Raw genomic sequence first — 144,179 nt, 5'->3', positions numbered from 1 at the left:
TAAAAAGGTATGTCTTCAAACTTGTTTTTATTATCCAAGTATCATAGATTGTATGCTAGATAGGGTAATACCTTGGAATATTCATATTTGCATGTATAATAGAGAAAACATAGATCCAAGGTATTTAGGGTTGCATGTACACTTAGGAGTGTTAGAATGCTCAAAACCCAACATTCATAAGCGATGTTTTTGTAATGAAAACCTGTTGATGACTCTATAAAATTGTTCGCATGTTTCTAATAAAATCCAATATTTTCTTTAGTAAATGTGTGATAATATCAGTTCCATCTATGACCACTTAGTTCATGCTAGCCATGTATAAAACAATATCGAACAGAAAGTTGATTATGTGGATCTGCCCTAAGCCCACAACCAAACAAGGAACACGAAATGAGGCGGAAACCACACATTCCACAGTCTATCGAATATTCTCCATACGTAGCCCTGATGCCTAAACTAAGGAATTATAGAATTAACTATGAATCTTTGTTATTGTATCCTGTTGTAGTATAGGAAAAACGTTAGTTTGTATGTCGGGTTACTACCAATCGTAGTATGTGTGTATTCTTGGACAAAAACCTTTGTATAGTGTTCTGTATGAAACCCTGGCTACCACCAGTATGTATAGTATGTTCTGTTTGAAAACCCTGGCTACCACCAGTATGTATAGTATGTTCTGTATGAAACCCTGGCTACCACCAGTATGTATAGTATGTTCTGTTTGAAAACACTGGCTACCACCAGTATGTAAAGTAGTTCATTACTTAAAATAAAACTGATCAAGAATGAAATCTCGTAAACAAATGGTTAGTTTATACTATTGTGAGTCGTATAACCATGCTTGATATGACCTAGTGACCTTTACGACGTTCTTCAAGTGTCGGTTAAATGACATTTGTCACCCCAGGCATGCTTGCCTAACTGTAGCTAGCAGTTCAGGTGTGGGATTGTCAGTCCCAAATAGATCTATTCACAATACTCACGCTCTCCCTCCAGGAGACTCTGGTTATACTATGATAGTATTTAACCTGTACCCCGAAGGGTACATTTGAACTGTTGTCTCACAATCCTGTACTAACTAGTTTACGTGTAGTTCTGTATTGATCTACTGTATTGAAATCCGTGTGTATATTGTATAAGGTAATAATTATACTTAAATAATTATTAAATATTGTACTATTGCAGTCATGTATATCATAAACTAAATCTGTCATAGTTTATATGTTTACCCATGTATGTAATCTGAATCGGTAAAAGCTGTGTATTGAATTTCCCAAACTATACCCATTATAGTTTGCTTGAAATGTTATTTACTTGGTTTGTAAATTGTTCTGAAAATTTTGCAATTATGTTTCCAAGATAAAAGTGTCCCTTATGCTCAACATAGTACAAAAGGGATAAAATATCTACATAATTTATAAAACGTGGGAATCGTTTGACTGTATCAATTGCATAAGTTTTAAATTTGTTAAAACCTTTTGTTCTTGTTCACAAAATCATTTGTGTTTGGCTTGTATCCCCCCTTGAAAACATTAAAAATCATAAAAGCGTAGGGGTATGAACTCACTGTTAGTTGTGTGCAAACGTCGAACCAACGAACTGAAATGAAGACCCTCGAGTTGTAGTATGTGGCACTTAACGGAATCCTAATAACAATTAAATACATATATGTATCTAAATTAGCGATTCCGTTAGATAATGTGTTAGAAAAACACTTGCTTTCGGTTAAGGAATGTTACCGGGACTTGATTGAATCGAGGAAAACAGGTTTTCAGTCTAATTCACCGCTTAGGGAAGGTTTGCGGCCGTGAAGGGGGTTTACGGCCATGAACTATTTACGGCCGTGAACAGCCTCTTGAAGGGTTTACGGCCTTTGAAGATTTGAAGCGTGTACGGCCGTAAAATCAAGAACAAGGATGCTGGATTCGAGGAAAACGTGTTTTAGATGCTCCTAAACAACCTCCAGAAGTGGTTCCTGATGATTTTTCGGGAGAAATGAGGGTGTTTTTGGTGTTTACGGTCAAGAGTTTAGAGAGAGAAGGAGAGAGTTTTCGGCCAGAAAAGTGTAAATGAGGGGTAGGGTCTCGTATTTATAGGGATTTTTCATGGTCGGTGGTGGGGTCCACCTGTCGTTGGCCGTAAATGAGTGTACGGCTGTAAACGGGTTTACGGCCGTGAACTCAGGTCAGGCCGTGAATGGTTGTTTTGATCGTAGGAAAACTCGAAATTTCGCGTAGTTTTGGTCCCGACTCATATATAAAGTTCAGTTATATAACGAAATGACTTTCCAAACCAAAGGAATTCGACGGGACTCAATAAAATTCAAATTTTATTAACGAAATTTGGCTAACGGTAACGGAAAGAGGTTCGGGTTGTTACATCATCCCCCGTTAGAGGGAATTTCGTCCCAAAATTCAAACACAGAATACAAATCATGGACTCGGGAAGAGATGCGGGTACTTCTGTTTCATTGAATCTTCGCGCTCCCAAGTGAATTCAGGTCCCCGCTTGGCATTCCAGCGAACCTTTACTATCGGGTTACGGCTTTGTTTCGTTCGTTTGACTTCCCGATCCATGATTTCTACGGGTTCCTCCACAAAGTGTAAGCTCTCGTCTAGTTCTATCTCATCGAGGGGTATCACAAGTGTCTCATCGGATAGAAACTTCTTTAGGTTCGATATGTAGAAGACGGGATGTACGTTGCTAAGTTCTCATGGTAGACGAAGTTTGTATGCTACGGGACCGATCCTAGAGAGGATCTCAAATGGTCCTATGTATCTTGGATTTAGCTTTCCACGCTTTCCGAAGCGTATCATGCCCTTCCAGGGTGAGACCTTCAATAGGACACGGTTACCAACCTGGAACTCCAAGGGTTTTCGTCTCTTATCGGCGTAGCTCTTTTACCTATCTCTTGAAACTTTTAGTCGTTCCCGGATTTGTATGATCTTTTCAGTAGTTTCTCGGATGATTTCCAGGCCTATGAGAGTGCTATCGGGGACTTGACCCTTAACTAGCTGCGTGTCACCCACCTCAGCCCAGCACAGAGGGTACCTGCACTTACGGCCGTAGAGGGCTTCGAACGGCATAGCCTTGATGCTGGTATGGTATCTGTTGTTGTAGGAGAATTCGACCAAGGGCAAATGAGTATCCAACGACGTGCCAAAGTCGATGACGCATGTTCTCAACATGTCCTCCAATGTTTGAATGGTTCTCTCACTCTGCCCATCAGTCTGTGGATGGTAAGATGTGCTCATATCCAGATTAGTTCCAAGAGCCTTCTGTAGTGACTGCCAAAATCTCGAGGTAAACCTGCTATCCCGGTCGGAGATAATAGACACAGGCAAACCATGAAGGCGGACTATCTCTCGAATGTAGATTTGTGTTAGTCTTTCCATCTTGAAGTTTTCTTTGATTGGCAGGAAATGAGCGGATTTAGTCAATCGATCGACAACTACCCAGATGGCATCGTGCCCACTCGGAGACTTGGGCAACTTAGTGATGAAATCCATCGTGATCCTTTCCCATTTCCACTCAGGTATTTCGGGCTGCTGAAGTAGACCTGAGGGCTTTTGATATTCCACCTTCACCTTGGCGCAAGTCAGGCACTTGCCCACGAAGGTAGCGATCTTTGCTTTCATGTTCGGCCACCAATAGAGTTGATTGAGATCCATATACATCTTATCTGAACCTGGGTAAACGGAGTATCTAGTCTTGTGAGCTTCGCTCATGACAACCTCCCTATAACCGCCGTAGTTTGGGGTCCAGATCCGGTTCATGAAATAATAAACTCCGTCTCCCTTGACTTCTAAGTTCTTTTCCATTCCCCTCAAGGCTTCGTCTGACATGTTTTCTGGTTTTAAGGCTTCCAACTGAGCCTCTTTGATTTGAGTGGATAGATGGGAATGGATGGTCATTGTCAGTGCCTTCACTACGACCCGGATACTCTTTTCAGCTGAGGGCATCCGCTACCACATTGGCCTTTCCGGGATGATAGCGTATTTCGCACTCGTAATCACTGAGTAGCTCTACCCACCGCCGTTGTCTCAAGCTCAACTCTATCTGATCGAAGATATGCTGTAGGCTCTTATGGTGGGTGAAGACAGTGCACTTGGTTCCGTAGAGATAATGTCTCCAAATCTTTAACGCAAAGACCACTGCTCCCAACTCTAGATCGTGAGTTGTGTAATTGACTTCGTGTGTTTTCAGCTGTCTCGAGGCATAGGCAATAACCTTTCCTCGCTGCATGAGCACACAGCCTAGGCCCTGATTGGATGCATCACAGTAGACAATGAAATCCTTCGTTCCTTCAGGCAGGGACAAGATAGGTGCGCTGCATAGGGCCTGCTTCAATGTTTGAAACGTAGAGTCTTGCTTTTCTCCCCAGCAAAAGGATACACCTTTCTGAGTCAGGGTGGTTAAGGGCTTAGCAATTCTGGAGAAGTTCTGGATAAATCTGCGATAGTAGCCAGCGAGACCCAAGAATTAACGGATTTCTGTGGGTGTCTTCGGTGCTGACCAATTCTCAATCGCTTTGATTTTGGAAGGGTCCACGTGTATGCCTTCCTCGCTAACCACGTGACCAAGGAAGGTTACTTTTCTGATCCAGAATTCGCACTTAGAGAATTTTTCATAGAGTTTCTCCGCCCTTAGTGTTTCTAACACTTGTCTCAAGTGTTGTCTATGGTCTTCCTCACTCCGAGTGTAGACAAGTATATCATCAATGAATACTATTACGAACTTGTCTAGGAAAGGGAGGCACACCCGATTCATCAGATCCATAAATACCGCCGGTGCGTTGGTTAGACCAAAGGGCATAACTACAAACTCGTAGTGACCATAGCGAGTTCAGAATGTTGTCTTGGTAACATCACTCTCATGGACTCGAAATTGATGGTACCCTGATCTCAGGTCTATCTTTGAGAAATAGTCGGCTCCTTGAAGTTGATCGAAGAGGTTGTCGATTCTGGGTAGGGGATAACGATTCTTGATGGTAAGCTTGTTCAGTTCACGATAATCTATGCACATATGAAATGACCCATCTTTCTTCTTCACAAACAAGACCGGGGCTCCCCAGGGTGAGGAACTTGGTATTATGAATCCTTTGCTGAGCAGCTCATTGAGCTGGCTGGATAACTCTTGCATTTCTGCCAGCGCTAGACGGTATGGGGATTTAGCTACGGGAGTAGCCCCAGGAATTAAGTCGATACGAAACTCGACTTGGTGCTCGGGAGGGATTCCGGGAAGATCTTCAGGGAAGACATCAGGAAAGTTGCAGACTTCGGGGATGCTCTCGAGGTCCTTAACTTCCTGCTTTTCGTTAACAACATGGGCTAGGAATGCATGACACTTCTTCCGCAGATATTTCTGGGCTTTGATGCATGAAATGATACGAAGGTTTGAGCTGAGTTTATCACCGTAGACTATGGGGCTTCTCCCGAGGGCAGATTGAGACGAACGACTTTTTCATAACAATGGATAGCAGCACGATTGGGGCTCAACCAATCCATGCCGACGATGATATCGAAACTTTTTATGGAAACTGGCATAAGGTCGATTGAGAAAGAATGGTCGTTTAAGGTAAGGGTACAGCCTATGAATATGTCGTTAGTGCTCTCTTTCTTTCCATTAGCCATTTCAACGGTAAATGTTTCGGTTAAAGTTTGGGATTTACACTTGATTAGATGCTTAAATGCATGACTAAAAAACTTCTCTCCGCACCAGAATCGAAAAGAATGCATGCATAAGAGTTGTCGAGGAGGAACGTACCCGTAACAACGGTGGGATCGACAACTGCCTCCTCCTGGCCCATCGCTAGCACTCTCCCAGTGTGCCAGCTGTTGTTGCTTTGGGGTAATTCCTTTTGAAGTGTCCGACCTCCCCACATCCATAACAGGCTTGACCGGCGCCCGTTCCAGAAGCTTGATTGGTCGGTTGAGCTGGTGTCTTGCAAAATCAGGCTGTGTGTCCCTTCTTGCCACAACTATTGCATAACATCTCGCGGCACTGCCCATGATGATGCAAGTTGTACTTGTCACACCTCGAAAGGGTACCAAACATATCTACTGGCATGTGTTTGAGCTGTAGGAACAACGGTAGGAGTGGTAGCAGCATGAACTGCCACTACTTGCTGTTTCTTGGAGGGCTCCTGCAAAGACTGACCCTTTCGCTTGTTCCAAAACTTCTTCTTCCCACCACTTGCCTTTGGTGGTTCGAGAGCGGCTGCCACTTCATCAAGATCAACCCCGTGATCTATCAGGGTCTGCGCCAGGCACTTGGCGCTGTCAAAAGTAGAAGGCTTAGCAGCCAAGACATTTCCTTGTGTTGGGGGCGTTAATCCCCAAATGTATCTTTCTATCTTCTTGCTTTCCGGGGTGACCATTCCCGGACATAGAAGAGCCAGATCGCAGAATCTAGCTGTGTAAGCAGCAATGTCGGAACCCTTCATCTTCAGGTTCCAAAGCTCTTGTTCCAATTTCTACATCTCGCCCCTTGGGCAATACTCAGCAAGCCTAAGCTCTTTTAATCTTTCCCAACCCATGGCATTTGCTACCGATAAAGTTAGGGATTTGACTCGACCATTCCACCAGGTCAGTGCTCTGTCGGTGAAGGTGCAGGCAGCAAATTTCACCTTGTTTGCCTCGGAACAAGCGCAAATCTCGAAAATGGATTCGATCTTCTCGAACCATCGGGTTAGGGCAACGACTCCTCCATTGTCGTCGAAGGATTTGGGCTTGGAATTCATGAAATCTTTATAGGAACACTCCTTCTGGTGTTCCTGGTCTCCACCAAGATTTTAGGGATCGGGTCCACCTCCTGATCCACCCGAGCCACCTGGGTTTATCTGCGACATTGCAGCAGCCACAACGGCCGTAACTGCTGCCTGGAACAATGCGGGATCGAACTGAGGAGGTGGTGGCAGCGGAGGGTCGTTGTTCTTCCTGTTGGGTCTCTTTCTGGGAGGCATCTTTTTCTAAAAGATACAAGGGGAAAGAATGACGATAAGCCTCCTATATGATCATGAATCGAATATTTTGAGCAAATATATATTAATCCTACAACGATAATAAAGACCTATAATGATAGCTACTAACATTAACAAGGAACTGTAGGTCTTTCGCTATAAGGATTTGTACTAATAGTGATGATTATGTGCAGTGTTATAGTTCCATAAAATACTCCTATAGTATTTTAACTATGTATTCTCATTAGTATAGAATTTGGTGAGTTTTAGACTTGTCGTGGCACCACAGTCACTCCCAAACACATGTTAGTCATATCTCGGACAATATAGTTGATCAGGTTATATTGGCCCCACATATGACTACATAACTGCCCAGGTTTAACCGTAGTGTCCAACTCGCCCTAAATACTTTTATGTAGTTCCTACTATGTTATAGTTCCTTGTATGTAGGTATACTTGTATACTCCTCGTAAAAATACTTGTATATTTTAAAGTATACTTTGAGTTACAGAGCACTTCGGCCCCTTTAGTGTTTATAGTTGTATACCATGTAAGGTTCAGTATACTTAGTTCACTATAAACAAGAGCTCTGATACCAATTTGTCACACCCCTAAACCGGAACGGCGGAAACGTTCGGGGGTGGATGACGTCATATGTAGTATCACAACAACTGCATCATAGTAATCATAATAAAAAACACAACCATTACATTAGATACAAATATGAAAAGGTGTTTACATCTTTTTGATTCTTGTTTTTATACATCAAAAGTATAATCAAAAGAAAAAGACGTAACTCTATATGCTCCGTCTTCTCAAAACTCCAGGAGGTACCTGTCTACCGATTTCCTGAGAATACAAGAAGTTTTGAAAGAGTATCAGCATAAATATGGTGAGTTCATAAGCGATGTTTTTGTAATGAAAACCTGTTGATGACTCTGTAAAAATGTTCTCATGTTTCCAAGAAAATCTAATATTTTCTTTAGTAAAAGTGTGATAATATCAGTTCCATCTATGACCACTTAGTTCATGCTAGCCATGTATAAACCAATATCGAACAGACAGTTGATTATGTGGATCTGCCCTAAGCCCACAACCAAAAAAGGAACAGGAAATGAGGCGGAAACCACACATTCCACAGTCTGTCGAATATTCTCCCTACGTAGCCCTGATGCCTAAACTAAGGAATTATAGAATTAACTATGAATGTTTGTTACTATCCTGTTGTAGTATAGGAAAAACGTTAGTTTGTATGTCTAGTTACTACCAATCGTAGTATGTGTGTATTCTTGTACAAAAACCTTTGTATAGTATGTTCTGTATGAAACCCTGGCTACCACCAGTATGTATAGTATGTTCTGTTTGAAAACCCTGGCTACCACCAGTATGTATAGTATGTTCTGTATGAAACCCTAGCTACCACCAGTATGTATAGTATGTTCTGTTTGAAAACCCTGGCTACCACCAGTATGTATAGTTGTTTCATTACTTAAAATAAAACTAGTGAAGAATGAAATCCCGTAAACAAATGGTTAGTTTATACTATTGTGAGTCGTATAACCATGCTTGATATGACCTAGTGACCTTTACGATGTTCTTCAAGTGTCGGTTAAATGACATTTGTCACCCCGGGCATGCCTGCCTAACTGTAGCTAGCAGTTCAGGTGTGGGATTGTCAGTCCTGAATAGATCTATTCACAAATCTCACGCTCTCCCTCCAGGAGACTCTGGTTATACTATGATAGGATTTAACCTGTACCCCGAAGGGTACATTTCAAGTGTTGTCTCACAATCCTGTATTAACTAGTTTACGTGTAGTTCTGTAGTGATCTACTGTATTGAAATCCGTGTGTATACTGTATAAGGTAATAATTATACTTAAATAATTATTAAATGTTGTACTATTGTAGTAATGTATATCATAAACTAAATCTGTCATAGTTTATATGTTTACCCATGTATGTAATCTGAATCGGTAAAAGCTGTGTATTGAATTTCCCAAGCTATACCCATTATAGTTTGCTTGAAATGTTATGTACTTGGTTTGTAAATTGTTCTGAAAATTTTGCAATTATGTTTCCAAGATAAAAGTGTCCCTTATGCTCAACATAGTACAAAAGGGATAAAATATCTAAATATTTTATAAAACGTGGGAATCGTTTGACTGTATCAATTGCATAAGTTTTAAACTTGTTAAAACATTTTGTTTTGGTTCACAAAATCATTTGTGTTTGGCTTGTATTCCCCCCTTGAAAACATTAAAAATCATAAAAGCGTAGGGGTATGAACTCACTGTTAGTTGTGTGAAAACGTCGAACCAACGAACTGAAATGAAGACCCTCGAGTTGTAGTATGTGACACTTAACGGAATCCAAATAACAATTAAATACATATATGTATCTAAATTAGCGATTTCGTTAGATAATTTGTTAGAAAAACACTTGCTTTCGGTTAAGGAATGTTACCGGGACTTGATTGAATCGAGGAAAACGGGTTTTCAGTCTAATTCACCGCTTAGGGAAGGTTTGCGGCCGTGAAGGGGGTTTACGGTCGTGAACTGTTTACGGCCATGAGCAGCCTCTTGAAGGGTTTACGGCCTTTGAAGGTTTAAAGCGTGTACGGCCGTAAACTCAAGAACAAGGATGCTGGATTCGATGAAAACGTGTTTTAGATGCTCCTAAACAACCTCCAGAAGTGGTTCCTGATGATTTTTCGGGAGAAATGAGGGTGTTTTTTGTGTTTACGGTCAAGAGTTTAGAGAGAGAAGGAGAGAGTTTTCGGCCAGAAAAGTGTAAATGAGGGGTAGGGTCTCGTATTTATAGGGGGTTTTCATGGTCGGTGGTGGGGTCCACCTGTCGTTGGTCGTAAACGAGTGTACGGTCGTAAACGGGTTTACGGCCGTAAACTCAGGTCAGGCCGTGAATGGTTGTTTTGATCGAAGGAAAACTCAAAATTTCGCGTAGTTTTGGTCCCGACTCATATATAAAGTTCAATTATATAACGAAATGACTTTCCAAACGAAAGGAATTCGACGAGACTCAATAAAATAAAAATTTTATTAATGGAATTTGGCTAACGGTAACGGAAAAAAGGTTCGGGTTGTCACAAAAAGTCTTTGTAACATGTTGCAAAAATTATCAAAATAACATCAATAATCTTTACCAAAATCACAAGAACCAAGTTTTCTCTATACTTTATTGAGCCTTTAGGCATTTTTTTCTACATAAAAAATAAGAAGACGATTACTCATTGTTATTAAATTGTATGAAGATTCATTCTGGAAATTTTCAGCTCAATGTATATTTCCTTTATTTTTACATGAAAATAATAAGAAAATAGAGTGTTAAAGCATATAAAATATTACACTAGTAAATAAATTCTCGAAAAATTCGTGGATGACCCTTTAAGATAATAAACATTTCTGATGAAGTTTCATCAATTTTTTTTTACTGTTTAGTATGATTTTGAATTTTCTTTTTATTTAGTTCCAATAAATCATAAAACTACTTTAGGGAATGTGAAAATATCATCTCTTATTTTTCTCCGCTTCTACATTATGTGTAAGACCCAGAACAATATTTTGGGAAATTTTCAAAATGTATATCTATTTTTCCATGATTTTTGTGTTTATAATGGACTAAAAACAGGAAAAATATTTTTACTCATCCAAAATTCATGACTATTTACCAGAAAATCTTATAATATATTAGGCTGATAAATAAAATTTTGATGATTTTTCTCTTCTATATGCTATTTTTCTTCTATATGATTTTGCTCAAACAACGCTTTTTTGTGAATACTAGTTTTGTATTGCATGTTCAAAGGTCTTATTCATCACTAAAAATCAAGGAAAATTAATTTGAGCACTTAACATCATTTATTAAGAGGAACAAAAAGATCTTAATTCAAAAGTCTTTGTAACATGTTGCAAAAATTCTCAAAATAACATCAATAATCTTTACCAAAATCACAAGAACCAAGTTTTCTCTATAATTTATTGAGCCTTTAGGCATGTTTTTCAACTTAAAAAAAAGAAGACGATTATTCATTGCTATTAAATTGTATGAAGATGCAATATGGAAATTTTCAGCTCAATATATATTTCCTTTATTTTTTACATGAAAATAATAAGAAAATAGAGTGTTAAAGCATATATAATACTGACACTAGTAAATAAATTCTGGAAAAATTCGTGGATGACCCTTTAAGACAATGAACATCTCTGATGAAGATTCATTGATTTTTGTTACTGTAAAATGATTTTGAATTTTCTTTTTATTTCGTTCCAATAAATCATAAAACCACTTTAGGGAACGTGAAAATATCATCTCTTATTTTTTGCCGCTTCTACATTATGTGTAAGACCCAGAACAATATTTTGGGAATTTTTCAAAATGCATATCTATTTTTCCATGATTTTTGTGTTTATAATGGACTAAAAACAGGAAAAATATTTTTACTCATCCAAAATTCATGACTATTTACCAGAAAATCTTATAATATATTAGGCTGATAAATAAAAATTTTGATGATTTTTCTCTTCTGCATGTTATTTTTCTTCTATTTTCCCAAGATTTAGTACACTTAAATGCACAAAAATCATAAAATTGGGTTAAACAGTTTACAAATCCAATTTCATATTTTTTCCAGCTTAAGTATGTGTAATGGCAGTATTACAAAATGTTTGGGAAATTTTCTTAACCGATTGCTATTTTTCATGAATTTTTATCTATTTAGAGAATTAAATATAAGAAAAATGGTTATACACATCTATAATCCATGAAAGTTTATTTGGAAGTATTTTAATGTAGTTAGAACCAAAATCTGAAGTTTGGTAATTTTTGTTAACTGTTTAGTATTTTTCATGATTTTATGGTTATTTAAGAAATTAAAATGGTGAAAAATAGCTAGACATATCAAAAATGCAAGAAAAATTATGTTAACATCCTTGACTTCATTTGAAACTGAAATACAAAGTTTGAGAAATTTTAGAACTAAATTGATTTAGTTCTTCAATATTTAATCATTGGAACACCTCTTAAAATGTTAAATATTAACATTTCAATAATGAGAATTTTCCACTTAAATTGTTATATAAAGATTGATTCATTGAAATTTAATTTTCACAGAAAAATGTTTGTGACTTATCAATATTAAATTTTTACATAATATTGGCATAATTCTATTGTAGTAGTAAGTATACTAGTGTTAGATTTCGATTAGAGACTCATTAGCGAATACCATTTTTGTAGGAATCGATAGTGGTACAAATGGAACGTAGTTCAAGGCATCATTTGCATCATCTTAAAGCATTGTGAGTATTCACGACTCCCCCCATTTTCGGTTTTTTAAATGTTTTGGGGTGGAAAAGCATGTCCTAAATTATTTATGTTCGTTGTATTTAATTGACTCGTATAAACTTGATTACTATATTTTGCATATTGTGAGTATTCACGTCTCCTCCTATTTTCAGTTTTTATGTTTTAGGGTGGAAAAGCATATCTGAAAAACTATTATTTGTTCGTTGTATTTAAATTGATTTGTATCAAACTTGATTGCTATATTTTGCTATATTTCTCTATGTATGTCTATGCAACACGAAACATGAGGCCTTATCGTTTTAAGTCCCTTCCCGTTATACTTTAATCCAACCATTAACTCTTGGAGCCAATGGTCATTATGGATAGCGCTATTAGGAATTGACAACTCCTCACTCGTCCGATTGCTGGAGTGCATGATACCATAGAATCTATGAACCGATAAGCATAGATCTTGATAGGGCATCAGTCATAGGCTTGGTTGGAACTCATTGTTTGCTCATACACATACAAACTCGTTAGTTATTATAGCAATAAACTTTGTATCTCATTATAACAACGAACTTTTTTTACTAGATACTTATTTGCTTGTTTTAGCAACGAACTTGGTTGCTCCTTATAGTAACAAACTTGTTTGCTCCTTGTAGCAACGAACTTGATTGCTCATTTTAGCAATGAAACTTCTTTACTAATTTTAGTAACAAACTTTTTTTTCCCATGACGATATGAACGTTACATCTCTTTTGGGCAACATACTTTATTTCTCATGATGACAACGAACTTTGTTTATACAAACTTATTTACTCATTTTAGCAATATAATTTTTATCTATGGAAACTTATATCAAAACTTTGATTTCGATTCATGAAACCAATATTATTTTTAACTTGTGAACTCACCAACTATTTCGGTAGTTGACCGCTCATTTTACATGCTTTTTCAGGTATCATCTAGTAAGAGGCACTTAGAGACACATCACTTGTAGGAGCATTTGCATGTGTTATATTTCAAATACATTGTAATTTATTTTAAAAAGTTTTTCCAACTCATTGTAAATTGTAATGCTTTTTAATACTATGGTTGGTGTTATTTTTATCTTTTGCTATGAAACCCTCTGTATTGTCACGCCCTGTATTTCCGCTTTAGCGGGGTGTGACAATGAAGTTAAAAATAAGCTCTTGATGTTTTAGAAATGATTTAGGTACAAAAGACTCAAAATCTCAAGAAGAAAGTGTGAAAATCACCATTGATGATGGTTTAGAGCTTGCATGTGTTCATCTTTGGTCTCAACTTTGGTTTGATCATGGATTATCACTAATTTCATAACATCCAACATGTTTATAGTGATAATCTATGAACATCAATATCAAAGACAAGAAAGGATCATAAAATCCGAAAATAAAAGATGAAAATAACAAGGAAACTTGTATAAATTGTTATGGATCTTTAAAAGATGTAAGCTCTTACCCTTTTCTTTGTTATGTAACTTCAAAAACACCCAAATACCTCCTGAATTTTATGGGTTGGAGGTTGGTGTTTAGAGAGGGAGAGTGTGGGGTTTTAGAGACAAGAAAATATAGAAAAGAGATATTTCATCTCTCTCGACACCCAATCTCTCTCGTCATCTCTATGAGGTTTCTCTCCAACAAAATTGGCCACCAAAATACAGAGATTCATGTAGACTCACGAATTATCGACTGGGAAAATCTCTCCCACAGATTATTTATCTAAGTTCGGATTTGGTAGGGAGAGGGAGAGAAAAGTTTTTAGAGAGAAAAAATAAAGATGTTGAGTATGGGAGATGAAGTAATTAAGTGGAAATGTGGGTTTTCAAGTAAGAGAGAGAGAGAGAGAGAGAGAGAGAGGTCGCCGAATTTGTGGGGTATAATGCCCTCTCTCCCTTTTATTTTTATAAAAGTTCAATCTCCTATGATTATATGTGATTTGTTTTTATAAAATATGCATCATAACTTAGTTTTTGTTCATAAAACCTTGATTTTTGGCTTATAAATTAAGGGTAGATGTTAATGACTTAAATTTTTATTTTCCTTGATTATATTTCCCTGAATTTAATTATTTTAAATTGATATTGTAAGGTTCATAATTATTTTCATATAATTTTTGAGGTTAAAGTTTATAGAATTAGGTATTTAGGGGTTTTTGGATTTTATTAAACTTTGAGTAACAAAATAAATTGAATCTTTGAGACTTCAAATTATTTTTATGTTTCCTAACTCTTATTTAAGTTAGAAATAACATTTGTAATTTTTTTTATCGGTTTATTGACAATTCTATGTAGTGGTTCCGAGATTCAAGTGAAGTTGATGAATCAAGTATACTAGTCATAGTTTCAACTTTGACTTTAAGTTCCTACGAGACCCCGACCTAATTTCTACTACTAGTTCAAGTGCATAATGAGTGTATATGATTCATTAAAAGGTGTTCAAGTCAAATAATGACCCGAATACGGATATTCATTACAGTTAAGTAGTGGTAGAATTCACATATCAATGTGAAATCTATATACACTATCCTTCAATTCTACTTGTTTCCAAGTCTCTAGTAGGTTATAACTTAGCTTCTAGTTACAAAGTATAGAATGTTACGTGCCTACATGTGCAACTAAGTTTTTCAAATCTAGAACCGACTCGAATTTTGACGATTGTCACAGTCTCCCCCGGTTGAAAGAATTTCATCCCAAAATTCAATTCGTGACGTATTCTATTAGAACTCAGCCGAATACAATTGTATAGTTGGAGTGGTGGTGAATTGAAGAGATCTTTGATTATTTTGGGTTAATTCCTTAAGGGAATAGCCTAATTCTTTAGCTATAATCAAATTATTTTTTCCGTAATTCGAGTTCTACAGTCTAGATTGTGAGAAATTAGGATCATGGAAATCATGATCCAACCATGGCGACCTAGTTGAAAAGATTATCTAGTTAGATATTATCTAACTTAAAAGTGCGTTATAAGTTTTTCTAAAGCATCAACTGCATTGAGTGCTAAGTACGCATTGATCCTTAAGTCACATTCTAAATCAGCGCTAAGTGTAAATTTGTCGCCTGATAAAGAAGAGATTAGGAACAATTTGTTCACTTCCGGGTTGGCTACTAAATCTGAAAAAGATATATTCTGAAATAAGAAGGGGTAGCACGAATTAAAGTGAATCAATAAAGGGTAAGTTCCTAAAGATACGTAGTAATGGTAGGCAACGAAGTTTTGGTACATTTCAAATGTAAAGGCTATTTAAGTCCCGTCTACAAAAGAAATTACGAAACGATCGAGGATTTTCGAAGCTATAATTGCTACTATGGGTACTCTTACTATCATAGAACCATAACTGAAGAATATAGTTAGAGAGTTGTTCTTTCTAATGAAAGCGGTGAAAGTTTATGATATTTTAAATCAAATGTCACAACTGGAAATTTCAAGTCCAAAAACCAAACCAAAGGAGTCTCGTATATGTAATAGTTATAGCTATACTATTATTATGCTTTGGCAATGTAATTTTTTTTGAGAATTATACTACCCTAAAGTCTCCTAAGTCAATGCAAACAATAGGAAATATAAGTTACGTCAAAGTATTAAACACATAAACAATAAAACTAACATGTTAGATTTTCCAATTTACTAAGACCATGAACACTTCCCTAGGAAGCAATTTGGCCGTGAACTACCCTAAAACACCAACCCTTGACCGTGAACTACTTCTTGTGGGATAAGGTTGGCCGTAAACACCTCCCTAAGGAGCATCTTGACCGTGAACCACCCTAAGCCACCTAATCTTGACCATGAACACCATTCTAGGCCACTTTTAGGCCGTAAACACCCTAATGGACCCCCTTAGGCCGTAAACCACCCTTGGTGGACCTCTTTTGGCCGTAAACCCCCCCCCCCCAAATTCAAATGTGTTTACGGTGAGTGTTAGCTGTAATTGGCTAATTCCCAATGCAAATCCCAAATATTCACGAATTAGCTTCTAGTAATAGTCATTACCCAACAGTAAACCAATAAAATATCAAATCAATCCCTTATCCCAGATGAAGGAGCGTAAACCCCATTCTCATTTCACCAAACTCATTTCCACTTCTGTGAATCCTCCGTAAACCCTCCCAAGCATTCAACCAAGTGCTAGGAACCATTTTTCTTCACAATTCTTCCTAAAATCTGGTAAGTAAATTATGCCTAGCTACATGATTCATACATTTAGTTATTTTAAATCTTCTACTCACACATAAATTGTCACACCCCCGAACCAGACGGCGGAAACGTCCGGGGGCTCGTGTGACTAACAATTGAATAATCATCACAATGAATATACATGAAACATAACACATTCATCACCAACATTACATAATACAACCAACGTTGTTCACATCAAATACATTGTTAAAATACATAAGTGCTGTTACATAAAACAAAACCATACGCACTTGCAAATCTTTCAGCTTAACGATTACCTGAGAATACAAGTTATTTTGAAAACGGTCAACATATATAATGTTGGTGAGTTCATAAGTATGGTTGAATAAAAACTTTGTATCTTTCGTAAACACCTAGAAAATCTGATATTTTCTGTAAAATGTCTGAAAATGTTGTGCAAATAAAGTATATAATGCATGTGTGAATTTCATAGTTGTGATATATATATATATATATATATATATATATATATATATATATATATATATATATATATATATATATATATATATATATATATTTGTAGTTTAGATTTCCTTGTGTTCTAAGTAAGCGATCTTTGAGTAATGATTATTTACCCAGAAAATCCGATATCTTCTGATTTATAATAATGTCGAGGTTCTTGTATCGTTAAATAAATTGTTTTGTATTGACACCATCGAAGAAATTATCTCCGAAGTATTAATATTTTTGGTATAGAATCCTAACATGAGCCGTTATAATCATACATGGTAATGACTAGGTTGCTTGTCTTGACATTTTTCCAAATGCCGGGATTTGCTCAAGGTTTTGTCGCCCTAGACTGGCCTAGTCTAGCTGTAGCGAACAGCTAAGGCGTGGGGGGTCACCCCGTATAGATCTATACACAAACTCTCGCTCTCCCTCCAGGAGACTCTGATTATAACTACAAGCTACGACTGTATACTCAAGGTGCCAACCGACACGTCTCACTAGATTCTCAACCCTTCGTACTATGATTAATGTTTACGTGTATGTTATGCGTTATCCATCCAAGGTCCAATTATAAGTATACAAAGTTCAATAGTTATGTGAAAGTATAGTTAAATTTACTAAGCGTATCAATCTTAGTCCAAGTCCAATTAGCATGTAAATGGGTCACAAAGGCCCAATAAACATGTCATGGTAGATATTGGGCTCAATATACACCTGAATGGGCCCTTAAGGCCCATTGGCCACGTAAGATGAATATTAGGCCCAATAAAATTTTTAACGATATATTCCGTCCATTCGTATTGTTTCGTTGTTTTTTTAGCTCGTGATTTACCGAACTTATTATAAAAAGTCTCCTTTTTCTTAAAACAACATTTTTGGTCCAAAGCCTCAAATTTTCAATTAAGGCCCAAAGTTTTGTAAAAATGACATTTTAGTCTATAGTTTGTAAAAATTTGCAATTTTGTCCCGAATGTCTAGAAATTCACGGTTTTAGTCCAAAAGTATGTATTTTGACATTTATGACCTAGTTTTGCAGAAAAGTGCATTTTCAGCCCTTGGTTTGTAAAAATTTACACTTTCGGCCCAATTTTAGAAAAATTTACATTTTTGATCCAATTTGAAAATAAATGATATTTTCACCCCCTAAAATTGGTTTATTTACATTTATGACCCAAATTTTACTCAAATAACATTTATAATCCCAAAAACTTCATTTTTTTTCGCAATTTTTGGGCCCAAACCGTGAGGCCCAAACGTTTTGGCCCATTAAGCTTAAATTTGCATTTTTGGCCCTTTTTAAAGTATGTTTAACATAAAAATACCTTTTTATACATATAGGACCTGTTTGGTCCCTATAAAAACATAAATGTCACTTTTTGCCCTTATCTTTTGTTTACTTGACAGTTTTGGCCCTTAACAAATTTTTTGCCTTAAATTTTGTATCTTAGACATATAACACTTTTAACTTGATAGTTTGATGTATAAGGTGTCTTGGTTCATGGATCTTAACTCAATGTTACTTAAGAAGTCGTGATTTGTCAAGATCTAACATGTTTTTACAACATAATCTAAGAAATCACACAAGACATGCATATAACACATAGATCTACACATTTTACTTGCATTCTCCCCCAAAAATCATGTAAAAACCAAAAAAAAGGGGGTATGAACTCACCTTAGCTTGATGTTTTGGTTTTTGAAGAAGAATGGAAAGAGATAAAGTGATTTTCGGCCCTAGCAAACTCCCTTGAGTAGTTTTCGAACTTAGGGGCTTATAATGAGTTAGAACATGAAAGAAGGTTATGTAAGAAAAGATTTTTAGCATTAAGATGGATAATATGTGTTTATATATAATAAACACTTACCAAGAAGTTGAAAACTTGAAGATTACTCTTGAAGCACAAACAAAACCTTGAGATCTTTGATGAAGAAGAGGATGATTTTAGAGATGTTTGGAGAGGATTTTTGAGTGTGTGTGTGTGTGTTTTGGCTCTCGGCCGAAAGTAGAAGAAGAGAGGGGAGAGAGTGGTGAGGTGACTAGCATGGGAACATGAGAGACCATGCCTTGATACATGGTGTGTATTATGGAGGTGGCACCTCCAAAGTCAACTCCCCCCCTTCATTTCATTTCTTTTTTTTTCTTTTTTTTTAAATGGTGTTGGGCCGAGAGTTTGGGCCAAGAAAGGTAGGGATGGAATAGTTTGAGCCCATTAACTTTAGTTAGGATCTTTGGAACCTAAACATAAAAAATTTCGGCCCATTGGGCCCTTGGAAGCATTCACGGCCCAAATAGAATAAAAGGATGTGTTTATGGCTCACTAAGGTTAATTGGATTAGCAATGGCCCAGTAAGGCCCATTAAGGGTAAACTAATTTATTTTGGACCCAAAATGGCCCAAAATGCTAAGTTTTATGGAAGTGGGTCCAATTAGAATCCAAATAGGGTTTCCAAGCCCAAAATGGTTGATTTGGATGCTTATTGGCCCATTAGGCCCAATAAGGAAATCCTAGTCCAATATGGACTTAAGGATCTTAGGGCTTCAGACTCTTTGATGAACATGAATGGTGAATCTAAATGAGCATTGAGTGAGATTTACTTAGAGTATATGTTTTACAATAGTTGAATGGTTACACAGGAATAGAATTTCCTAGCTAAAATGCTAGTTGTGACATAAATTTATGTGTTTATAACCTTATGCTAGCAAATCCACAAGAAGTTCATCCAACACTTCAAGTGTTCTAGGCCCTAAATTTCTCTCCTCATCTCTCCCACCACACTATTTTCTAGCCAAAGGTGAGCTTCATACCCCTATTTATGAGTTTTCATTGTTTTGGGGGAGGATACTAAGCTATATATGTGCTAAACTTATGTGTTTATAACCTTATGCTAGTAAAATCCTTGTTTAAATCTTGATATATTTGCTTGTTATGCATGTATGCTAAGCTATATATGTGCTAAACTTATGAAAACTTCATATGAATTGGTCCAAGAACTCAAAATCTTGTGTAAGTCTCAAGAATTTGAACCATATTTTACAAATTATGTATAGAAACAAGAACTAGTATGTTACAAAATATAAGTCATAAATGGTTATGACAAAAACCATAAGGATTGTTTCAAGATTTGCTTAAACAAGTTGTTGGACAAAATATTTTGGAAGTGGTTAAATTATGGAAATATTAATATTTTGGGGACCACTTTCAGCCATGTATATATATATATATATATATATATATATATATATATATATATATATATATAAGGATCATTTTGGAAAATGGGATAAATTTGAGTAATTATTGAACATTTAAATTTTTAAAGGACCAAAAATGGAATTTTTGGATAAATAAGGGCCTTTTTGAACATTTTCTTAAATATAAGTCTAAAATGAGCATCTTAGAAGAAATGAGCCATTTTCAACAATTCACGTAGTTTTGGGCCACTTATGACACCTTTTGACAAATAGGGGTTTTATTTGATAAATTATAAAAAGAAGGGTCATTTTTGTCATCATCGATAATATTGGGTCATTTTTGATAAATATGATTCAAAGTGGATTATTTTCAATAAACGAAAACGAAATATCTGGTCAACGAGTACAATTATTGTTATTTATTTAATAAATAACGGATTTCAACTATTTGCACAAATATCTGTTATTATTCTAGTCAGACGCATCTTCACTGTACCTATATATATTAGCGTACGTTTAAAGTCCTGTAAGAGTTATGAGCAGAGTCTCCTGGAGGGAGAGTGGGAATTTGTGTATAGATCTATACGGGGTTGACACCCCACACCTTCTTTGTTCGCTACAGCTAGACCGGCCAGTCTAGGGTGACAAATGTCTTAAACGAAACCGACGCCTGAAGAACGTTAGGACAGGCACTCTGTCATATTAGTATGGTTATAATGACTCACTTAGAATATAACAGTATTATTTAGAAATTTACGCAAGTTACACCTTTTGATTATAAACAACTATTGTTTGGATACATTAAACGAAGCTTTTACTACACAAGTCTTAGGGTTTTTAAGACTACTATTTTGTACAACAGAAAATATAGGATTTTCTGGGGAAAACGATTTTATACGATTTTGAAAACGATAAACTAAAACACACATGTAACTATACTTGATTGGAAACAAGACTTACAACTATTTTGACAAGAAAATATTGGATTTTCTGGTTTTCTAACTATCACAGATTTTTATACAAAATGCTTATGAACTCACCAACATATTTTATGTTGACGCTTTTCAAACGACTTGTATTCTTAGGAAATTAGTAAGCAGGTTAGTGGAACGCGGATGCAGAATTATTTCGATGTAGTTTGGAATTTACTCACTATTGTCTCTTTTGTGTAATTTGAGAACATAAACATGATGTAAAACAATGTAAGTTTGATATCTTTATGTATGATGTTTGGATTTGCTATGTTTCATTTATATTTAATTGTTATGATACTGCACAATGACGTCACCCGCCTCCGGACGTTTCCGTCGTTCTGGTTCGGGGTGTGACATCAAATTTGTCACACGCCCGAACGAGGACGACGGAAACGCCCGGGGGCGGTTGACGTCATTGTATAGTATCATAACAGTTGAATATAAATGAAACATAGCAACCCATACAACATACATTGAGAATACAAGTTTACATAGTTTACATACTGTGTTTGTTAAAAAATTACACAACAAATGACTGAATATAGAAATCCATAATTCTGCAACACCTGATCTCAAAAGATTTAAATACCTAATTACTGGTTCCCTGAGAATACAAGTGATTTTGGAAAAGCGTCAACAATAATGTTGGTGAGTTCATAAGAATTTTGTATGAAAAGAGTTTGTAACTGCTTTGTTTAAAATAGTTTTGTTTACTTCTAGAAAATCAGTTATTTTCTATAAAATGGGTTGTTAGTCTAATATCCAAGACTAAAAATATACGTAGGTCTATTGTATCTTTTTCCTTGCAAAATGATAATGTATGTATGTTTCCAGAAGATCCAATATTTTCTTATAAGTGAACTGTAGTCTTAAACCCTAAGACAAGAAATGTAAGCAATAATGTACTGAAAGGTAGTATGTAGTCTTATATATTTTTATAAAATCGATATAATGTAAGCTTCCCGTAAACCGAGATAGTATTTTTAATCCCTGTGTGAGTTATTATAACCATTCTTAATGTCACTGTTATGCATGTACGATGTTCTTCAGGCGTCGGAATTGATAGATATTTGTCACCCTAGACTTGCCGGTCTAACTGTAGCGAACATCTCAGGTGTGGGGTTGTCAATCCTGTATAGATCTATACACAACTATCTCGCTCTCCCTCTAGGAGACTCTAGTTATAATGCAGGACTTAAAATGTACGCTACGCAGGCACGGTGAAGAGAATGTCTCACTAGAGCGTTAACAGATTTACGTGAAGTACGACTCCCTTTGTCTTGTTTAATGGAATATTTATACCGTTGAAACGTTATAAAAGTATGGTTTTGTGAATCCCAAACTATACCCATTATTGTTTGCCTTGTATATTTTTGTGTAGGCTATTTATATAAACATTATATAAATATCCAGTTGTAATCTTGTTTAGTTTTTATATATGTTATTAAAACATAATATACTTGGGTTTTAACCCACCAAAACAGTGATGACTAAAAATATAACCATTTCTACTAGAAAAACTATTTTTAGTAAAAATTACCAAAAATATGTAGTTTGTACAACTCATATTTTCGGGTTAACATATTCAACACAAAATAAGTTATATTTTGTTATTTTTGCAAATAAGAGTCTATATGTCACGAAAATTTTGTGTGAAGAGTGGTGATGTTTACATTTTTATGCAAATATTATACCATATTCAAGTAATAAGGATGAGACACGCAAGTATCCAAAGGACAAACATATTTTGACTTGTATTTCCCCCCTAAAAGCATGTAAAACTTGAAAATGGGGGTATGAAGCTCACATTGGCAAATTTTCGTGGGTGGCTTGGAGGAAAAGATGAGAGTTTTCGAGCCTAGTTCATTGTATGGACTTGAAGAGCTTCTTGGATGTGTTAGTATCCTAGTAGTCTAACACGCGAAAATGTGTGTAAAAATGATGGAATCAACAAAAAAATTACATGGAAAAAGATAGAGTTTCATGAACCATCTTACCTAAAACTCGAAAATCCCAAAATGATGAAGATCCTTTGGAGACTCTAACTTGTTTTTGAGAGAGAGATGAAGAAATGGAAGTAATTTAGCCTTTGGAGTGTGGCAAGATGCCCTCTCGACCAAGGTATTTATGGGGGGGGTGCCCTTTATCTTTACATGATGGTAATTCAAGTGCCTTGTATGGATGCATGGTGTATATTGTTGTGTAGGGTATAAGAATTCGGTGGTTAAAGGGAGGTAAAGAGAAGATGCCAATTTGCAAGGTCAATGCCTTGGATACTACACCCAACCGAATTCACTTAGCCAAGGGGGGTGGTTTTCGGTTTCTATGCCTTGCATGGGAGAGTTTTCGGCCTTATTGTCTCCATTAGAAGGGTTTTCGATCCTATGGTGGTACTAGCTTGTTGATTTCGGTTTTGTTAAGGCTCATGGAAGGTTTTTTTGGGTCTTTAAGGTCACCATTAAAAGGGTTTTCGGTCAAGAGGTTTTCTTGGCCGAAAACCTTAAAACAAAGGCCCATTTTTGATATATGTATTACGCATTTGATCTATTTTGGTCTTCTAAATGTTTATTACGAATATGCACATATATGTACTCATATAACAATGTCATTTTTGATTTACAAGAATCAATTGCAACATGATTACATTGTATATTTATTTGTACATGGTTTCAATCTAGACTTTACTTGACCCTGGATTTACTAGTTGTCACATCATCCCCCCGTTAAAGGGAATTTCGTCCCGAAATTAGTTCTAGAGCGGGCCCTCAAGAACTAGGGAAGAGATGTGGATACTTCTGCTTCATCTGGTCTTCGCGTTCCCAGGTGAACTCAGGTCCTCGTTTGGCGCTCCATCGGACCTTCACAATGGCAATGCGACTTTGTTTTGTTCGTTTCACCTCCCTATCCATTATTTTTCTACAGGTTCCTCGATGAAATGAAGGTTCTCGTTTATTTCAATCTCATCAAGCGGGACAACGAGAGTTTCGTCGGATAGAAATTTCTTTAGATTAGACAAATGGAAAACAGGGTGTACATTGTTAACTTCACGCGGTAGCTGGAGCTTATAAGCCACCGGACCAATATTGGCATGGATCTCGAACGGTCCGATGTATCTTGGATTCAATTTTACCCACTTTCCAAAGCGTATCATCCCTTTCCAAGGAGAGACCTTTAGAAGTACGCGATCACCGACTTGAAATTCTAAGGGATTCTGTCGTTTATCTGCATAGCTCTTTTGTCAGTCCCTGGAGGCCTTTAGTTGTTCCCTAATTTGGACGATCTTCTCGGTTGTCTCCCTGATGATCTTGGGTCCGGTGAGAGTGTTGTTGGGGACTTGCCCCTTTGCCAGTTGTGTGTCTCCCACCTCAGCCCAACACAGAGGTGATCTGCATTTACGTCCATATAGAGCCTCAAATGGAGCGACCTTGATGCTAGTGTGATAGTTGTTGTTATATGAAAACTCAATCAGTGGAAAGTGGGTATCCCATGCCTTGCCAAAGTCTATCAAACATGCCCTTAGCATATCTTCTAATGTCTGGATGGTCCTCTCACTTTGCCCGTCTGTTTGGGGATGGTAAGTTGTACTCATATTGAGTTTGGTTCCCAAGGACTTTTGAAGTGACTACCAAAATCGTGAGGTAAATCTACTATCTCTGTCGGAGATAATAGATATTGGCACGCCGTGTAATCTCACGATTTCTTTTATGTAGGTCCTGGTCAGCTTTTCCATCTTGTACGTCTCCTTTATTGGTAGGAAATGGGCGGATTTAGTTAACCTGTCGACAATTACCCAGATGGTGTCAAGTCCGTCTGCTATCTTGGGCAACTTGGTTATGAAATCCATAGTTATCCGTTCCCACTTCCACTCGGGTATGTCTGGTTGTTGTAGTAGACCCGAGGGCTTCTGGTACTCTACTTTAACTTTGGCGCAAGTCAGACACTTGCCCACGTAAGTAGCGATTTCGGCTTTCATGTTCGGCCACCAATAATGTTTCTTGAGATCCAGGTACATTTTGTCTGAAACTGGATGGACAGAGTACTTTGTCTTGTGGGCTTCGTTCATGACCACGTCTCTGAACCCACCGAACTTCGGTTTCTAGATTCGGTCCATGAGGCAGTAGGCTCTGTCGTCTTTGATTGTAAGGTTCTTTTCCATCCCTCGCAAGGCTTCGTTTGTGATATTTTCCAGTTTCAAAGCTTCCAGTTGAGCCTCTTTGATTTTCGAAGACAAGTGGGAATGGATGGTCATTGTTAGTGACTTTACTCGGCGACCCGAGTGTTCTTTCCGGCTCAGGGCATCTGCTACCACGTTGGCTTTGTCTGGATGGTATCAGATCTCACACTCGTAGTCGTTCAGTAGCTCTACCCATCGCCGCTGCCTCATGTTGAGATCTTGTTGGTTTAGAATGTGCTGGAGGCTTTTGTGATCTGTGAATATGGTGCACTTTGTACCATAGAGGTAGTGCCTCCAGATTTTTAGTGCAAACACGACTGCTCCCAGCTCAAGGTCATACGTGGTGTAGTTCACCTAGTGGTTCTTTAGTTGTCTTGACACGTAGGCTGTGACCTTTCCTCGTTGCACGAGTACACAGCCTAATCCTAGATATGATGCATCACAATAGACCACGAAGTCTTCCGTCTCTTCTAGAAGAGACAAGACTGGGGCGCTGTATAGGGCCTGTTTCAAGGTTTGGAAGGCAGCCTCTTGTTTCCTCTCCCAGATGAAGGTTACACCCTTCTGAGTTAGGGCGGTGAGCCGTTTAGCGATTTTGGAGAAATTATGTATGAACCTCCTATAGTAACCAGCGAGGCCTAAGAATTGCTTGATCTCTGTTGGGGTTCTTGGGGTTGCCCAGCCTTCGATTTCTTTGATTTTGGAAGGGTCCACATGTATCCCTTCTTCACTGACCACGTGACCTAGAAATTCCACCCTTCGGATCCAGAACTCGCATTTGGAGAATTTTGCATATAGCTTCTCTGCCCTTAATGTTTCTAGAACTTGCCGCAGATGTTGACTGTCTTCTACTTTACTTCATGAATAAACTAGTATATCATCGATGAATACTATCACGAATTTGTCAAGGTAGGGTCGGCACACCCGGTTCATTAGATCCATGAATGCAGCAGACACATTTGTTAGACCAAAGGGCATTACTATGAATTCATACGGACCGTAGCGTGTTCGAAATGTGGTATTGGGAATATCTTCCTCTCGGACCCGTAGTTGGTGGTACCCGAATCTTAAATCTATCTTTGAAAAGTAACTTGACCCTTGCAACTGGTCGAATAGGTCATCGATCCGAGGAATAGGGTATCGGTTTTTGACGGTGAGCTTGTTTAGTTCTCGGTAATCGATACACATGCGAAACGACCCATCCTTCTTCTTTACAAATAAGACCGGAGCTCCCCAGGGTGAGAAGCTTGGCCTTATGAATCCCTTGTCCAGTAATTCACTCAATTGACTGGAGAGTTCCTGTATCTCCACAGCAGCTAGTCTGTATGGCGACTTGGCGATTGGTGTGGCCCTGGGTACCAAGTCGATTCTAAATTCGACTTGGCGTTCGGGGGGCACTCCCAGGAGGTATTCGGGAAATACGTCGGTGAAATCGCACACTTCTGGGATGTCTTTAATGTTATTTTCTCCTTTCTTTTTTTTCGACCACGTGGGCTAAGAAGGCGTGGTTCTTCTTGTGTAAACACTTTTGTGCCTTGATACATGAGATGAGGCGAAGGTTTGTACCGGGTTTGTCACCGTATATGAACAAGGTTTCGTTGTTTGGAAGATGAAGGCGAACAGCCTTCTCATAGCACATAATGTCGGCACGGTGAGGACTTAGCCAGTCCATACCGATGATCACATCAAAACTCCTTATGGTAACCGACATTAAGTCGATTTGGAAGGAGTGATTATTCACAGTTAGTGTGCACCCTATTAATACATCGTTTGTTGTTTTGGTTTTTCCGTTAGCCATTTCCACGGTAAATGTTTCATTTAGTGTTTGAGGGTTTTGTTTGAGTAGATGTTTAAAGTTATGACTCACAAAGCTTCTCTCCGCCCCACTATCAAATAGTATGCATGCATAAGTGTTATTGAGGAGGAACGTACCAGTGACCACTGCAGGATCCTTCATTGCCTCCTCATGTCCTATTGCTAGGACTCTTCCCGTTCCCCCAGCATTCATGTTGTTGGACTTTGGACAATTTCTCTTGTAGTGACATGTTTCTCCACAGCCATAGCACGCTTGACTCACCCCAGTATTGGTGGGTTGGGTGGCCTGTTGTGCAGGTGTTCTGCAGTATCGGGCAGTGTGCCCTTTTCTGTTGCAGTTTGTACAGAGCATTTCCCGACACGCACCGTTGTGGTGAAAGTTACATTTATCACACTTTGGGAGAGTGCCTGCATACGGCTTTGTAGGTGCTGGTGCAGCAGGGGTAGTAGCAACATGAACCGCCACCGTCTGTTGTTTCTTCGCGGGTTCCTGGGTTGGTTGTCCCTTCTTCTTGCTTCCAAACTTCCTCTTGTTATCATTTCCCTTTTTCTGTTCGGTGACGGGAGTCATTATGCCCTTCTGTACCCCATGGTCAATGAGATTTTGAGCAAGGCGCTTGGCGCTGTCGAAATTTGTTGGGTTTGCAGCAATCACATTCCCTTGAATCTGGGGAGATAGTCCCTAAATGAAACATTCTACTTTCTTGCTCTCCGAAGTGATCATTCCGGGGCATAGGATCGCTAGGTCGCTAAATCTGGAAGTGTAGGCTTCGATGTCAGAGTCGTCCATAGTGAAATTCCAAAGCTCCTGCTCTAGCTTCTGTACCTCACCCCTTGGGCAGTACTCTTCGAGCATCATGATTTTGAGATCCTCCCAACCCATCGAGTTTGCTACCGGGAGTGTTAGAGCTATGATGTAGCCATTCCACCAAGAAAGGGCCCTATCATAAAAAGTACATGCTGCGAATTTTACTTTGCTCTCCTCGGGGCAGGCGCATATTTCAAACACCGATTCCGTCTTTTCGAACCATCGCGTCAAAGCGATGACACCACCGCTCCCATTGAAGGGATTTGGCTTGCAGTTTGCAAAGTCTTTATAAGTACATTCCCTCGGGTGCCCTTGGTTTTCACTTTGATTGGAACTGTTCGTTCCATTTCCACCTCCGTTGCTGCTACTGCTGATTTGGGCTACCGCAACAGCCATAGCAGCGGTCACTGCAATATCCATTTGCGGGGGAGGTGGCGGTGGTGGTGGCGCCGATGTATTGTTCTTGCGCCTGTTGTATCTTCGGGGCGGCATTTTCTGCCACAAGGTGGAATGACGATTAGTTTTTTATATTAGTTATGGTTCGGACATTATTGTAATAGAACTCCTTTGTTTCTAATTGGTACGGTGATTTGCTTGTACTTATAATTGAAACTTTATTATGCCAAATAATAATGAAAAGAGAAAACATAGCGGTTTAACAACATCCAACAAAATAAAAATACATTTTCATTTCATTAATGATAAGATACTAGTACATATTTTTGAGAAAAATTGACCTCTGAAAAGGTCTACAGTACATTGAAAATAAAAAAAATTGGCAGCATAACGACCCTCCGAATAGTGTAATCACTTAGACGTAGGGTCGGTCCTACATACAAAAAATAGAAAAAGGGTAGCACCAATGCATACCCATAAACCTAGTCTACATCAAACTGTGAGTTGGATGAATCCTACTCACGACGGGTAGTCCTCTGTGGTCCCTGAGTGAAGTATAGGCGCCCTGTAGCCCAGCTAATCGACGCTCGGCTGCGATCACTCTCTCCTCGAGAGCTGCATGCCTCTCCTGATATCCCCTTACCTCCGATCGGGCGGTGGTAAGGTCCTCAATGAGTCGGTCCATGGGATAGTAATCCCTCTCAAGGTCTCGAGTGCCCGCGTCAATGACCTCTGCAGCGGCTCCCAACTCCAATACTCGGTTCGTCGTCGCCCTAGTCTTGTCACCAATGTCCGAGATCCCCTGGATCATGACTGGAAGGGCTCTGTCGACGGGTCCTCCATGACTAAGGTTATAAAAACCTCGCTCCATACCAAAGGGTGGGCGCTGCCTCTGGTGTCGACTCCATCTCTCAAGGTCCTCCGCCCAACGGGGCGTAGGTCCCGTTGTAGCCTAAACGGTGTGCAAGGACTCGAGCTACGTAAGGAGGATTGATTACTTTGGATTCCGCATCCTCCTCCGCTTCCTCTTCTTCTTCCACTTCCTCTTAAAACTCTTCCTCTGACCCTTCTTCCATGATCTCCTCAGGATCCTCCTCAATCCATCCTCCATTCCCCTGGTTAGGGAAGTAGGGATCTCCCGGGATATTGAAACCTGCCATCGTGTCTGTACGAGAATATAGGTACGAGAAGTACATCAGAGGTTTATAATATGTTAAAATACTTCTGTAGTATTTTAATTCTTTATGTTTGGTTCTTAGAGCTTTTGATATAAGGTTGGTAAGTTTCAGATTCGTTGTCCACCACGACCACTCCTAAACACATGTTGGTCATATCTCGAATAAATATAGTTGATCAGGCTATATTTACCCTGGATATGATTACATAACTGTCTAAGTTTAATCGCGATGTCCAACTCCTCTAAATACTTCTTATTATAACATTATTTTCTAATATGCATGTATGTATGTACACTTTTATAAAATACATATATCTTTAAAGTATACTTTCAGTCAGAGTGTTTTAGTCTCATTGTATTTATAGTTGTATATCTTGTATAGTTAGATATACTAGTTCACTATAAAAAACGCTCCGATACCAATCTGTCACATCCCCGAACCAGGACAGCGAAAATGTCTGGGGGCGTTTGACGTCATTCTATAGTATCATAATAGTTGAATATAAATGAAACATAACAACACATACAACATACATTGAGAATACAAGTTTACATAGTTTACTTACTGTGTTTGTTCAAAAATTACACAACAAATGACTGAATATAGAAATCCATAATTCTGCAACTCCTTATCTCAAAAGATTTGAATACCTGATTACTGGTTCCCTGAGAATACAAGTGATTTTGGAAAAGCGTCAACAATAATGTTGGTGAGTTCATAAGCATTTTGTATGAAAAGGGTTCGTAAATGCTTTCTTTAAAACAGTTTTGTATACTTCCAGAAAATCCGTTATTTTCTATAAAATGGGATGTTAGTCTTATATCCATGACTAAAAATGTATGTAGGTTTGTTGTATCTTTTTCCTTGCAAAATGATAATGTATATATGTTTCCAGAAAATCCATTATTTTCTTATAAGTGAACTGTAGTTTTAAACCCTAAGACCAGAAATGTAAGCAATAATGTACTGAAAGGTAGTATGTAGTCTTATATATTTTTATAAATCCGATGAAATGTAAGCTTCCCGTAAACCGAGATAGTATTGTTAATCCCTATGTGAGTTAATATAACCATGCTTAATGTGACTGTTATGCTTGTACGACGTTCTCCAGGCATCGGAATTGGTAGATATTTGTCACCCTAGACTTGCCGGTCTAACTGTAGCGAACAACTCAGGTGTGGGGTTGTCAATCCCGTATAGATCTATATACAACTATCTTGCTCTCCCTCCAGGAGACTCTGGTTATAATGCAGGACTTAAAATGTACGCTAGGTAGGTACAGTGAAGAGAATGTATCACTAGAGCATTAACATATTTACGTGAACTACGACTCCCTTTTTCTTGTTTAACGCAATATCTATACCATTGAAACATTATAAAAGTATGGTTTTATGAATCCCAAACTATACCCATTAATGTTTGCCTTGTATATTTTTGTGTAGACTATTTATATAAACATTATATAAATATCCAGTTCTAATCTTGTTTATATATGTTATTAAAACATAATATACTTGGGTTTTAACCCACCAAAACAGTGATGACTAAAAATATAACCATTTCTACTAAACTACAATTACCAAAAATATGTAGTTTGTACAACTCATATTTTTGGGTTAACATATTTAACACAAAATAAGTTATATTTTGTTATCTTTGCAAATAAGACTCTATATGTCACGAAATTTTTTTGTGAAGAGTGGTGATGTTTACAGTTTTATGCAAATATTATATCATATTCAAGTAATAAGGATGAGACATGAAAGTATCCAAAGGACAAACATATTTTGGCTTGTATTTCCCCCCTAAAAGCATGTAAAACTCGAAAATGGGGGTATGAAGCTCACCTTGGCAAATTTTCGTGGGTGGCTTGGAGGAAAAGATGAGAGTTTTCGAGCCTAGTTCCTTGTGTGGACTTGAAGAGCTTCTTGGATGTGTTAGTATCCTAGTAGTCTAAAACACGAAAATGTGTGTAAAAATGATGGAATCAACATAAAAATTACATGGAAAATGCTAGAGTTTCATGAACCATCTTACCTAAAACTCGAAAATTCCAAGATGATGAAGAGCCCTTCGAGACTCTAACTTGTTTTTGAGAGAGAGATGGAGAAATGGAAGTAATTTAGCCTTTTGAGTGTTGCAAAATGGCCTCTCGCCAAGGTATTTATGGAGGGGGGGGGGGGGAGGAGGGGAGGGGTGGTGCCCTTTATCTTTACATGCTGGCAATTCAAGTGCCTTGTATGGATGCATGGTGTATATTGTTGTGTAGGGTATAGGAATTCGGTGGTTAAAGGGAGGTAAAGAGAAGATGCCAATTTGCAAGGTCAATGCCTTGGATACTACACCCAACCGAATTCACTTAGCCAAGGGGGGTGGTTTTCGGTTTCTATGCCTTGCATGGGAGAGTTTTCGGCCTTATTGTCTCCATTAGAAGGGTTTTCGATCCTATGGTGGTACTAGCTTGTTGATTTCGGTTTTGTTAAGGCTCATGGAAGGTTTTTTTGGGTCTTTAAGGTCACCATTAAAAGGGTTTTCGGTCAAGAGGTTTTCTTGGCCGAAAACCTTAAAGCAAAGGCCCATTTTTGATTTATGTATTACGTATTTGATCTATTTTTGTCTTCTAAATGTTTATTACAAATATGCACATATATGTACTCATATAACAATGTCATTTTTGATTTACAAGAATCAATTGCAACAAGATTACAGTGTATATTTATTTGTACATGGTTACAATCTAGACTTACTTGACCCTAGATTTACTAGTTGTCACAACATTATCTAGATAGCATTTTGAGTGTTTAGAAACGATAAGTAATCTCATTATTATCAAAATGTGTAATAATTCCAAGAGAATGAAGATACATGTGTGGTGATAAAACGAAGTAGTAAAATAATAAAGAGATTAATTAATGTTAAAGGCTTAAGTCGTCAATGAGGGAATTTATTTAGAAATATTCATATTACAAATTTTGAGAAATTGTCCAATTGTTTAATTCAGGACAAATTCAAGTTTACGAGGAGTCAGAATATTTATGAAAACATGTTTGAGAGTTTAGGAACTCACAAGAAATTGAAAAGTATAGGGTTATTTTAAGAAAGGTGTAAAAATGTCGATCATTGAAAATAGTGCATTCTTTATTTAGTGATCCTACAAAAACAATCATTTGAAGGATAGATAATCGTAAATACTTTATATTATTATATGGTGTTGCTTTTGCTTTTTCATGGGTATTTAAAGAAGGGTCTTTCATGAGTTTGAAGCAAGTTTTTCTAGTGAATTCTCTCCATTATTCCATATGGCCGAAACTCTCTTCTACTCTCCACCTCTCTCTCTTTTGAAGCTAGTTTGGTGATTAGAAGACCTCTTGAGTTGTCTCCTTTAGTTCTTATTTGAGTTAAGCACTTAAAGGCTTAAGACAGTCAATAATACAAGAATGAACTAGCATTCCAAGTTCCTTAATCTTGATGGTGGATACTTGTAGAGTAGATCATGTTCTTTGATCTTTATATCTTCATCAACACCCCAAAACCAAGTGGGTTCAAAGGCTTCAAAGGTTATCTCTTAAACATCCTATGGTTGTTTTTATTTCATTCTAACCACTATAAATGGATCCATGATGGTTTGGTTTTGTTATGAACTAAAAATAAACTTGTTATTTTTAAAGTCTTCCTTTGCCGGTTTTTGAGAAAAAAACAAACTTTTGTTTCGTATCAAAACCTAACACTCTCTTGAAACCCTAACCCTAGTTTGAGCCTTGTTAGCAAAAGGAAGGTGTTTTTAAGTGCTTTGGAGTGTTCTTGGTGCACCTTAGAGAAGATGGAACTCATTGAAGAAGCGTTGGTTGCATTGGAGCTTGTAGATCCAGAACTTGTTCACCTTGATCTTTCTTCTGGAGGTATAAAGTTTGAATCTTGATGATGAAATTGTTAGATCTAGCTAGTTTTGGGTATTGTGAGATTTTGTTGACTTTAAGTGCATAAAGTTTAGATCTTGGAAGTTTGTGACCTTGTTTTGGATAAAGTTGGATACTTTATCCATCTAAACATCATATTGATTCAGATCTGAAGGTTGGAGACTTAGAGTTAACGGATTAAGTTGAAAAAGATGCACTTTTGGTCCCTTTATGACTTAAAGACTAGATATTGTTTGTTAGGACCATTCTAATGGATAAATTTGGAAACTTTATCCATTATGTAGCCGTTAGGTACCATAAAAATGTGATATTGGTCCTTCTATCCCTTCCATGAAAGAGTTGTGATGTCTTATAGGATTAATTGTTGGATTAGGTGTCTAAGTTCATAACTATTTCTGGAATATACTTGACCCGACTAGCATGGTCCATTTGGGTTGCATGACATCATGCATTTGGATAAACTAAAATGAGAGAAATAACACTTAAGGTTTATTAATATATTAAAAGTTCTAATATATTAATAGTATTATTTAGTTAGTATTGATCAAGAATTAATTTAGAATTAATTAAGTGATCAAAAGAAGACTAATTAAATATATGGGTTGATTGTGTAAATCATCCATACTTATATAGTGGGCTAATGCTTCATGGATTATCAAGTTGGGCTAAAACCCATAGGATGCTCCATGGATGCTCCATGGTGGTTATAGAACCCATGGGTCATGGAAATGAAAAGTCATGACAACTAGGGTTTACATGGTGTAACCCTAATTGTAACACACTATATAAGCTACATGTTATTCACCAAAATCGGCCACTAAGATTTACAAGTGAGGGCTAGCCGATTTCTAAGTGTTCTTCATTTCTCTCTAAGTTATTCCAAGTGCATTTGGTGTTGTGTGAGACATTTGAGGCATCACACTTGAGGTGCTAGGCTCACAAGGTTTTCAAGGAATCCAAACTACTACAAGGTATGTTTTCTTGCTAACTTTGATGTTTAAAAGTTCCCCATGTATGCTTGATAGGATATAAACCTTGGAAATCAATTTTGCATGTATCATAGATAAAACATAGATCCAAGGTTTCTAGGGTTGCATGTACACCATAGGAGTGTTAGAATGCTCAAAACCCTACATTGGTATCAGAGCCAGGTTTGTTTGTTTGATACTTGATGCAAAATTGTGAAAAAACTCAGTTTTTCTGCACTTTGCAGGATGAACTCGCCGAGTCCATGGGGGGACTCGACGAGTCCATGAGTAATCTCATCCTACTCGTCGAGTAGGTTCTTACACTCGACGAGTAGGAGCCCCTGAGTGCAGATTTTCAAGTTTTGCTGCTGGAAATGGACTAGAAACATTACCCTAAACTGTTTTGGTGTTATAAAACTTGTTTTAGATGGTGTAAAGGTTATGCTAATCCATTTTCAATAGCTATTATCAAAATTTCAAGTTTTATATGGTTTATTTATGATTCTTGAAATTGTTGATATGAACATTCATGAACTTATGAGTTTAGAAGATCATAGGAATTATTTGTAACTTGCTTGTTAGTTTAATTCTTAATCATTATGCGTTTTAATGGAATCCATAATTTGTCCTCAAGTTATGGATTACCAAAAGTCACTCTTTTAAAGTCCATTATTAAACAAATAGGTTACATAAAATGAAAAGTCTCTCATTTTATTAATCCATTAACTCATAAGTTATGAAAGATGAAAAGTTTTGAAAGTTACAAAACTTGCCCTCAAGTTTTGGAACATGTAAAGTCACTTTAAAAACTTTAGTTCCAACCCCTAGAATTTTAAAAGTTAAAATTCAACCCTTATACTTTATAATATTATAAGTTTAATATATATATATATATATATATATATATATATATATATATATATATATATATATATATATATATATATATATATATATATATATATATATATGTGTGTATAAGAACAAGTCGTCTTACCGTTAGTAGGCCTCATTCACGAAGTCGGTCTATAAGGGGGGTATAAGGTTGTTGCCTATAAAATGGCAGCTTAATGGGTGTCCACTCTCACCCACCGCTTCCTTGACTGGTGGAGGGTCGTTAGCCGAACGGGTAGGACAAGGACTTATAAATCTTCATTAAAAGTATGATGAAAAATAAAGTAACTAAATGTTTTTATAAATTCCCAATCTTAGTTACTTTAGGAAAAATGTGAATAAGGTGCTAACCCATGAAATTACACTTTGCACTTTGATTAAGTCGTTAGTGGAGTGTGTGTGGTTAACCAGCACACTAACCTGGACTTAACAAGGTAGGCAAAGGGTAACTTAATATTTATCATAGTATCGATGGAGCGTGTGTGGTTAACCGGCACATCGATTGAGGGGTAAATATTAAGGCTACCAAGTAATTTGCATGGTTACTTCACACCTTGTTTTGTGATCCTCGGCATCCCAGTCACAAAACCTGAAGGGCACACTCGAGATTGAAACATGCCATTGAAAAGTTAAATGAATGTCAAAGAATCTAGGAGTTTCAAAACCAATTAAAACCTAATAATTTATTTTGTTTTTTCATGGTGGAAAATTGGTGAATCGTCATTCACCTACCTTCAAATATTTTATAGCTTGGATTACGGCATGCCTCTTCTGAGTTATAAAATATTGTGTTGGGTCCTAGCCTTAATATTACATTTGGGTGTTTTATTAAGGACTATCTTTATATCTAATCTAAACTTGTCTTTCTTCTTTTCAGATGTCTTCCAACAATGTTGCTTCTGGCTCAAACCCTACCAGCTCCTTCTCTCTCATGAACCTTTGTGGGAGAGTCATCTTTGATGGATCCAACTTTATGGATTGGATCAGGAACATCAGGATGGTCACTTGGTATGAGGACAAGGAATATGTCCTCGACAAGGAGCTTAAGGAACTTGATTATACGTCTGCTAATCCTGAGGAGATCGCTGAATATCAGGCCCATGAAAGAGATGCTACCAAAGTGGCATGCATCGTGTTGGCCACTATGACAGCCGAGCTCCAAAAGTCCTATGACGACTATTATCCTTTTGAGATGCACCAGGATTTGATGGACCGTTACCATCAGAGTGCTCGTCAAGAGCGATATGAGATCATCTGCTCCATGATAACAACCAGGATGAAGGATGGTGAACCCATCACGGGCCACATGCAGAAAATGCAAAGGTATGTGGACCGTTTGCTGAAACTGAATGTGAACTTCCCAGAGGAGTTGGCAATTGATATCATTTTGCACTCTCTACCTTCGTGTTATGATCAATTCCGCATGACATACCACATGAACAAGGAGGAAGTTACACTCAGCAAACTTCAAGGACTTCTAAAGACCGCAGAAAGTGGTCTTAAAGGTAAGTCGGTTGTTACTAATCCTACTCCTACCGCGGCCCTTGTCTTGGCAATCAGGCAAGGCAAAGGAAAGAAGAGGAACAACCCTTCGAAGGGTACCAAGGGAAAGTCCCTTGATGGCTACTCTTCAAGTGGAACCAAGAAAGGTTTCGTCACTCCTTCTGCTAACCCTAAAGAGGCTGAATGCTTCTATTAACTCACCCTATTCTAATTCTTGGGTCCTTGATACCGGTTGTGGTATTCACATATGTTGTGATTTGCAGGGACTAAGAAGAAGTGAGAAAGTGGAGCATGGGAAGATAAACTTGATCATGGGAAATAGGAAAGTTACACCTGTCACCAAGATTGGAGTTTACTCTTTGTTGCTAAGTAGTGGGTTAACAATAGATTTGAATAAATGTTGTTATTCGCCTGAAATGGCAAGAAATATTATTTCCTTTCATGGTTTGTACAAACAAGGCTTTACCTTTTCATTTGATAATGATAGTGGTGGTATTAATAATGTGTTGTGTGTATGAAGCATTACCTTGTGATGGTGTGTATGAAACTGTGTCGGTTGTAGATAACCTAGGAAATAATGTGTTGTGTATCGATTCTTCCACTAGTTTGGATAAAGCATCATTATGGCATTGTCGTCTTGGACATGTAAGCAAGAAACGCATAGGCCAACTCCAAAAGGATGGAGTCTTGGAGTCATTTGACCTAAAATAAGATGATAGTTGTGAATCTTGTTTGCTTGGGAAAATGACAAAGTCACCCTTCACTGGTACTTGTGCTAGGGGTGAGGGTTTGTTGGATCTCATACATACTAATGTGTGTGGACCCTTCAGAACCACCACAAGAGATGCTAACCGCTTCTATGTGACTTTTACTGATGATTTTAGTAGATATGGATATGTCTACTTAATCAAGCATAAGTCAGAGACCTTTGAAAGATTCAAAGAGTTCAAACAGGAAGTGGAGAATCAGTTGGGCAGGAACATTAAGATGCTTCGATCCGATCGAGGTGGTGAGTATCTTAGTACATAGTTCCTTGACTATCTTAAGGAATGTGGGATTGTCTCACAATTGACACCTCCCAGGACACCACAGCTTAATGGTGTGGCTGAGAGGCGCAATCGAACCCTGTTGGATATGGTTCGTTCCATGATGAGTCGAGCTTCACTACCAATCTCATTTTGGGGGTATGCCTTAGAGACTGTCGCCCATATCCTTAATCTAGTCCCTACAAAGAAGGTTGCCAAAACACCTCATGAGATGTGGACTGGAAAAGTTCCCAATCTGGACCACATCAAGATTTGGGGTTGCGAGGCTTTCGTGAGGCGCGAGTCTCACGATAAGCTAGAACCTCGAAGTGAGAAGTGTATTTCCATCGGCTACCCACAGAGATCCTTCGGTTACCTCTTCTACAAACCTAGTGATAATGTGGTATTTGTAGAAAGGAGAGGAGTCTTTTGAGAGAGAGAATTCATAAGCCAAGGAAACAGTGGGAGGCAAATTGACCTTGAAGAAATTCAAGAGTCAAGTGGTGAAGGAACCTCAAACCCTAGCAGTCAACCTAAGGAGGAAACTCCTGTTGATCCAATTGACGAGTCTGTACCTCTGAGGCGTTCCACGAGAGTTAGGAATGCACCTGAGCATTACTATGGTTTCCATATTACTGCGGAAGGTGATACACTTATCAGTGATAGCACACTGGTAAGTCTGGATGAACCTAACAGCTACACGGAAGCCATGGCAGGCCCTGAGGATACTAAATGGAAAGAGGCTATGGACAGCGAGATACAATCCATGTATGACAATCAAGTTTGGAAATTTGTTGACAATGTACCAGGTCGTAAGACAGTCGGGTGCAAATGGATCTTCAAGAAGAAGACCGAAATGGATGGTAATGTACACACTTATAAGGCGCGACTGGTTGCAAAGGGCTTTTCTCAAACTCCGGGAGTTGATTATGATGAAACATTTTCACCAGTAGCGAAGATTAAGTCTATTAGGGTTATGCTAGCCATTGATACATTTCATGACTATGAAATATGGCAGATGGATGTCAAAATTGCTTTCCTTAATGGAAAGTTGGCTGAGGATGTTTACAAGAGTCAGTCAGAGTGTTTTGTCAGTGCATAGTACCCTAATAGAGTGTGTAAGATTGAGAAATCCATCTATGGATTGAAACAAGCACCTCGCAGATGGAATATTTGTTTCGATGAGAAATTCAAAGAGTTTGGCTTTTCGAGGAGTGAAGATGAATCCTGTGTATATGTCAAGGCTAGTGGGAGTATAGTTAGCTTTTTGGTATTGTATGTGGATGACATACTACTCATAGGAAATGACATCCCAACACTACAGGAAGTAAAGTCCTGGCTTGGGAAGTGTTTCGCTATGAACGACCTTGGAGAAGCTGCCTATATCCTAGGGATAAGGATTCTGAGAGACAGGAGTAAAAGGCTAATTGGACTTAGTCAGAGTACTTACTTGAATAAGGTGCTGAATAGGTTCAACATGCAGAATTCCAAGAAAGGAGAGTTATCAATCCAGAGTAATGCCAGACTGAGTAAGACTCAGAGCCCGAGTATAGAGGCTGAGATAGCAGAAATGAGTCGAGTACCTTATGATTCCGCTGTAGGCTCGATCATGTATGCTATGAGTTGTACTCGTCCTGATGTGGCTTTTGCACTGAGCATGGTTAGCAGATATCTGGGGAAGCCTGGCAAGGTTCACTGGACTACAGTAAAGAACATTCTCAAGTACCTGCGGAGGACTAAGGATTGGGTCCTTACCCTCGGTGGGAGTGATGACTTGAGAGTATTAGGGTATAGTGATGCTAGCTTCTAGACTGATAGGGATAATTTCCGCTCTCAGTCAGGCTGGGTCTTTACATTAAACGGAGGAGCAATTTCTTGGAAAAGTTCCAAGCAGGAGACAGTGGCTGATTCAACTTGCGAATCAGAGTATACAGCGGCAAGCGAGGCAGCAAAGGAGGCTATATGGCTTAAGAACTTCACTGGAGACCTTGGGGTTGTACCATCTATAAAGGAGCCTATAGAGATTTTCTGTGATAGTGAAAGTGCAGTTGCCTTAGCCAAGGAACCAAGGGATCACGGGAGATCCAGACACATCGACAGGAAATAACATTTCATCAGACATCGAATAAAAGAAGGACTCCTCGTGGCAAAGAGGTTATCATCGGATGAGAACCCGACAGATCCCCTCACGAAGGGAGTGGGCAGGGTTAAGCATCTCCAGCATGCGAGGCGTATAGGGCTGAAGGATGGTATTAGTTTTAGTAGTTAGATAGCTTTGAAATGTGTAAAGTGTAATTGACATTTGATGATGAATAAAAGCTGTGTTTATTTATGAGTAAAGTGTTGTTATCTTTTGTCAATCGTTTACTATCGTTTCATTTTGCATGTTTTGACTTCCAGAATAATTATGTTGTTGTATTTCATAGTATTCAAATTCTCCACAGTCGGTCATATGTTGGAAGTAGATATGAATCAAGACTGTCATGGGTTGGCTTGTAGATGTCCAAGGTACTGGACATAGCAAAGTGTTGCTACAACACTCATGAGTGCTCATAAGTTATGAGTATTGGATTCAACCCACGCTCGCTAGTATCACTTCATGGAATTTATCTCGAGTGATCGCGAGACGGTAATATCATATAAGTCTTCAAACCTAGAGATATGACTTGTTGCCTATGAGTTGGTTATGCATTGATTGTACGAAAATGCATTTGTAACCCGATGTTATAAAACGTGCCTTTGTGTATGATTCAACAAGTAGTAGAACAAGCATATGAGTCGAAGTTTATCTGTTCCTTCTTGGATTAGAAGCGAAATCTGGGCCCCTCGATGATTTTGTGTTGACCCATGTATCAGGCCCGGTCAGAACTAAGTTGATGTGTTCAATTAAGTTCTATGTCAAACATATTGGAAATCGGGAAACAAACTGATGGACAATAAGTAAGACATTGTTCCATGTATTTGTCCGGCTGATATCTAGAACAGAGGATTATATAATCACTTATCTTAAATGGCGTATCATCATCATCTCAGTTCCGCGAGACCTTGAAAGAGCTATGATTGCTGATCGGTTCCTGAAGTCATTCTTGCAGTTATAGTTATTAGACTTATCCAAGTGGGAGACTGTTGGATTAGGTGTCTAAGTTCATAACTATTTCTGAAATGTACTTGACCCGACTAGCATGGTCCATTTGGGTTGCATGACATCATGCATTTGGATAAACTAAAATGAGAGAAATAACACTTAAGGTTTATTAATATATTAAAAGTTCTAATATATTAATAGTATTATTTAGTTAGTATTGATCAAGAATTAATTTGGAAATAATTAAGTGATCAAAAGAAGACTAATTAAATATATGGGTTGATTGTGTAAATCATCCATACTTATATAGTGGGCTAATGCTTCATGGATTATCAAGTTGGGCTAAAACCCATAGGATGCTCCATGGTGGTTATAGAACCCATGGGTCATGGAAATGAAAAGTCATGACAACTAGGGTTTACATGGTGTAACCCTAATTGTAACACACTATATAAGCTACATGTTATTCACCAAAATCGGCCACTAAGATTTACAAGTGAGGGCTAGCCGATTTCTAAGTGTTCTTCATTTCTCTCTAAGTTATTCCAAGTGCATTTGGTGTTGTGTGAGACATTTGAGGCATCACACTTGAGGTGCTAGGCTCACAAGGTTTTCAAGGAATCCAAACTACTACAAGGTATGTTTTCTTGCTAACTTTTATGTTTAAAAGTTCCCCATGTATGCTTGATAGGATATAAACCTTGGAAATCAATTTTGCATGTATCATAGATAAAACATAGATCCAAGGTTTCTAGGGTTGCATGTACACCATAGGAGTGTTAGAATGCTCAAAACCCTACATTAATAAGTTAGGGTTTTAGCTTTTGGACCTTCCCTAGCCATGGAAAGTCATAAAGGTGGAAACTTTATGACTTAAGACAATGTTTTGAGGTTAGATCTGAGTTTGGGTGAAAAGTCTTGAAGGGATTAAGTGCTTAATGGAAAGGATGGAACCAGCTCGAGTACGTTGGGCGTAATTCTCGTACATTGGGCGTACTAAGACATACTATGTATGCATGGCATAATTTGAGTACGCAGGGTGTACTCAACCAACCTTGGACTTTGACTTTTGTTACTCCGTTAACCGTTAACTTTTTTACCAAGTTTCACTTTTGGTCAAACTTGAGGGTTTTGATTGGTGATTAAGATTTTATATGGTTCTGATGTTAGTAGATCCGTGGAAGCAAGTAGTATAGCAGGGAGCGTATCATAGTGTTCTTGGGTTTCTTCATTTCAGGTGAGTTTCGCCTCATCGTACCCATGGGTCGAAGGCACCAATGTCGGCCCAATAGTTTTGGTTATTTGTTAGTAGAAGGATTCCTTAGGGACTGTATATAGTCATGTATGATAGACTTAGGACTCTTGTTGTAGGATTTCTTGCATGTTCCTCGTTTAGTTGTGGCTCTAGAGTAGGATCACATGTCCGGGAGTCTATCTCACCTCTGAGTATATACGACAAAAGTTAAAAGACAACACCAACCATAGTATTAAAGAGAATTATAATTTACAATGATTTTGAACAACTTTTTAAAATAAATTACAATGTATTTGAAAAACAACACGTGCAAATGCTCCTACAAGTGTTGTGTCCCTAAGTGCCATCTTATAGACGAGCTCCTAAAAAAGCACGTAAAACGAGCGGTCAACTACCGAAATAGTTGGTGAGTACTCACAGGTTAAAAATAATATTGGTTTCATGAAATGTAATCAAAGTTTTGATAGAAGTATTCCATAAATAAAAGTACATTGCTAAAATGAGTAAATAAGTTTTCATAGCAAAGTTCGTTGTCATCATGAGAAATAGAGTATGTTGCCCAAATGAGATGCAACGTTCATATTCTCATGGGAAATAAAGTTTGTTACTAAAACGAGTCAACAAGTTTCATTGCTAAAATGAGCAATCAAGTAAATAAGTTTCCAGTAATAAAAGTTTGTTGCTATAATGAGAAACAAGGTTTATTGCTATAATGAGAAACAAAGTTTGTTGAGATAATGAGAATCAAGACTATGGTTATCGTTCCATAGATGAATATGGTATCATTCACTCAAGCAATCGGGTGAATGAGGAGTTGTTAATTCCTAATAGCGCTATCCATAATGACCATTGGCTCAAAGAGTTAATGGTTGGAGTAAAGTGTAAGGGAAGGGACTTAAGACGATAAGGCCTCATGTTTCAAGTTGCATAGACATAATAACAAAATATAGCAATCATGTTTGATATAAATCAATTTAAATACAACGAATAATAAATAGTTTTTCGGACATGCTTTTCCACCCGAAAATATAAAAACCAAAAATAGGGGGAGTCGTGAATACTCACTATGCTTTGAGATAATGCAAATGGTGCCTTGAACTACGCTCCAATCGTACCATTATCGATTCCTACAACAATGTTACACACTAACGAGTCTCTAATTGAAATCTAATACTAGTATACTTCCTACTACAATAGAATTATGCCAATAATGTGTCAAAATTTTGATATTGATAAGTTATAAACATTTTTCTTTGAAAATTAAATTTCCATGAATCAATTACTATATAACAATTTAAGTGGAAAATTCCCCTTATTCAAATGTTAATATTTAACATTTTAAGAGGTGTTCCAATGATTAAATATTCAAAAACTAAATCAGTTTAGTTCTAAAATTTCCCAAACTTTGTATTTCAGTTTCAACTGAAGTCAAAGATGTTAAGATAAATTTTCTTGAATTTTTTATTTGTCTAACTATTTTTCACCATTTTAATTCCTTGAATAATCATAAAATCATGGAAAAATAGTAAATTATCATGAAAAATTCTTATAGTTTTTTTTGTAACTGTTTTACATTGTAATTAATCTGGGAAAATTATTGAAAGTCATTTTTGAATAGTAAATCCCTATTTTTAGAATTTAAGTGTGTTTAATACTAAGAAAAACGAAATAAAAAGTAAACAGTTAATATAAATCCTCAAAATATTTATTTATGTTTATAATGGAAGACAAGATTTTCTGGTAAAATTTTATGAATTTTGGATAAGTTTAACTATTTTTCAATAATTTAATTCGTTTAATATACATTAAATCTTGGAAAAATAGTAAAAGGTTATGGGAAATTCATAAAATTTTTCTGTGAAGGTTATATAATATATAAAAGCTTATAAAAATAATAAATGTGATTTTTATAACTTGAAACCCGATTTTTGTTATTTATTTGTGCTTAATAACAATAAAATAAAAACTAATGGTAAATAGTAATAAAAATTTCTCAAACTTCATGGGGGATGTTGTATTCCAGTATAGGTCGTTCATGAATTTTCCCAGAATTTATTTACTAGTGTAAGTATTTTATATGCTTTAACACTCTATTTTCTTATTATTTTCATGTAAAAATAAAGAAAATATATTTGAAGCTGAAATTTTCCAGAATGCATCTTCATACAATTTAATTACAGTGAAATATCGTTTTCTTATTTTGGATGTCGAAAAACATGCCTAAAGGCTCAATAAATTATAGAGAAAACTTGGTTCTTGTGATATTGGTAAAGATTATTGAGTCATTTTGAGAATTTTTGCAACATGTTCCAAAGACTTTTGAATCAAGATCTTTTTGTCCCTCTAAATATATGATGTTAAGTGCTCAAATTAATTTTTCCTAGATTTTTAGAGAGGAATAAGTCATTTGAACATGCAATACAAAACTAGTATTCACAAAAAGGTGCTGCTTGAGCAACAGTTTTGTAAAAATTGTTAAAAATCGAAATATTGAAATATTACAGTGAGGTCAGATGGGTTTGAAAGCTAACTCATAATATTATATTTCAGAAAAAGAATCTCGAAGTTTGGTTAAGAAATGAGTGAGATATGGCAGTTCAAAGTCAGGTAAAGAAATCTGGCAGATTGCATGCTTGCTAATAGGTTGGAAAAGTGAACTTTATTCATTACTTTGAGAAAATACTTTAAAATATTTAATGAAATCATGATCCATACATGTTATGGTTATGTTTCCAGAGATCAAATATATTTAAAAATCATAATTTACATACATGCATTAAAATACCAAAATCTTATTTTTCAAGAACTCTTAAAAATGAGTTTTATGTTGTTTATAAGGACTCCTTTGACCCAAACATTAGAGTTTGAGTTTTAGCATATGAAATATGAATTAATGAAAATGCATGAAGTTAAAAATAAGTTCTCGATGGTTTAGAAATGATTTAGGTACAAAAGACTCAAAATCTCAAGAAGAAAGTGTGAAAATCACCATTGATGATGGTTTAGAGCTTGCATGTGTTCATCTTTGGTCTCAACTTTGGTTTGATCATGGATTATCACTATTTTCATAACATGCAACATGTTTATAGTGATAATCTACAAGCATCACGATCAAAGACAAGAAAGGATCATAAAATCCGAAAATAAAAGATGAAAATAACAAGGAAACTTGTATAAACTGTTATGGATCTTCAAAAGATGTAAGCTCTAACCTTTTTCTTTGTTATGTAACTTCAAAGACACCCAAGTATCTCCTGAATTTAATGGGTTGGAGGCTGGTTTTTAGAGAGGGAGAGTGTGGGGTATTAGAGAGAAGAAAAGAGAGAAAAGAGAGATTTCATCTCTCTGGATACCCAATCTCTCTCGTCTCTCCACCAAAATTAGCCACCAAAATAAAGAGATACATGTAGACTCCTGAATTACCGACTGGAAAAATCTCTCCCACATATTATTCATCTAAGTTCGAATTTAGTAGAGAGAGGGAGAGAGAAGGTTTTAAAGAGAAAAAGTAAAGATGTAGAGTATGGGAGATAGAGTAATTAAGTGGAAATGTGGGTTTGGAAGTAAGAGAGAGAGAGAGAGAGAGAGAGAGAGAGGTGGCCAAATTTGTGGGGTATAATGCCCTCTCTCCCTTTTACTTTTATAAAAATTCAATCTCCTATAATTATATGTGATTTGTTTTTATAAAATATGGATCATAACTTAGTTTTTATTCATAAAACCTTGATTTTTGGCTTATAAATAAAGGGTAAATGTTAATGACTTAAATTTTTATTTTCTTTTATTATATTTCCCTGAATTTAATTATTTTAAATTGATATTGTAAGGTTCATAATTATTTTCATATAATTTTTGAGGTTAAAGTTTTTAAAATTAGGTATTTAGGGTTTTTCGGATATTGCTAAACTTTGAATATCAAAATAAATTTAATCTTTGAGACTTCAAATTATTTTTGTGTTTCCGAACTCTTATTTAAGTTAGAAATAACATTTGTAATTTGTTTTTATCTGTTTATTGGCAATTCTATGTAGTTGTTCCGAGATTCAAGTGAAGTTGATGAATCAAGTATACTAGTCATAGTTTCAACTTTGACTTAAGTTCCTACGAGACTCTGACCTAAGTTCTACTACTAGGTAAAGTGCATAATGAGTGTATATGGTTCATTAAAAATTGTTCAAGTCAAATAATGACCGGAATACGGATATTCATTATAGTTAAGTAGTGGTAGAATTTACATATCAATGTGAAATCTTGTTGGATAAGGTGTCTAAGTCCATAACTATTTCTGGTATGTACTTGAACCGACCCGGCATGGTCCATTTGGGTTGCATGGCATCATGCATTTGGATAGACAAAATGAGAGAAATAACACTTGTGGTTTATTAATATATTATAAGTTCTAATATATTAATAATATTATTTAATTAGTATTGATCAAGAATTAATCTAGAATTAATTAAGTGATCAAAAGAAGACTAATTAAATATATGGGTTGATTATGTAAATCATCCATAACTTGTATAATGGGGTAAAGGCTCCATGGGTTATCAAGTTAGGCTAAGGTCCATAGGATGCTCCATGGATGCTCCATGGGAGTTACAAACCCATGGGTCATGGAACTGAAGAGCCATGTTACATTAGGGTATACATGGTGTAACCCTAAATGTAACACACTATAAAAAGAATATGATGCTCTCCAAAATCGGCTACACTAGTGAAAGAAGAGGGCAAGGCCGAAAATTAGAAGTGTTCTACATTCTCTCAAGTTTACTCCAAAAGCATTTGGTGTTGTGTGAAGCATTTGAGGCATCACACTTGGGGTGCTAGGCTCACAAGGTTTCAAGGAATCAAATCATTAACAAGGTATGTTATTCTAGCCATCTTTTAAGTTAAAAGTTCCCCATGTATGCTAGATAGGATTATGAACCTTGGAAATCATATTTTGCATGTATTATAGACAAACATAGATCCAAGGTTTATTAGGGTTGCATGTACACTTAGGAGTGTTAGAATGCTCAAAACCCTTCAAATCTAAGTACACTATCCTTCAATTCTACTCGTTTCCAAGTCTCTAGTAGGTTATAACTTAACTTCTAGTTACAAAGTCTAGAATGTGACGTCCTACATGTGCAACTAAGTTTATAAAATCTAGAACCGACTCGAATTTTGACGATTGTCACAGTCTCCCCTGGTTGAAAGAATTTCGTCCTGAAATTCAATTTGTGACGTATTTTATTAGAACTCAGCCGAAGACAATTGTATAGTTGGAGAGGTGGCGAATTGAAGAGCTCTTTGATTATTTTGGGTTAATTCCTCAATGGAAGAACCCAATTCTTTAGCTATAATCAAATTAGTTTTTCCCTAATTTGAGTTCTACAGTCTAGATTGTGAGAAATTAGGATCATGGAAATCATGATCCAACCATGGCGACCTAGTTGAAAAGATTATCTAGTTAGATATTATCTAACACAAAAGTGCATTATAAGTTTTTCTAAAGAATCAACTGCATTGAGTGCTAAGTACGCATTGATCCTTAAGTCACATTCTAAATCAGCACTAAGTGTAAATTTGCCGCCTGATAAAGAAGAGATTAGGAACAATTTGTTCACTTCCGGGTTGACTACTAAATCTGAAAAAGATATATTTCGAAATAAGAAGGGGTAGCACGAATGAAAGAGAAACGATCAAGGGTAAGTTGCTAAAGATACGTACTAAGGGTAGGCAACTAAGTTTTGGTACATTTCAAATGTAAAGGCTATTTAAGTCCCGTCTACAAAAGAAATTACGAAACGATCGAGGATTTTCGCAGCTATAATTTCTACTATGGGTACTCTTACTATCATAGAACCATAACTGAAGAATATAGTTAGAGAGTTGTTCTTTCTAATGAAAGCGGTGAAAGTTTATGATATTTTAAATCACATTATCTAGATAACATTTTGAGTGTCGAGAAACAATAAGTAATCTCACTATTATCAAAATGTGTAATAATTCCAACAGAATGAAGATACATGTGTGGTGATAAAACGAAGTAGTAAAATAATAAAGAGATTAATTAATGTTAAAGGCTTAAGTCGTCAATGAGGGAATTTATTTAGAAATATTCATATTACAAATTTTGAGAAATTGTCCAATTGTTTAATTCAGGACAAATTCAAGTTTACGAGGAGTCAGAATATTTATGAAAACATGTTTGAGAGTTTAGGAACTCACAAGAAATTGAAAAGTATAGGGTTATTTTAAGAAAGGTGTAAAAATGTCGATCATTGAAAATAGTGCATTCTTTATTTAGTGATCCTACAAAAACAATCATTTGAAGGATAGATAATCGGAACATTTAAAACTTTTTTTTATACTATTAAAGAAAAGAAGAAACATAAGAAAATGTATTCTTTCACATATATTTTATGGATTTAGAGAAATGATAAGAACAAGGGTATTAATCTTGTGTATTAATTGTAAGGAAAATATAATGAAAATTGCACTTTAAATCAAGTTTCCGAATTTAGAACGAAAGAGCAAATGTAAATAAGGATTACTTGTTTACAGTAGATTTTAAAATAAAAAAAAATGTATATGATAAAAGGCGTAATTGAATATATCAAAGTTGACTAAATCAAAATTATGTATCATGACTATACACATATTAATCGCTCAAAACGAAAGGGTAGACTTCTACTCTGCATGTGTACGAACATGGTACCAAGAGAAGCAAAATAGATAGAAAAAAGTTATAAAATGCATTATGTTATTATTATGGGTGTGCGAGATCTGAAATCAGAAGGAGAGCAAGAAATCAAGTGCGGGGGAAAAAAAGGAAGGTAACAGCAGCAATGATTGATATTGTTAAAATTTTAAGGACAATATCCATAAGTAGATCTAAATCTTAGGTTAAGATATATTTCAACTTTAATCCTTGATGTATGTTTATGGTTACATAGAAATGTAGAAGTTTTAAAGTGTTTTTTAAGGTTTGCTAAAAATTCACGAGTTATCTATTAAGTTAAACTCAATTTGTGAAAAAGAAGAATCACTACAACTGGTAATTGAAAATCTGACAGTTTTGACCTTTTAGGCTTGAGTCCAACAATTGTTAAAACGGATAAGGTAAAACTCAATATATTTAAAAGAATAATTACATTTTGTTGAAAGTGCATCACTGGAAATTTAAAAGTGAACACTAAGTTTTCAAATGTTGTAAATTTTAGAAACTTTAAAGATTATAAAACTAATTTGTAATAAAATATACAAATAAGGTGTGTTTTGAAATGTAGGCATTAGTGATGTCTTGCAAACACACTTGGAGTAGAAAGTTGTAAAAATACCATTTTGGGTTCCAAGAAAACACATTTAAGTAAAGTACAATGCCTAAATGAGAAAGTGGTCAAAAGAGTTAAAACAAAAGTAGTTTGAAGATCCGATGAAGCTTTACACATAATGTGAACCTCAATGTCATATGTTTAAGTTTTATAGCATAGAGTTTAAACACTTCTATAAGAGAAAATGTTTCTAAGTGTTTTGAAAATGTGCCAAAACGGTAAGCAAGGTTTAAAATGGTTTATATGCCCTTTAAAAGCACATCTATCCATTGAAATGGATTTGAAATGAAATTGAAATAGCAAGGTTAAAACCAATATTGGTTAAATTGAGTTTTGAAGAAAAGTGTTAAGTTAAAGCAAGTTGTCAAAAGTAAAGTTGGTTGTTTTTAACGAGAAATATAGCTGACATTGTTAGGAAAGGTCTAGTAAGTTGTATGAAGTGGTTATAAAGTATTTTATCGATGATAAATAAAACCGATGAAGCAAAATGACTTTTCGATGGAAGATGAAGAAGTAAGGAATAAGTAGATTAGTAATGCTGATCGTACCTAAATACTAAGGCGAGTATAAGGTGAGTACCGATGTCTTTTCCCCGAGATAAATGACAAGAAAAATTGTTTGTAAAACATTTTATGGTGTCAATGTTGTTTCGTGACCTTTTATAGAAGTCTAAGGTTAAGTTATAGGTTTAGCGTCTGGCTCACGATGTAAGAGGATGTAATCCTTTATAATGATAGGAATGTCAGTAACGTCAATAAGGCTTAAACGAATGTATGAAAATAATAAGGTTCGAAGGAGGATTCAAAATTTGTAGGAAGGATTCGTACAATGAAGTAATGCAATGTTTGATCGAGTGTAAAAATTTTAAGGCTGCTGTTGGGTGTGAAACATGTTAGTAATTTTGAAAGTGTAAGATGATGGTATACTTGTGATAATCACCTGTGTATCTAGGGGTCTTAAACTAAGCCTTGCAAATTTTGCCATAAGAGGAATGGTTTGTGCTTGAATTAGGATATTCGAAGTAAATATGGTAGGGTAAGAACTGTTGGATTAGGTGTATAAGCCCATAACTATAACTGGTATGTACTTGACCAGATAGTAGCATGGTCCTTTTGGGTTGCCGTCACCAGTGCAATTTCATAGGATAGAATTTTAAGAATAATGTTATTTGTGATTTATTAATATATTATAAGTATAATATATTAATTGAGAAATCGTATTATTTAATTAGTATTGATCAAGAACTAATTTAGTAATCAAAAGAGACTGATTAAATATACGAGGACTGATTAAGTAAATCAATGATTATTATAGTGTGGGCCAATGATCTATGGTTGATTAGGATGGGCTAAACCAATATGATAGTTAATGGAGGTTTAACCCATGGAGCCTAGGAAATATGAAGGGTCATGGTGCATTAGGGTTTGCATGGATGAAACCCTAGCCTTTGTAACACTATAAAAAGAAACCCCTAGAGCTAAAATCGGTTGCCCATTCATTCTAAGAGAGTGATAACCGATTTTGAGCTAACTAGCCTATTCTCTCAAGCCTCCTCTTGCAGTTGGTGTTTGTGACACATTAGAGACATCACACTTGAGGTGCTAAAGCTTTCTAAGGCCAAGAACTACAAACTACATCAAGAGGTATTCATCTAACTTGGTTTTTATGTTGTATATCCTCTATTGTATGCTAGTTAGGATGTATGCTTTGGGAAATTAAAATTGCATATATAATTAGAGAAAACATAGATCCAAATCCTCTAGGGTTGCATGTGCACCATAGGAGTGTTATAGTGCTTAAAACCCAACAAGAACTACATAAAGAAAAGCTTTTGGGTCAAAGGGATATCCTATGTTAAGTTTTAAGCTCAATGTGGAAACAACCTAGAGCTAAATCGTAGCGTAGATAGAAGGTCTCACATATTAGTAATAATGGGTTAAACCTCCGTGTCTCCTCGTGAGTCAAATCCAGAATGCCCGCCAATGGTATCCAAGTGATTACTTAGTGGCAACTCATCTACCTCCTTACGTGATGCTCCAATTCTCATCCGTGTCGGTATCAGAACGTTTTTCCTATTTGTAACTCTAGTACGAAGACGATGAGGATGTATCGAGGTATGATTGATATTGGTTTCGACATAAGATTATTACTAGTGGCTATCTAGCTACTAACCTTACGTCTAGATTCAATAGCTACTGAGGAATACTCATTCTCAGTACTAAGTGGATTGATCCTAGAGTAGCCAGTGATATAACCTAAGTGGTTAACCTAGCACTTGATAAGGGATAATAATTTTTCTAAATAAGACATTGTGGTAAAAGTGCACTTAGTTTCTAAGTATACCTAGATGAATGCCTATAATATGCAATGCCCATACGCACACCGAAAAATTTTGTTTTTCAGAAGTTCAAGTTGAAAATCGTTTTGAACATAATGCTACTATAACCGTTTCCAGCCTCGCATTAACTTTCCTTAATTAAGCATAGTTGGGCAGGCTATACTTAATTAAAGTCCAATAATGAGTACTCGAATTAGTTACATCAGTAGTATGTTTAATATTTTAACAGACGTTTTGAAAATTTTTGGCTATAGTTGTGGTTCTCCAAAGGAAAACCGGTATTCTCTATAATATTCGGCTCTGATACCATTTCCGTCACACCCCGCTAAAGCGGAAACACGGGACGCGATAGTACAAAGGGTCTCATAGCAAAAGTTAAAAGACAACACCAACCATAGTATTAAAAGAATTACAATTTACAATGACTTTGAACAACTTTTTAAAATAAATTACAATGTATTTGAAAAACAACATGTGCAAATGCTCCTACAAGTCTTGTGTCCCTAAGTGCCATCTTATAGACGAGTTCCTGAAAAAGCATGTAAAATGAGCGGTCAACTACCGAAATAGTTGGTGAGTACTCATAGGTTAAAAATAATATTGGTTTCATGAAACATAATCAAAGTTTTGATAAAAGTTTCCATAAATAAAAGTACATTGCTAAAATGAGTAAATAAGTTTTCATAGCAAAGTTCGTTATCATCATGAGAAATAGAGTATGTTGCCCAAATGAGATGCAACGTTCATATTCTCATGGGAAATAAAGTTCGTTACTAAAAGGAGTAAACAAGTTTCATTGCTATAATGAGCAATCAAGTAAATAAGTTTCCAGTAATAAAAGTTTGTTGCTATAACGAGAAACAAGGTTTATTGCTATAATGAGAAACAAAGTTTATTGCTATAATGAGAAACAAAGTTTATTGCTATAATAAGTAACAAGTTTGTATGTATATGAGCAAACAATGAGTTCACAACCAAGCCTATGACTGATTCCCTATCAAGATCTATGCTTATCGTTCCATAGATGAATATGGTATCATGCACACAAGCAATCGATCATATTTAATAAATTAAATAAATAAATTAATGAATGACTCATAGCCTAAAATCAATAATTATATAGCGAGGTGTGATTTTGAGGGGCTAATAGTCATAATTTTGAAGTTGGGGGTTAAAAGTGTAAGTTCTGGATTTAATTTGAGAAGGGTTTCAGAAGTCAGGGTGCGTTTGGTAATTTAAGGATCTATTATGAAAGAAATTTATGGGATCAGGGTTTAAATGGAAAAAATCAGCCTTATTCTGAAAGAAAATGTCATGGGGAGGGATTGTTTCTGCCATTATGGCAACAAGTTTGGAGTGGTAGCGGGTATAAAACCATCCATGTAACCCTAACCCTAGAGATATGTAGCAGCCGCCACCTCCATGAGTCCAGCCGCCTCCTTCCCTATTGAAGTCGGAGCTCCCCACCGTCGACCACCGCTGCTGGAGTTGGCAACCCACCACCACTCAAGTGCCGCTACCATCGTCCCTCCGTGTCTTCTTTTTCTTCTTCAGCCTTCTGCTGCCATCCATGGATACTTCACGACAGTCGTCGGAGCTGCCCCCCAACCACTCTTCACTGTGAGCTATTGCCTATCTCCGGGACCGTCGCATGCCACCAAGAAGGATGATTGTGTTCAAGTTTTTCGCTTTCGGGTGTGTTTGTGGCTGTTGAGGACGTGAACCACCATCCGTCGCCGTCATGGGTGCTGCTGACGAGACTAGGGCACTGAAGACGACGTCGTGGCTGTGTGCTGCCACTTTCGAACGCGTTTTCCTCCGCCCCTTCTTCCTAGCCGTCGCCAACGTCGCCGCTGCAGCTCTTCGTTGATCTTTTTAGTCGCGCCGTCATTTGTTGCCACCTTGCGTCGCCTCCAGCCATGGTGGAAGGTGGCTGTGTGCATGTTCTGCCTTGTGTAGGTGTGTTACTGCATTACGTTGTATGTTTTGTTTGGTCGGGTTTTGCTAGAAAGCCACCGCCGCCACCGTGAGGTGGTGGCTGCCACCATGTACCACCGTGGGTGGATGTATTTTAGTGTGTGTGTGTGTGCGTGTCCATTTAGTATTGTACATTGTAAAACTGTAACCAGAGTTAGAATAATGAAAAGAAAACTGAGAACCACCACCGTAGGGTGGTGGCTGCCGCCTCCAGCCGCCACCGGCCACCACGTTGGGTGGCGGTGTGCTTATTTGTGTTTGGATGTCGTTTGGGATGCTTGGACTCGTTTGGGCCTAGGAAAACCCTGATTGACCTAAGGAAACCCTAATGGGCTAAAGGACCTAGCTATTGGGCCTATTGGGCTAATATGGGTTGGAAACCCTAATTAGGGTTTGGAAAACCCTAACGCCATGAAACCCTAATTTGGGACTTATCGGGACCGCATCGGAATTATTTAATGAACTTAAAATATTAATTAATAATCATTGCAAATTAACCTAAGGCCATGTGGGACTTAATGGATTAAGTCCTTAATGGGTTAAGTGAGAAACACTTAACCCTAATTGTCATTTCATGTGAAACCCTAATCTCACTCGGGCCTTAAGTTGGGCCTTTCTATTGGGCCTTTGAATGAGACTATGTAAAGGTTTGGGCCCAATTTGGAAAATTGGGCCATATGTTGGGGTTTGGCCCATTACTTGAATATTGGGCCTTTGGGGTGTGAGTTGGACCTTGGGCTTGGAACCCGATTATTAATTGGGTATTGTTTGATGTTGGCAGTTCGAGAATCTGTCAACCAGCAGCTGAGGTTGCATCCGCGGGACTTCAGCAGTGTCAGGTGAGTCTCCTCACCATACCAATGGGTCTAAGACACCAAGGTCGGACCATTCAGTTAGTTATAGTGTTTATTGTAGATTCACTACTGATATGTCGGGTATGCAAGTATATGTATTATGCTAGTGGTTATGTGATATGCTATTCACTATGTGGTATGTGGTATGCTAGTTGTCTTTGTGATACTTGCATGGAAGACCATGGGGGAGCCCATGGCACCTGGATGTAAGACCATGTGGAGAGCCCATGCCTTTCTTATTAAAGACCATGGGAGAGCCCATGGCACTTAGGTGTAAGACCATGTGGGGAGCCCATGGCATCCTGGAGTAAGACCCTGGGGACGAGCCCACGACATCCTTATATGTTTATATGCATGGCTATGTGATTGATATGGATATGTGATTGATATGTTTTATGTAGCTGTTATTGCTAGTATGGATTATGTGGTTATGTGGATTGTGTGGGGTATGCTCTGGGGAACTCACTAAGCTTCGTGCTTACAGTTTTGTTTATTGTTTCAGGTATCATCGTTTTGGAAAAGAAGGGCCCGAAATGATCGCAATGCACACACCCATGTTTTCCGCATTGAATGATTTTGGGATGGACTCTGATAAATATTTTACTTAATGATGATTTGGAATAATTGGTATCAATGTTTTAGCTATATTAAAAATGAATTTTTTACCCTTGATTTGTGGGTCGTTACAAGTTGGTATCAGAGCCTTGGTTTGAGGGATGCGGGTATACCTTCGGGTGTGTCTGAACTCAAACTGAGGATCTGTAAAGTTTTCAAAAAATTTCAAAAGAAAATGTCTTCAAGGAAAAGGTTTTCTAAGACAAGAAAGGGTGTGGTGCATGCAATCAACCGAGCTCAAGTAAGTTTCCCCATAATACCCACATATGTTGTTTGTTATGACTTGGTTTATGAATATGTGAGTCGCATGCTAGTTAGGGCTAGGGGAGTTGCGTGTATATGTTGTATGAGCTGGTAGACTTGCATGCTAGTGCTGAGTAGTCAGCAATAGGTTGGCCTGATATATAGTGCTTGTAGCCTTGGGAATATTTGATGTCGTGCTTGAATGAGAATGATTATTGGTATTGGTAACTGCTACGTGTATGCTTTTAAAATTGTATACGGTTAGGATCTTATAGCCTTAGAATAATTGATTTGGCCTTATTTCCTATTCCTTGTCTGGTTGTGGTCCTAGGGTAGAGTTGGTTATTCGACAGTCTATTAGATCCTGTTCTGTGTATAATTTGCATGCATAAGGCAGCCAATAGTGAGGATAGATGGAGGTGGATTGCGCGAGTTGCGATATGTGGACTAAATGTTCTATGATAGTTCTTTGGATCGGAGTGCTGATGCACGAATGCTGTTGGCTTTGTGCTTTGTGGAACTCTTGAGTGATGGGAGTCAGCTACTAAGTGGATATGATGATATCCAGGAGGTAGATGGCTGGCATCATGGGGAGTTCTTCAGTAGCTGATGGCAGAGCGTGGTTGGGAACCTAGGAAAGCCTAGGATATGCTCCAGTGAGTTAGTGGGACGGTTCAGTAAGGTTAGGAACCTAGGAGAGCCTAGGAGGTGCTTCGGTGGATGTTGTGTTGCTGTTTAGCAAACATTTAGTACATCATGGGAGTAGGTGACTTAGAGGATTCGGGATGATTCCGGAGGAAAGTATGGATATGTGTGGAAGGTAGTATTGGGCCCGTACTACTGAAAGCACAGGATCCATACTTGAATCGGGGAAAGTCTTGGAGAATCTAAAAAGCCTGGGAGGGAGAATTCTTGGTTATGTTCTGATAGTGGGGATAGCTGCTTTGGTAGATGAGGACGAGCACACTTGAAAGAGGACCGGGGTTTGGTCCCGGCTCCGGTAGTGAGCCAGATAGCGGAAGGACTGTCAGGATTTTGAGATCTCTGTGGATCTCTCGTATCGGACGGCATGTATTGATTGTGCGTTCTATTGCACTTTCGGGATTGGAGACTATGCCTTGGGGATGGTTAGTAGCCCGGTATAGAACAGAGGTTGCTCCAACTATTGCAGTTCAGCCGTTGACGATTGAGCTGGTGAGTGTGCCAGGGTGCGAGACCCTGAATGATATGATTTCTAGAGCTCGAGAGCAGGGATTGATTTGGAGCACATTGGGAAGAGGGAATCAGATCAGGTACGTACATTGGGGGGTCCCAGAAGAGGACCCAAGGGTTCGAGTCAGTTGTGAGGGGCCAGCAGGGGCAGATTTAGTGCGGTACTCGCGGGAAACTACATGAGGGAGTTTTCGTTTCGAGGGTTTTAGTAAGTGTATCTCTGAGTTCGTTGCCCTGCTTGTGTTTTTAATATACATTCAAACATTTGTCATATGCCATTTGCATACCGTGAGTTACGGGGTGGTTAGTTAAGAGTTGTTTCCCTCTTTGCTGGTTTGGAGCGTTCAATGTTATCTGGGTCTAGGGTTGAGATCGGTTCAGGGACATGATGCGGAAGACCTACGGACATGATTGGTGACTCGGCGATTAGGCTCGAGTCGGCTTTTGGAAGTGCTAGGGAAAGTGGTTTACTGTTGAGGCTTGGCATGGGCATCGGTTATTTGGACATCAAGATATAGGTGCGGCATCATTTCAAGGCGTGTGAGATTATTAGTTTCGCTAGGATTCAGGAGGTGTTTGTCTGATATTCAGGGATTGTGTGGTCTTTGGGGTTTTGGGCCCGTAATAGAACACTCGCACGGACAAGAAACATGTTGTCAGCAGTGGGTTATTAAGGAGTAAGAAGGATCGGGAATCCTTCAAATCTCATGTATTGCAAAGACTTAGTCGAATCTAAGTGGGGGAGAATCGCGCAGGTTTCCTGGACAGGGACAGGTATGAGATCGGGATGGATTTCTCGTCCTCATCGAGGGAAAATGGTGGCCCAAGTGGCTATTTGGTTTGAGGGTTGTGCGAGTTTGGAGTTCGGTAAAACTCCCCAGCGTGTGAACTGCGTCTTCTTGGGGGCTTGATAGCAGAATTTGGGGAAGCAGGTTGGGACTCCAGTCATGAATCAAGTTTAGTTCGGGTGAACTGTCGAATGTGTGATTGACTCCGCATGCGTTTAAATCGATAGATTAGGGGTGAAGTATTGTGCTATGGTCGTGTTAGGATGAAGTGTTGTAAGAGTACGGGGGAGTCGTAGCATTCACTAGCAGTCAGATAGTATTAGAGTGTTGTAAGTCTGTGGGTGTAGTCGTAGCATTCACTAGCAGCCAGATAGTAATAGAATGTTATAAGTCTGCGGGTGTAGCCGTAGCATTCACTAGGTTGGTAGATAGCATGAGTGCATTGTTAGGACGCGGAAGGAACAGTAGTACCCACCAGTTCGGGTGTAGCAGTGAGGATATGGAAATCCACGGATTGGATTTCGGAATTACCCAGACGGATTAGATCTGGTTGATTACCCAGACGGATAAGACTGTAGGAACGCCACTACAGTTATGAGATCAAGGAAGCAAAGAATTGCTTAAGGTCGTTTGGGATATAAGTCTACCGTTGGTCATGTAGCAATCACTTTTATCCTTGGATTTGGTGATGTCAGGATTTGACGCATGGACCCGATTGGTTAGATTTGAAAGTTGTTAGAGTCGCAGTGGCATGATAACTAGTGGCAACTAGTTCCAGGGAAGGATTTCATTCAGAAGTCGTAGGAGTCGACTAAGTAGGGAGTCCTTTGGCTCCGCAGCCGGGTCGGAACCCGGTATTTCAGATGATTGGTGAACGAATTAAGACCAGGGAGGTCTCGTTAGATTTTGGAAAGAAACTATGTAGCAGCATACTACTTCAGGCAGTTCAGTGTTCAAGCAGTTTCAGCGTTTGGGCAGTGTTAGCATTTGTGCTTCAGGTTGCGAGTACGAACAGAATAGCTAGATGATTTGGGGAGTGACAAGTCACTCACAGCAGGAGTATCTGAGCCTTGGCCAGGTACAAGTGATCTGCAATGATAATTAGGTCTGTGATCCTGTTTTATAGTGGAAACCTCGAGTTATCAGAAGTTAAGTAGTCTGTTGAGGGATAAACAGACTAGATTCAACAATAATGATTCAGTATGACTGGTCTATCAGAGAATCAGACCATCTCAAGACAGCAGATTTCAGACGAAGTAGGTGTGAACTTCTTGCGAGGAAATTCGTTCACCTGCAGATTTTAGGGCCTTGCGAAGATTGGACACAGCTACCCTGGGAAGCCTAGGGTGTACCCAGGATGGTGACCATATTACTCGAGTGGTATGGAGTAAGAAATGGTAAGGAATGATTTCGAGGACGAAATCCAATTTAAGTGGGGGAGAGTTGTAACGCCCCGTTTATTTAATAAATTAAATAAATAAATTAAATAAATAAATTAATGAATGACTCGTAGCCTAAAATCAATAATTATATAGCGAGGTGTGATTTCGAGGGGCTAATCGTCATAATTTTGAAGTTGGGGGTTAAAAGTGTAAGTTCTGGATTTAATTTGAGAAGGGTTTCAGAAGTCAGGGTGTGTTTGGTAATTTAAGGATCTATTATGAAATAAATTTATGGGATCAGGGTTTAAATGGTAAATATCGGCCTTATTCTGAAAGAAAATGTCATGGGGAGGGACTGTTTCTGCCATTATGGCAACAAGTTTGGAGTGGTAGCGGGTATAAAACCATCCATGTAACCCTAACCCTAGAGATATGTAGCAGCCACCACCTCCATGAGTCCAGTCGCCTCCTTCCCTATTGAAGTCGGAGCTCCCCGCCGTCGACCACCGCTGCTGGAGTCGGCAACCCACCACCACTCAAGTGCCGCTACCATCGTCCCTCCGTGTCTTCTTTTTCTTCTTCAGCCTTCTGCTGCCATCCATGGATACTTCACGACAGTCGTCGGAGCTGCCCCTGACCACTCTTCACTGTGAGTTGTTGCCTATCTCCGGGACCGCCGCATGCCACCAAGAAGGATGATTGTGTTCAAGTTTTTCGCTATCGGGTGTGTTTGTGGCTGTTGAGGACGTGAACCACCATCCGTCGCCGTCTTGGGTGCTGCTGACGAGACTAGGGCGCTGAAGACGACGTCGTGGCTGAGTGCTGCCACTTTCGAACACGTTTTCCTCTGTCCCTTCTGCCTAGTCGTCGCCAACGTCGCCACTGCTGCTGTTCGTTGATCTTTTTAGTCGCGCCGCCATTTGCTACCACCGTGGAAGGTGGCTGTGTGCGTGTTCTGCCTTGTGTAGTTGTCTTAATGCATTACGTTGTATGTTTTGTTTGGCCGGGTTTTGCTGGAAAGCCACCGCCACCATCGTGAGGTGGTGGCTGCCACCATGTACCACCGTAGGTGGATGTATTTTAGTGTGTGTGTGCGTGTCCATTTAGTAATTTTCATTGTAAACTGTAACCGGAGTTGGAATAATGAAAAGAAAATTGAGAACCACCACCGTAGGGTGGTGGCTGCCGCCTCCTGCCGCCACCGGCCACCCCGTTGGGTGGCAGTGTGCTTATTTGTGTTTGTATGTCGTTTGGGATGCTTGGACTCGTTTGGGCCTAGCAAAACCCTAATTGACCTAAGGAAACCCTAAAGGGCTAAAGGACCTAGCTATTGGGCCTATTGGGCTAATATGGGTTGGAAACCCTAATTAGGGTTTGGAAAACCCTAACGCCATGAAACCCTAATTTGGGACTTATCGGGACCGCATCGGAATTATTTAATGAACTTAAAATATTAATTAATAATCATTGCAAATTAACCTAAGGCCATGTGGGACTTAATGGATTAAGTCCTTAATGGGTTAAGTGAGAAACACTTAACCCTAATTGTCATTTTATGTGAAACCCTAATCTCACTATGGCCTTAAGTTGGGCCTTTCTATTGGGCTTTGATGATTGAGATAATAATGGGCCGTCCAAGAACAAACAATTGAGTTAGAATAATTTAATGGGTGTAGGGTAAGGCCCATGTATGGGGTTTGGGCCCAATTTGGAAAATTGGGCCATAGTTTGGGGCCTTAATGATTATATAATATTGGACCATTAGAATGTTGAATGTTTGGACTGGACTAAATGGTTGGGCCTTTTAATGAGACAATGTAAAGGTTTGGGCCCAATTTGGAAAATTGGGCCATATGTTGGGGTTTGGCCCATTACTTGAATATTGGGCCTTTAGGGTGTGAGTTGGACCTTGGGCTTGGAACCCGATTATTAATTGGGTATTGTTTGATGTTGGTAGTTCGAGAATCTGTCAACCAGCAGCCGGGGTTGCATCCACGGGACTTCAGCAGTGTCAGGTGAGTCTCCTCACCATACCAATGGGTCTAAGGCACCAAGGTCGGACCATTCAGTTAGTTATAGTGTTTATTGTAGATTCACTACTGATATGTCGGGTATGCAAGTATATGTATTATGCAAGTGGTTATGTGATATGATATTGACTATGTGGTATGTGGTATGCTAGTTGTCTTTGTGATACTTGCATGGAAGACCATGGGGGAGCCCATGGCACCTGGATGTAAGACCATGTGGAGAGCCCATGGCTTTCTTATTAAAGACCATGGGAGAGCCCATGGCACTTAGGTGTAAGACCATGTGGGGAGCCCATGGCATCCTGGAGTAAGACCCTGGGGACGAGCCCACGACATCCTTATATGTTTATATGCATGGCTATGTGATTGATATGGATATTTGATTGATATGTTTTATGTAGCTGTTATAGCTAGTATGGATTATGTGGTTATGTGGATTGTGTGGGGTATGCTCTGGGGAACTCACTAAGCTTCGTGCTTACAGTTTTGTTTATTGTTTCAGGTATCATCGTTTTGGAAAAGAAGGGCCCGAAATGATCGCAATGCACACACCCATGTTTTCCGCATTGAATGATTTTGGGATGGACTCTGATAAATATTTTACTTAATGATGATTTGGAATAATTGGTATCAATGTTTTAGCTATATTAAAAATGAATTTTTTACCCTTGATTTGTGGGTCGTTACAGTCGAGTGAGGAGTTGTCAATTCCTAATAGCGCTATCCATAATGGTCGTTGGCTCAAAAAGTTAATGGTTGGAGTAAAGTGTAAGGGAAGGGACTTAAGACGATAAGGCCTCATGTTTCAAGTTGCATAGACATACATAGCAAAATATAGCAATCATGTTTGATACAAATCAATTTGAATACAAAGAAAAATAAATAGTTTTTCGGACATGGTTTTCCATCCCAAAATGTAAAAACCAAAAATAGGGGTGTCATGAATACCCACTATGCTTTGAGATAATGCAAATGGTGCCTTCAACTACGCTCCACTCATATCGCTATCGATCCTACAACAATGTTACAAACTAATGAGTCTCTAATTGAAATCTAATACTAGTATACTTACTACTACAAAAGAAATATGCCAATAATGTGTCAAAATTTTGATATTGATAAGTTATAAACATTGTTCTATGAAAATTAAATTTCCATGAATCAATTGTTATATAACAATTTAAGTGGAAAATTCCCATTATTGAAATGTTAATATTTAACATTTTAAGAGGTGTTCCAATGATTAAATATTCAAAAACTAAATCAATTAGTTCTAAAATTTCCCAAACTTTGTATTTCAGTTTCAACTGAAGTCAAAGATGTTAAGATACATTTTCTTGAATTTTTGATTTGTCTAACTATTTTTCACCATTTTAATTCCTTGAATAATCATAAAATCATGGAAAAATAAGAAATTATCATGAAAAGTTCTTCTAATTTTTGCGTAACTGTTTTATAGTGTACAAAATCTGGGAAAATTATTGAAAGTCCTTTTTGAATAGTAAATCCATATGTCTAGAATTTAAGTGTGTTTAATACTAATAAAATAGAAATAAATAGTAAACAGTTAATATAAATCCTCAAAATATTTATTTATAGTTATAATGAAAGAAAACATTTTCTGGTAAATGTTTATGAATTTTGGATAAGTTTAACTATTTTTCACCAATTTAATTCTTTTAGTATACATTAAATCTTGGAATTGGATAAGTTTAACTATTTTTCACTAATTTAATTCTTTTAATATACATTAAATCTTGGAAAATAGTATAAAGTTATGGAAAATTCATCAAATTTTTCTATGAATGTTATATAATATATACAAGCTTCTAAAAATAATAAATGTGATTTTTATAACTTGGAACCCGATTTTTGTTATCTATTTGTGCTTAATAACAATAAAATAAAAACTAATGGTAAATAGTAATAAAATTTTCTCAAACTTCGTGGGGAACGTTGTTTTACAGTATAGGTCATTCATGAAGTTTTCCAGAATTTCTTTACTAGTGTAAGTATTTTATATGCTTTAACACTCTATTTTCTTATTAGTTTCATGTAAAAATAAAGAAAATCTATTTGAAGCTGAAATTTTCTAGAATGCATCTTCATACAATTTAATAACAGTAAAAATCATTTTCTTATTTTGGATGTCGAAAAACATGCCTAAAGACTCAATAAATTATAGAGAAAACTTGGTTCTTGTTATTTTGGTAAAGGTTATTGATGTCACTTTGAGAATTTTTGCAACATGTTCCAAAGACTTTTTGTCACACCCCGACCAACGGCGGAAACGCCGGGGTTGCGACGTTTACAATTGGAACCACAGTCAACCACATATATTGAACATTCATAAATTAATATATTACAAACTTTGGTTTTGTAAATATTATTACAATATAGTAATTATTCAAATACGAAACATTAAAAAAAGACCAAATTCATAATAATAAAGGAAACTACGGTCTCCTTGAAACCGATGGTTTACCTCCAACTTCTTAGTTACCTGAGAATACACATTTAAAATACGTCAACAAAATTTGTTGGTGAGTTCCACAGGTTTTGACTCCGTGAATTTTATATAAAATAAACAGATAAAATTTGGAGTATTTGCAAAAAAAAATGTTTAACCCAAAAATATTACTAGTACAACCTTGTAGAAGTTTGTATTAGTATTTATGTATCTAGGATGTTGTGGAGTAAATAACCGAGCTATGACTTGTTCAAGCCTCTGTGAAGCACAAAAAGGTGTTTGTTGTCCCAACGACGTTTCATCAACGTCGTGATAAAAGAATAAGATAAAGAAAACAAGAAGTTATCGTCTGATTTGTCTCGTCATACGAAGGTTGTAGCTATCAACCACACAGACGGGGGTGTCAACCCGTATAGATCTATACACAACGTTCTTCGCTCACAAAGGATTAACGGTTATAACAGAGGACTTTACTAAGTTGGTGTTCTTAGTTTTGATGAATAAGAAAATCCCCACAACAATCCCAATTATAATTAACGTTCTACTATTGTCAATGGTTGGATACATAGTGTCATAAAATTTGCTAATCTTTAAATGTAAGTCAATATGGTTTTTCCCATGAAAATATAATAACTTGATTTAAAGGATTAATATACATATTACTATCAACAAATATACTTCCCTTTACCGTTCATTATCATATATAAATAATGATAGTAAATTTCTAGTTATTTATATCGTAACCATCAAAATATAACTTTATAAATCATTTCATATAGATTTTTGACATGGAATTTATTTATAACATGGTCGTGATATTTTTAAGAATATAACTGCAAGTGTATATTGTCGGTATAAGATGAAACATAGACTTGAATTAACATAGATGTACATAAACTCCAATAAGTGTAAATAAGTTTAAGTATCATGTTTTGTTGTGTGTATTCCCCCCGGAAATGATTTAAAATATTTTAAATGGGGCCGTAGATACTCACTTTTGTCACGTGACGGTATTTAGTTCGAGGAAGTCGGGATGTTTCCGGTTCCACCGAGGTTTGAGACTTGAATGCTTTTGGGAAGTATGTGGCTTGAAAATCACAGTAATTATACAAGAAAAGAGTAGTTTGGCTACTGTTTTGAATACTTATTTTAGTGCAGCAAAATAGCTAACTTTTAGAGGTATTTTTGGGTGAGAATATTAAGCAAATAGAACGTAAAAAGGGGCTGGAATAGTGGCTGGAAATGGAGGGACATCACCCTCTTTTTGGCTTCTGTTTTGTTGGTTCATAAGGTGAGGAAAAGTGCAGAATTTTGGCTGAGTTTTAATGGCTGTTTGAGTGTAATATAGAGAACATTTAGCTGCGCTTGTAAGGGAGAAATGAGGGGGGAAAAGGTCGGCATTTATAGGGGAAAGGGGGAAGAGAGTGACAATTTAGGTAGAAGATAAAATTATTGATATCTTTCTCAAGATTTCTCATAACCGTTTTTGATCTCCAAATATTTACCTGGTTAGGATCCAAGTAATTTAGTTTGGGTAAAAAGATATTAAATGAATAAAAGAATTATGAGTGAGAGATGGTGGTAACGAAATGGGGTGTAGATGAGTTAGATTATGCATGTGTAGTATAATTCCTTTGACGTCATATTTGCAAGTTGTCTTGCAAGTTGTATGTAACCCTCTTTTCTTATTATTATCATAATAATAATTATTTATTTATTTATTTACTTAGATTAGGACCTATTACACGTGCCTTTCACTTATAAGTTGCTGAAGCATGGAAGCTATATTCCTTTTTATGCCCACACGTATCTTATATTGTAGCTATATGAGAGATAGAGGTATAGCCCTTCCAATTTTTCTCAGGTGCCACAATAGCCTATATTCTTATCATTCATATCCTTACTATATATATTTTATTTATATTCATTTATTTAAGTATAGGTAATCTATAAAATAACTTTTATGTATATTGTTCATATATATATTTATATATTTGTATTTATTGAGAATAGATCACTTATAATCGTCTTAGTATATCTAATTATTCGTAATACATATTGGTATTACGTTTTTATACCATGTTTGAACGATTCATAAGGGTGTTATTTATTTTCCGTCGTCTTTGATCATAAACGACTAAGTTTGATTATATTCAATGTTGTATATAATTCCGTTGATGGCGTCAAACGTAATCGTTCAAGAAAAATTCATGAAATCCATTTTTTTTTGCCTATGATGTTTGAATATAATAATTTGAACAAACGGTTTTATTCAATTGTTTCCTTGGAACCGTTTCTAGTTCAAGATAATTTATTATAAAAATAGACTCCGTTATTAGTCGTAATCTTAGATCAAGTTATTATCTAAATTGCAACAACTTTTCTCTAAATCCTTAGATAATACAACACTCATTATTAATATTAATATAGATTATCTTACAAAGGTCTACATTTTGCTAATTGTTACATTCTCCCCCCGTTAATAGAATTTTGTCCCGAAATTCAACTTGTAGATGGGGTGTCGTTAAACAATTTGGGGTATTTTTGTTTCATCTGGTCTTCGCGTTCCCAGGTGAATTCTGGTCCTCATTGAGAGTTCCAGCGAACCTTCACGATAGGAATTCGACTTTGTTTTAAACGCTTTACTTCTCGATCCATAATCTCCACAGGTTCTTCAACAAAGTGGAGTTTGGTGTTCAGTTGGATCTCATCGAGAGGTATTACATTGGTATCATTCGACGGAAACTTCTTCAGGTTTGACACATGAAAGACATCATGCACTTTGTCTAGTTCCTGAGGCAGCTTTAGTCGGTAAGCAACAGGACCAATTCTGTCGAGGATTTCGAAAGGTCCAATGTATCTTGGGTTTAACTTGCCTCTCTTCCCAAACCGAATCATACCTTTCCAGGGTGAGACTTTTAACATCACTCGGTCCCCAACCTGGAACTCTAGAGGTTTACGTCTCACGTTAGCATAACTTTTCTGACGATCACGTGCGGCCTTAAGTCGATCTTTAATCTGAACTATCTTTTCGGTCGTTTCGTGAATTATCTCTGGCCCAGTGCGCAGAGTGTCACCTGTGCGTTCTCGCGCCAATTGCGTATCTCCAACCTCTGTCCAACATATTGGCGATCTACACTTGCGTCCGTATAAAGCTTCAAATGGTGCAACTTTGATGCTGGTGTGATAGCTATTATTATAGGAGAACTCAATCAATGGTAGATGAGTATCCCAAGAGTTTCCAAAGTCTATCACACATGACCGAAGCATATCTTCCAGTGTTTGAATGGTTCATTCGCTTTGACCATCAGTCTGGGGATGGTAAGCTGTACTCATATCTAAGCGGGTTCCCAGGGATTTTTGTAGTGATTGCCAGAACCTAGAAGTGAATCTACTATCTCTATCTGAGATAATAGAAATTGGCACTCCATGAAGTTTGACAATTTCCCTGAGATACGTTCTTGTTAGCTTTTCCATTTTGTCAGTTTCTTTGATTGGTAGGAAATGGGCAGACTTCGTTAACCTGTCAACCACCACCCAAATAGTGTCGTACCCACTAGGGGTCTTAGGTAGTTTGGTGATAAAGTCCATTGAAATTTGTTCCCATTTCCACTCGGGAATCTCGGGTTGTTGTAGTAATCCGGAGGGCTTTTGATGCTCTGCCTTGACTTTGGAACATGTCAGGCATTTGCCCACATAAGTGGCAATCTCAGCTTTCATATTACGCCACCAATACAATTTCTTCAGATCCATATACATCTTGTCAGAGCCAGGATGTACTGAATATCTTGATCGGTGAGCTTCTTCCAAGACTAAGCTCCTCATCTCACCAAACTTTGGCGTCCAGATTCTGTTCATGAAATAACGGGTTCCATCATCCTTAAGCTCAAAATTCTTATCCATTCCTCGTAAAGCTTCTCTCCCAACATTCTCTTCTTTTAGGGCTTCCAATTGCGCTTCCCGGATTTTTGCATTGAGGTTGGAATGGATGGTCATAGTCAGTGCTTTTACTCGTCGGGGTTTCACACGTTCCTTACGACTTAGGGCATCTGCTACAACATTTGCTTTTCCCGGATGATACCGAATCTCGCATTCGTAACCGTTCATTAACTCGATCCATCTCCTTTGCCTCATGTTTAGTTCTTTTTGATTGAATATGTGTTGGAGACTTTTATGATCTGTGTAAATAGTACACTTGGTTCCATAGAGGTAGTGTCTCCAAATCTTCAAGGCAAAGACTACTGCTCCCAACTCAAGGTCATGGGTTGTGTAGTTCTTTTCATGGATTTTGAGTTGACGAGAGGCATACGCAATGACCCTGTCTCTCTGCATTAATACGCACCCCAAACCCTGAATTGACGCATCGCAGTATACTACGAAATCTTCAGTTCCTTGAGGTAAGGATAGGATTGGTGCGCTACATAACATCTGTTTTAACTTCTGGAATGCGGCTTCCTGCTTGCTTCCCCAGTCAAATCTAGTTTCTTTTTGTGTTAGTGTAGTGAGAGGCTTTGCTATCTTGGAGAAGTTTTCAATAAATCTCCTGTAGTAGCCTGCAAGGCCTAAGAATTGACGCACTTCCGTTGGCGTCTTTGGTGCGTCCCAATTCTTAATTGCTTCAATTTTTGCAGGATCCACGTGTATTCCTTTGTTACTCACTACATGCCCAAGGAAATGTACTTCTCTGATCTAAAACTCGCATTTGGAGAGTTTGGCGTACAATTTTTCTTTCCTTAGCAGTTCCAAGATTAATTTCAGGTGTTGGCCGTGTTCTTCTTTGGTGCGAGAATAGATTAGAATGTCATCGATGAATACTATCACGAACTTATCTAAGTATTGCTTGCACACACGGTTCATGAGGTCCATGAATACTGCTGGAGAATTGGTTAATCCGAAAGGCATAACTAGGAACTCGTATTGTCCATATCGAGTCCTAAATGCCGTCTTCGGAACATCCTCCTCTAGCACCTTCAGTTGATGATATCCAGATCTAAGATCTATCTTTGAATAGTAATTGGATCCCTGAAGTTGATCAAACAGGTCGTCTATTCTGGGGAGTGGATAACGATTCTTGATTGTTAATTTGTTCAACTCCCGATAGTCGATGTACATCCTGAAAGACCCATCCTTCTTCTTGACGAATACGACCGGTGCTCCCCAAGGCGAGAAGCTCGGTCTAATGAAACCTTTATCAAGAAGTTCCTGCAGTTGACTCGAAAGTTCTTGCATCTCGGAAGGGGCCAATCTGTAGGGGGATTTTGCTACTGGTGCTGCTCCTGGAATTAAGTCGATTCTGAATTCGACACTGCGGTTTGGTGGTAGTCCAGGAAGATCTTCTGGAAACACGTCGGAATAGTCACATACTTGTGGTATGTCTTTGATTTCTTTATTTTTTCTTTTCTTATCTATTACATGCGCCAAGAAGGCATGGTACTTCTTGTATAGATATTTTTGAGCTTTGGTGCAAGAAATAAGCTTTAAATTCTGACCCGACTTGTCACCGTAGATCGTCATGGTCTCCTCGTTACTTAGTGTTAGACGTATTGCCTTCTCAAAACATAAAATATTGGCATGGTGAGGAGACAACCAATCCATACCGATAATAATGTCGAAGCTCCCAATTGGCATTGGCATTAGATTAACAGGAAACGTATGGTCGTTTAGAGTTAGGATGCAATCACGTAGGATTTCGGTGGTGCTTTCAACTTGACCATTTGCTACTTCTACTTCATATGATACATCTAATTTACTAGACTCGTGATTTAATAGTTGTTTAAATGATGGGGTTATAAAACTTCTATCAGCACCGGAGTCAAAGAGAATCGTAGCATATAAGTTATTGATGAGAAACGTACCAGTGACCATCGAGGGATCTTGTATCGCATCCCTATTCCCAATCACAAAAGCTCGACCACGAGCCTGGCCATCGACTTTCTTCAGTTTCGGGCAATTCCTCTTGACATGACCTTTATCTCCACATTCGAAACAAGTTACTCCTCCTCCTGACCCTGATCCATTGCCCCTGTCTTGTACTACTGCAGCAAGTGTCGTGCCTCGACAAAAGTTTGCAGTATTCCCTTTCTTGTTGCATGTAGTACAATGGAAACATTCTCCAACATGGTGTCGGTTGCATTTGGTGCATAGTGGTTTGTTTCCAGCATAACTCTTATGTTGGGTATGAATAGGGGCCGGAGTCACAGCGTACACCTTTTCAATCTGTTGTTTCTTCCGTTGACCCTGGCTTCTTCCACTGAACTTGCGTTTGTGGTGATTATTTCCAGTTTTGGGGGTTTCAAACTTAGCTATCATCGTCCCTTGATCAATTTCATTCTTAGTCAATTGAAATGCCAGACGCTTAGTACTTAGATAGGTTGTAGGTTTCGATGAAAGAAGCATCCCCTTAATTTGAGGTGCTAGGCCCCAAATGTAGCGTTCGACCTTCTTGCTTTCGGGGGTTACCATTCCTGGGAAGAGAAGTGCAAGGTCGTTAAACCTAGTTGTATATGCTTTGACTTCAGCACCTTTCATTTTCAAGTTCCATAGTTCGTGTTCTAACATCTGCACCTCATCTCGTGGACAATATTCTTCAATTAACAGAGCCTTAAAGTTCTCCCAAGACATGGAGTTTGCAATTGAAACTCCTAGAGTTTTTACGTGATCGTTCCACCAAGTTAAGGCTCCATCCATCAGGGTACATGCGGAAAACCGCACTTTGCTACCATCAGGGCAATATCAAATCTCGAAGACTCCTTCTATCTTTTCGATCCAACGAGTTAGACCGATGACTCCCTCATTTCCGTAAAAGTTCTTCGGTTTGCAATTCATGAAGTCCTTGTATGAACAAGTCCTTTGAGGTTCGTCAGGATTTGAGTTGAGAGTGCTTCCGAGTCCGTTCCTGAGCCCATTCACTTCCACGATAGGCCTTCCAGAGTCCAGATTCCTAGCAGTTGCCAATGCGATTGAGAGGCGTTCAGATATTAGTTGTTCCAATTCTGCAGTGGTTTGGGGAAGCCCTGACTCAGGGGGTGGAGGCATTGGTGTGTTAGAAGATGGTGTTTCTGCTACCGGGGTCACCACTGGACTTGTTCGGCCTTTTCTGGGGTGTCCAGCTCTCGGTTGTGCTGTTGCTTGTGGAGTTGGTACACCTGGGTTTAAACGAGTGCTCTTTCTTGGAGGCATATTGTCGTCCTATAATAGTCAGTAAGTTTGCGATGTTAGTGTTAGCCACTTTAGGAATTTATTTTGGAAAAATTATTTCTGTTTGATTTTTTTTTTTGCAAATGTTGTTTACAAAATGGTTCATATGATAGTTTGACAAGGTTTTGAAACTAAATACATCATATATTTCATTTTAAGCATTAGTATCCGTTTACATCGGTCTTTACTTGTACAAAATGTAAAGACCTAAGTTTTAGGGGTACAAAAGCCCTAACTCTTGCTATATTACAGGCGAAACAAACAAAACTAACGTATGCTCATAAGACCTAACATATCCGAAGAGTTATATCAAAATTTGCAAGTTTAACAACTTGCCCTGCCACAACCCGATACTTCTTATCAGCAGAAATTCATCCATTGGGCCACCGCATTGGACAACTCTGTGTGCTTTGCAACCAGTTCTGCATGGTCTGCTGCGAGAGTTGCGTGCCTTTCTTCGACTGTTTCATGGTTTTCTTCGAGTGCTACATGCCTTTCTTCAAGTGTTTCATGACTTTCTTTGAGTGCTACATGCCTTTCTTCTATTCCATGTGCCAGAGAGAGAGCAATATCGTTTTGATTCTCCATAGCAGTCATCCGTGAATTGCAGTTCATCCAGTTGCTATGGTGATAGTTCATTCGTTGGTGGAGGTTATCCAACTCAATATGCTGTTGTTCTTGTTGTCTCCCCATACGAGTCATTCCTCCTCTAGTTTGTGCTACCTGTCCCTGTATGGTGCTCAGTTCATCACTGATGTGCCAGACTTGTCCATGCAAGCGGGTATTTTCTTCGAATAGGAGAGACAAGTCATCAATGTCCATGGGAGATGGAGGTGTCGTTCCTGACGCTTGACCTTTCTCGATATTTCTCGTGGCCTTCCATTCGGATATCCACTTGTTCACCTTGTTGCTTTCCCAGGCAGGTCGATCTACCTTCTTTTGGGTGTGGGAAAACCTCTTGCTTTGCCTCAGCGTTGTGGGTCTTCGATCTGGGATTGACATCCTGGCTGTTTTCCTGGGACATCGACTTGGAGCTGTAGTGAAAGAGTGAATTGGGGTGGTTGGAGGTGTGACAGATGATTCTGATTCAGTTATCATTATCACTTCGTCATCATCTTCCTCTTCCATGTCATCCTCAGGATCTTCTTCCTCGAGATCCTCTTCCATGTCCTCCTCAGGATCTTCTTCCTCGGGATCCTCTTCCATGTCCTCCTTAGGATTTTCTTCGATCTCAATCTCCTCCTGTTGTATCGGTGCCTCCTCGACTGGTGGGATAGGGTTGTATGCTACAGGGAGCTCGGGATAGTATGGATCTCCAGGGATTACAGGAAGCACGGGTTGGTTTGCTGGGGGTTGAACCAACATCCATAGTTCGTCCATCTAGAATGGATTTTAAAGAAAATATTAGAACCCAAAGTACATCGATAAATATAAAAAATTTTATAATTATTTATTTGGTTCTATCAATTATTTGTGTCTAATGACTGGTTTTAGTTTCCTTAAAACTCCAAGCTTTTAGTTTATAAATTATTTCATTTAGGTTGGATAACGCACAAGGCCCGATCATAATAAAACTTAGGTGCGCAAGCTAGGTCTAGTTGTGATAAAGCATATGTATTATGAAACCTATTTGATTAATTGATCTAAATTCTTGTGTTTCAATCTTTTTTTTTTATATATATATAATTCGTTTCACACATAGATGAGTTTTTTTTTATAAGATAAATAAATATTAATTTATGTTTAATAAAACTCTATTTTTAAGTTTTTGTAGGATAGCGGTATATCTATACCTACTAGAGTAAGCCCTAGACTATAGTTGTATTTTTAGGAAAATACTTAGCTCTCTATAGTCGTTAGCTCTGATACCAATCTGTCACACCCCGACCGACGGCGGAAACGCCAGGGTTGCGACGTTTACAATTGGAACCACAGTCAACCACATATATTGAACATTCATAAATTAATATATTACGAACTTTGGTTTTGTAAACATTATTACAAAATAGTAATTATTCAAATACGAAACATTAAAAAAAAGACCAAATTCATAATAATAAAGGAAGCTACGATCTCCTTGAAACCGATGGTTTACCTCCGACTTCTTAGTTACCTGAGAATACACATTTAAAATACGTCAACAAAATTTGTTGGTGAGTTCCACAGGTTTTGTCTCTATGAATTTTATATAAAATAAACAGATAAAATTTGGAGTATTTGCAAAAAAAAAAATGTTTAACCCAAAAATATTACTAGTACAACCTTGTAGAAGTTTGTATTAGTATTTATGTATCTAGGATGTTGTGGAGTAAATAACCGAGCTATGACTTGTTCAAGCCTCTGTGAAGCACAAAAAGGTGTTTGTTGTCCCAACGACGTTTCATCAACGTCGTGATAAAAGAATAAGATAAAGAAAACAAGAAGTTATCGTCTGATTTGTCTCGTCATACGAAGGTTGTAGCTATCAACCACACAGACGGGGGTGTCAACTCGTATAGATCTATACACAACGTTCTTCGCTCACAAAGGATTAACGGTTATAACAGAGGACTTTACTAAGTTGGTGTTCTTAGTTTTGATGAATAAGAAAATCCCCACAACAATCCCAATTATAATTAACGTTCTACTATTGTCAATGGTTGGATACATAGTGTCATAAAATTTGCTAATCTTTAAATGTAAGTCAATATGGTTTTTCCCATGAAAATATAATAACTTGATTTAAAGGATTAATATACATATTACTATCAACAAATATACTTCCCTTTACCGTTCATTATCATATATAAATAATGATAGTAAATTTCTAGTTATTTATATCGTAACCATCAAAATATAACTTTATAAATCATTTCATATAGATTTTTGACATGGAATTTATTTATAACATGGTCGTGATATTTTTAAGAATATAACTGCAAGTGTATATTGTCGGTATAAGATGAAACATAGACTTGAATTAACATAGATGTACATAAACTCCAATAAGTGTAAATAAGTTTATAAATCATTTCATATAGATTTTTGACATGGAATTTATTTATAACATGGTCGTGATATTTTTAAGAATATACCTGCAAGTGTATATTGTCGGTATAAGATGAAACATAGACTTGAATTAACATAGATGTACATAAACTCCAATAAGTGTAAATAAGTTTATGTAGCTGTTATAGCTAGTATGGATTATGTGGTTATGTGGATTGTGTGGGGTATGCTCTGTGGAACTCACTAAGCTTCGTGCTTACAGTTTTGTTTATTGTTTCAGGTATCATCGTTTTGGAAAAGAAGGGCCCGAAATGATCGCAATGCACACACCCATGTTTTCCGCATTGAATGATTTTGGGATGGACTCTGATAAATATTTTACTTAATGATGATTTGGAATAATTGGTATCAATGTTTTAGCTATATTAAAAATGAATTTTTTACCCTTGATTTGTGGGTCGTTACAGTCGAGTGAGGAGTTGTCAATTCCTAATAGCGCTATCCATAATGGTCGTTGGCTCAAAAAGTTAATGGTTGGAGTAAAGTGTAAGGGAAGGGACTTAAGACGATAAGGCCTCATGTTTCAAGTTGCATAGACATACATAGCAAAATATAGCAATCATGTTTGATACAAATCAATTTGAATACAAAGAAAAATAAATAGTTTTTCGGACATGGTTTTCCATCCCAAAATGTAAAAACCAAAAATAGGGGTGTCATGAATACCCACTATGCTTTGATAATGCAAATGGTGCCTTCAACTACGCTCCACTCATATCGCTATCGATCCTACAACAATGTTACAAACTAATGAGTCTCTAATTGAAATCTAATACTAGTATACTTACTACTACAAAAGAAATATGCCAATAATGTGTCAAAATTTTGATATTGATAAGTTATAAACATTGTTCTATGAAAATTAAATTTCCATGAATCAATTGTTATATAACAATTTAAGTGGAAAATTCCCATTATTGAAATGTTAATATTTAACATTTTAAGAGGTGTTCCAATGATTAAATATTCAAAAACTAAATCAATTAGTTCTAAAATTTCCCAAACTTTGTATTTCAGTTTCAACTGAAGTCAAAGATGTTAAGATACATTTTCTTGAATTTTTGATTTGTCTAACTATTTTTCACCATTTTAATTCCTTGAATAATCATAAAATCATGGAAAAATAGGAAATTATCATGAAAAGTTCTTCTAATTTTTGCGTAACTGTTTTATAGTGTACAAAATCTGGGAAAATTATTGAAAGTCCTTTTTGAATAGTAAATCCATATGTTTAGAATTTAAGTGTGTTTAATACTAATAAAATAGAAATAAATAGTAAACAGTTAATATAAATCCTCAAAATATTTATTTATAGTTATAATGAAAGAAAACATTTTCTGGTAAATGTTTATGAATTTTGGATAAGTTTAACTATTTTTCACTAATTTAATTCTTTTAGTATACATTAAATCTTGGAATTGGATAAGTTTAACTATTTTTCACTAATTTAATTCTTTTAATATACATTAAATCTTGGAAAATAGTATAAAGTTATGGAAAATTCATCAAATTTTTCTATGAATGTTATATAATATATACAAGCTTCTAAAAATAATAAATGTGAGTTTTATAACTTGGAACCCGATTTTTGTTATCTATTTGTGCTTAATAACAATAAAATAAAAACTAATGGTAAATAGTAATAAAATTTTCTCAAACTTCGTGGGGAACGTTGTTTTACAGTATAGGTCATTCATGAAGTTTTCCAGAATTTCTTTACTAGTGTAAGTATTTTATATGCTTTAACACTCTATTTTCTTATTACTTTCATGTAAAAATAAAGAAAATCTATTTGAAGCTGAAATTTTCTAGAATGCATCTTCATACAATTTAATAACAGTAAAAATCATTTTCTTATTTTGGATGTCGAAAAACATGCCTAAAGACTCAATAAATTATAGAGAAAACTTGGTTCTTGTTATTTTGGTAAAGGTTATTGATGTCACTTTGAGAATTTTTGCAACATGTTCCAAAGACTTTTTGTCACACCCCGACCAACGGCGGAAACGCCGGGGTTGCGACGTTTACAATTGGAACCACAGTCAACCACATATATTGAACATTCATAAATTAATATATTACAAACTTTGGTTTTGTAAATATTATTACAATATAGTAATTATTCAAATACGAAACATTAAAAAAAGACCAAATTCATAATAATAAAGGAAACTACGATCTCCTTGAAACCGATGGTTTACCTCCAACTTCTTAGTTACCTGAGAATACACATTTAAAATACGTCAACAAAATTTGTTGGTGAGTTCCACAGGTTTTGACTCCGTGAATTTTATATAAAATAAACAGATAAAATTTGGAGTATTTGCAAAAAAAAAATGTTTAACCCAAAAATATTACTAGTACAACCTTGTAGAAGTTTGTATTAGTATTTATGTATCTAGGATGTTGTGGAGTAAATAACCGAGCTATGACTTGTTCAAGCCTCTGTGAAGCACAAAAAGGTGTTTGTTGTCCCAACGACGTTTCATCAACGTCGTGATAAAAGAATAAGATAAAGAAAACAAGAAGTTATCGTCTGATTTGTCTCGTCATACGAAGGTTGTAGCTATCAACCACACAGACGGGGGTGTCAACCCGTATAGATCTATACACAACGTTCTTCGCTCACAAAGGATTAACGGTTATAACAGAGGACTTTACTAAGTTGGTGTTCTTAGTTTTGATGAATAAGAAAATCCCCACAACAATCCCAATTATAATTAACGTTCTACTATTGTCAATGGTTGGATACATAGTGTCATAAAATTTGCTAATCTTTAAATGTAAGTCAATATGGTTTTTCCCATGAAAATATAATAACTTGATTTAAAGGATTAATATACATATTACTATCAACAAATATACTTCCCTTTACCGTTCATTATCATATATAAATAATGATAGTAAATTTCTAGTTATTTATATCGTAACCATCAAAATATAACTTTATAAATCATTTCATATAGATTTTTGACATGGAATTTATTTATAACATGGTCGTGATATTTTTAAGAATATAACTGCAAGTGTATATTGTCGGTATAAGATGAAACATAGACTTGAATTAACATAGATGTACATAAACTCCAATAAGTGTAAATAAGTTTAAGTATCATGTTTTGTTGTGTGTATTCCCCCCGGAAATGATTTAAAATATTTTAAATGGGGCCGTAGATACTCACTTTTGTCACGTGACGGTATTTAGTTCGAGGAAGTCGGGATGTTTCCGGTTCCACCGAGGTTTGAGACTTGAATGCTTTTGGGAAGTATGTGGCTTGAAAATCACAGTAATTATACAAGAAAAGAGTAGTTTGGCTACTGTTTTGAATACTTATTTTAGTGCAGCAAAATAGCTAACTTTTAGAGGTATTTTTGGGTGAGAATATTAAGCAAATAGAACGTAAAAAGGGGCTGGAATAGTGGCTGGAAATGGAGGGACATCACCCTCTTTTTGGCTTCTGTTTTGTTGGTTCATAAGGTGAGGAAAAGTGCAGAATTTTGGCTGAGTTTTAATGGCTGTTTGAGTGTAATATAGAGAACATTTAGCTGCGCTTGTAAGGGAGAAATGAGGGGGGAAAAGGTCGGCATTTATAGGGGAAAGGGGGAAGAGAGTGACAATTTAGGTAGAAGATAAAATTATTGATATCTTTCTCAAGATTTCTCATAACCGTTTTTGATCTCCAAATATTTACCTGGTTAGGATCCAAGTAATTTAGTTTGGGTAAAAAGATATTAAATGAATAAAAGAATTATGAGTGAGAGATGGTGGTAACGAAATGGGGTGTAGATGAGTTAGATTATGCATGTGTAGTATAATTCCTTTGACGTCATATTTGCAAGTTGTCTTGCAAGTTGTATGTAACCCTCTTTTCTTATTATTATCATAATAATAATTATTTATTTATTTATTTATTTACTTAGATTAGGACCTATTACACGTTCCTTTCACTTATAAGTTGCTGAAGCATGGAAGCTATATTCCTTTTTATGCCCACACGTATCTTATATTGTAGCTATATGAGAGATAGAGGTATAGCCCTTCCAATTTTTCTCAGGTGTCACAATAGCCTATATTCTTATCATTCATATCCTTACTATATATATTTTATTTATATTCATTTATTTAAGTATAGGTAATCTATAAAATAACTTTTATGTATATTGTTCATATATATATTTATATATTTGTATTTATTGAGAATAGATCACTTATAATCGTCTTAGTATATCTAATTATTCGTAATACATATTGGTATTACGTTTTTATACCATGTTTGAACGATTCATAAGGGTGTTATTTATTTTCCGTCGTCTTTGATCATAAACGACTAAGTTTGATTATATTCAATGTTGTATATAATTCCGTTGATGGCGTCAAACGTAATCGTTCAAGAAAAATTCATGAAATCCATTTTTTTTTTGCCTATGATGTTTGAATATAATAATTTGAACAAACGGTTTTATTCAATTGTTTCCTTGGAACCGTTTCTAGTTCAAGATAATTTATTATAAAAATAGACTCCGTTATTAGTCGTAATCTTAGATCAAGTTATTATCTAAATTGCAACAACTTTTCTCTAAATCCTTAGATAATACAACACTCATTATTAATATTAATATAAATTATCTTTCAAAGGTCTACATTTTGCTAAGTGTTACACTTTTAAATCAAGATCTTTGTGTCCCTCTGAATATATGATGGTAAGTGCTCAAATTAATTTTTCCTAGATTTTTAGTGAGGAATAAGTCCTTTGAACATGCAATACAAAACTAGTATTCACAAAAAGGTGTTGTTTACAAAATTGTTAAAAATCTAAATATTAGAATTTTCCTGTGAGGTCAGATGGGTTTGAAAGCTAACTCACAATATTATATTTCAAAAAAGGAATCTCGAATTTTGGTTAAGAAATGAGTGAGATATGGAAGTTCAAAGTCAGGTAAAGAAATCTGGCAGATTGCATGCTTGATAATAGGTTGGAAAAGTGAACTTTATTCATTACTTTGAGAAAATACTTTAAAATATTTAATGAAATCATGATCCATACATGTTATGGTCATGTTTCCAGAGATCAAATATATTTAAAAATCATAATTTACATACATGCATTAAAATACAAAAATCTTATTTCTTAAGAACTCTTAAAAATGAGTTTTATGTTGTTTATAAGGACTCCTTTGACCCAAACATTTGAGTTTGAGTTTTAGCATATGAAATATGAACTAATGAACATGCGTGAAGTTAAAATTAAGTTCTTGATGGTTTAGAAATGATTTAGGTAAAAAAGACTCAAAATCTCAAGAAGAAAGTGTGAAAATCACCATTGATGATGGATTATGTTGGGTCAAAATTTGGTTTATACTTTGCTTTTCTAGGCAATTGGGTTTTTTTGTAATGTAATATATGTTTGCGGTTGTGTTTGCGGCTGTGAACTGGTTCACGGCCGTGAACCTGTTCACGGCCCATGTCCATCATATAAATAGATGTAAAGGGTGAGGAGTGTGAAAAAAAGAGGAGAGTTCACGGCCAAGAGAGAGAAGAGAGAGAGAAAGGAGCTTAAGTGTGTGTTAGTGTGTGTGAATCTCATGTAAAGGAGCATCATTCTATTCATCAATACATTGGGATTCATATTATTATTCTTCTCCTACTTCTACATCTGATCTAGCATCATCCAATTGATTGGGATTCTGCACCATCAATTGGATCTGATTGATACGTCAAGCGAATTCGGGACTTACAAGTGGTATCAGAGCCTTGTTTGTATCAATCAATTTGGCCAGATCTGGAGCGTATTTGATCTTATTTTTGAAGCCTCCTCACCCAACGTGCGTTCAAAACCAAATTCTGAAGAAAAGCTCAAGTGCTCAAGATGAAGTCATTTATTGAAGATTTATCATGTTCATCTTGAAGCTGTGAAGAAATCGAAGATAAACGCTGAAGCCAAGCTCCAAATGAAGACTGACAAGAAAAGCCAGCTACTTTTTAGGGGGGGGGGGGGGGCTTGTTCGGTCAATTAGTAAAGAAAGCTATAAACCAAGGGGGAGATTGTTGGGTCAAAATTTGGTTTATACTTTGCTTTTCTAGGCAATTGAGTTTTTTTTTCAGAAAAAAAAATCCAAAAATATTTTTGATTCTGTTTTAATGTTCAGAAAAAAAACCCAATTGCCTAGAAAAGCAAAGTATAAACCAAATTTTGACCCAACAATCTCCCCCTTGGTTTATAGCTTTCTTCTCTAATTGACCCAACAAGCTCCCCATAAAAAGTAGCTGGCTTTTCTTGTCAGTCTTCATTTGGAGCTTGGCTTCAGCGTTTATCTTCGATTTTTTCACAGCTTCAAGATGAACATGATGAATCTTCAATAAATGACTTCATCTTGAGCACTTGAGCTTTTCTTCAGAATTTGGTTTTGAACGTACGTTGGTTGAGGAGGCTTCTTGAAAAGATTGTTGAAAGATGGCACTTTCAGCTTGAAAATCTTCAGAGAGAACAATAGAGAGATCTAATCTTCTGGATCACTTCAGCCGGTTCATGAATAGCACCAAATTGATTGAGGAGGCTTCAATGCAATCTGTCACATGATCTTCAAGTGCAGCTTCACCTTGCTTCTGGGGTTGAAGGATTGAATGTTTAAAGAATAATCTTCATTTCTTGTTCCTTCGAATGAGAATTCTTCGATGATCACAGACGAAGCCTTGGCTCATAAATTCTCGATACATTCTCCATGAGTCTCATCTACATCTGAATTCACTTTTCAAGACAAAACAAAATTTGATATAAACACAAAACTAAAAACAAAGTTAACACACAATATTTTTGGATTTGTGATTTTTCTGAACAAGAAATAAAACAGAAATAACATTATTTTTGGATTTTTTAATTTTATGATTTTTGTTTGATTTTTTGAATTTTTTTAATTCTCCCCCTAAATTTGTGCATAGAGGAAAACTATGAACAAATTTAACAAAAACAAAAATAATTGGGATCAAAGTTGTGAGACAGTTTTAACTTTGTTTATCAGTACCTTCACCTTCATGAATAGATCCGGTCAATTGCCGGTATTGTGGTCCACTTAAACACGAAAGATATCGACAAATTTTTCTAAATATACCATTTAGCTGACGACGACCACGGGTATTGTTGTCGACTTAAATTAAGCAGCGAGATCTACAGACAACCTCTAAATGGTTCAATTTTAGTTGCACTAGAACGTGTTCCCCACTTCCCGATATACCCTGGTTATCAAGAACGTCCAAAGAACTCCTTACTTTAGGTGAGTAAACAATTATTAATGAGGAAGACAGATTTAGAGATAGGTGCATATGTTGTGTCCCAGGTCGAATCTCTTTCAATCACGCAGAGGGGACAACATATGACTAACAGAGATAGAGGGATTGAGAGGTAGAATGTTGTATATGCTGTGTCCCAGGTCGGATCTTCCGATCACATAGAGGGGGTAACATATGGCTAATAGATAGAAAGAATTTCATAGATAAGGAGGTGAGTAGTTCGACCCAACGTCGTTGTCTCATATTTAGCTCCTTCTTGTCGAATATGTGTTGAAGGCTCTTGTGGTCCGTGAAGATGGTGCACTTTGTTCCGTATAGGTAGTGCCTCCAAATCTTCAGATCGAACACTACTGCTCCAAGCTCTAGGTCATGAGTGGTGTAGTTGACCTCGTGTGTTTTTAGTTGTCATGAGACGTAAGCAATAACCTTTCCTCTTTGCATCAACACACAACCCATCCCTTGATTGGATGCATCGCAGTAAACTACGAAGTCTTCTGTCCCTTCTGGAAGAGACAAAATGGGTGCGCTGCATAGGGCTTGTTTCAGAGTTTGAAATGCAACATCTTCCTTTTCTCCCCAGTTGAAAGCTACCCCCTTTTGCGTCAGAGTGGTAAGGGGTTTTGTGATGCTAGAGAAGTTCTGTATGAATCTGTGGTACTAGCCAGCAAGTCCTAGGAATTGGCGAATTTCGGTTGGCGTCTTTGGTGCTGACCAACTCTTGATTGCCTTGATTTTGGAAGGGTCCACGTGGATTCCCTCTTCGCTGACTACGTGACCTAGGAAGTCCACCTTCCTAATCCAAAACTCGCACTTCAAGAACTTTGCGTAAAGGTTCTCTGCTCGTAGTGTCTCCAAGACTTGTCTCAGGTGCTGACCATGTTCTTCTTTAATCCTTGAATAAATAAGTATGTCGTCTATGAATACGATCACAAATTTGTCTAGGAACGAACGACATACCCTATTCATTAAGTCCATGAAAACCGTTGGTGCATTTTTTTAATCCAAAGGTCATCACTACAAACTCGTAGTGACCATAAGGAGTTCGGAACGCCGTCTTGGGAACATCTCTTTCCAGGACTCGCAGCTGGTGATACCCGGATCTTAAATCGATCTTTGAGAAGTAGCTTGATCCTTGGAGCAGTTCGAACAGACCGTCTATGCGCGGTAGGGGATAACGGTTCTTGATTGTGAGCTTGTTTAGTTCTCGGTAGTCGATGCACATTCTGAACGATCCGTCTTTCTTCTTCACGAACAGCACTGGTGCTCCCCAAGGTAAGAAGCTTGGTCTGATGAATCCTTTGCTGAGTAGTTCGTTCAGTTGACTGGATAATTCTTGCATCTCTACTGGGGCCAAACGATACGGTGCTTTGGCTACATGGATGGCTCCAGGAATCAAGTCGATTCTGAATTCGACTTGTCTTGCAGGAGGTACTCCTGGAAGATCTTCGGGAAAGACATCGGGAAAATCACAGACGTCAGGCACGCTCTTGATGTCTTCTACTCCTCGTTTCACATCTACGACGTGTGCCAAGAACGCATGGCATTCCTTGCGAAAATATTTATTGGGCCTTGACGCAAGAGATGATTTGTAAGTTGGTACTGGGTTTGTCACCCTAAATGACAAGAGTTCCGCCTTTTGGCAGATTAAGGCGAACGGCCCTTTCGTGATAGAGTATATCGGCATGGCGAAGGCTTAACCAATCCATACCGATGATGACATCAAATCTTCTTATAGTGATCGTCATTATATCGATTTGGAAAGAGTGTTCATTTAGAGCTAGTGTGCAGCCTACGTACATATCGTTTGTGCTTTCTGTTTTTCCGTTTGCAATTTCTACTGTAAATATCTTATTGAGTGATTGGGGGTTTTGTTTAAGTAAGTGTTTGACTTCATGGCTCACGAAACTCCTCTTCGCACCACAATCAAAGAGTAGGCATGCATAAGTGTTGTTAAGGAGAAACGTATCCGTAACCACCGTGGGGTCGGCTATTGCCTCGTTCTGCCCTATTGCCAGCACTCTTCCTACGCCGCCAACATTCCTTGCCTTAGGGCAATCTCTCTTGTAGTGCCCAGCTTCACCACACTCATAACACGCTTGGCCCACACCGACACCAGGAACTTGGGTGATTGGTCGTGCTGGCACCTTACAGAAACGGGCAATGTGCCCTTTCCTATTGCAGTTATTACAGTGCATCTCTTGACAATTTCCGTTGTGATGGAAATTGCACTTACCGCACTTCGGTAGGTTTCCAGCATATTGCTTTGCTGGTGTAGGGGTAACAAGAATAGCAGTGGGAGTAGTAGCAGCATGGACTGCCACTATCTGTTGTTTCTTGGAAGGTTCTTGTGAAGATTGACCCTTCCACTTGTTCCAAAAATTCTTGTTGTTGTTGTTGTTGGCATCGTTGTTATTGTTGTTGCTTCCTCTGGTTTGTTCTGGAACAACAGTCATGAAGCCTTGGCGGACTCCATGGTCAACAAGGGACTGTGCCAGTTGTTTGGCACTATCGAAAGTAACTGGTTTGGAAGCCAATACACTTCCTTGGATCTGGGGTGACAGCCCCCAGATATACCTTTCGATCTTCTTGCTCTCCAGAGCAACCATTCCCGGGCAAAGTATTGCTAGGTCACTGAACCTATTCGTATAGGTGGTGATGTCCGAACCTACCATAGTAAGGCCCCAAAGCTCTTGTTCGAGCTTATGTACTTCTCCTCTAGGGCAGTATTCTTGCATGAGCATTTGTTTCAGGTTTTCCCAACCCATGGAGTTAGCCACTACCAGAGTTAGTGACTTAACGTGGCCATTCCACCATGATAGGGCTCATTCAGAGAAAGTGCAGGCAGCAAATTTTACCTTGCTCCCCTCTGGGCATGAGCAGATTTCGAATACTGCTTCCGTTTTCTCTATACATTGAGATAGAGCCATTATTCCTCCAGTCCCATTAAAGGATATGGGTTTGCTGTTGGTGAAGTCCTTGTAAGTGCATTCCCCGGAACGACCTTGGTGCTGACCATTAGTAGAGCTATTTATTCCCCCTCGCGACCCGTTGTTACTCATTTGTGACATTGCTGCTGTCACGGTAGCTATTACAGCAGCCTGAAAAACAACACTGTCCATCGATGGAGGTGGTAGTGGTGGTGGTGGTCCTGTAGTATTGATGCGTCGGGATTTCTTCTTGGTGGCATGATTCTGCCATAAATTAAAAGACGAATTCTTGATAAGTCTTCAGAAATGGTTATGGAGAGTTCTTAGTATTATATGATTTACATTCCGAACATTACTGAATTGTAAGTTAATTGCGAAATGGGAACTTACAACAATAAGTACATGATTAACATTTTAAGAACTAAATGAAATATCCCATGAAGTGATAATTGCGTGTCAATCTCACTGATATTAATATTTGATACAACGATCAGGAAAATTTAACCTTAACATAGGTCTAGAGTACATCAATGAAAATGGGAAAATTTGACAGCATTCAGACCCCTGAATTATGTACTCACAATCCGTTGGGTTTACATACATAAAAGAAAGAGTAGCACCAACGTTCACTCGATAAGTCTATACATAGTACAAGTAGTACGCGCTCTACTCCGAACGGGTGGTACGCTGCGAACCATGGTATGTGGTCGTGGAAGTCTGAGCTCGAGCTACTTGACGTTCAGCCTCGATAACGCGCCTCTCCATTGCGGCTTGGCTTTTCCGGAACTCCCTCACCTCGGCTCTAGCAGCGGTAATGTCTTTCTGGAGGGAAAAGGTGTGCTCTATTGTTCGTTCATGTTCTTCGTCCAGGCGACGAAGACGTACCGCCATGGGGCGTTCACTATAGCTTGATTGCCTTAGTTGGCGATGCGACGAACGATGACAGGGAGTGCTCTGTCAGCCAAACCTCCGTTACTGAGGTTATAAAAGCCTTGTCCCATGCCGTAGGGCGGGCGTTGTCCTTGTTCCTGACTCCATTGTTTCAGATCTACAGCCCAGCGGGGCACCGAGCCCTGAAAGTTCCATCGGGGGTTTGGTGCTTCTTGGGGAGGATTGTAGACCTCTGGTTCTGAGTCAGTGCCCCCATCAGCTTCTTCCTCTTCTTCCTCTTCGGGATCTTCTTCTGGGTCCTCTTCGAAAATCTCCTCGGGATCCTCTTCTGGATCTTCCTCAAGAATCTCTTCGGGATCCTCTTCTGGATCTTCCTCGACCCAGCCTCCATTGCCCTGGTTAGGGTAGTAGGGATCCTCGGGTATATGAAATCTTGCCATCTCGCCTGATCGAGAATAGAGATAAGAGTAATATATATAAAATTTGAGCGTAAAAAGAAAATTTTACGTTAAGGCCTACTCCGAGTCCTCCTATTTATTTGACAATTCCTAGTTCTAACGAAATATCGAGGTTTACATGTTTATTACAGTTTTTATAGTGTCACAAAATACTCCTATAGTATTTAAATTTGAAAGTTTGATTCTAGTGTTACTTTGGTAAATTTTTGACTTGTTGCTCACTACGACTATTCCCCGACATACGTTGGTCATATCTCGGATAAATATAGTTGATCAGGCTATATTCATCCTTGATCTGATTACGTACTCCGAGGCTTAATCATAGTGTCCAACTTGTCTTAATACTTTCATATAGTTGTAACTAGGACATTAAACTGTTGTGCATGCATTTATTTATACTTTTATGAAACTAACATTTTAATTTAATAAAGTCTAGTTTGTGAGAAAACGTTTAGTCAGAGAGATTTAGTCCCTTTGCATTTATAGTTTGTATATCTTATGCGGTGCGATATACTTAGTTCACTATAAACAAGGCTCTGATACCAATCTGTCACACCCCCAAACCAGAACGGCGGAATCGTTCGAGGGTGGATGACTTCATGTAGTATCATAACAGTTGAGTAATAGTAAAGAAAGCAAACACAACCACCATATATATATATATATATATATATATATATATATATATATATATATATATAATTGAAAAGTTTACATGATTGTTGCATTACATGTTTCAAAAGTAAATTACAATATGATGATAAAATAAGTTTTGAACTGACGTCTTAGCGTCCTTTCTCCAAAAGCTGGTGTTTTACCTGTATTACTGAATCCCTGAGAAATACAAGTAGTTTTGAAAAAGTGTCAACAATTAAGTTGGTGAGTTCATAAGCGTTTTTGTATTAGAATTGTATGCCTTTCTGTATAAAATAACTAAGTTTGCTTCTAGAAAATCAAATATTTTCCATAAATGTGTGGTAGTTTTAAAAGTTCCAAACCAAAATGCATAAGTATTTTCCATACCTAAAGTAGTGTAAATGGATTTATATATGAATATGTAATCACCAAGGAGCTTGATATCCCCGTAAATTAAAGTGTTTTAATACTCCATGTGAGTTTTATAACCGTGCTATTAACCCAGACGGCCGGTAGCAACGTTCTTCAGGCGTTGTAATGTTATGACGTTTGTCACCCCAGACCTGCCGGTCTAACTGTAGCTAACAGTTTAGGTGCGGGATTGCCAGTCCCGTATAGATCTATACACAAAAATCACGCTCTCCCTACAAGAGATTATGGTATATAATACAGGACTTAGACCGCGTACTTGAAGGTACGGTGAAGTCAAATATCTCACAAAATTTAGTATCAACGGTTTAAGTATGTAAAGTCCATTTTTCTTGTAATGTAAGTATTTCCTCTTTATAGTGTTTATAGTATGTAAAATATCATGAATATCTCGTAAACTATACCTATTATAGTTTTCAAAAGTGTGTTCTGTTTTCTGAACATTAAAACAGAATCAAAAATATTTTTGGATTTTTTTTTCCGAAAAAAAAACCCAATTGCCTAGAAAAGCAAAGTATAAACCAAATTTTGACCCAACAATCTCCCCTTTGGTTTATAGATTTCTTTTCTAATTGACCCAACAAGCTCCCCCTAAAAAGTAGCTGGTTTTTTTCTTGTCAATCTTCATTTGGAGCTTGGCTTCAGCGTTTATCTTCGATTTCTTCACAGCTTCAAGATGAACATGATGAATCTTCAATAAATGACTTCATCTTGAGCACTTGAGCTTTTCTTCAGAATTTGGTTTTGAACGCACGTTGGGTGACGAGGCTTCAAAAATAAGATCAAATACGCTCCAGATCTGGCCAAATTGATTGATACAAACTAGGCTCTGATACCACTTGTAAGTCCCGAATTCGCTTGACGTATCAATCAGATCCAATTGATGGTGCAGAATCCCAATTAATTGGATGATGCTAGATCAGATGTAGAAGAAGGAGAAGAAGAATAATATGAATCCCAATGTATTGATGAATAGAATGATGCTCCTTTACATGAGATTCACACACACTAACACACACTTAAGCTCCTTTTTCTCTCTCTTCTCTCTCTTGGCCGTGAACTCTCCTCTTTTTTTTCACACTCCTCACCCTTTACATATATTTATATGATGGACATGGGCCGTGAACAGGTTCACGACCGTGAAGCAGTTCACGGCCGCAAACACAACCGCAAACATATATTACATTACAAAAAAAACCCAATTGCCTAGAAAAGCAAAGTATTAACCAAATTTTGACCTAACAGATTATCACTATTTTAATAACATGCAACATGTTTATAGTGATAATCTACAAACATCAAGATCAAAGACAAGAAAGGATCATAAAATCCAAAAATAAAAGTTGAAAATAACAAGGAAACGTGTATAAATTGTTATGGATCTTCAAAAGATGTAAGCTCTGACCTTTTTCTTTGTTATGTAACTTCAAAGACACCCAAATATCTCCTGATCTTCGTGGGATGGAGGCTGGTTTTTAGAGAGGGAGAGTGTGGGGTTTTAGAGAGCAGAAAAGAGAGAAAAGAGAGATTTCATCTCTCTGGATACCCAATCTCTCTCATCATCTCTTTGGAGTTTCTCTCCATTAAAATTGGCCACCAAAAAATAAAGATGCGTGTAGGCTCACGAGTTACCGACTGGAAAAATCTCTCCTACATATTATTCATCTAAGTTCGGATTTAGTAAGGAGAGGGAGAGAGGAGTTTTTAGAGAGAAAAAGTAAATAAGTAGAGCATGGGAGATAGAGTAATTAAGTGGACATGTGGGTTTTCAAGTAAGAGAGAGAGAGAGAGAGAGAGAGAGAGAGGTGGCCGAATTTGTGGTGTATAATGCCCTCTCTCCCTTTTAGTTTTATAAAAATTCAATCTCCTAGAATTATATGTGATTTGTTTTTATAAAATATGCATCATAACTTAGTTTTTATTCATAAAACCCTGATTTTTGGCTTATAAATTAAGGGTAAATGTTAATGACTTAAATTTTTATTTTCCTTTATTATATTTCCTTGAATTTAATTTTTTTAAATTAATATTGTAAGGTTCATAATTATTTTCATATAATTTTTGAGGTTAAAGTTTATAAAATCAGGTATTTAGGGTTTTTCGGATATTGCTAAACTTTGAATATCAAAATAAATTGAATCTTTGAGACTTCAAATTATTTTTGTGTTTCCTAACTCTTATTTAAGTTAGAAATAACATTTGTAATTTTTTTTATCTATTTATTGGCAATTCTATGTAGTGGTTCCGAGATTCAAGTGAAGTTGATGAATCAAGTATACTAGTCATAGTTTCAACTTTGACTTAAGTTCCTACGAGACTCTGACCTAATTTCTACTACTAGGTAAAGTGCATAATGAGTGTATATGGTTCATTAAAAAGTGTTCAAGTCAAATAATGACCCGAATACGGATATTCATTATAGATTAGTAGTGGTAGAATTCACATATCAATGTGAAATCTAAGTACACTATCCTTTAATTCTACTCGTTTCCATGTCTCTATTAGGTTATAAATTAGCTTCTAGTTACAAAGTCTAGAATGTGACGTGCCTACATGTGCAACTAAGTTTATCAAATCTATAACCGACTAGAATTTTGACTATTGTCACGTATAACCCATTAAGACCCTTCCAAGGGTCTTAACTCATGCATGAGGTCAAAACACTTATCAAGACTGCATTTTTATGGAATGAATGAACTAAGGGACTTCAGATGTACTCTTCTTAAGCTTTGGAGTTGCTCAAACTCCCAAGAGATGATTCATGAACACAAAAGGGGACAATATAGCAAACCCTAGCTCAATCTAATGAATAATAGAAGCTCCTCAAGGTGAACTAGATGCAGGTTCTTGAAGCCCAATGCCACACCAAGCTTGCTAACTAACTTCTTCTTCTTGAACAAGCTCCAAAATGGCCACCAACACACTTCTATGCTCCAAAATCACACTCTCAAAGGAAAACTGAGGTAAATGGACGAAATGAGACTCTAGAGGTTGATTAGGGTTTGGTCCAAGTGGCTTAAGGATGAATAAATAGGTCTCAAGTCCGGGCTTTAGGGTTTTGTCCCTCTGTCGCGTGCACCCCGCGTACCTACATGTACGCCCCACGTACTCAATAATCCTTCGCGATCCTTCCTCCATATTACGCTAAGCGTACACTTAGGTACGCCCAGCGTACAAAAGAGACCATTTTTGCCAAATTAAATCATTTCAAGGGGTTAGAACGGTTTACCTGATTTGGAGTGTTACATGTATCTTGGTAGTTGGTATGTTGCTATGCTGTAGTGACATGTTAGATCTGTATCCTGGTAGTTGGTAAATTGTTATGCTGTAGTGATCTGTTAGATCTGTATGTCTACCTGTACTTGCTAGTTATCATCTAGTGTAGTGCCTTAGGGATTGTATGTGGTCATGTATGATAGCCTGAGAACTCTTGATCTAGGCTTTCTTTGATATTCCTCGTTTGGGTGTGGCTCTAGAGTAGGATCATCTATTCGGGTGGCTATCTCACCTCTGGTTACTTATGGTTACTCATTTTCATGGAGGTTAGCTGGTAGTGGGACAGTATGTTGTGAGAGGTCTAGTAGGCGGTAGTGAGTTGTATGATTGATATTTGCCTGTATTATGTGACTACTTGATTCTTGATTGTTTATATGTCGACATATGGTATTGGTGGGTTGCGGCGGTCCTGCTTTGTGCTGTAGGCCAAGATACCGGGTACGGGCCAGTTGTAAGGCGGAGGCATGGAGGCTCGGGAGGAGCGGTTGGGTTGAGGCGGTAGGCTAACAAACCATGGTATTCTGGCCTGGATAGATCGAAGGCCTGTGAGGCGGTCCAGTCAGGCTGAAGGCCCGAAGAGCGGCCGTTATGCATGCTTGTATGTTTATCGTATAGGGTGTTTTGGGGTAAACTCATTAAGCTTTGTGCTTACCCAGTTATTTATTGCTTCAGGTATCATCGCTATCATGGGAAGGTGAAGGTGTGACTTTACACATTCATCAACAACAATGAAGATTCCACACTTTAATATGACTCTGATTTTTATAAATGTATTTGGAATAAACAGTTTTCTCCATAAAGGATTTATAATTAGGTTGATTTACTTAAATAGAATGAAAATTTTTGGTTGTGAAAATGGGACGTTACAAGTTGGTATCAGAGCCCTGGATTGAGCGAATTGGAGGAACACTTGCCTTAATCCAGTCTGAAACTAGGATCCGAGAGTTTTTGCAAAAGGTTTTTGATAAATAGTTTACAATAAAAGGGTTAGATTAAGGACATGGTCTTGGTCTCCTGTCATGTTCTTGTTTGATTGTTGGCTTGGGATCGGGAACATGAAGTTTGATCTAACTTTGGTTTTACAGGAAGATGCGGTGTGTACAGTCAGCCAGCGCCTGAACAAGAGAGTGGTTTCCAAAATACCCATACTTGTTATATGCGTTGAGTTCTTGATTTTGTTGATATGATGTTTATAATAGAACAAAATGCTAGTGATAGGCTAGGGATCTTCTGGAATTTCATGATAGAATTGTCTGATGTATGATGCCTGATAGCCTAGGAGTGCCTCTTATATGAAAGTGACATCATTACTGTAGTTGCTTAGTGTCACGCCCCCAAACCAGACGGCAGAAACGTCCGGGGGTGGAAGACTTCATTGTAGTATCACAACACATGCATTATACTAATCAAAGTACAAACAACCATTATATTTTAAAAGTATAAATATTTACATATGTTTCAACATTGTATACTGTAATTAAATAGTTGTACAAAAGAAGAAGACAAGACATAAAAAGCTCCATCTTCTCAAAAGCTCGGGGTATACCTGTCTACTCGTTCCCTGAGAATACAAGTAATTTGAAAAGAGAGTATCAACATAAAGTTGAGTGAGTGCATAAGTATTTATGTTTTGAAAGAATGTTTTCTGTTTCTTGAATATGTAAACTATTTCCAGAAAATCCTATATTTTCTGCTGTATGTGAAAAGTAGTTTTGGTTGCATTAAACTGTTCTATTTGTAAATCAATGTTCTGTATTTGTAATCCTTTTGTAAACGAGTATCTGAGAGTATATCTGAATTCATCAACTATTATTGTAAACTGTAATGTAATACTGTAAACTGTATCTTGTAAACTAGTACTTTGGAATAGGACATTAGTTTAGTTAATTATACACTAACCTATTGTTAATATCTTTTAATGTGTTATTATAACCATACTGACTACATGGCCTAACCCAGCGCTATGATTGCACTGAAAACATGTTGATAACAATTTGTCACTCATAGGCGTGTATGCCTGACTGTAGCTAGCAGTCCGAGTGCGGGGTTGTCAATCCCAATATAGATCTATACACACATTGTTTTGATCCGCGGCTGGAGATTCTGGTTATAATGTTAGGACTTTAACTATGTCATTTAAAGTGAATTAAACAACCTGTACTACTTGACTCATAAAAACATATAAACGTTACATGTATATTAGTTATGAAAACCCAATCATTCTGAAGTAAATGATTGATAATATGCTCTTGAATTAGTACTCTTAACATGTATTTGAAAGAATGTATATCCTTGAATAGTTTTGAATCAATCTTTGTTCTTGTAAAATAACGTAATCTAGTATACTTGAATCGTGAATTAATGTTCTTTGAATCATAAATTATACCTATTAAAATTTATATGTACTTTCTGATTTGATATGGAGTATTCATGAATGTAACCCTTTGATCAACATGTTACAAAGGATAATTGAAACTAAATGAATAAACTTTTATACTTGTATACATATATAAATATATAAGTAAAATTTAAATGACACTAGGACAAACAACTTATACTTGTAATCCCACATCCAAACAAGGAAAAAGAATTAAAGTGAGTTGTTAGTCCTAAATCTTTTAAATTCTATTTATATAAATTTATGCATACTAGTACGATTTTTGGGGAAAAACATAAGTTTATAAAACATTTAAAAGAAGTTTGATATTTTGAAATTCGTTTTGGTGACTTGATGTCATTTTGAAACAATCCTTGAAAACCATTTGATTTAATGATAACTGAAATCCATTTTGATAAGATATTTGAAATCACTTGTTTATAACACAAAAACTTTGTGTTAAACTTGTATTCCCCCCCCCCTTTAAAACAGTAAAAACAATGAAAATACGGGGGTATGAACTCACCTGTAGTAAGTTATTCAAATGTACGACTGGTGTAGGATGCTAAGTGTCAAGTAAACTCTTGAACAAAACCAATCCCAATAGCATATAATCACACATATATATATATATATATATATATATATATATATATATATATGAACATAATTAGTGTTTACACATCTAAATATGTTAAGAAACCATCTTAGAGACTAGGAATCACTTGAACTATGTGTTAGAATCACATGTGATTCATCTAAAGGGAGTGTATGGTCACAATGAGGAGTGTGCGGCCCTGTATGTGCGGCCATGGAGTGTGCGGCTGTACACTCCTAGGAAAAATGGTCTAAAAGTGTTTTCCATAGTTATATCTTGTATCCCCTAAGTGTCTTTGATCATGTGGTAGCTTATAACTTGAGTTTGAGGTCCTTAATCACTAAAGAAAGGGGTGTACGGCCACATGAGTATGTGTAGCCGCACACTCATGTTAACAAGTGTACAAATGTGTTCTCTAATGTTAGGGAAGCTTGTAGGACAATTGCTCATCAAGTATTGAAGTTTGAAAAGCATTTTGGAGGTCCTTTAGGGGTGTTTTGAAGGGTGTACGGCCACACAAGAGTGTACAGCCGTACACTCCTTATGTTCTTGAGTTCTAGATGTTTTTAGTGTGTTAATCTAGTGTTCTTATCAAGTATTAAGTCTATGGAAGAAGTACTTACCATCTGGAAGCTCAAAAAGGCTAACAATCACTAAGAACTAGTGTATGTTCTTGGTGTTCTTGATGAATGATGAAGATCTAGTCAAAATAGAAGATTTCATGGATGAAAACATAGATCTTCAGTTGATAAAGCCATGTATCAACACTTAAATGGAAGGAATACTTACATCTATGAAGGTTAAGGTGAAGAACTTGATGAATTTTGAGAGAAAATCGACTTTCCTTGAGGTGTATGTGTGTGAAATGAAAGAATATGAAGGAAAATCATAGATATACGTTTGGGTTTGCTGCCACACTTGGGTGTAAGGCCGTACACCCATGTGTACGGTTGTACACTCATGTGTACGGTTGTACACATGTGTACGGCCGTACACTCCCAAAGTTGGAGTGTTTGCCCGAATCTTGTATGATGGCTTAAGTTACCTCATTCCTAAACTTATATCTTGAATGTACTTGACTTAGAACATTCAAATAGACCTTGAACAATGCCAAAAGTTAGCAAGAACGAGTCTAATTGTGACTGAATTTGAAAGACTGTACAAGGAAAAATTTCGAGTTGTCACATTATCCCCCTGTTAGGGAGAATTTCGTCCCGAAATTAGAGTTTAAGCAATTAAACAAATACAAATAACTAAGCAAAAAGATGAGGATATTTCAATTTCATTTGATCCTCATGTTCCCAAGTGAATTCAGGTCCACGTTTGGCATTCCAACGAACCTTCACTATAGTAATACGGCTTTGCTTCGTTTGTTTGACCTCCCGGTCCATGATTTCTTTTGGTTCTTCCACGAAGTTGAGGCTCTTGTCGATCTCGATCTTGTCGAGTGGGATAACAAGAGTCTCGTCGGACAGACACTTTTTCAAGTTTGAGACGTAGAAAACAGGATGTATGTTACTTAGTTCTTGAGGTAATAAGAGTTTGTAAGCTACGAGACCAATTCTAGCAAGAATCTGATGGTCCTATATACCTTGGATTCAACTTGTCACGCTTTCCAAAGCGTATCATGCCCTTCCAGGGTGAGACCTTTAACATGACGCGGTCACCAACCTGGAATTCCAAAGGTTTTCTTCTTTTGTCAGCGTAGCTTTTCTGTCTATCTCTGGAAGCTTTAAGTCGCTCCCGGATTTGCACGATTTTCTCTGTGGTGTCGCGAATGATTTCCGGACCAGTGAGAGTACTGTCAGGAACTTGGCTTCTAGCTAGCTGCGTATCACCCACTTCAGCCCAGCACAACGGTGATCTGCATTTGCGGCCATAGAGAGCTTCGAAAGGAGCAGCCTTTATGCTAGTGTGATAACTATTGTTCTAAGAGAATTCGACAAAGGGTAAATGAGCATCCCATGCCTTACCAAAGTATATCACGCAAGCTCACAACATATCTTCTAAAGTTTGAATCGTCCTCTCACTTTGTCCGTCAGTTTGTGGATGGTAGGCTGTACTCATGTCCAGCCTAGTTCCCAAAGATTTTTGTAAAGACTGCCAGAAACGAGAAGTGAATCTACTTTCTCGGTCAGAAATAATAGATATTGGCACACCATGCAGTCTAACGATTTCTTTGAGGTAAGTTCTTGTTAGCTTCTCCATCTTGTCTGTTTCTTTGATTGGTAAGAAGTGTGCAGATTTGGTTAATCTATCGACGATTACCCAAATAGTATCATAACCACCCGATGTCTTGGGTAATTTGGTTATGAAATCCATTGTAATCCGCTCCCACTTCCATTCAGGTATTTCAGGTTGTTGCAATAAACCTGAAGGTTTCTGGTATTCTACCTTCACCTTGGCACAAGTAAGGCACTTGCCCACAAAAGTAGCAATTTCGGCCTTCATGTTTGGCCACCAGTATAGTTTCTTGAGATCCAGATACATCTTGTCTGAACCTGGATGAATGAAGTATCTGGTTTTGTGGGCATCATTCATGACTACGTCTCTGTAACCACCAAACTTAGGTGTACAGATCCGATTCATGAAACAATATACTCCATCATCCCTGACTTTGAAATTTTTATCTATTCCTCTCAAGGCTTCACCTGTCACGTTCTCAGGTTTTAAGGCCTCAAGTTGAGCCTCTCTGATCTGTGTGGACAGATGTGAATGGTTTGTCATGGTCAATGAACTTACTCAGCGTCTCGAGTATTCTTTTCTGCTAAGGGCGTTAGCTACTACATTAGCTTTACCAGGGTGATAAAGAATCTGACAATCGTAGTCGTTCAGTAGCTCCACCCATCGTCGTTGTCTCATGTTCAGTTCTTTCTGATTGAAGATATGTTGGAGACTTTTATGGTCCGTGAATACTGTGCATTTCGTGCCATATAAGTAATGTCTCCAGATCTTCAGAGCAAATACTACTGCTCCTAGTTCAAGATCATGTGTTGAATAATTGAATTCATGTGTTTTTAGCTGTCTTGAGGCATAAGATATCACCTTTCCTCTTTGCATAAGAACACATCCAAGCCGTTGATTAGAAGCATCGCAGTACACTACAAAATCCTCTGTCCCTTCAGGAAGAGATAGGATTGGTGCACTACACAAGGCTCGCTTCAGCGTTTGGAATGTTGTTTCTTGCTTTTCTCCCCAGCTAAAATTTATACCCTTTTGCGTCAGGGTGGTAAGAGGTTTAGCTATTCGAGAGAAATTCTGGATAAATCTGCGATAATAGCCAGCGAGACCTAAGAATTGACGGATTTTTGTAGGACTTTTGGGTGCTGACCAGTTTTCAATTGCCTTAATTTTGGAAGGGTCAACGTGTATTCCTTCAGAACTGACCACGTGACCTAGGAATTCAACCTTCCTGATCCAAAATTCACATTTTGAAAACTTCGCATAGAGTTTCTCTGTTCTAAGAGTTTTCAAAACTTGACAAAGGTGTTGGCCATGATCCTCTTCGCTTCTGGAGTAGATAAGAATATCGTCGATGAAGACTATGACGAATTTGTCCAAGAAAGGACGACACACTCTGTTCATTAAATCCATGAACACATCAGGTGCATTTGTCAATCCGAATGGCATCACTACGAACTCATAATGACCATAACGAGTTCTGAACACGGTTTTGGGAATGTCATTCACCAAAATTCGTAACTGGTGATACCCGGAGCTTAAGTCTATTTTGGAGAAGTAGCTCGCACCTTGAAGTTGGTCGAACAGATCGTCAATGTGAGGCAGAGGATATCGATTCTTAACGGTAAGTTTATTCAGCTCGCGGTAGTCAATGCACATGCAGAAAGATCCATCATTCTTCTTCACGAACAAAACCGGTGCTCCCCAGGGTGAGAAGCTTGGTCTTATAAAACCTTTGCTAAGGAGTTCGTTAAGCTGGATGGATAATTCCTGCAATTCAGAAGGTGCAAGACGATAGGGAGATTTGGCTACAGGGCTAGCCTCTGGAATTAAGTCGATTCGGAATTCGACTTGTCGTTTAGGAGGCACTCCTGGAAGATCATCGGGAAATATGTCGGGAAAATTGCAGACTACTGGAATGTTCACTATGTCTTTCACTTCTTGCTTTTTGTCTATCACGTGAGCTAAGAAAGCACAGTACTCTTTGCGAAGGTACTTCTGTGCCTTGATGCAAGAAATGATCTGGAGGTTCGTTCCGGGTTTGTCACCATAAATAACAAGGGTTTCGTTAGTTGGCAAGTTTAGATGAACGGCTCTTTCATGGCGTAGGATGTCAGCATGGTTAGGACACAACCAATCCATACCTATTATGACGTCAAAACTTTTGATAGAGACTGGCATAAGGTCTATTGGGAATGAAAAGTTATTCAAAGTAAGAGTACATCCTATGTATATATCATTGGTCGATTCAGATTTCCCATTAGCCATTTCGACTATGAATGTTTCTTTTAATGGTTGGGAGTTTTGATTTAGCAAGTGTTTGAAATTATGGCTCACAAAGCTCTTCTCAGCACCACAATCGAATAGAATGCATGCATAAGTGTTGTTGAGAAGGAACGTACCCGTAACTACAGCTGGGTTTGCCACTGCTTCTTCATGACCCAATGCTAAAATTATCCCAACTCCACTGGCATTTCCAGCTTTAGGACAATCTTTCTTAAAATGTCCCACTTCACCACAATTGTAACACGCTTGACCTACTCCAGCAGTAGGTACTTGATTAAGTGGTTGGGGTGGTGCTCTATAGAATCGGGCAGTATGCCCTTTTCTGTTGCAGTTACGACACTGCATTTCTCTGCAATTTCCTTTATGGTGATAATTGCACTTGTTGCACTTCGGGAGATTACCAGCATAAGACTTAGTTGGTACTGGGTTAACAGGAACAACAGCGGGTACAGTAGCAGCATTAACTGTAACTAGCTGTTGTTTCTTTGAGGAATCCTGTGTAAACTTGCCCTTCTTCTTGTCCCGACCCTTCTTCTTGCTGTTGTTGTTGTCATTGTTGTTGTTGTTGTTTCCCTTCGGTTGTTCTGGTAAAGCAACCACTGAGTGTTGACGGGCTCCATGGTCAATAAGAGATTGTGCTAGCTCTTTGGCACTGTTAAAAGTAACAGGCCTCGAAGCTAAAACACTTGACTGAATTTGGGGCGACAGTCCCCAAATATATCTCTCAATTTTCTTGCTCTCCAGAGCAACCATATCCGAACAAAGAATTGCTAGATCACAGAATCTACTAGTATAGGTTGATATATCAGAACCAACCATTGTGAGACCCCAGAGTTCCTTCTCAAGTTTCTAAACTTCTCCTCTCGGACAGTATTCCCGCATAAGCATGGCTTTGAAGTTCTCCCAGCTTATTGAATTAGCCACTACTAGAGTAAGTGACTTAACATGGCCATTCCACCATGTTAAAGCTCTTTCTGAAAAGGTACAAGCAGCAAACTTGACCTTACTGCCTTCAGGACAGGAGCAGATTTCAAAAATTGCTTATGTCTTTTATATCCATTGCCTTAATGCCATAACTCCACCAGTTCCATTAAAGGTCCTGGGTTTGGCATTGGAAAAATCCTTATAAGTGCACTCTCCCGAGTGCCCATGACCTTCGCCATGGTTAGAAGGATTTGCACCAGCTCCTGAACCACTAGCTCCAGGAGTATGAATATGAGACATGGCAGCAGCTACATCTGCCGTGACCGCCGCTTGGAACATAGCGGGGTCGAACTGAGGAGGTGGTGGTGGAGGTGGCACCGGTGCTTCTTCAACAATGTTACGGCTTGGATTCTTACGAGGAGGCATCTTTTTCTATAAAATTCAAAAGATACAACATGATAAGATATCAAGAGTGAACATAAATTTTGATATCTCTGAACTAAAACATATAGCTCAACACGAATCTTGTGATGAGTTGGAAATAGAAGTCTACGGCAAGTACTACTTGTAACAGAATTGATATGAAATTGAATGGTTATTTTTCAAAGACTATGAAAATGCATGTCGATTGATTTGACATATTGATCACATAAAGTCTGGAGAACTTGGCCTTAAATAGGTCTATAACACACCAAATTCTGGGAAAACATCGACATCATACAGACCTTCCGAAATAATTATAAGTTTTGTGGTCTTACTGAACAACATGAAAAATAACGCTATAACGTATCCGTAGACTTAACTATAACCAAAAGAGTGAATAGGAAATGAGTAGAGCATCTTCTACTGGTGACGGTTATTTCTTGAATGAAACCTCAATTCAGCTAGTGTTATCTAAGTAAGAATAGAGATGAGGGATATAGAATATAGTTAGTAACGATTGACTACAAAAGAGACCTATAGTTATCAAGTAATGTATTATGTATGACTTGTTCTAGGTATTTCTATAACTATAAAGTGTATACTAATTATATATAACTTGGGTATAACCGACCTTCGATTAAATGACCCGGCTCTAAATCCACAACCAAACAAGGAACAGGAAATGAAGCTAAATCACATATTCTAAGTCTATATAACTTTAATTATATATAATTGTAATATACCCTTTATATTTATAGTTCTACCCTTAATTGTTCTATTGTTTTCACATGTTTGTTACTAGTATATAGTGCCTAAAATACCCCTATAGTATTTTAATCTTTATGTTCTGTTCTAGTGTTCTTCTGAATATGTATAGTTGGTAAGTTTTAGACATGTCACAACATCACTATCACTCCCAAACACATGTTGGTCATATCTCAAATCAATATAGTTGATCAGGCTATATTAATCACAGATATGATTACATAACTGTCCAGGTTTGACTGTAATGTTCAACATCCAAATACTTTTAAGTTCTTATTACTGTGATACTATACTTGTAGATAAGTGTTAGTATACTTCTTCCAAAAATACTTAAATTTTTAAAAGTATACTTGTAGTCAGAGCTCTTAGCCCCAAATGTATTTATAGTTTGTATATATTTTATGGATTGATATACTGAGTTCACTATAAACAATGCTCTGATACCAATCTGTCACACCCCCAAACCAGACGGCAGAAACGTCCGGGGGTGGAGGACTTCATTGTAGTATCACAACATATGCATTATAGTAATCAAAGTACAAACAACCATTATATTTTAAAAGTATAAATATTTACATCTGTTTCAACATTGTATACTGTAATTAAATAGTTGTACAAAAGAAGAAGACAAGACATAAAAAGCTCCATCTTCTCAAAAGCTCGGGGTGTACCTGTCTACTCGTTCCCTGAGAATACAATTAATTTGAAAAGAGAGTATCAACATAAAGTTGAGTGAGTGCATAAGTATTTATGTTTTGAAAGAATGTTTTCTGTTTCTTGAATATGTAAACTATTTCCAGAAAATCCTATATTTTCTACTGTATGTGAAAAGTAGTTTTGGTTGCATTAAACTATTCTATTTGTAAAACAATTTTCTGTATTTGTAATCCTTTTGTAAACGAGTATCTGAGAGTATATCTGAATTCATTAACTGTTATTGTAAACTGTAATGTAATAATGTAAATTGTATCTTGTAAACTAGTACTATGGAATAGTATATAAGTTTAGTTAATTATACACTAACGTATTGTTAATATCTTTTAATGAGTTATTATAACCATACTTACTAGATGGCCTGACCCAACGCTATGAGTGCACTGAAAACATGTTGATAACAATTTGTCAATCACAGGCGTGTATGCCTAACTGTAGCTAGCAGTCCGAGTGCGGGGTTGTCAATCCCAATATAGATCTATACACACATTGTTTCGATCCCCGACTGGAGATTCTGGTTATAATGTAAGGACTTTAACTATGTCGTTTAAAGTGAATTAAACAACCTGTACTAATTGACTCATAAAAGCATATAAACGTTACATGTATATTAGTTATGAAAACCCAATCATTCTGAAGTAAATGATTGATAGTATGCTCTTGAACTAGTACTCTTAACATGTATTTGAAAGAATGTATATCCTTGAATAGTTTTGAATCAATCTTTGTTCTTGTAAAATAATGTAATCTAGTATACTTGAATCGTGAATTAATGTTCTTTGAATCATAAATTATACCTATTATAATTTATATGTAATTTCTGATTTGATATGGAGTATTCATGAATGTAACCCTTTGCTCAACATGTTACAAAGGATAATTGAAACTAAATGAATAAACTTTTATACTTGTATACATATATGAATATATAAGTAAAATTTAAATGACACTCGGACAAACAACTTATACTTGTAATCCCACATCCAAACAAGGAAAAAGAATTAAAGTGAGTTGTTAGTCCTAAATCTTTTAAATTCTATTTATATAAATTTATGCATACTAGTACGATTTTTGGGAAAAAACATAAGTTTATAAAACATTTAAAAGAAGTTTGATATTTTGAAATTCGTTTTGGTGACTTGATGTCATTTTGAAACAATCCTTGAAAACCATTTGATTTAATGATAACTGAAATCCATTTTGATAAGATATTTGAAATCACTTGTTTATAACACAAAAACTTTGTGTTAAACTTGTATTCCCCCCCCCCCTTTAAAACAGTAAAAACAATGAAAATACGGGGGTATGAACTCACCTGTAGTAAGTTATTCAAATGTACGACTGGTGTAGGATGCTAAGTGTCAAGTAAACTCTTGAACACAAACGAATCCTAATAGCATATATATATATATATATATATATATATATATATATATATATATATATATATATATATATGAACATAATTAGTGTTTACACATCTAAATATGTTAAGAAACCATCTTAGAGAATAGGAATCACTTGAACTATGTGTTAGAATCACATGTGATTCATCTAAGGGGAGTGTATGGTCACAATGAGGAGTGTGCGGCCCTGTGTGTGCGGCCATGGAGTGTACGGCCGCACACTCCTAGGAAAAATGGTCTAAAAGTGTTTTCCATAGTTATATCTTGTATCCCCTAAGTGTCTTTGATCATGTGGTAGCTTATGACTTGAGTTTGAGGTCCTTAATCACTAAAGAAAGGGGTGTACGGCCACATGAGTGTGTGTGGCCGCACACTCATGTTAACAAGTGTAAAAATGTGTTTTGTAATGTTGGGGAAGCTTGTAGGACAATTGCTCATCAAGTATTGAAGTTTGAAATGCATTTTGGAGGTCCTTTAGGGGTGTTTTGAAGGGTGCACGGCCACACAAGAGTGTACGTCCGTACACTCCTTATGTTCTTGAGTTCTAGATATTTTTAGTGTGTTAATCTAGTGTTCTTATCAAGTATTAAGTCTATGGAAGAAGTACTTACGATCTGGAAGCTCAAAAAGGTTCACAATCACTAAGAACTAGTGTATGTTCTTGGTGTTCTTGATGAATGATGAAGATCTAGTCAAAATAGAAGATTTCATGGATGAAAACATAGATTTTCAGTTGATAAAGCCATGTATCAACACTTAAATGGAAGGAATACTTACATCTATGAAGGTTAAGGTGAAGAACTTGATGAATTTTGAGAGAAAATCGACTTTCCTTGAGGTGTATGTGTGTAAAATGAAAGAATATGAAGGAAAATCATAGATATACGTTTGGGTTTGCTGCCACACTTGGGTGTACGGCCGTACACCCATGTGTACGGTTGTACACTCATGTGTACAGCCGTACATTCCCAAAGTTGGCCCGAATCTAGTACGATGGCTTAAGTTACCTCATTCCTAAACTTATATCTTGAATGTACTTGACTTAGAACATTCAAATAGACCCTGAACAATGCAAAACGTTAGCAAGAACGAGTCTAATTGTGATTGAATTTGAAAGACTGTACAAGGAAAAATTTCGAGTTGTCATACTTAGTGTACGCATCATAGTCATACATAACTAAGATTTTATAGCCTGAGAATGTTTGGTTTTGCCTTATTTCCTGTTCCTTGTTTGGTTGTGGGCCTAGGGTAGAATCAAGTATTCAATTGTCTATAGGATCCAGTGTTATGTGTGTTTAGCATACACGAGTGTTGCAAGGTGGGTGGAAGTTTCATGGGTGAGTATATACGTGAGTAGTCGGCCAGATGCGGAGTGTTACATGTGAGGTATGTTCCCTTGGTGGAGAGTGTAACAACCCGATGTCAACGTAATTTCAATTTCAACCCTTATGTTTGAATATTATTGTATTTTATCCCATGGGATTGAAAGGGATTGAAAATTGGCCCCTTGTGGCAATATGGCAATTTCAACCAAGTTTAGTACGCTAAGCGAACGTTGTTTATGTTGGATTATGTCACACCCCAAAACCGGAACGGCGGAAACGTTCTGGGGTGGAGGACGTCATGCGTAGTATCACAACAGTTGTATCATAGTAAGCGAAGTAAACACAACCATTACATTATAATAAGAATAGTTACATTGTTTGAAAACATGGTTTATACATAACAGTATATAACAAAAGTAAAAGACGTGACTCCAAAAATGCTCCGTCTTCTCCAAAAGTTGACAAGAGTACCTGTCTATTGTTGCCCTGAGAATACAAGTAGTTTTAAAATATCAGCATAAAGCTGGTGAGTTCATAAGCGTTTAGTTCTGGTGAAAGAAATGTTTCTTTGATCCTTTGAAAAGTATTTCCCAAGAAAATCCTATATTTTCTTATGAAAGATGTTTGATTATCCATTCGTTATTTGTTTAACAGCCTGTTTATGTAAGGTTGAGTTATCCCAGGAAAATCCTATATTTTCCTTAAAAGTTGATAGTTGGTTAACTGTTCTGGAATGAGGTGTACAAGTATCTACCATACTTGTATCGTTAGATGTAGTTTCCTTGAAAACCCCTGTTTCTCTCTGAGAGATGTATTAGCCTTATTACATAAATAAAACTAATAAATAAGTAGTGAACTAGATCCTAAGGGTATTACTAATGCCCTCTAGTAATCAAATCGGTTATTACTTTGAGGTTAGTTCACTTGTTTCATTATTACGAAAGTAAATCTCTGTTATCTAGGTTGCGAGTTTTATAACCATACATTAAACTTGATATGGAACGTAACGGGGGCCAGTATCTTTTATGACTTTGTCACCCGTAGACCTGACGGTCCAACTGTAGCTAGCAGCGAGGTGCGGGATAGTCAGTCCCGTATAGATCTATACACAAAAGTCACGCTCTCCCTCCAAGATATTCTGGTTACAAGGGTTAGTCCTACACTCTCGAATCCGGTGGAGTGTTACCAAGGACGTGTCTCCAACTTAAAATAACAAATTTACAAGTAATAATACCGAAAATCCTATTTATGTTTTGTATAAATCCTTTACAAAATATCACATTTTATGACAAGATTTACAAGTTCCTTGCTTTAGTTTTGAAAACTGTTTCTACGAGTTGATTTCTTAATCGTTTGGTAAAACGGTTTTCTGTGTTAAAAGCATGCTGAACATATAATTATTTTATGCAAAATAAGATAACTTGAGCACAAGTTTCCTCGTACTTTTGCTTGTATTCTCCCCCTGAAAACATGAAAACTCGAAAAAACCGTAGGGGTATGAACTCACTGTTTGACGTGGGATTCGAGTGTAAGTTGCTAGGAATTTTTGAGTGTCAATTAAAGCCTCGGACACAAACGGATCCTATTTAGCATGAAGAAGTACATATATACATTAGGTGAGGGCATAACACTATTCGTTATGGAAGGAAACCCCCTTGGGGACTAGGAAACACTTAAAACTAAGTGTTAGAATCACATGTGATTTGAAAATGGGGAGTTTGCGGTCGTAAAAGGAGTGTACGGTCCATGGGTTTATGGTCCATGGGTTTACGGCCGTAAACTCTTGGCGAAAAGTGCGATTTTTGGTGTTTCAAGGTCCTTTCTAGCCTTCTGGAAGTGTTTCTAGGCTTAGTTTCTATGCTTAGGAGGGTGTTGTGGCAACTTTGCACCACTTAAATAGAGTTTACGGTCAAGGGAGATTTCCTTGACCGTAAACACCCTTCTGGTCACGATTTCTAAATGTTTAACAAGTGATTCTTGTATCCAACAAGCTAAGGGTAGAGTACTTACGTAATGGGAGCTTGAAAGGGTGGTTAGAGTCCAAAAACACTAGTGTGTATTCTTGGTGTTCTTGGTGAGAGAGAGAAAATCTAGAAAAATATGAGATTCATGAGATAGGAGCATGGATTTACCACTAGGAGTGAGATAGAAACACAATCAAGGTGAAGAATCACTTACATTCTTGAGGATCTTTGAGTAAAATCGAAGTTTGTAGAGAGAGAGAGAGAGAGAGAGTAGAGAGAGAAAGCTTCTGGAGTGTGTAAAGTGAGAAATGAAGGCCACTCATCCCTTATATAGGGGTGAGTTTACGGCCAAGGGGTGGGGTGGAGGGTTTACGGCCGTGAACAGTGTTTACGGTCGTAAACAGAGTTTACGGTCGTAAACTGAGTTTGCGGCCGTAAACTCCTCTTGAAGGGTTGTTTGGCCCGAATGCTATGTTTTGACTTAGAAAATCTCGTTTTCGAATACGGAACTCGATCGAACTGAGTTTAGAATATTCCGTTAGACCAAAAATAATACTAATGTGAACGGAAATAAATCCGAATTGATTTATTTAAATGTAAAGTCCTTCCCCAAACTATCAAATTTGACGGAATTAAATAAAAACCCAAATTTGATTAACGGAAATTGAGTAAGGATAACGGAAAAAGTTTCGGGTTGTCACATCATCCCCCCGTTAGAGGGAATTTCATCCCGAAATTCGAACATAGAATACAAATCATGGAATAGAAAACAGATGTGGATGCTTCTGTTTCATATGATCTTCGCGCTCCCAAGTGAATTGAGGTCCACGCTTGGCATTCCAGCGAACCTTCACTATCGGGATGCGACTTTGTTTTGTTCGTTTGATCTCTCTATCCATGATTTCGACTGGTTCTTCTACGAAGTTCAAGTTCTCGTTGATCTCAATCTCGTCAAGAGGAATCATAAGGGTTTCGTCGAATACGCATTTCTTAAGATTCGAAACGTGAAAGACCGGATGAATGTTGCTAAGTTCTTGCGGTAAACGAAGTTTGTAGGCTACGGGACCGATCCTAGCAAGGATCTCGAAGGGTCCTATGTATCTTGGATTTAGTTTTCCACGTTTTCCAAAGCGTATCATGCCTTTCTAGGGTGAGAGTTTTAGCAGAACACGGTCGCCAACCTGGAATTCCAAGGATTTTCGTCGCTTATCTGTGTAGCTCTTTTGTCGATCTCGTGAGGCCTTAAGTCGTTCTCGGATTTGTATGATCTTTTAGGTGGTTTCGCAGATGATTTCTGGACCAGTGAGAGTGCTGTCAGGGATTTGCCCCTTGGCTAGCTGAGTGTCGCCCACCTCAGTCTAGCACAGAGGGGATCTGCACTTGCGACCATAGAGGGCTTCGAAAGGCGCAGCCTTGATGCTTGTGTGGTAGCTGTTGTTGTAAGAAAACTCGACCAAGGGCAAATGAGTGTCCCACGACTCACCAAAGTCAATGACACATGCTCTCAACATGTCTTCCAAGGTCTGGATGGTTCTCTCACTCTGCCCATCTGTTTGAGGATGGTAAGCTGTGCTCATGTCCAGCTTAGTTCCAAGAGCCTTCTGTAGTGACTGCCAGAACCTCGAAGTGAACCTGCTATCTCGATCGGAGATAATGGACACAGGTACACTATGCAGTCGAACTATCTCTCGGATGTAGGTTCACGTGAGTCTCTCCATTTTGAAGTTTTCCTTGATCGGCAAGAAGTGGGCGGATTTAGTCGGTCGGTCTACAATTACCCAAATGGCGTCGTGCCCACTCGGAGACTTGGGTAATTTGGTGATAAAATCCATAGTAATTCTCTCCCACTTCCACTCAGGTATCTCCGGCTGGTGGAGTAGACCTGAGGGCTTCTGATATTCGACCTTCACCTTAGCGCAAGTCAGGCACTTGCCCACGAAGGTAGCGATCTCTGCTTTCATGTTTGGCCACCAATATAGTTTCTTGAGATCGAGGTACATCTTGTCCGAACCTGGATGAATGGAGTATCTGGTCTTGTGAGCTTCGTTCATTAGAACCTCTCTGTAACCACCGAACTTTGGGGTCCAGATCCGGTCCATGAAATAATAGACTCCGTCTCCCTTGATTTCTAGGTTCTTTTCCATTCCTCTCAAGGATTCACCCGACATGTTCTCTGGTTTTAAGGCTTCTAGCTAAGCCTCCTTGATTTGCATGGACAAATGGGAATGGATAGTCATGGTCAGTGCCTTCACTCTACGACCTGAGTACTCCTTCCGGCTGAGGGCATCTGCCACCACATTGGCCTTGTCGGGATGGTAGCGGATTTTGCATTCGTAATCGCTGAGTAGCTCAACCCATCGCCGTTGTCTCATGTTCAACTCCTTCTGGTCGAAAATATGCTGCATGCTTTTATGGTCCGTGAAGATAGTGCACTTGGTTCCGTAGAGATAATGTCTCCATATTTTCAGTGCGAAGACTACTGCTCCCAAGTCCAGGTCGTGCGTTGTGTAGTTGACTTCGTGTGCTTTCAACTGTCTTGATGCATAAGCAATGACTTTTCCCCGTTGCATGAGCACACAGCCTAGGCCCTGATTGGATGCATCACAGTAGACAACGAAGTCCTTCGTCCCTTCGGGCAGAGACAAGATAGGTGCGCTGCATAGGGTCCGCTTCAACGTTTGGAACGTAGTGTCTTGCTTTTCACTCCAACAAAAGGGTACGCCTTTCTGAGTCAGAGTGGTTAAGGGTTTGGCGATTCTGGAGAAATTCTGGATAAATCTGCGATAATAGCCAGCGAGACCCAAGAATTGACGGATTTCTGTGGGTGTCTTCGGTGTTGACCAGTTCTCTATCATTTTGATTTTAGAGGGGTCCACGTGTATGCCTTCCTCGCTTACCACATGACCTAGGAAGGTTACTTTTCGAATCTAGAATTCACATTTGGAGAACTTCGCGTACAGCTTCTCCGTCCTTAAGGTTTCCAGCACCGATCTCAAGTGCTGACGATGATCTTCCTTACTTCTGGAATAGACAAGTATATCGTCGATGAATACAATTACGAACTTGTCCAGGAAATAATGGCACACCCGATTCATCAGGTCCATGAATACCGCCGGTGCGTTGGTTAGACCGAAGGGAATTACTGCAAATTCGTAGTGACCATACCGAGTCCGAAATGTTGTCTTAGGAACATCACTCTCATGGACTCGCAGCTGATGGTACCCTGATCTTAGGTCTATTTTGGAAAAGTAACTGGCTCCTTGAAGTTGATCAAAGAGGTCGTTGATTCGAGGAAGAGGGTAACGGTTTTTTGACTGTGAGTTTGTTCAGCTCTCGATAATCGATGCACATCCAAAAGGATCCATCCTTCTTTTTCACGAACAAGATTGGGGCTCCCCAGGGTGAGGAACTCGGTCTGATGAATCCTTTGCTGAGCAGCTCATTGAGCTGACTGGATAACTCCTGCATTTCTGCCGGTGCTAGTCGGTATGGGGATTTAGCTACGGGGGTAGCTCCGGGGACTAAGTCGATGCGAAACTCGACTTGGCGTTCGGGAGGGATTCCCAGGAGATCTTCGGGAAAAACATCGGGAAAGTTGCAGACTTCGGGGATGATCTCGAGGTCTTTAACTTCCTGCTTCTCGTTAATGACGTGGGCTAGGAATGCATAACACTCCTTTCGCAGGAGTTTCTGGGCTTTGATGCATGAAACGATACGGAGGTTTGAACTGAGTTTATCGCCGTAAATCATGAGGGTTTCACCGGAGGAAAGATTGAGACGGATAGCTTTTTCGTAACAAAGTATATCAGCATGATTGGGGCTCAACCAATCCATGCCGATGATGACATCAAAGCTTTTTATGGAAATTGGCATAAGGACAGGAAAAGAATGATCGTTCAAGGTAAGGGTACAATCTACGTATATATCATTAGTGCTCTCTTTCTCACCGTTAGTCATCTCAACGGTAAATGTTTCAGTTAGTGGTTGAGGTTTATGTTTGAGAAGATGTTTGAATGCATGACTAACAAAACTTCTCTCCGCACCAGAATCGAAAAAAATGCATGCATAAGAGTTGTCGAGGAGGAACGTACCCGAAACAACTGTTGGATCAGTGACTGCGTCCTCTTGCCCTATCGTTAGGACTCTCCCTGTGCTACCTACTATTGTTGCCTTGGGGCAGTTTCTCTTATAGTGCCCGACTTCTCCACAACCATAACAGGCTTGACCGACGCCTGTTCCAGATGCCTGATTGGTTGGTTGAACTGGTATTTTGCAAAATCGAGCTGTGTGCCCCTTTTTGCCACAGATGGTGCATGACATTTCTCGGCATGGGCCGGGATTATGATGATAGTTACACTTGTTAAAACGAGGAAGGGTACCAGCGTATTTACTGGTAGGTGCTTGAGTGGCAAGAGCAGCGGCAGGCGTAGTAGCAGCGTGGACTGCCACCGTTTGCTGTTTCTTTGAGGGCTCCTGTGAAGACTGGCCCTTCCGCTGCTTCCGTTGCTTCCAGAACTTTCTTTTCTCACCACTCCCTTTTGCTGGCTCAGGAGCAGTTGCCACTTTATCAAGATCAACTCCATGATCTATGAGAGTTTGCGCCATACACTTAGCGCTATCAAAGGTGTTTGGCCTAGCAGCCAAGACATTTCCTTTGGTGGGTTGTGTCAGTCCCCATATGTATCTCTCTATCTTCTTGCTTTCCGGGGTGACCATTCCCGGAAAAAGAAGTGCTAGGTCTTCAAACCTCGAAGTGTAGGCAGCAATGTCGGATTCCTTCATCCTTAGGTTCCAGAGTTCGTGCTCTAGTTTCTGCATTTCGCCTCTTGGGCAATACTCAGCTAGCATGAGTTCCTTTAAACTTTCCCTACCCATAGCATTTGCCACTGGCAGGGTTAGGGATTTGACCCGACCATTCCACCAGGTCAGTGCCCTGTTGGCGAAAGTGCAAGCGGCGAATTTTACTTTATTGGCTTCAGAACATGAACAGATTTCGAAAATGGACTCGATCTTCTCGAACCATTGAGTCAGGGCAATAACCCCTCCTTTGCCGTCGAAAGATGTGGGTTTCGCGTTCATGAAGTCCTTATAGGAACACTCCTTCTGGTATCCCTGACCACCTTCATGATTTTGAGGATGAGTACCACTTCCTTGCCCACCAGATCCGCCTGGATTGATCTGTGACATCGCGGCAGCCACAGCAGCAGTAACAGCTGCCTGGAACATAACGGGATCGAACTGAGGGGGCGGTGGTGGTGGAGTGTCGTCATTTCTTCTGATGGGACTTTTTCGGGGAGGCATCTTGTTCTAGAAATAACCTGGAAGAAGAGGATGGTAAGTCCTCAAGATATATGAAACAAAATATATCACATCCTGATAATAAAGTGTTCTACCAAGCGATAAGCAAAGAAAAGTTACTAATGCAAGTAAGTTATCGATAAGAAACGAATAGGTAGCAACACTAGGACTGAATTTCTACAATGTATTCGGCTCTGGCTAAAATACTCCTACAGTATTTTAAGTTGCATGTTTTGTTCTTTTGATATCTTCTGAAATGGATACTGGGTAAGTTTTAGGCCTGTTGCAACACTAAAGTCACTCCCAAGCACATGTTGGTCATGTCTCGAATAAATATGGTTGATCAGGATATATTGACCCTAGACATGATTACATAACTGCCCAGGTTTAACCACAGTGTTCAACATCCAAAATACTTTTGTTTTGTTCTACTCATGATTTTGTTTCTAGTATGTAGGTATACTTGTATACTTTTGTAAAAAAATACTTATATTTTAAAAGTATACTTTTAGTTCAGAGCACTTCAGCCCCTTGGTGTTTATAGTTGTATACCATGTAAGGTTCGGTATACTTAGTTCACTATAAACAATAGCTCTGATACCAATCTGTCACACCCCAAAACCGGAATGGCGGAAACGTTCTGGGGTGGAGGACGTCATGCGTAGTATCACAACGGTTGTATCATTGTAAGCGAAGTAAACACAACCATTACATTATAATAAGAATATTTACATTGTTTGAAAACATGGTTTATACATAACAGTATATAACAAAAGTAAAAGACGTGACTCCAAAAATGCTCCGTCTTCTCCAAAAGTTGACAAGAGTACCTGTCTATTGTTGCCCTGAGAATACAAGCAGTTTTAAAATATCAGCATAAAGCTGGTGAGTTCATAAGCGTTTAGTTCTGGTGAAAGAAATGTTTCTTTGATCCTTTGAAAAGTATTTCCCAAGAAAATCCTATATTTTCTTATGAAAGATGTTTGATTATCCATTCGTTATTTGTTTAACAGCCTGTTTATGTAAGGTTGAGTTATCCCAGGAAAATCCTATATTTTCCTTAAAAGTTGATAGTTGGTTAACTGTTCTGGAATGAGGTGTACAAGTATCTACCATACTTGTATCGTTAGATGTAGTTTCCTTGAAAACCCCTGTTTCTCTCTGAGAGATGTATTAGCCTTATTACATAAATAAAACTAATAAATAAGTAGTGAACTAGATCCTAAGGGTATTACTAATGCCCTCTAGTAATCAAATCGGTTATTACTTTGAGGTTAGTTCACTTGTTTCATTATTACGAAAGTAAATCTCTGTTATCTAGGTTGCGAGTTTTATAACCATACATTAAACTTGATATGGAACGTAACGGGGGCCAGTATCTTTTATGACTTTGTCACCCGTAGACCTGACGGTCCAACTGTAGCTAGCAGCGAGGTGCGGGATAGTCAGTCCCGTATAGATCTATACACAAAAGTCACGCTCTCCCTCCAAGATATTCTGGTTACAAGGGTTAGTCCTACACTCTCGAATCCGGTGGAGTGTTACCAAGGACGTGTCTCCAACTTAAAATAACAAATTTACAAGTAATAATACCGAAAATCCTATTTATGTTTTGTATAAATCCTTTACAAAATATCACATTTTATGACAAGATTTACAAGTTCCTTGCTTTAGTTTTGAAAACTGTTTCTACGAGTTGATTTCTTAATCGTTTGGTAAAACGGTTTTCTGTGTTAAAAGCATGCTGAACATATAATTATTTTATGCAAAATAAGATAACTTGAGCACAAGTTTCCTCGTACTTTTGCTTGTATTCTCCCCCTGAAAACATGAAAACTCGAAAAAACCGTAGGGGTATGAACTCACTGTTTGACGTGGGATTCGAGTGTAAGTTGCTAGGAATTTTTGAGTGTCAATTAAAGCCTCGGACACAAACGGATCCTATTTAGCATGAAGAAGTACATATATACATTAGGTGAGGGCATAACACTATTCGTTATGGAAGGAAACCCCCTTGGGGACTAGGAAACACTTAAAACTAAGTGTTAGAATCACATGTGATTTGAAAATGGGGAGTTTGCGGTCGTAAAAGGAGTGTACGGTCCATGGGTTTATGGTCCATGGGTTTACGGCCGTAAACTCTTGGCGAAAAGTGCGATTTTTGGTGTTTCAAGGTCCTTTCTAGCCTTCTGGAAGTGTTTCTAGGCTTAGTTTCTATGCTTAGGAGGGTGTTGTGGCAACTTTGCACCACTTAAATAGAGTTTACGGTCAAGGGAGATTTCCTTGACCGTAAACACCCTTCTGGTCACGATTTCTAAATGTTTAACAAGTGATTCTTGTATCCAACAAGCTAAGGGTAGAGTACTTACGTAATGGGAGCTTGAAAGGGTGGTTAGAGTCCAAAAACACTAGTGTGTATTCTTGGTGTTCTTGGTGAGAGAGAGAAAATCTAGAAAAATATGAGATTCATGAGATAGGAGCATGGATTTACCACTAGGAGTGAGATAGAAACACAATCAAGGTGAAGAATCACTTACATTCTTGAGGATCTTTGAGTAAAATCGAAGTTTGTAGAGAGAGAGAGAGAGAGAGAGAGAGAGAGTAGAGAGAGAAAGCTTCTGGAGTGTGTAAAGTGAGAAATGAAGGCCACTCATCCCTTATATAGGGGTGAGTTTACGGCCAAGGGGTGGGGTGGAGGGTTTACGGCCGTGAACAGTGTTTACGGTCGTAAACAGAGTTTACGGTCGTAAACTGAGTTTGCGGCCGTAAACTCCTCTTGAAGGGTTGTTTGGCCCGAATGCTATGTTTTGACTTAGAAAATCTCGTTTTCGAATACGGAACTCGATCGAACTGAGTTTAGAATATTCCGTTAGACCAAAAATAATACTAATGTGAACGGAAATAAATCCGAATTGATTTATTTAAATGTAAAGTCCTTCCCCAAACTATCAAATTTGACGGAATTAAATAAAAACCCAAATTTGATTAACGGAAATTGAGTAAGGATAACGGAAAAAGTTTCGGGTTGTCACATCATCCCCCCGTTAGAGGGAATTTCATCCCGAAATTCGAACATAGAATACAAATCATGGAATAGAAAACAGATGTGGATGCTTCTGTTTCATATGATCTTCGCGCTCCCAAGTGAATTGAGGTCCACGCTTGGCATTCCAGCGAACCTTCACTATCGGGATGCGACTTTGTTTTGTTCGTTTGATCTCTCTATCCATGATTTCGACTGGTTCTTCTACGAAGTTCAAGTTCTCGTTGATCTCAATCTCGTCAAGAGGAATCATAAGGGTTTCGTCGAATACGCATTTCTTAAGATTCGAAACGTGAAAGACAGGATGAATGTTGCTAAGTTCTTGCGGTAAACGAAGTTTGTAGGCTACGGGACCGATCCTAGCAAGGATCTCGAAGGGTCCTATGTATCTTGGATTTAGTTTTCCACGTTTTCCAAAGCGTCTCATGCCTTTCTAGAGAATAGGAATCACTTGAACTATGTGTTAGAATCACATGTGATTCATCTAAGGGGAGTGTATGGTCAGAATGAGGAGTGTGCGGCCCTGTGTGTGCGGCCATGGAGTGTACGGCCGCACACTCCTAGGAAAAATGGTCTAAAAGTGTTTTCCATAGTTATATCTTGTATCCCCTAAGTGTCTTTGATCATGTGGTAGCTTATGACTTGAGTTTGAGGTCCTTAATCACTAAAGAAAGGGGTGTACGGCCACATGAGTGTGTGTGGCCGCACACTCATGTTAACAAGTGTAAAAATGTGTTTTGTAATGTTGGGGAAGCTTGTAGGACAATTGCTCATCAAGTATTGAAGTTTGAAATGCATTTTGGAGGTCCTTTAGGGGTGTTTTGAAGGGTGCACGGCCACACAAGAGTGTACGTCCGTACACTCCTTATGTTCTTGAGTTCTAGATATTTTTAGTGTGTTAATCTAGTGTTCTTATCAAGTATTAAGTCTATGGAAGAAGTACTTACGATCTGGAAGCTCAAAAAGGTTCACAATCACTAAGAACTAGTGTATGTTCTTGGTGTTCTTGATGAATGATGAAGATCTAGTCAAAATAGAAGATTTCATGGATGAAAACATAGATTTTCAGTTGATAAAGCCATGTATCAACACTTAAATGGAAGGAATACTTACATCTATGAAGGTTAAGGTGAAGAACTTGATGAATTTTGAGAGAAAATCGACTTTCCTTGAGGTGTATGTGTGTAAAATGAAAGAATATGAAGGAAAATCATAGATATACGTTTGGGTTTGCTGCCACACTTGGGTGTACGGCCGTACACCCATGTGTACGGTTGTACACTCATGTGTACAGCCGTACATTCCCAAAGTTGGCCCGAATCTACTACGATGGCTTAAGTTACCTCATTCCTAAACTTATATCTTGAATGTACTTGACTTAGAACATTCAAATAGACCCTGAACAATGCAAAACGTTAGCAAGAACGAGTCTAATTGTGATTGAATTTGAAAGACTGTACAAGGAAAAATTTCGAGTTGTCATACTTAGTGTACGCATCATAGTCATACATAACTAAGATTTTATAGCCTGAGAATGTTTGGTTTTGCCTTATTTCCTGTTCCTTGTTTGGTTGTGGGCCTAGGGTAGAATCAAGTATTCAATTGTCTATAGGATCCAGTGTTATGTGTGTTTAGCATACACGAGTGTAGCAAGGTGGGTGGAAGTTTCATGGGTGAGTATATACGTGAGTAGTCGGCCAGATGCGGAGTGTTACATGTGAGGTATGTTCCCTTGGTGGAGAGTGTAACAACCCGATGTCAACGTAATTTCAATTTCAACCCTTATGTTTGAATATTATTGTATTTTATCCCATGGGATTGAAAGGGATTGAAAATTGGCCCCTTGTGGCAATATGGCAATTTCAACCAAGTTTAGTACGCTAAGCGAACGTTGTTTATGTTGGATTATGTCACACCCCAAAACCGGAACGGCGGAAACGTTCTGGGGTGGAGGACGTCATGCGTAGTATCACAACAGTTGTATCATAGTAAGCGAAGTAAACACAACCATTACATTATAATAAGAATAGTTACATTGTTTGAAAACATGGTTTATACATAACAGTATATAACAAAAGTAAAAGACGTGACTCCAAAAATGCTCCGTCTTCTCCAAAAGTTGACAAGAGTACCTGTCTATTGTTGCCCTGAGAATACAAGCAGTTTTAAAATATCAGCATAAAGCTGGTGAGTTCATAAGCGTTTAGTTCTGGTGAAAGAAATGTTTCTTTGATCCTTTGAAAAGTATTTCCCAAGAAAATCCTATATTTTCTTATGAAAGATGTTTGATTATCCATTCGTTATTTGTTTAACAGCCTGTTTATGTAAGGTTGAGTTATCCCAGGAAAATCCTATATTTTCCTTAAAAGTTGATAGTTGGTTAACTGTTCTGGAATGAGGTGTACAAGTATCTACCATACTTGTATCGTTAGATGTAGTTTCCTTGAAAAACCCTGTTGCTCTCTGAGAGATGTATTAGCCTTATTACATAAATAAAACTAATAAATAAGTAGTGAACTAGATCCTAAGGGTATTACTAATGCCCTCTAGTAATCAAATCGGTTATTACTTTGAGGTTAGTTCACTTGTTTCATTATTACGAAAGTAAATCTCTGTTATCTAGGTTGCGAGTTTTATAACCATACATTAAACTTGATATGGAACGTAACGGGGGCCAGTATCTTTTATGACTTTGTCACCCGTAGACCTGACGGTCCAACTGTAGCTAGCAGCGAGGTGCGGGATAGTCAGTCCCGTATAGATCTATACACAAAAGTCACGCTCTCCCTCCAAGAGATTCTGGTTACAAGGGTTAGTCCTACACTCTCGAATCCGGTGGAGTGTTACCAAGGACGTGTCTCCAACTTAAAATAACAAATTTACAAGTTATAATACCAAAAATCCTGTTTATGTTTTGTATAAATCCTTTATAAAATATCACATTTTATGACAAGATTTACAAGTTCCTTGCTTTAGTTTTGAAAACTGTTTCTACGAGTTGATTTCTTAATCGTTTGGTAAAACGGTTTTCTGTGTTAAAAGCATGCTGAACATATAATTATTTTATGCAAAATAAGATAACTTGAGCACAAGTTTCCTCGTACTTTTGCTTGTATTCTCCCCCTGAAAACATGAAAACTCGGAAAAAGCGTAGGGGTATGAACTCACTGTTTGACGTGGGATTCGAGTGTAAGTTGCTAGGAATTGTTGAGTGTCAATTAAAGCCTCGGACACAAACGGATCCTATTTAGCATGAAGAATGTACATATCTACATTAGGTGAGTGCATAACACTATTCGTTATGGAAGGAAACCACCTTCGGGACTAGGAAACACTTAAAACTAAGTGTTAGAATCACATGTGATTTGAAAATGGGGAGTTTGCGGTCGTAAAAGGAGTGTACGGTCCATGGGTTTATGGTCCATGGGTTTACGGTCCATGGGTTTACGGCCGTAAACTCTTGGCGAAAAGTGCGATTTTTGGTGTTTCAAGGTCCTTTCTAGCCTTCTGGAAGTGTTCTAGGCTTAGTTTCTATGCTTAGGAGGGTGTTGTGGCAACTTTGCACCACTTAAATAGAGTTTACGGTCAAGGGAGATTTCCTTGACCGTAAACACCCTTCTGGTCACAATTTCTAAATGTTTAACAAGTGATTCTTGTATCCAACAAGCTAAGGGTAGAGTACTTACGTAATGGGAGCTTGAAAGGGTGGTTAGAGTCCAAAAACACTAGTGTGTGTACTTGGTGTTCTTGGTGAGAGAGAGAAAATCTAGAAAAAGATGAGATTCATGAGATAGGAGCATGGATTTACCACTAGGAGTGAGATAGAAACACAATCAAGGTGAAGAATCACTTACATTCTTGAGGATCTTTGAGCAAAATCGAAGTTTGTAGAGAGAGAGAGAGAGAGAGAGAGAGAGTAGAGAGAGAAAGCTTCTGGAGTGTGTAAAGTGAGAAATGAAGGCCACTCATCCCTTATATAGGGGTGAGTTTACGGCCAAGGGGTGGGGTGGAGGGTTTACGGTCGTGAACAGTGTTTACGGTCGTAAACAGAGTTTACGGTCGTAAACTGAGTTTGCGGCCGTAAACTTCTCTTGAAGGGTTGTTTGGCCCAAATGCTATGTTTTGACTTAAAAAATCTCGTTTTCGAATACGGAACATGATCGAACTGAGTTTAGAATATTCCGTTAGACCAAAAATAATACTAATGTGAACGGAAATAAATCCGAATTGATTTATTTAAACGTAAAGTCCTTCCCCAAACTATCAAATTTGACGGAATTAAATAAAAACCCAAATTTGATTAACGAAAATTGAGTAAGGATAACGGAAAAAGTTTCGGGTTGTCACAGATTAGTGTCTAAGTCCATAACTATATTTGGTATGTACTTGACCCGATTGGCATGGTCTATTTGGGTTGCATGGCATCATGCATTTGGATAGACTAAAATGAGAGAAATAACACTTAAGGTTTGTTAATATATTATAAGTTATAATATATTAATAAGATTATTTAATTAGTATTGATCAAGAATTAATTTGGAATTAATTAAGTGATCAAAAGGAGACTAATTAAATATATGGGCTGATTGTGTAAATCATCCATACTTGTATAGTGGGCTAATGCTCCATGGATTATCAAGTTGGGCTAAAACCCATAGGATGCTCCATAGTGTTTTGTACCCATGGATCACGGAAATGAAAGGCCATGGCAATTAGGGTTTACATGGTGTAGCCCTAATTGTGACACACTATATAAGCATCTTATTCTTCCCAAAAATCGGTCACTATGAAGGAATGGTGAGGGCTAGCCGATTTCATGAAGTGTTCATTTCTCTCTATGTTATTCCAAATGCATTTGATGTTGTGTGAACCATTTGAGGTGTCACACTTGAGGCATTAGGCTCTTGAGCTCCATGGAATCAAGCTACATCAAAAAGGTATGTATTCTTCTAGTTTTTGTTATCCTAGTACATATGATTCTATTCCAGTTAGGGTAATACCTTGGAAACTTCAAGATTGCATGTATAATAGAGAAAACATAGATCCAACGTATTTAGGGTTGCATGTACACCATAGGAGTGTTAGAATGCTCAAAACCCAACAGTGGTATCAGAGCCTAGGCTTGTTTTCACTTATACTTGATGCAAACTTGTTTTTTCAAAGCTAAAACTGTCCAGACCATAAAATTCGACGAGTTTATGCAAAAAACTCGACGAGTTCATCATTTTGGGCATGAACTCGACGAGTTTTGGGGGCTGACAGCTTGTTGTTTGATGTTTTTGGCTGGAATTGGACTAGGAACATTACCCTAAGCTGTTTTTGAACTTGTAAACCTGTTTTGATGTGGTAATGTTCATGCTAATCAAATCTCAAAGATAATTGTCAATAGATTCATGTTTTGTATTAGTTTAAGGATTAGGCTAATTACATGAAAAAGTTTGATTGAATTATTTTGTTCTTATGAGTTGCTTAGATTAATAGAAAAATTATGTGAAATTGTTGTTTTCAATCCAAATTAATCTAAGAGTTGGTTCTAAAATGTGTTTTTTTTGTAACTTGTCCTCAAGTTATATGAAAAGTCACATTTAAGATTCATAAAACTCATAAATATTTCCATAGGTTATGAATAAAGAGAAGTCATATTCTTTTAATAGTTTAAAGTCTTCCATAACTTGTCCTCAAGTTATGGAACTTGAAGAGTTTTTGAATTAAAACTACTTTAAACACATAAGTTATGGAATTGAATAGTTTTGAATAGTTTCAAAACTTGCCCTCAAGTTTTGGAATTTGTAAAGTTTTCCCTTATGAACACTTTAATTCCAAGTTAAGCCCTTAGAATTTTAAAAGTTAAAATTCAACCCTTATACTTTATAATATTATAAGTTAATAATATTTATATATATGTATAAGAGCAAGTCGTCTTACCATTAGTAGGCCTCATTCACGAAGCCGGTCTATAAGGGGGGGTATAAGGTTACTGCTTATAAAATGGCAGTTTAATGGGTGTCCACTCTCACCTACGGCTTCCTTGACTGGTCGAGGGTCGTTAGTCGAATGGGTAGGACAAGGACTAGAATTCTCCCTTCATTAAAAGTATTAATGATAAATACTAAGTAACTAAACTTTTATAAATTCCCAATCTTAGTTACTTAGGAAAATGTGAATTTGGTGCTAACCCATGAAATTACACTTTGAACTTTGCTTAAGTCGTTAATGGAGCGCGTGTGGGTAACCGGCACACTAACCTGGATTTAACAAGGTAGGCAAAGGATAACTTAATGTTTATCATAGTATCGGTGGAGCGCGTGTGGTTAACCGGCACATCGATTGAGGGGTAAATATTAAGGGTACCAAGTATATTTGCATGGTTATTCACACCTTGTTTTGTGATCCTCGGCATCCCAGTCACAAAATTTGAGAGGGCACAATCAATATTGAAACATGCCATTGAACAGTTCAATGAATCTGAAAAGATCTAGGAGTTTCAAATCCAAGTAAAACCTAATTAAATTATTTCGTTTTCATGGTGGAAATTGGTGAATCGTCATTCGCCTACCTTCAAATATTTTATAGCTTGGATTACGACATCCCTCTTCCAAGTTATAAAAATATTATGTTGGGTCCTAGCCTTAATATTTCATATTGGGTGTTATATTAAGGACTTTAGATCAACTATCTTGAATATCTCCCAAAAGATGTCTAGTTCAGACATCTATGATCTTCCCAAATCTCTTGGAACTTCACTTCCTCAACCTCCTCCAATTATTCTCCCTAACCCACAAGTTCAAGGTCACTCAAGCCCTATTGGCAAGCAAGGTCTATGTGTGATCGCATCTTGGAGATGAAGTCACATATTGACAAGACGAGAGAGTTGGGTGTCAAAGTCTTAAGAAAGTTGGATGTTCAATCACTTTCTAAGTCACATAGTGAGTTCCTTTGGGACTACTATAAAACAGAATATGACATAACCCTTAATGATCTTATCTATTTGCTTGGTGCTGCTGAATCAGAAATGATTTGAGGACTAGTAAAGCAAATTTGATTAGGAGATCAACTTCCCAATGGACATTGAAAATGGTAACATTGGATATCTAGAAAAGGCTTTCTCTTCCCAATGGAAAGGGATCGGCCACAGTCAACTCGGTTGACCAAATGGTAAAGAGAAAGGCTAAGTCTGCAATAGTCCCATGTACCATTCCCAAAGAATCCATATGTTTCTCTTGCCAAAGGAAAGGGCATTGATTGCGAAGATGCCTATTTACCTGAAAGATCATAAGGTTGATCAAGTCAAGAAGTTTGACTCTACTTCAGGTAAAGTCCACTATCTAACTCTGTTAAGTTTCTATTCTGAGATTCTTATTACATGATGTGACTGGGTCACATGTTGATGTTTTAATAATCAAAGAAAAGTGAAGAAACTTAAAGGAAGTATATGTTGATTCTGATCGCGAAGATGGATTTCGATCGCATGGTTCGGTGATCAGAATTTTGAGCTGTTGCTTAGGAGTTATAATATATTGCTTAGGAATAGATAACAACAAGTTTTTCATATGCTTTTGCACTGTAAGGATAAGTTTTTCCGCAAAGTTTTAAAATAAAAGGAAATTTTTTGATTTTATTTATTCTAAGTATCCTTACAATGGCATTTGTGAAAAATTGTTGTTTATATGTTTCCATTGATAGCAATATTGGAAAATAGATTTGATTCGGTCATTTGTGGTAGTGTCATAATTTACCAAATAAGGAAAGATTCTCATCACCCAAGGTTCAGTTGGATAGAAACTTGGAATCATGCAAGTCGTATGATGAATGAGAAATTTCATCTTTGGAAAATTAAGACTAATTCCTTGTTCACATGTATATGTGAGTCAAGTGAAGGACTAAGGAATCGAATACATATTCTTGTGCACTAGTCAAGTCCACCACAAAAGATCAATAAGACTATTCATCATGATTTACTAAAGTTTAGTAAATATGGTTATATTTACAAGTTTAAGTATAATTCTGAAGCATTGGAAAATTTTCGATGTATGGCAGAACGAATGAGAAGAATCAAATTTGGCAGAAAGATAAAAGTTTCTCAAATCTGAAAAGATGGGAGAGTACTTTAGTATCATGTTTTATGATCATCTTAATGATTGTGAGACCATATCACAATTCATCCTCTAGGGACACCTTAGTGCATTCCTATGGCTAAGAAGAGGAGTCATGAATTATTGAAATGGTTAAATCAAGAAGGTGATACATACTTCATTCCAAAACAAGTCTTAGAGTCATACTCTAAGATTGTAATTAGAGTGATACATCTTAAAGAAGGTTTATAACACTTGTCAAATGTAAGAGTAAAATGTTTTCTACTCTTGTTCATTTGAATTTGGTAAGTTGTGATGTTTTGGATAAAACAAAGACCAACTAAGGCCAATTGTGTGAAGTGTTTGTCTTGATAAAGAATCCGCACTATCTCTTGAATATTTGGCAAGATAGTCTTATATGTCAAGAGGACAGTGAGAGTCTTAAAGATCCTGAAAGAATTTCAAGAACTAATCAAGAAAAAACCTGTAGTTTATCACTATCACATGACTTGAGGTTTATAACCTATCGTGTTGACATATTCTTATTTCTGTGCCCATTCCAGTTAAAGTTGGCTTTGCATATGAGTTCTGAGAGTTCTCAATTGATTGCATAACAACTTGGAAGCAATGGCAGGCCCTTGTGCTACCAGGTGGCAAGAATTTAAGAGTGCACAAGTTCAATCCATATGAGTTTGGATTTGTCACTAACCTTGTCTTGTGATTATGGTTTTGACAAATTCACATGGATAGGAACACATACACCATAAAATCTAAGTGTCATAAGGTTTCTCTCCGATTCATGAAAACGATGGTGAGGAAACGCTTTCACTTAGTAGATTTTTGGTAGATAGCAATTGTGATATTTGCATTCTCAAAGTCGTTAGTGGAGTGTGTGTGGTTAACCGGCACACTAACTTGGACTTGTGAGGAATGGCAAAGGTCTAAACAATTGAGACTATGATTACGACATCCCTTTTCATAGTTCTGAAATTGTCTTAGACACACATGAGTGCTATCTAAGGAAAGGTGTATGTTTTTGATAAAGTTTTTATCAAAGCATCTCGTATCAGAAATTTGAACTTTGGTAAGAAAGTCAATAAAGTGTTGATTTCTAGAAGTCCAGTTGATTTTTGAGTACATGTCAAAGCTAGTGGGAGCATAAGTGTTATGCTGACAATTCTCATGTTAGTGGGAGCATGATAATTATGATAAAGTGTTGCAAGATAGCAATGTTAATTATAGAAAACAAAAGTTTCAATTCGTGAAGTTGCAGGGGTTGAAAAGTTGTTTTGCTATAATTAAGGGAGAGGAAATTATACTTCATTTCAATTCTAAAAGCTTAGATTGAGGTTTTAATCATCTTTAGTCAAGGATATATATGAATTTTGTGTTGGAATGGCTCAACATAAGGAAATTTTATATATGGGTCCATTATTTGCGTTCTAAAATTCGATTATGATTACGACATCCCTTTTCATAATCTGAATTATGAGAACTTGGCAAATAGAAATATTGTAGCAAAAGGACTGGTCTAGTATCATGTCTTTAGTGAGACATCATAAATCATGTCCCATATGCTTCGGATATTAGATCGATTGCATGTGTTATAATATTCATCCTTTCTAAAATTTTCCAAATGCCTGGGGCATTAAGAAGGGAAAAGGTCTAGAATTGGATATGACTAAAATGATTAAGCAATTGTCAAGGACAATCTGAGGTTTACCAAAGATTGGTTGCTCAGGGACAGTTGGACGTATAATGTTAATTTTGGAAGGACCATATTGACATATTATGAAAAGAGGCAAATCTTGTTCAGAAGTGATAGTCAAAATGGGAATATGGAAATGTTTCCATAGGTGGAAGTTATTCAATTTGTGTAAGATTAGAAAAACTTAATGCAAGAAGGATGTTTCCATGGAGTTGATCTCCATTGGAATACTCTGTAATGTCTGTTGACAAGTCTTTGTGACTTTGTGCATAATCATTACAAGAGGATCAATGCATATAAGTTTAAAATTTAACAATATTTCGTTAAATGGCATGAATTTGGAATTCTTGCATTTGCGGTAAGGATTTGGGACTGTGAAATGAGAATCATTGGAATTATGTTCAATCGATCTATTTCACAAAGTAAAGATCATAGACAAACTTAGTATGCATACTTGGTGTATGGCATAACTAATGTTTAGACAAACATAGTGTGCATACTTGGTGTATGGCATGACTAGTGTTTAGAAAACATAGTGTACATGCTTGGAGCATGGGACAACTATTGTTTTAATTCAAGTATAAATTTGATAGTTTGAAACAGTATGCAATGAATAATGTGTAATCAATATGGTGATAAATAAAAGGTGTTTTATTTGTATTCATAAGTTCTGAGACCATATTGGATTCGATTATTCTTGTGTTTCACTTTGCATGTTTTGACTTCCAGAATAACTAGGTCGTTCTTCCTGAATGACTAAGTTATTCAAACTATCCACAGTCGGTCATATGTTGGAAGTAGATATGAATCAAGACTATAATGAAGCTGGATTGTAGATGTCCAAGGTATGGGACATAGTAAGTGGTGCTACAACATTCATGAGTACTCATAAGTTCTGAGTATTGGATTCAACCCACGCTCATTGGAATCACTTCATGGATTTTATCACGAGTGATCATGAGATGGTAATATCTTATATTCTTCAAACCTAGTGATATGACTTGTTGCCTATGAGTTGGTTATACATTGAGTGCACGAAAACGTATTTGGTAACTCAATGTTATAAAATGTGCCTTTGTGTATGATTCAACAAGTAGTAGAACAAGCATATGAGTCGAAGTTTATCCATTCCTTTTACCCTTAAAGGGATAAAAGCGATATCTGTGGTCCCTTGATGATTTAGTGATTACACCCCGAAGTGCTTGGCCAAGCCAGGACTAATTTGATTTGTTCAATCAGTCGGTCATCATAAATCGGAAATTGGGAAACGACAAATGAACATAGAGAATGATTTTAATCCATGTCTCAGTCCATATGATATCTAGAATAGAGGAATATATGATCCCTTATCTGATGAACGCGTCATTGATTTGTTCAGAGTTCGACGACAGCAGCTTTTAAGAGCTACGATTGCTAGTCGGGGTTTGAAGTCATACGCAATAATAGTTTTAGACTTATCCAAGTGGGAGACTGTTGGATTAGTGTCTAAGTCCATAACTATATTTGGTATGTAATTGACCCGATTGGCATGGTCCATTTGGGTTGCATGGCATCATGCATTTGGATAGACTAAAATGAGAGAAATAACACTTAAGGTTTATTAATATATTATAAGTGCTAATATATTAATATGATTATTTAATTAGTATTGATCAAGAATTAATTTGGAATTAATTAAGTGATCAAAAGGAGACTAATTAAATATATGGGTTGATTGTGTAAATCATCCATACTTGTATAGTGGGCTAATGCTCCATGGATTATCAAGTTGGGCTAAAACCCATAGGATGCTCCATGGATGCTCCATGGTGTTTTGTACCCATGGATCATGGAAATGAAAGGCCATGACAATTAGGGTTTACATGGTGTAACCCTAATTGTGACACACTATATAAGCATCTTATTCTTCCCAAAAATCGGTCACTATGAAGGAATGGTGAGGGCTATCCGATTTCATGAAGTGTTCATTTCTCTCTAAGTTATTCCAAGTGCATTTGATGTTGTGTGAACCATTTGAGGTGTCACACTTGTGGCACTAGGCTCTTGAGCTCCATGGAATCAAGCTACATCAAAAAGGTATGTATTCTATCTAGTTTTTGTTATCCTAGTACATATGATTGTATGCTAGTTAGGGTAATACCTTGGAAACTTCAAGATTGCATGTATAATAGAGAAAACATAGATCCAAGGTATTTAGGGTTGCATGTACACCATAGGAGTGTTAGAATGCTCAAAACCCAACAGTTTGTGCTAGGCGTACAAGGGAGCGCCCTAGCACGCTGGACGTATACCTCATACTTGGGGCGTATGTGAGGAAGATGCAAACCCTAAATTTTAGGGTTCGGTTCATATAAAAGCATCCTTAACTCTTCATTTCCTCACTTCCCTTCAACCTCCGTCTATGATAAACGATCCAAAGCAACCCTAAGCGAGAAGAGTGTAATTTTTAGCCCTTTTGAAGTGTTTGGAGGTGTTCTTGAAGAAGAAGAAGGTGGTGAGAAGAGCTTAGAGCTTGAAAGCACCTTGGATCTGAGATTTTTTTCTTGATAGCAACCTCCAGGAGATATAAAGTTCTCATCTTAATCACTCAATCTTGTAGATCTAGGCATTTTCTACTTTAAGAAACGTTTTGTCCCAAAAATGGTGATTATTGAGCATGGCATGTTCTTGACCCAATAAGTCATCCGTTTAGACCTTAGGAGGGGTCTTGATTCATAAAAATGTGGTCTTGAGGGTTAGCTTCACTCTATGCATGCTATAGAGGGTCTTAATGCATTAAGATGTTGATGGTTTGTGTTTTAAGCACTTATTGGCCATCAAAAGTCATAAACTTGGAAACTTTATGACTCATAATAGTATTTTAGCCTTGGATTTGACTTTAGACGTGAAAATTTGGAGTATTAAGCTCTTAATGGAAAAAGGGCTAAATAGGGTGCGTACGCTTGGCGTACCAAGTGGTACGTTGCGTGTACGCGGTCAGTGCCCCTTAAGTTGGTCAAACACCGAGTACGCTATGTGTACTTAAGAATACACCCAACATACTCGGCTGAGTTGGCTCGGTCGCGTTGGCTCGGCTGGGTTGACTCGGCTAGGTGTTGGCTTTGACTTTGACTTTGACTAAGGTTTCCCAAGTTTGACTTATGGGCATTTTGGGTATTTTGTATGGTGATTGAGAATTGTTCACTTGGTTGGATAGGTGACGGATAGAGATGAGATTCTGAGTCGGGACCTCATCAACTATTGTTCAGATTAAGAGGTGAGTTTTTCCTTACTGTACTATTAGGTCAAAGGCACCAAGGTCGGCCCATTGGATTGGATATCATGTTATATGATAGTATGTGATTATGCGGTAGAGATTTGTTAGATCGGTATCCTAGTATATAGGATGTTAGTGTACGATAGTGATCTATAGATCTGCATGTTGTCTGTTGACTTGTTATATGTTGATCTGTTTTGTATTTGTCGACAAGTTACGGTTGGTTGGTTTGAGGCGGTCCTGCTTTGTACTGAAGGCCAAGATACCCAGGGTGGTCCGAAAAGGCTATAGGCCCTGCGAGGCTGTCCAGTCAGGCTGAAGGCTCATTTATGCATGTTGTTGTTTGTTGTGTTTATGTGGTGGTACTTTGGGGGAAACTCACAAAGCGTTGGCTTATGGTTTTAGTTATTGTTTCAGGTACTTCTGGTGATCGCGGGAAGGCGAAGGCATTACCGTACACATCCTCCTACTTTATGGCCTTATGATTTTGGGATACTCTGATATTTTTAAACACTTTGGAAACAATGATTCTGTAAACATTTTATGATTATGGGTTGTTTTAAAAGGTTTAAAATTTGTTGTGATTTTTGAGATGTTACAAGTTGGTATCAGAGCCTTGGTTTGAGGGAATTGGAGGAACATCCGTGTGAATCGAGTCTTAAACTAGGGAGCTGCTAAAGTTTTAAAAATGATTTCCAAAATTGTTTTCAAAATAATCAAGGAAGGAGGTGATGTATACAATCAGCCGGAGCCAGTAAGTAGACCCCAAGTTACCACACCGTTATTTGATATTATGCTATGTTAGAACAACATGCTATTGTGTAACATCCCAAAATTCAAGACCAAAAATTTCATTTTTAATTAAGTTATTATAAAACCAATAGTATAAAAACATCCATAGTGTCATCCCATATCAAAACCAGTATGTCAATAATCAAAACATGTCATAATGAAACAATATCAGAGTATAATCCCAAAGATCTCATGTGCGGAAAACATAGTGTGATGCACTGCCAAGCCGAGCATACATATATCATAATCAATAAAGATGATATGTGCTGAGCATAGTCTTGCCATTATGCAACGGGCCGCCACGTGGCCTTTCTTGCTAAGCCGGGGGCCACCCCCTCGGTCTTACAGACAAGTGCCAAGAGCCACCTCTTGGTCTTCCATGCAAGCATCACAAAGACAACTAGAATACATAGTACTCTACTTAGCCAATTAGCATACAGTGTGCATGGAGCCACCTCCCGGTCTTTCATGCATAATGCCTAGGGCTAACCCCCGGGTCTTCCTACCATACAGAATAGCATACAGTGTACCAGGAGTTGCCTCCTGGTCTTTCGTACATAATGCCAAGGGCTAACCCTCGGGTCTTCCTACAATATATAAACCAAATGGGCCGGCATTGGTTCCTTCGACCTATACAAACAATGAGGATACTCACCTCGCACTGCTAAAGTCCAGCAAATAAATCTCTGGCTGCTGGCTAACAGATCCCCGAACTATCAACATCAAAATAACACCCAATTAATAATTGGGTTCCAATACATGACCATAAGTCTATGCTTGGGGTAAAAAGACTACTTTACCCCCAACCTAGCTTGATTCAAGCCCAAGGCCCAAACTCACACTCCAAAGGACCAAAGGTTAATGAACCAAAGCCCAACATATGGCCCAATTTTCCAAATCGGGCCCAAACCTCTACATGGTATTACCCTAAGGCCCAACAATTTCAGTCCAAACATTTGGCGTTCCAATGGTCCAATGTCTTATAATCATCAAGGCCCAGTTATGGCCCATCTATGGCCCAATTTTCCAAATTGGGCCTAAACCCCACACATGGGCCTTACCCTAAAGCCCATACAAATATTCTTGTCCATATACTTATTCTTGGATGGCCCATCAATAGCCCAAATACCAAAGCCTAATAGAAAGGCCCAACTTAAGGCCCAAGCAAAATTAGGGTTTTCACATAGAATGACGATTAGGGTAAAGTGTTCTTACTTAACCCATTAAGGACTTAATCCATTAAGTCCATCACTCTACTAGGTCAAACATACAATGTGGTCGGGATTAATTCATAATTGCAATCCAATGGTCTAAACATGCGGGTCCCGACAATTCCAAATTAACATATCCAAAAATTAGGGTTTTCTAAACCCTAATTAGCATTTCTAACCCAATCGTGATCCAATTAGTCCATTTGTTAAGCTTTTAGGTTAATTAATTATTAATTAAGTCAGGCACCAGCCACTACCACCTCGGGTAGTGGTGGTCAATGGCGGCTCACGGCGGCGGCCACCACCTCGTGGTGGTGGTGGTTATGATTCTAAACCAAAACCTGTCCAAGAATCTAAAAAAACAATTCAATAACACACGAATGTACACCGCCACCCAACATGGCGGCAAAAGGCGGCAATGCGGTTGCAGCCACCACCTTACAGTGGTGGTGGTGAGCTTTCCGGCCAAAAATCGCAAATAAAACATCACGAATGCTAAAAACAATGCATACACGCCCCTTGACACATACACACACACACACACCATATTACAGCAACAAACACACACACCCGGTTGCGAAACTCGGACACCGTCGTCCTTCCTGGTGGCATACGGCGGTCATGGCGTTTGGCAGCAGCTCACGGTGAAACAGCCGCATGGCGGCAACAGCAACGACGAGACCCAACAGCAGTAATTTCGACAGGTATTCCCACGATCACAACGTCGGTCTCGGTAGTCTTTTCCGGGCTACACACGACGTCTGGCGGCAGGAGCTGTTAAGGAGGTGTCGACAGCAAACTAGTATGTGGAGGAATGGCGGTGAATGCAGCAGGGAATGGAGGTCACACCTCCACCGGCAAACGACCACAATGGTCACGACACACGATTCATCCGACCTTCACGGTAGTTGTAGTTTCATCCTTGACTTCGCCAGCGACAGTAGTGATGGTGGTGCGAGCAACGGCGAGGAGGTGGAGGCTGAGAGGACTGTGGAAAGATGGTGGCGGCTGAAGAATGCCGCTAGAGTTAAGGTTACACGATGCTTATATATGAAGGTTACATATGAGGGTGACGGGTTTAAGCTCGTCAATTTTAAAACTTGACTCATAGTTACACATCCTACCCCTCCCTCTCAATTCTTTTCATATCCACTCCATAAATTATCATTCAGTCCTCAGCAATCCAAAACCTTTTCAATTTAAGTCCAATAGTTACCAAACACCCCTGACTTCTGAAAATCTTTACAAAATAAATCCCGAAATTACACTTTAACCCCCGGAAATCAAAATTATATCATTTGGCTCCCCAAAACCAACTCCCCGCTAAATATTATGGATTTTAGGACTACTATTCATTTATTAATTTACCTATTTATTTATTTAATAAACGGGATGTTACAATTCTCCCCCGCTTAAATTAGATTTCGTCCTCAAAATCATTCCTTACCATTCATGTCACACCAAACCACTCAAGTGACCGGGCCACAATCCCGAGCACACCCTAGCCTTCCCAGCGCAACCGAAACCGACCCTCGCAGGGCTCTCCAATCCGTAGATGAACGAATTCCTTGCAACAAGATCAACTTTACTCAATCTTAAATCTGGAGTCTCGAGAAGGTTTGACTCCCTGACATGTTGCTCATACTGAATCATTATCGTTGAGTCCAGTCCACTTAGCTCCCAACTAACTATTCAACTTCTGATAACGAGAGGTTCCCACTAGAAAATAGTATCACAGACCCAATTATCCCTGTATATCACTTATACTTGATAGAAGGCTCAGATAATCCTTCGAGTAGGAGACTCATCCCTGCAACGGTTAGAGTCAGACGAGAGCCGTGCGACAGGGTCAAATCTATTACACTGAGATTATTTAATCCCACTGCGAGTGACTTATCATAACCCAAGCAATCAGTTACTCCATCCATACATGAAATCCTAAAAGACTAATATTGCCCGAAACAGCATGCTGCCACGTGGCTGCTCTCCAAAATCCACCAAGACCTCCCTAGTCTCAATTCGTTTGCCAATCATCTGAAATATCGGGTTCCGGACCGGTTACGGAGCCAAAGGATTCCCACGTAGTCGCCCCACACGACTTCCGAACGAAATCCTTGTCTGTTAGTAGTTGCCACTAGTTATCTTGCCACCGTGGCTCCAACGACCTTCTGATATAACTGATCGGGTCCATACATCGAGTCCTGACGTCACGAAATCCAAGGCTAAAAGTGATTGCTACATGACTAAAAGGTAGCCTTGTACCACAAACGACCTTGTACGGTCCATTGCTTCCTTGATCTCATAACTGTAGTGGCGTTCCTACGGTCGTATCACTAGCTCAACCAGGTCTAATTCATCTAGGGGAATCAGTAGACCAATCCGTGGATTTGCCACGACCTCACTGCTGCACCCGAACTGGTGGGTACTACTGTTCCTTCCGCGATCTAACAACACGCTCATGCTATCTACCAACCTAGTGAATGTTACAGCTACACCCGCAGTCTCACAACGCTCTAGCACTATCTACCAATCTGGTGAATGTTATGGTTACACTCGCAGACTTACAACACTCTAGCACTATCTACCAACCTCATGAATGCTACGGCTACACCCGCTGACTTACAACACTCTAGCACTATCTACCAGCCTCGTGAATGCTACAGCTACACCCACAGACTTACAACACTTCCCACACTACCTGACCGCTAGTGAATGCTATGGCTACCCTCGTAGTCTTACAACACTTTCCTTACTATCTAACTGCTAGTGTATGCTACGACTACCCCCGCAGTCTTATAACACTTTCCATACCGGGTCGAACACGCACTTGACATAACACTTAACTGAACTTGAGTACCAACTGGAGCTCTAACCTGGTCCCCGAAACCTGCTATTTGATTCCAAGGAAAGTGTGTACCAAATGTTGGAATGTTTTCTGAACTCCCAGCTCAGAATCCTCAACCTAGACGACCACTCGACCGCCTTCCTCCCTGACGGGGATGCGAACTCATCCTAGATTCATTTGTATTTCTGCTTCTGAGTACTTGATCGATTCTCCCCCACTTAGATTCGACTACATCTTCACAACACATAAGAATTAAAGGATTCCTAATCCCCTTTTGCTTTCTAACAGTCAATCCTATGGTAACCAACGCTTACCAATGATAGTGCCCCATCACTTGTTGAACCCCAAAAGACCACACAACTTCTAAAGTCCAAATGACACTTCCTGAATCCCAACATAACCGACAGCCCTTGATGCTTGAAATGATACCGTACTCAAATCTTGAAGCTCAATGACAGATGCTCCAACCATTACCTCAGCAACAAGCCCCTTCCCTTGGTGCCTCCAACAGTCACTCCAAGATCAACTACAAAACACCGAGTTTTGACAATGCTGAATAACCATCCTGCTGACACTGACCGAAGACACTCCCATAATACCCCTAACCGATCCATACTATGAACCAAGACAACACTAAACACCCCAAACCAGCAAAAGGGAAACGACCTTTCACTAACTACTTATAATTCACGGTATGCAATTGGCATATGACATTTCTTGAAAATATAATCCAAACATAAGCAGAGAGCTGACCCCATAGATACACTTGCTCAAATCCGATGCAAGAAAACAACCACAAAATACGGATAAAATCGAAAAGAGCAAAAGATACACACCCGCAAAGTTCCCTGCTGTAATCCTGATCTCTCCTGCATGTCACTGCAAGATTCGACTCCTCTCTACTGGGCTCTTGCTCTACCCTCTCGTCCATCAGTGATCCTCAAAGTTCTTGGGGCAGGCGCGATCACTGATCCTCCCCCCGTTGTCAGACAATTTGCCTTTTTGTGGCCCACCCGATTGCAGTGAAAACACAACGTACTTTCCCCCCTGAGGATAATCCCTGCTGACGTGATCAACCCTGCCACACTTGTAGCAGCCTAAACCCATTGGAGCGACAAACTCCCTTGTGCACTTTCCCGCATGTGCTGCACTGACTCCGACCCTGCTGGCCTTTCACCCGATGATCAGAAGTCTTGGGTATCTTCCTGGGACCCTCTACTATACGCACTTGGCATGACCCTCTCTTCCCAACGTGCTCTATATCGATCTCGCACCCTTAGACTCTGGAAGTCATATCCTTCAGGGTCTGACACCCTATCACGCTCACCAGCTCACTTTGCGATGATTGAACTGCAACAGCTGGAACATCCTCTACCCTAAACCGGGTCACAAACTCCTCCCAAGACATAGTCTCTAACTCAGAAAGAGTCATATATCGCGCAATCAATTTCCAACAACTCCTTGCCGACCGATACAGGAGATCCAAGGCGAACTGAACCTTGGATCCTATGGGTTAGGGACTAGTGAAGAAAGACACCTTCCATCTCCTCAATCCAACGCGAACTCAAAATCTTGGAAGTTCTTCCCTCGACTGGCTCACCACCTGAGTCGAGACCTAATCCTGAACCAGTACCATCTCCCTGAGTGCTCATCTCCAACTGAAAAACCATCAAAACCACTGATCAAGACATACTCAAGGATTCTGCTCCCCGATGCTTCTTAGATTCTCCAGGACTCTCACCGATTCGAGTATGGATCCTGTGCTTTCAGTAGTACGGGCCCAATACTACCTTCCACACCTATCCATAGTTTCCTCAGCAATCCTCCTGAATCCTCCAAGTCACTTCCTCAAACTGATGCACCCACGTCTCACTAAATTGTTGGGGTTTGTATACTACAACATCCTATGGTGCACATACAGCCCTAAATGCTTTGGATCTATATTTTCTCTAATTATACATGCAATATTGTTTCCAAAGCAGTAAGCTTACAACTACCATACAATTGACATAAACAACATAAAACACTAGTTAGGAGTTTACCTCTTTATGTAGCTTGTTGAACTTGTTGTATTTGGCCTTTAAGAACTTACCACCCCAAGTGTGATGCCTCAAACGGTTCACAACACACCTAGGACAAAGGAAGACTTGAGAGAGATCATTCTTACACTAGAAATCGGCTCTATGAACTCTTAGAACATGTAGTGCCCGATTCTAGGTCATGGGACATCCTATATAGTTGTAGGATTCATGGTAAACCCTAATCCATACCCTTGGGCTTATTATCCATCATCCATGAATCAAGTGGGCTAACTCTTTATGGATTCTTCCATAAACTTAGTCCATCATGTATCATAAGCCCAAACTCTATATATATATATATATATATATATATATATATATATATATATATATATATATGACTAATTTACACAATTAGTCCCCATTGATTTAGTTAGTCTCTTTTGATCACTAAATTAATTCTTGATCAATACTAGTTAAATCATATGATTTCATATTAATATATTAGAAATTATAATATATTAATAAATCATAAATAACCTCTTCTCAAAAGTCCATCCTATCAAATTGTCCTGGTGATATGTAACCTGAAATGGACCATGCTACTCTCGGGTCAAGTACATACCAATTATAGTTATGGGCTTAGACACCTAATCCAACAAGCTCCCACTTGGATAAGTCTAATAACTATTATTGCAAGTACGACTCCAAAATCCAGACTAGCAATCGTAGCTCTTAAAAGCCATTGTCGAACTCTGACCTAGTCAATGACGCATCCATTAGATAAGGGATCATATATTCCTCCATTCTACAAGATATCATATGGACTGAGACATGGATTATAATCATTCTCTCTGTCCATCTGTAGTTTCCCAATTTCCGATTTATGATGACTGACTAATTGAACAAATCAAATCAGTCCAGGCTTGGCCAATCACTTAGGTTTGTCATCACTAAATCATCAAAGGGCCCACAAATATTGCTTTTATCCCTTTAAGGGTAAAAGGAATGGATAAACTTCGACTCAAATGCTTGCTTGTACTTACTCATCAAATCACACACAACAATATGTTTTATAACACCAAGTTACTGGTGCGTTTACATATGTCAATGTGCAACCAACTTGTAAACTACAACTCAGATGTTTTATAACACCAAGTTACTGGTGCGTTTACTGAGCGTGGGTTTAATCCAATACTCGAATCTTATTCTAGAACTACTCATGAACACTGCAGCAAACTTGTGCTATGTACAAAACACCTAGACAATATACAGTTAGATTCATGACAGTCTTGCCTCAATACCTACTTCCAAAGTATGATCGACTGTGGATAGTTTGAATAACCTAGTTATTCGGGAAGTGAAAACATGCAAAGTGAAACACATGAATAATTGAATCCAATATGGTCTCAGAACTTATGAATATAAATAAAACACCTTTTATTTAATCACCATATTGATTACACATTATTCATTGTATAATGTTTCGATTAATCAACTTAATACTTGAATTATAATAATAGTTATCCCATGCTCCAAACATGCACACTATGTTTACCTATGGTCCTTTCTTTGTGAAATAGATCAATTGAAAACATTTCAATGATGCTCATTTCACAATTCCAAATCCTTATCATAAATGTAAGAATACTAAATTCTTGCCATTTGCTATAATTTGTTTAGATTCTAAACTTATATGCAATGATCCTCTTGTAATGACTGTGACAACCGTCAAAATTCGAGTCCGTTCTAGAATTGATAAACTTAGTTGCACGTATAGGCACGACACATACTAGACTTAGTAAGTAGAAGCTAAGTTAAAACCTAGTAGAAACTTGGAAACAATTAGAAACAATGGATAGTGTACTTAGATTTCACATTGATATGTGAATTCTACAACTACTTAACTGTCGTGACTATCCATATTCAGGTCGTTCTTTGACTCGAACACCTTTTCATGAATCATATGCACACATCATGCACTTGACCTAGTAGTAGAAATTAGGTCAAAGTCTCATAGAAACTTAACTCAAAGTTGAAGACTAGGACTAGTATACTCGATTTCTCAATTCGGTTTGGATCTCGGAATCACTACATAGCATGCCAATAAACCGATAAAAATAAATTACAAACATTATTTCTAACTTTAATAAGAGTTAGGAAACACAAAAATAATTTTAAGTCTCAAAGATTCAATTTATTTTGATATTCAAAGTTTAGCAAAATCCGAAAAACCCTAAAAGCCCTAAACTCAAATTTATAAACTTTCACACCTAAAACTCCATAAAATTTGTTATGAACCTTATAATATCACTTCAAAATAATTAAATTCAGGACAATATCATCAAGGATAACAAAAATTAAGTCATTAACATTTACCCTTAAATTATAAGCCAAAAATCAAGGTTTTATGGATAAAAGCTAGGTTAAGTTGTATATTTTATAAAACTTTGATATTTTTTACAAAATATTTAATTATTATAAAGAGAAAAGATAAATAGAGGGCATTATACCTCAAAAATTCGGATCCCTCTATCCCCATATCTCTCCTCTTCCCAACACAAAATCATTTTTTTTCTCTCTCACACTCCATCTTCCTTCATCATTCTCTCTCATTTCTCTCTCACACTCTCACACACATTTTCTCTCTTTCTCCCTCTAAGAACCACAAAATTTTCCAGCAAACAAACCCAATAACACTCCTCAAACTCGAAATCTTCATCATATTGTGGTGTTCTTGAAGGTAAAATCGATTTCTACTTCACTTTTCCTTCAAGTTTTGCTATTTTTCTCACACTTTCTCCTTCTTCTACTTCTTCATCTTCTTCAAACTTGTTTTCTTTTTGTTAAAATGGTTTTTAGAACATCATGGATGTGTTTTAACACCATGCATGTATGATAAACAAGGTTGCATGTTCATGATCTTAGTGTAAAAATCGATTTTAAGGATTAAAACATCAAACTCAAGTTAAGAGTTTTTTAGAAACAAAATTTTGTTCATAAATGCATGTATACATTTTGATAAGTTTTAATCTTTTGATCTCTGGAAACATGACTAGAATATGATTTTATCATGATTTCATAAAATATTTCAAAAGATTTACTCAAAGAAATGATGAAAACTCACTTTTCTAACCAATCATCATGCATGCAATCTGCAAGATTTCTTTACCTGACTTTCAACTGCCATATCTCACTCATTTCTTAACCAAAATTCGAGATTCGTTTTCTGAAATATAATAATGTGAGTTAGATTTCAAACCCATCTGACCTCACTAGAAAATTCCAATATTTCGATTTTTAGAAATTTTTAGAAAACTGTTGCTCAAACAGCACCTTTTTGTGAATACTAGTTTTGTATTGCATGTTCAAAGGTCTTATTCCTCACTAGAAATATAGGGAAAATTTATTTGAGCACTTAACATCAAGTATTAATAGGGAAAAAAAGATCTTGATTCAAAAGTCTTTGTAAGATGTTGCAAAAATTCTCAAAATAATATCAATAATTTTTACCAAAATCACAAGAACCAAGTTTTCTCTATAATTTATTGAGCCTTTATGCATGTTTTTCGACACCAAAAATAAGAAAACGATTTTTCATTGTTATTAATTGTATAAAGATGCATTATGGAAATTTTCAGCTCAATATATACTTTCTTTATTTTTACATGAAAATAATAAGAAAATAGAGTGTTAAAGCATATAAAATACTTACACTAGTAAATAAATTTTAAAAAAATTCCCACATGATCGCTTAAGTTAATAAACATCTATCATGAAGTTTCATCGATTGTTGTTACTGTTTAGTATGGTTTTGAATTTTCTTTTTATTTAGCTCCAATAAAGCATAAAACCACTTTAGGGAATGTGAAAATATTATCTATTATTTTTGCAGCTTCTAGCTTATGTTTAAGACTCAGAACAATATTTTGGGAATTTTTAAAAATGTATATCTATTTTTCCATGATTTTTGTGTTTATAATGGACTAAAAACAGTCAAAATAGTTTTACTCATCCAAAATTCAGGAAAACTTACCAGAACACATTTTATTATATTAGGATGCTACATAAACATTTTGATGATTTTTCGCTTCTGTATGCTATTTTTCTTCTATTTTCCCAAGATTTAATACACTTAAATCCACAAAAATCATAAAATTGGGCTAAACAGTATAGAAATTCATTTTTATATTTTTCCCAGCTTAAGAATGTTTAATAACAGTATTACAAAAAGTTTGGGTAATTTTGGAAATTGTTTGCTATTTATCACCATTTTCATTAGAATAAATGCACAAAAATCATAAAATTAAGTTAAACAGTTTAGAAATCAATTTTTATATTTTTCCCAGTTTAAGTATGTGTAATGACAGTATTATAAAAAGTTTGAGGAATTTTCTTAACTTATTACTATTTTTCATGAATTTTTATATATTTAGAGAATTAAATATAAGACAAATGGTTATACATATCTATAATCCATGAAAATTTATCTGAAAGTCTTTTAATGCAGTTAGAACCAAAATATAAAGTTTGGTTATTTTTATTAACTGTTTAGTATTTTTCATGATTTTATGGTTATTCAAGAAATCAAAATGGTGAAAAATAGATAGACATATCAAAAAATGCAAGAAAATTTATCTTAACATCCTTGACTTCATTTGAAACTAAAATACAAAGTTTGGGAAATTTTAGAACTAAATTGATTTAGTTTTTCAATATTTAATCATTGGAACACCTCTAAAAATGTTAAATATTAGCATTTCAATAATGAGAATTTTTCCACTTAAATTGTTATATAACAATTGATTCATTGAAATTTAATTTTCATAGAAAAATGTTTGTCACTTATCAATATTAAATTTTGACACAATATTGGCAAAATTCTATTGTTGTAGTAAGTATACTAGTGTTAGATTCCGATTAGAGACTCACTAGTGAATACCATTATTATAGAAATCGGTAGTGGTACAAGTGGAACGTAGTTGAAGGCACCATTTGCATCATCTCAATGCATAGTGAGTATTCATGACTCCCCTTATTTTCGGTTTTTATGTTTTCGGGTGGAAAAGCATGTCCAAAAACAAACTATTTATTGTTCGTTGTATTTAAATTGATTTGTATCAAACTTGATTGCTATATTTTGCTATGTATGTCTATGCAACACGAAACATGAGGCCTTATCATCTTAAGTCCCTTCCCTTATACTTTACTTCAACCATTAACTCTTTGAGCCAATGGTCATTATGGATAGTGCTATTAGGAATTGACAACTCCTCACTCGCCCGATTGCTGGAGTGCATGATACCATATAATCTATGGAACGATAAGCATATATCTTGATAGGGCATCAGTCATAGGCTTGGTTAGGAACTCAGTGTTTGCTCATACACATACAAACTCGTTACTTATTATAGCAATAAACTTTGTATCTCATTATAACAACAAACGTTTGTTACTAGATACTTATTTATTTGTTTTAGCAACGAACTTGGTTGCTCCTTATAGTAACAAACTTGTTTGCTCCTTGTAGCAACGAACTTGATTGCTCATTATAGCAATGAAACTTGTTTACTCATTTTAGTAACAAACTTTATTTCCCATGAGAATATGAACGTTGCATCTCATTTGGGCAACATACTTTATCTCTCATGATGACAACGAACTTTGTTGATGCAAACTTATTACTCATTTTTGCAATATATTTCTATTTATGGATACTTTATTACTCGCTTTAGCAACGAACTTCTATTCATGAAAACTTATTTACTTATTTTAGCAATGAACATTTGTTTATGGAAACTGTTATCAATATTCAGATTATCATGAATTTCAAACTATATTATGTTATAAACTTGTGAGTACTCACCAACTATTTTTATAGTTGACGCTCGTTTTACATGCTTTTTCAGGAATCATCGAGTAAGTGGCACTTAGGGACACTTCACTTTTAGGAGCATTCGCATGTGTTGTATTTCAGTTTACATTGTAATTTCATTTAAAAATTTGTTCAAACTCATTGTAAATTTGTAATGATTTTAATACTATGGTTGGTGTTGTCTTTTAACTTTTGCTATGAAACCCTTTGTACTGCCACGACCCGTATTTCCGCTTTAGCGGGGTGTGAAAATGAATATGCACAAAAGTCACAGAGACTTGGCAAAAGACATTACGAAGTATTCCAATAGAGATCAATTCCATGGAAACAAAGTCTCACATTCAAAGTACATTCCTTTGAACATCCTTCTTGCATTAAGTTTTCTAATCTTACACAGATTTAAAGAATAACTTCCACTTATGGAAATATTTCCATATTCCCATTTTGACTATCACTTCTGAACAAGAGTTGCCTCTTTTCAGAATATGTCAATATGGTACTTCCAAAATTTACACTATACTTCCAACTGTCAATGAGCAACCAATCTTTGGTAAACCTCAGATTGTCCTCGAAAATTGCTTAACCATTTTAGTCATATCCAGTTCTGGTCCCTTTTCCCTCTTAATGCCCTAGGAATTTGGAAAATTAGAACAGATTAATGTTATAGCATATGTAATCGATCCTATACCCGAAGCATATGGGATACGGTACATAATGTCTTACATAAAGACGTGATACTTTACCAGTCTCTTGCTATAACATTTCCATATATAGAATTTCCTTACGTTGAATCATTTCAACATAACATTCATATATGTTCTTGACAAAATTTGATTAAATTCTCAATCTAAGCTTTTAGATTTGAAATAAAGTATGAATTCCTCTCCCTTAATTATAGCAAAACAACTTTTCAAACCCTGCATCTTTGCAAATTGAAACTTTTGTTTTTTATAATTAACATTGCTAACTCGCAACACATAACGTAATAATTGTGCTCCCACTAGCATAATAATTACATTCTTATTAGCATAACACTTATGCTCCCACTAGCTTTGACATGTACCCATAAATCAGTTGGACTTCTAGAAATCAATACTTATTGACTTTCTTACCAAAGTTCAGATTTCTGATACGAGATGCTTCGATAAGACTTTATCTACGCTTCTCAAACTCATACACCTTTCCTTAGATAGCTCACATGTGTGTCTAAACAATTTTAGAACTTACAGCCATAATTCTGAAATGTTTAGACCTTTTGCCATTTCTCACAATTCAAACTATGAAGAGGGATGCCGTAATCATAATCGAATTTGAGAATGCAAATATCACAATTTCTATCTCCTTAAAATCTACTAAGTGAAAGCGTTTCCTCACACTCATTTTCATGAATTGGAGAGAAACCTTATGACACTTAGATTTTATGGTGTATGTGTTCCTATCCATGTGAAGTTGTCAAAACCATGACCACAAGACAAGGTTAGTGACAAATCCAAACTCATACTGACTAAACTTGTTCAATCTTAATTTCTTTCCACCCGGCAACACGAGGGCCTACCATTGCTTCCAGGTTGTTATGCAACCAATTGACAACTCTCAGAACTCACATGCATAGTCAACTTTAACTAGAATGGGCACAGACAAGAATATGTCAACACAATAGGTTACAGACCTCAAGTCGTTTGCTAGTGATTAATAATAGGTTTATTCTTGATTAGTTCTTGAAACTTTTCATGATCTTTAAGACTCCCACTGACCTCTTGACATATTAGTTTCTCTTTTTCAAGAACATTCCTTGACAAACAAATATTCAAGAGTTAGTGCAGTTTCTTATCAAGACAAACACTTCTGACAATCGGTCTTAGTTGATCTTTGTTTTATCCAAAACATCACAACTTACCAATTTCAAATGTACAAGAGTAAGTAACATTTTACTCTACATTTGATAAGTGTTATAAATCTTTCTTTAGATTATATCACTCAAGCTACAATCTTGGAGTATGACTCTAAGACTTGATTTTGGAACGAAGTATGATTCACTTTTTTATTTAACCATTTCAACACTTCACGATTCCTCCTCTTAGCCATAAAAATGCACAAAGATGTCCTTAGAGGATCAATTGTGATATGGTTTCATAATCACTAAGATAATAATAAAACACGATACTCAAGTACTCTCCCTTCTTTTCAGATTGGAGAAACTTTTATCTTTCTGCCTAATATTATTCTTCTTATTCGTTCTTCCGTACATTGAAACCTTTCCATTGGTTCAGAATTATACTTAATCTTGTAAGTATAACCATATTTACTAATCTTTAGTAAATTATAACGAATAGTCTTACCGTTCTTTGTGGTGGACCTGATTAGCGCACAACCAAGTGTACCCGATCCCCTAGTCCTTCACTTGACTCACATATACATGTGAACAACGAATTAGTCTTAATTTCCCAAAGATGAAGGTTCTCACTCATCACACAATACAACTTGCATGATTCGAAGTTTCTATCCAACTGAAACTTGGGTGATAAGAATCTTTCCTTATTTGGTAAATTATGACACTACCACAAACAAAAGAATCAAATCCATTTTCCAATATTGCTATCAGTGGAAACATATAAACAACAATTTTCACAAATGCCATTGTAAGGAAACTTAAAAAAAAAACTTTTCTTTATTTATAAAAGTGTGAAAAACTTGTCCTTACAATGCAAATACATATGAAAACTATGTTGTTATCTATTCCTAAGCAATCTATCATAACTCTTAAGCACCAGCTCAAAATTCTGATCATCGAACCATGCGATCGAAATCCATCTCTTCATGATCAGAATCAGCTTACTCTTCCTTTAAGTTTCCTTTCATTTATTCGATTCTATAACATCAGAATGTAATTACATTACATCATGTATTAAGAATCTCCAAATAGGAACTTAATAGAGTTAGACAGTGGACTTTACCTGAAGTAGAGTCAAAGATTTTTGACTTTACCATCCTTGCGATCTTTCAGGTAAATATTGCAGCTTCGCAACCAATTCCCCTTCTCTTGGAAATAGAAACATATGGACTCTTTGGGAATGATACACAGGATTATCTCAGACTTAGCCTTTCTCTTTACCATTCGGTCAAATGACTTGACCATGGCCGAATCCTTTCCATTGGGAAGAGTAAGTTTTTCTGGACTTCCAACATTACCATTTTCAATGTCCATGGAAGTTTGGGGAGTAGATCTTCCAATCAAATTTACTTTACCAGTATGCCAAATCGTTGCTGATTCAGCAGCAACAAGCAAATATGCAAGATCGATAAGGGTCATGTCGTGATCTGTCATATAGTAGTCCTTAATGAACCCGCTATATGACTCAGGGAGTGATTGAAGAACCAAATCAACAACCAACTTCCTCGACACAACAACTCCTAACATTCCCAGCCTGTCAATGTGTGACTTCATCTCCAAGACATGTGCACATATAGACCTTCCATCTTGGTGTTTGCTAGCCAATAGGGCTTGAGTGATCTTGAACTTGTGGCTCAGGGAGAATTATTGGAGGAGGTGGAGGAAGTGAAGTTCCACTTCAGCATGAAGAAGGGATTAATCTTTCACCTTGATCGTCTTGTGGAATATCATCTTTATAAGGAAGGCTTTTTCCGTAAGATTCGGGAAGACCATAACTGTCTGAACTAGACATCTATATGGGAGAAATTTAAGTGAGTTGATTTAATCCTTAATATAGCACCCAAAATTAAATATTAAGGCTAGGACTCAACACAATATTTTATAATTCGGAAGAGGGACGCCGTTATCCAATTGCAAAATATTTGAAGGTAGGTAAATGACGATTTACCAATTTCCACCATAAAAAACAAAATTGATTATTAAGTTTTGAATGAATTGAAATTCCTAGATCTTTTGTGATTCATTGAACTTTTCAATGACATGTTTAAATCTCGATTGTGCCCTTCATGTTTGTGACTGGGATGCCGAGGATCAAAAACAAGGTGTGAATAACCATGCAAATTAGCCTGGTACACTTAATGTTACACATCACCTAATCAATGTGCCGGTTAACCACACACGCTCCATTGATCTATGATTAACATGAAGCTACCCTTTGCCACACACAGTCAGTCCCAGATTAGTGTGTCGGTTAACCACACGCGCTCCACTAACGACTTAACAAGGTGCAAAGTGCAATTTCATGGGTTAGCACCAAATTCACATTTTTCCTAAGTAACTAAGATTAGGAATTTATAAGTGTTTAGTTACATGGTATTTTCATTATAGTTTAAATGAGAATTAATGTCCTATCCTACCCGTTCGGCTAACGACCCTCCACCAGTCAAGGAAGCGGTGGGTGAGAGTGGACACTCATTAAACCGTCATTTTATACGCAGTAACCTTATACGCCTCTTATAGACCGGCTTCTTGAATGAGGCCTACTAACGGTAAGACCGACTTTTTACTTATACATATAATATATTAAACTTTTAATATTATAATAGTATAAGGGTGTATTTTAAACTTTTAAAATACTAAGTGGTTTAATCTATTAATTAAACTATACTCTTAATTTAATTAAACTTAAACCATGTCATTATGGAATTATTAATTCTCTTTTAATTAAACACTTTAATTAACTATTAATAAAGTCCATAAAGATGTAATATGAATTATTCAAAACATCAAGATGCTAAAACAAAATTAAAACTATTTAATTTATTATTAAGTTATGAACCCATGAGTTACACTTTTGAAAACTTTTCAAATAACTTTAGTTTTAGAATTCAATGTCTTATAAAAAAACTTTTCAAATTCCAAAACTTGAGGGCAAGTTTTGGAACTCTTGAAAACTTTTAGAATTCCATAAAAGAGACTTTCCAAGTTCCATAACTTGAAGGCAAGTTATGAAACTCTTCAAAGCCATTTATAACAAATTTTTTAACCTTTGAAGACTCTTGGAATTCATAACCTAAAGAGTTAATGAATGAGACTTTTCACATCCATAACTTATGGAAGTTTCAAAACTCTTAAGGTCATAACTTTTAAAAAGACTTTTGAGTTCCAAAATTTTATGACAAAAGTTGTAACTTCTTAAAAACATTTAGATCAAACTTTTAAAAAAAATAAAATAATCATATCATTGTATCTTTTAACAAATTGACCTAATTCAACTCTTGTAGTAAAATGACTCAAATTTTACAAATAATTAGTTTTTCATAAAATCAAGTAATTATCTTAAAATTTGACAAACTTCATGTTTTTTTTCAACTTTGAAAATCAAACATTTGCATCAATATAACAGAAAACAACCCATGGCTCTGATACCCCTGTTGGGTTTTGTATACTACAACAACCTATGGTGCACATACAAACCTAAATGCTTTGGATCTATGTTTTCTCTAATTATACATGCAATATTGTTTCCAAAGCATTAAGCCTACAACTAGCATACAATTGACATACACAACATAAAATACTAGTTAGGAGTTTACCTATTTATGTAGCTTGTAGAACTTGTTGTATTTGGACTTTAAGAACTTAGCACCCCAAGTGTGATGCCTCAAACGGTTCACAACACACCTAGGACAAAGGAAGACTTGAGA

The 144,179-nt window shown here is 37.4% G+C and overlaps 1 protein-coding gene across 1 annotated transcript; it reads right to left on the bottom strand.

Annotated features, from left to right (window-relative positions):
* Positions 1-29,343: 29,343 nt before the first annotated feature.
* LOC145140470 (uncharacterized) lies at positions 29,344-70,037 on the bottom strand. Its single transcript, XM_079073951.1, has 2 exons — positions 68,537-70,037; positions 29,344-29,462 (listed from the first exon to the last, which is right to left on the bottom strand). Exons 1-2 carry the CDS (start codon positions 70,035-70,037, stop codon positions 29,344-29,346), a joined length of 1,620 nt encoding a protein of 539 aa, XP_078930077.1.
* Positions 70,038-144,179: the final 74,142 nt, after the last annotated feature.

Source organism: Lactuca virosa, chromosome 9 (genome assembly GCF_052849685.1).
Source record: "Lactuca virosa cultivar CGN04683 chromosome 9, Lactuca_virosa_CGN04683_v6, whole genome shotgun sequence".
Classification (NCBI taxonomy): domain Eukaryota; kingdom Viridiplantae; phylum Streptophyta; class Magnoliopsida; order Asterales; family Asteraceae; genus Lactuca; species Lactuca virosa.
This window is presented reverse-complemented; position numbering and strand designations above follow the sequence as displayed.

Excerpts from the sequence above, each read along its gene's own strand:
- LOC145140470 (XM_079073951.1), bottom strand. The coding sequence starts at position 70,037 with ATGGATGGAGCCTTAACTTGGTGGAACGATCACGTAAAAACTCTAGGA. Across the intron at positions 29,463-68,536 it reads GCAGGAACTTCTTGATAAAG|ACACGATGGCAGGTTTCAAT; the intron begins GTTTCATTAGAC and ends ATTCTCGTACAG.